General features: G+C 47.8%; 1 protein-coding gene across 6 annotated transcripts; it reads right to left on the bottom strand.

Moving 5' to 3' along the window:
* Positions 1-3,854: 3,854 nt before the first annotated feature.
* ELN (elastin) lies at positions 3,855-83,976 on the bottom strand. Of its 6 annotated transcripts, XM_048519486.1 has the most exons (37): positions 83,632-83,975; positions 43,604-43,651; positions 42,398-42,451; positions 39,877-39,909; positions 39,525-39,539; positions 39,212-39,310; positions 37,664-37,837; positions 36,853-36,882; positions 35,478-35,525; positions 35,201-35,272; positions 33,589-33,621; positions 33,368-33,442; positions 32,386-32,430; positions 30,759-30,821; positions 28,942-28,986; positions 27,743-27,826; positions 27,450-27,515; positions 25,521-25,652; positions 24,403-24,453; positions 22,385-22,534; positions 22,238-22,300; positions 21,706-21,726; positions 21,592-21,675; positions 21,445-21,507; positions 19,049-19,153; positions 18,903-18,965; positions 18,019-18,144; positions 17,050-17,106; positions 15,647-15,785; positions 12,061-12,116; positions 11,456-11,605; positions 9,728-9,775; positions 8,626-8,655; positions 7,378-7,419; positions 6,117-6,143; positions 5,983-6,030; positions 3,855-4,664 (listed from the first exon to the last, which is right to left on the bottom strand). In XM_048519486.1, exons 1-37 carry the CDS (start codon positions 83,729-83,731, stop codon positions 4,648-4,650), a joined length of 2,556 nt encoding a protein of 851 aa, XP_048375443.1. In that variant the 5' UTR covers positions 83,732-83,975; the 3' UTR covers positions 3,855-4,647. The 6 variants fall into 6 exon arrangements, with proteins under 6 accessions (XP_048375443.1, XP_048375441.1, XP_048375440.1 ...); XM_048519484.1 differs by having other exon boundaries at positions 21,592-21,726; positions 37,664-37,834; positions 83,632-83,976; XM_048519483.1 differs by having other exon boundaries at positions 21,592-21,726.
* Positions 83,977-121,896: the final 37,920 nt, after the last annotated feature.

Below are 121,896 nucleotides of genomic sequence, written 5' to 3'. Positions count from 1 at the left end.
CCGACAGGGCAGGGAGTCTGGGGGGGGAGGTGGGCACCCTAGACCTTGCCCACGTCCATGGTGACATGGGCAGGGTTGAGGGCAGTGGGGGGAAGCCTGGGGGCATCAGGGGCGGAGCTAGGGTGGTGGGGGGCAGAGCCCGGGCGCCATTTGGCCCTGGTACGCTTCTGGCCCCATCTCTGGGACCAGGGAGAGTTCTTGCTTCTTTCGCTTGTACAAAGGAGAGGTAAACCCGCAACCGCTTCTGCTCCAGTGAATTTACAAGTTGCAGCTCTTTGTTCTTGAATAACATAATGAATTGTCCCTAAGCCACAGAAGGGAAAGTCTGACATTCGCATGAGTCCCCCTGTAGTTACACAGCAAAAACTACAGAGAATGGTTGCCAGAAGTCAGTGCTGTTTGCTCTCAGTTATGGTTCCACCAGTTTGTGGGACTCTGTACACTTTTTGGCCCTTTTCTGCCAGGTCTGGCCAATGTGGCCTGCTTTGCATCTTCGTGCAGTTGGTTGCTAGGCATGCAAATAGGTTTGAGAGGGATATATGGGTGGATTATTGGCTGCTGATGTCACGGAAGCACGGTGGGCTCTTTAGAAGACGTGAAGAAGAGCAATACCGTTCCGGAGGAGAGGGAGGCTTATAGTTTATTATGTACTGTCTTCATTTTCAGCTTGCAAACACATAAGTGCGGAGGAAGGAGGAAGAGAACAGGAAGGCGCTCAGAGGTGTTATGAATATATATAATTCACTGGCAAGGAGGCCTCCCTCTTGCGTGCCGCCCTCAAAAGCTTTGAATACAGAAATACATACCCCCACTTCGACCTCATATCCAAAAAGAGTCTGAACAGATTCTCCTCTGCTCTGACGTCTAGAGTTGAAATTCAGTGGGTTCTCATGCAACGTCTCTCTCCATACTTCCCGTTCCCTACAAGTGGCCCTGCCTGTGCCCAATGATTCTGAACTGGCCCCCGAAATTCTGCCCACTCTCCCTTACTGCCCTGAATCAGAGATGTATCTAGTAGCCCGGTTCAAAATCTCAGCCCCCCCACCCCCGTATAGGCCCTCTGCCACCACGACCAAACAACAGAAGGAGGAAGGGTGTGGAGTGCCCCCCACTTGACTAAATGGCCTCTGCCCCGGGACATTTGATTTGATCCCAAATGTCCCCCTGGGCGGTACGCCACTGCCCTGAATCCCCTGCCAGGAGTGTTTTGTGGCGCCACCACTTTCTCTCTCATCCATTCTTCCAGGTTGCTTAAAGGAGGAGTCCATTTGGCCTCATCCTCCACTGAAACACATCCGCTGAGCCTAGAAATGTCCCTCTATAACTGTGTTGTATGGGGGCCATCAAGTCACAGCTGACTTATGACAACGACGACCCTGCAGGGTTTTCAAGGCAAGAGACATCGAGAGGTGTTTTGCCATCCAAATTCTAACCAGGGCCGATCCTGCTTAGCTTTTAAGTCTTGAATGCTCAGCCTAGCCTGGGGCTAACCAGGCCACTCCGCATTAGCCAAATCAAACAGGTGTTAGGTGACACCTTAAAGAGGGCATAGTGGCAGGTGCTGACTCCCCCCATTATGCTTAACTCTCCCACCCTCTTCTCTTCTTTAATGCCCCTTTCCTAGCTGTCCTCTCATTGTTGACCTTCAGATTGTTCAGATATTTAGGTTGGGAGCTAGTCCTTCTGGTCCACCATCAAGGACATCTTTATGTTTCTTTCAAATGAGCTCACAGAACATACATCATCCCCACTGCCCAGGGCCAGAGCGAGGGGGAACTGCGCCCGGGGCACATGTTAGCCCACCACCCACCAACCCCCCAGCCGCCACACACCCTCAGACCCCCGACACGCCCCTGCCCCGACACGCGCCTAGTGCATCACGCTCCCCCCTGTCCCCTTGGTGCTACACCACTGCCCCATGTTAACCTGACAACAACCCTGTGAAGTAGGTCAGGCTGAATCAGAGAGGGGGTGGCCTAAGGACACCCAAAAAAGCTTTCATGACAGTGTGAGGCTCTGAACCCAGGTTTCCCAGATTCTAGTCCAACATACTCTTTGTTATGAATCTCTAAAGCTCCAGACTCACCCAATCTCACCAGATCTCAGAAGCTAAGCAGGGTCGAACCTGGCAAGTATTTGGATGGGAGATCTTTAAGGAATACCAGGATTGTGATGGGGAGGCAGGCAATGGTAACCCACCTTTGAATGTCTCTTGCCTTGAAAATCCCCAGCAGCAGTCACCATAATTCAGATGTGACTTGAAAGCAAAGAAAAAGTTGCACTGGTTCAGGGCGGGGAATATCAGTCTCCAGGGGAGAACAATACCCCTTTCAAAGGACACTGTGTCTCTCCTCCAGGGTGTGTGGAAGCAACAATCACAGGTCATGTGTGATAGGTGTGTGACTACGTAGACGAGCCAAAACATAGGAGCATCTACACTGTAAAACAGGGCTCTCCAACTCTAGCTCTCCAGATATTCATGGACAATTCCCACCAGCTGGCAGAGACTGATGGGAATTGTAGTCCGTAAACATCTGGAGGGCCAGAATTGAACACACCTGTTGTAAAACATGCTCAGTCACCTCACCAGCATGGTGTAGTCGTTAACAGCAGGTGGATTCTAATCTGGAGAACAGGGTTTGATTCCCCACTCCACCTGAGTGACGGAGGCTTATCTGGTGAACCAAATGTGTTTCTGCACTCCAACATCCCTGCTGGGTGACCTTGGGCTAGTCACAGTTCTTTGGAGCTCTCTCAGCCCCACCTACCTCATAAGATGTCTGTTGTGGGGAAAGGAAGGGAAAGGAGCTTGTAAGCCACCTTGCGTCTCCTTACAAGAGAGAAAAGTGGGATATAAATCCAATGTCACCGTCTCCTTCTTCACCTACAATGGAGACTTTGGATTCTTGAATTTACACTCCCCGCTTCTATTTTTTTCTAAACCATTCAGTTTTCTAAGCAGCGTTATTGTCCAAGAGCTGAGCAGGCCGAGGTCAAAGTGGAAGGCTTCCTTGGGCATCTCTGCACCTTTGCTGGCTGCTTACGGTGCCAGAAAGCTGGAACTGTCAGGCAAAGTGCTTCGCTTTGCTGAGGCCAGGGCTACCCTTGGGCATCCTTGAGCTGCTATCTCGTTATGTTGCTATCTATGTTGTCAAATCGAGATTATCAGGGTTAAAACTGAGGCGCTAAGTATCACAGATCGGGGCTCTTGCAAATGGACCGGACAGTCACGTTGTTCAATATGTTCTGGTCGCTGAGCTGCTACTGGTCCGGAACTCACCTTACAGTGGTCTTTGATAGCACATAACAGGCCTTTCCCTGAAATACTGGTGTAGCACTAAGCTGAACGCAGTACCTGGGCTGTGAATTGGGAAGCTACTGGTTCAAATCTTCCCCTCTGCCCCAGACAAAATGGCCTTAGGTCCCTTCTGCACATGCAGAATAATGCACTTTCAAATCACTCCCACAATTGTTTGCACAGTAAAATCCAGCTGCAAAGTACATTGAAAGTGGATTGAAAGTGCATTATTCTGCATCTGTGGAAAAGGCCTTAGGAAAACCACTCCAGATGACAACCGTCACTGTCCTCAGCCATAGGCCTGGCGGAATAAGTTTTACACCCAGAGATATGTTGTGAAGGGGAAGAGAACGATATAAGTAGGGTATAAATGAAATAAATATTGGCAAGCAGTTCTCTTGCATTAAAATGAGACTGTACAGTTATCAGGGCAGAGGTTAACTTTAATTTTTAAAAAAACATGGAATTGTACTCTGCACATGCTCAGAGGCCCTTCAGGTTGCAGACCCGAATTTTCACACCTACACACCTTTTCCCAAGGAAACAAGAGGCGACATTTCCTTTAAAAAGTTATTTATTAGTTGATTTTATTTTCGGGGGTGGGGTGGGGGAAGCAGTTATGGTTCTTCTTTATAAAAAGTGTCCCATCCCAGTTACATCGAAGTGAGTAGCATGAAGACGTGGAGCAGGTCGGCCAGACATGGACGGGGATCCGGGGCAGGCGCGGGGCAGCCCGCTTGCTCGGATCTAGACGACGTTGACGCTGCCCACATTAGATTCGCAGGGTGCGGATCGGCGGGGCTAATCCACCAAGGGGTTGGCAGCCGCTGCGGAATTGAGTTTAATCCTATTGATGCTGCCGGCCTGACCCAAGCTGCTCCCCACGTAAGCAGGCAGCATGTCAGGGTAGGAGGAACGGACTCCGGCTAACGGGCCCAGGGTTAACTAGTGGCACCCCCCCCTTATATCCAAAGAGGAACCTGCAGAGATAGGCTTGCTAGGGGGCAGGGCCAACTGGCCAGGGGCTACTGACCCTCGCGTGTGGTCACGGGGCTCAGAAGCAGGTTAAAGTGCTGGGGCGGCCCCCTCCGAAAGCAGCCCCTCCTTGGCTGCAGCACCAAAGAGCCCCGGGGGGGAGTGGAAGGCGGGAGGGGGAGGGGTTTCCACACAGGATGGTCGTAGCACCAGTGAGAGAGGGGTAAAGAGGGGCAGGCTGGGGGACGAGGGGCGAGGCACGTGGTGGCGGAGGTGGTGGTGGAATCTCTGCTGTATTCAGGGTGGGGGGGTACATTGGAAACCAGGCAGTAGCACCAAAGTTCATGAGGTGAATGGTGTGGAGTCCAGCAAGGCTACTTTCTCTTGCGGCCTGTGGAAGAGAGAAGATCATGAGCATGGGGGATGAGATGAGAACGAACATCTTGCTTGCCTGTCTGGAGTTGGAGTGAAGCCCAGATCAATTTGGGGGGGGGGAGTGGAACAGGAGATGAAGAACATTGGGTTGGAAAGCTACCCATGTTTCTGATGGAGAAAAGGATTCCCTTTTGACTACGTCAGGGATCGTGATATGTCATGTACATTTTCTATACTCATAACAGATCCACACATTTAATATGCATACAGTGTATGTCTGTGTGTTCAATGTTATCAAGCCACTTATGACTCAAGGCGACCCTATGATTCAGTATCCTTCAGAATGTCCTATTATTAATGGCGTGGCTCAGGCCTTGCAAACTGAGGACCGTGGCTTTCTTGACTGAGTGAATCCACCTCACGTTGGGGGTCTTCCTCTTTTCTGGCAGCCTTCAACTTTTCCTAGCATTATTGTCCTTTCCAGTGACTCTTGTCTTCTCATGATGTAATCAAAGCATGACAGCCTCAGTGTAGTCATTTTAACTTCTAGGGTCAGTTCAGGCTGGATTTGATCTAGAACCCACTTATTGGACTTTTTGGCCATGTGTGGCATCCATAAAACACACAGTGTGAAACGCTGGTTTATTGTCGAAGGATTTCATGACCGGAATCACTAGGGTATTGTGGGTTTTCTGGGCTGTATAGGCGAGGTCCAGTAGCATTTTCTCCTGACGTTTCACCTGCATCTGTGGCTGGCATCTTCAGAGGATCTGATGGTAGTAAAGCAAGTGGAGAGTATATATCTGTGGAACGTCCAGGGTGGGAGAAAGAACCATTGGCATTGGTTAAAAGTGCTAAGGGTGCAATGTGCAAGTGTAATTTGCATGTGTTAAGTGGAATCCACTCATTTTAGCATATGTCTGTAACGCTGCAGTTATCCTCTGAAGATGCCAGCCACAGATGCAGGCGAAACGTCAGGAGAAAATGCTATTGGAACACGGCCATACAACCCGGAAAACCCACAACATCCTCATGCTGGTTTACTGATGCAAAATGACCCTCATTATGCTCCCATTTTACTGGGTTGATTTGGTTATGAGGGAACAGTGGCATGAAAGTGGCATGAAAAACAGAGGCCTGTATGTTCAATTTGCACAAAGGGGAAGAAAAATCAGAATGGCTTGATTTTTGTATGGGGGACGAAAAGTTTAAAATCCTCTCTGTTGAGAATGACTTTTCTGGGTCCAAGGTGATGTGATTTATGGCGTGGTGTGGTGGTGAGACTCCTTGAGCCACATGAAATAACTATCTTAGCCAAACACAACACCACCTACCTCTGTAGCCCAGTGCGCCCAGGGCTTTGTAGGCCTTGGAAGGTTTGCCTGTGGGAAGGGAAGGAAGCAGACAGTAAGGTGAGAACTTCCGGTTTTCCTCCCCCTCCTGCCCCCCAGGAAGGAGTGACACTTACCAGCATACTGGCCAGCTGTTAAGCCTCCTAGCAAAGACAAACAGGAGAAACGGGTTAATGCAAGAATGTCCCCGTGTCAATGGCTTCACTACCCCACACTCTACTAGACAAAAATGACCAACCCAGGAGTCCCAGGGGAAAGAATCAGGAATTAAAAACTCCCACAAATATTTCTCAGTGTGCTTCAGCCTATCCTGATGCTGACTATTTGTCCATCCAGTGTATTTTGATCAGGCCTGTCCTCTGAGATGCTCAATACTTCTCTTCTTGCCTAAATTTATACCGCACTTTTTTCCTCAGCGGGGACCCAAAACAGCTTCCCTCACTCTCTGCACCTCCATTTTATCCTCACAATAACTCTCTGGAGCAGGTTAGGCGGTGAGTGGGTGCCCGGCCCATGGTCACCCAGCAAGCTGGCTTGGCAGAGTGGGGATTCAAACTTGTGAGCCATCGCGGTATAGTGGTTAAGAGCAGCAGACTTTCATCCGGAGAAACGAGTTTGATTCCCCACTCCTCCACATGAAGCCTGCAGGGTGACTCTCTTAGCCCACACAGAGGCCGGCAATGGCAAAGAACCTCCCAATGTCTCTTGCTTTAAAGATCCTACGGGGTTGCCATAAGCCGGCTGTGACCTGATAGCCCTTTCTACCACCGCCACTCCCAGATATTAGTTCAGCCTCTAAATGCTACACCACGCCGACTCTTGATTCATGATCAGAATCTAACTTTCCTCCCTATCTTTTCTGCCCAGTGTGACTGCAGGCTCTTTGAGAGCAGAATCTGCATTGCACCCATATGCAAACAGTGGAAATCAAACCTCTCCATCCCTCAGCACAGTTCTCATCCCTACTGCATCAATTCAAGAAGAGTTTGGATTTATACCCCACTTTTCTCAGCTGTAAGGAGTCTCTAAGCAGCTAGCAAACCCTCCACCTCCCCACAACAGACACCTTGTGAGGTAGGTGGGGCTGAGAGAGTTCTGAACAAACTGTGACTAGCTCCAGGTGACCCAGCAGGCTTCATGTGTAAGAGTGGAGAAACAATTCTGGTTCACCAGATTAGAGTCTGCTGCTCATGTGGAGGAGAGAAGAATCAAACCCGGTTCTCCACATTAGAGTCCACTGTCTAAGACACATTAGAGTCTTAACTACTACACCATGCCAGCTCTCAATTAGCAGTTCTAGTGGCCATCACTGGCCCTTCTGGGGAAGTTTTTTGTTCCATTCCTTCCACCACCCAGATCCAATGGAAAGGAACATACCTGGATAAATGGGAGATAACCCATAGCCAGGAACAGCACCCCCTGCAATGGAAAAAAGAGAGACAGAGGGTCAGAAGAGACTCGCAAGGCAAGCAGGTCGTATGTCTGGTTCGTCCATGAAGTTATCCCTCGATAACTGTAGCACCAGACAGCAGCATGCGTGGATGCTACGGAGAACTATATAAGCATGAAGAATATTATGGGTTAAAAAATAAAAAGGGGAAGTTCATAAGAATAATCAGAATAAGGAAAAAGATGCAAATTTGATACTGTGTGAAGAACTGTGGCTAGAAACTAATACAAGCAATCATATAGATTTATTTTGTATTGATATATTGGATTGGTAGAATTTGCTTTGCTTATTTTATAAAACATCATAGAATCATAGAGTTGGAAGAGACCCCAAGGGCCATCAAGTCCAACCCCCTGCAATGCAGGAATGCATAATCGAAGCACTCCTGACAAATGGCCATCCAGCCTCTGTTTAAAAACCTCCAAAGAAGGAGACTCCACCACACTCCAAGGTAGTGCATTCCAGTGTCGAATAGCCCTTACTGTCAAAAAGTTGTTCCTGATGTTTAGGTGGAATCTCTTCTCCTTCACCTTGGACCCAGTACTCCTGGTCCTAGTCTCTGGAGCAGCAGAAAACAAGCTTTCTCCCACACCAATATGACATCCCTTCCAATATCTAAACATGGCTATCATGTCACCTCTTAACCTTCTCTTCTCTTCACTAAACTGAACAGACCCAGCTACCTAAGTCTCTCCTCATAGGGCATGAATTCCATATCTTTTACCATTCCAGACCTTTTACCATTTTGGCTCTCAAGTGCTTAGAGTTTTATGTTAGAAAAGTTTTTTTTTCTTTTACTGTTCTACTCTATTGTCTCTCTTTATGTTGTTATTAATTTTTTTAAAAACATTAAAATGCTACAGAAAACTGAATGTCTTTCACCACTGGGGAGCTTTAGACTGCCACTGAGGCTCATTCCGCACATGCAGAATAATGCACTTTCAAACTGCTTTCAGTGCTCTTTGAAGCTGTGGGGAATGGCAAAATCCACTTGCAAACAGTTGTGAAAGTGGTTTGAAAACGCATTATTTTGCATGTGCGGAAGGGGCCTGAGATTAGAAGAAAAGGTTTCCCCCCAGAAAGCTTTCTGTTATGGCACGGAGGAATCTCCATTCGTATGGACGGCACCATGGACGATAACATTAGAAAAATTACAACTCTGCCATTTGACTCACCAGCTTGTGGGAAACCACCACCACCGTAACCTGCAGGGACAATGGAAACACAAAAACCTTGGTCAGCACTTATGGGACATTTGGCATTGTGTTCCCAACTACTGGTGATGTTCCTTGCAGATTTCCAATCCTACCATACCTTCCCCTTCTAGCTCTCATTCTAATCCTATCATTCCCTGTCCCATAAAACCTACTTGGAAATCAGCAGCTGGAGGAATGGAAGACAAGATGGAAGAAGAGACAGAGGCCAAGGCTGCCTTCAATGGGAATGTTTGGAGATTTAAAGGTTCCCAAGTTGCAAAGATAACCAGGGCAGAATGGGAGGAGGGCAGTCATGTCTTTGGGTATTGTTTCAGACCATGCAAGCTAATTGCTTAAGAACAGCTACATTTTGCTCAATACACCAATAAGGTGTCTAGAGTACAGGTTGAAATTGTTTTAACGGCTAACCCCTTCCTCTCCAGCAATCCAGGGTACTGTTAAGTTGGTGACAAAGAGATAAGAATCATAGAATTAGAAAACTGGAAGGGGTAAAAAGACCATCCAATCCAACCCCCAGTACTATGCAGGATGACCTAAAGCATCCCTGGCAAATAATCCTCCGATCTCTATTTAAACACTTCCAATGAGGTTTTTAGGGCAAGGCGCATTCAAAGGTGCGTCATGCCGCTAGTAGTCCTTGAAGGTCTACCATCCAAATAATTGCCAGGGTCAAGGCTGAGCGCATGTGGCTGGCCGAAAGTCACCCGGCAGATTTCCCTAGCAGAGTGGGGATTCGAATCTGGGTTTTCCAGATCCTCATCCAATACCTGAACTGCAACACCATGCTGGTTTAGTTACAGAACCAGAAATGGTCTCTGCAAACCTCTTTCACAGTTTTCCATGCTCCGATATAGTCTTTCTCACCGAAAGATGACAGGAGATTTGTGAATTAATTCACCATTTCCTGGACGTTCTTTGCTTTGGAATGCTGTGCTTGGGTCCTAGTGCCCTGGAGACAGAGCCAGGTAAGCACTTTCAGTGAGAAAGAGTATAGATCCAACCTCTTTTTGGAGACATAATGGCCAGAACTTCTCAGGGTGTTCTAACCCCACATACATACCATATTTGGGGGGCTTGGCTCCGGGCTGCACTCCGATCTGGGGGATCCCTACAAGACATGGAAATAAATAATTCCTAGAATAATGTCCACTGACTAGAGCTCCTGTCGGTGAATATATTCAATAGAGATATTTAGTTGCAGAGATGCAGAAGCAGTCTCTATGGGAGAAAGGTAGCCAGAGATACTTTGAGTTGCTTTTTGTATAAAAAAATAGTTTACTAGCTTAAAGGAAGGGTTACATGAAATAAAACAACAAATGCTGTTCTGCTCTGTTACATATTTACAATAGTAATTACAATCTGGGACTACATCTTACAGCTTTCTATCTGCTATCTCGTCTGGTGGCTCTGAACATGTGTGGTGAACAAAGAAAACAGGTAACTTTATAACTTTAGATATATGTGCTTACTAACATGCAAGCAATGGTGGTCAGACTGACCAATAGCTAATCAATAGACTAAAAGTGGTGGCGAACCTTTGGCACTCCAGATGTTATGGACTACAATTCCCATCAGCCCTTGCCAGCATGGTCAATTGGCCATGATGGCAGGGGCTGATGGGAATTGTAGGCCATAACATCTGGAGTGCCAAAGGTTCGCCACCACGGGCTAGCTCACAAAACAGTGACCTCAGCAGTTTATTTACATACAGACAGTTAACCCCTTAGTGACTGAATTGTGACAGACATTTACAAATACAAAACAGCTCCCCTTTGGGCTTGCTCTCAAGATAGGCCTCCTTGATCCACATGACCCTGGCTTTGCCAGTAAGCACCACGCAAAGACTGAGAAATAAGCAGGATCCGGTTTATTTATTTGAAACATTTTAACTAGCAGGCCCATTTCGAAGGCTCCAGCAAAGCCATTGGGGGGAAAAGTCCATACTGCAAATTAAAACCCTAAAGCAACGATCAAACAAACTGAACAGACTGCTTAAAGCAACTTGAGGTAACCACCGCCCCCTCCCCCCACAGTTGAGCAGTTTTTGAGTCATCAGTGACAGAAAAAGGGCTCTGAGGAATCAGAGCCAGATATCTGCAGAAACTGGGGAGAGCAGCGCTCTTTCGGTTACAAGGTGCTGCGACAGAAAAGGCTCTGCCTAAATTCCTGGCCCACTGCATTGAAGAAAGTATGGGGACCGGAAGCTGGAAGGAAATCTTCCTCACCCATGAGTGAGGGCATAAGGGAGACAATAGGTCAGTGATGGCGAACCTTTTTGAGACCGAGTGCCCAAATTGCAACCCAAACCCCACATTTATTGCAAAGTGCCAACCCGGCAATTTAATGCTGAGGTTTTAGTTTAGAAAATGCTGAGGTTTTCGTTTAGAAAAAACAGTTGACTCTCTCTTCCTCTGCCCCATCCGCTCGAGCAGGGGCCTGCCTGCTGTAGGATCCAGCAAGTCCCACGCGCACTGCTCTGTGTGTCTCTAGCATCTCTGCTCCCTCTGCGCCCCCCCCCCCCCGGGCAGCAGCCACCCAGAGCACAGGCCCCAGGCCCACCAGCCGAGTCCTCTCTGCTCACCGCTGTGCGCACACGTCGTGCTCAGTGGCCCAGGCCAGCCTAGATGGGTGTGTGTGATTTTCAACCCCCACATGACGAACTCTATATGTGCGTGCCCACAGAGAGGGCTCCGAGTGCCACCTTTGGCACCCGTGCCATAGGTTCGCCATCACTGCGATAGGTCTTAAGGGATAGAAAAGAATCCGTTACCTGCACCAGGAAACCCACCTATGCCGGGTACACCTCCAACACCTGGCACACCTCCCACGCCTGGCACGCCTCCCACGCCTGGCACGCCTCCCACGCCTGGTACTCCTCCCACGCCTGGCACGCCTCCCACGCCTGGCACGCCTCCAACACCAGGAATGGGTCTGGCACCTGCAGAGAAATTGAATGTTTCAGGCTTTACATTTTTTAAAAAAAAAGTATTGAAGACGGATACTCTAACACAGAATCCTAGTTGATGGTGGCGCTTGCACACTGGCAAAGAAGAAGGCCTGATCCCCCTATCTACTACCCAGAGCTTGGCTCAAACTAAGCCCTCGCAGGATCACTGTGACATGGGAGAGAAAAGCCCATGGCTGGCTTTGCATCCCAGCTGCGATCCCTAAACCAGTAAAAGTGTTTGCCTGGCTTCACTTGCATTACTGGGGGCTTTATTCAATGCTTTTCTTTCTGAACATGCACACAGTGACAGGAATCTCCATTTTGCATTCAAACACACCTGTGGCCCACTGTGATGTGCAGCAGGCTGGACAAGAAGAGGGAAAAACTGGGGCAAAGGATTCTGGGGCAAAGGATTCTGATTGGGACAGAAGATTTGGGGGACTCACCATACTTTGCTGCTTTGGCGGCGGCTGCTCCTGCTCCGAGTCCAGGCACTAAAACAGGAAAGAAAGAATATATCATAGCATCTTAAATCAGGAATTCTCAATGTGGTGCCCGCGAGCGTCATGGCACCTGCCAACACATTTCCTGGCGCCCAATCAGTGTCTTTAGAAAGCGGGCTTTTGCCCTGCTACACTTCTGATTGGCCTCTGGACATTTGATTGGCAACGCAGGTTTATAAAAACATTGCTTTGGCAACAGCTGCCACCCAAGTAAATGGATCTTCGCTGTGTGACTGAAGATAAGCTGCAGCATCCATTTTGTGGTTGGCTCTATCTCGTAGGGCTGGCAGCCATTTTGGATCTGCGCCCATCATGCTATGACAGAATTCTTGAGGTGCCCACAGGTTCAGAAAGCTTAGGGACCCCTGGCCTAAACAACGGTTCCTCAAGTTGAGTGTTCTGTCCTTGGTGGTGGCCAGACAGATGCCTCTGGAAGCTCATGAACGGAGCACAAAAATACCAGCCCGCCTCTCCACCAGCATCTGGTGCATGCAGGTACACTGCCCCTGAACATGGAGGTTCTGTATGTTATAAGCAGAGTTGCAAACCTCCACTGGGGCCTATAAAAAGCCTTTAAATAATCCATCCATGTATGTGGGCGGGTGTGAACCAGTGCACTCAGAAGGTAATTTTAATCAGCGAGAACTGCAAATTAAGGGAACATGTTTGTTTTGGAGGCTATTTCCTTTCTGATGTGTTCCTGTAACAGGGCAAGAATGAAAATATAAAGAACTTGGTCGGACACTGCACTTTGGGCACCCTGATCCAAATCCCTCTTTCCTTTTCTCCCGCTGCCTTCTCTCTCTCTTTGTTTATGTAGTGATCATTCCATTTGATGAAACATTCCGGGGAGCTTGAAGGTTAAGCACTACTTAGAGATATTTCAGCTGGTCCTAGTAAAAAAGTATGACACTGCTTGGTTTTTCCCCCCCTGGGGATCAACAAGGTGACCTATGATCTTTGTCTTCTTCCAATAACAGGCTGCAGATTTTGTTTATTGGCACTGCAATTCTAAGCAGAGTTACATCAAGCTTCAACAAACGTAGAAGGGTGAGACTTGGTCTCGGATTGCCCTGTCAAAAACAAGTATTGGATTCACGATTTGGTACCATTCCAGTGGGTTTAATTGCAGGGACTGGTGGGCAACGTGGCCTTTTCAGAGAAGCTTTCCCACCCTTCTTGGTTTTATCATTCAAGGGCTCCTGATAGGAGCCACAAGAACCCTCCACCCTCGGGATTCCTCAGAATCAGGGATAAACAAACTCCCAGCATTCCGTTCCTTCATTGTCATGGAATCCCCCCTGAATTCCGGTTTCACTAGGAAAATGTCTAACGTTAATTAGACCGTGCACAGCTCGCCACAGCTAGCGCTTTCAGTTCATTAAATCTCCACCCACCCCCCACACAACATATGATAATGATGCACAGATGTGCATTCATAAAACACTGCATAAAAGCAGCCCTCTCTGCGTGGTCGCATTCATGTTCCTTACCTGCCATGTTTTACTAGAAGGCTCCTGGCAACTGCTAAGGCCCCTTCCGCACACGCAGAATAATGCACATTCAATCCACTTTCACAATGGTTTGAAAGTGGATTTTGCTATTCCGCACAGTAAAATCCAGCTGCAAAGTCCTTTGAAAGTGGATTGAAAGTGTATTATTCTGCACGTGCGGAAGGGGCCTAAAACACACCCACTGAAAAGGATTTTGATACAACTGTACCTATATTCACAGCTCGAATAAGCCGAGCACACTAGATGGCATGCGCAGATGTTTATATTGTTTTAGATGTTTTATACTGCTTTATTGTGATGTCAGCTGCCCCCAGCCCGAAAAGCAAGGGATGAATGAATGGATGTTCTGCACAGAAATACAGAAATTAACACATACACAACATCACAAAGTATTCTTACTGCATCAGTTTGCTTTGGAAACAAGACCCGATCTTTTGGAACTTCGACATTCTGAGAGAGATTCAGATGAAGACAATTTTGGAAGACACCTACCTGGACCACTGTTGGAAAACCTCAGCAATACATTGTAGTACACTAGCAATACATAGGGAAGTAGCCCTTGGATTGCTTTCTCTTCCACAGATTCTATCAATTATCTCTTGCATCAGGTAAAGCACCTTAAATCAGGTAAAGCGTCCTTCCACTGGAGGAAAGCGCTTCTGCTGCTGGAATGGATCCAGGGGAGGCAACTCATGAACTGTTCAGCTTACCACAAAAACAGAGGCTTTTTGGTGGTGGCCCCACATGGAGGCGGACCTCCCTAACCAGGGCTACTCACCAGAAGCTCATTTCATTCCAGAGCTTTCAGTGAGAGAGCTCTTCAGCTTGGGGAAGTAAATCACAGGGTGGTCTGTACAATAAAACAGGCTTAAAAACCGGATGACTATAGACTTCAGTATCCAATTTTATCGTCCCACTATGCTCACCCCCCTTCATTGTTCTTTATCAAGTTTTAAAGCTTTTATTCCCTTTTATTATTTATGCATTTATCCTGGTTCCTTTATGTTCAAACTTTCATCTGTTCCCAATTTCCTTTTACCAGTAGGTTTTTCTTCTTTTCAGATATATATTTACTATATTAAAATATCTGATCTTTCTGGTTTTATTTCATTTACCTTATGCTGGTCTGTGACCATAATAAAGATCGATTGGGAGGCTTCTTGGTGGTGCCCCCCCCCAAATGGTTGTGGGTATCCAGAGGTGGGATCCAGCAGGTTCTCACCAGTTCCCGAGAGGGGGTTACTAATTATTTGTGTGTGCCAAGAGGGGGTTACTAATTGGGTCTGCTTTTCCGTTAGAAATTCCATTAGGTCCAAAAATCATAAAGTCCTGTTAGCGAAGGTGGAAAACGGGATCATTCTCCCTGTTGGGCTGTTTTAAAAACATGTTTTAGAAATATGGTAAAGTTCCTTGTTTAAGGAAAGGATCCTTCTTTTGATTTCTACAAACAAAATTAAGTATTTGAAAGTATTAAGTATTTGACAGGCAGTCAATTAGGGGAGAAGTAGTTGTTTCTGTTGGCAGTAGACGATAGGACTTGCTATCATGAGTTTAAATTATGGACAGAAAGATAGCAGCTGGAAATTAGGAACTTTTTTTGACAGTAAGAGTTTTTTACAGTAACAGAGAAATTATTAATGCCCCGCCCCCGAAATGCCCAGCCACGCCCCCGTCATGCCCCGCCCAGGCCAATTGGCGCTACGCCACTGTTTGAATCCCACCACCATGGGAACCTGTTACTAAATTTTTTGGATCCCACCACTGTGGGTATCCCTAACCAGGAACACTCGCAAGAAGCTAATTTCATTCCAGAGCTTTCACTGAGCAAACTTTTCAGACGGGGGACCGGCTTCCCAACCTTTCCACTGTTACTTATTTTGTGTTGGTCCTTATTGCCAACCATCCAACAGCTCTGCTGAGGAAAACTTAGGAATGTAAAATGTGAAACAGAAGGGAAGAAAGAAAGGCCACAGGCAACGGAATGACACAACAACAGAAATCTTGTAGGCTGCTGACCTCCAACGCCTCCAACGCCTCCAACTCCTCCAAGGCCAGGTACCAGGCTGCCAACCCCACCGGGCACCAGGCCACCACCGACACCGGGCACCAGACCACCACCGACACCGGGTACCAGGCCTCGTGCTCCACCAGCTCCTATTTGATTAAACCACACATGTATCAATATTAATAACAAGAAGACTCTGAATTTATACCCACTTTTCTCTCCTGTAAGGAGTTTTAAAGCAGCATATAAATCTTTCCCTTCCTCTCCCCGCAACCGACACCTTGTGTGGTAGGTGGGGCTGAGAGAGTTCTGAGAGAACTGTGACTAGTCCAAAGTCACCCAGAAGGCTTCCTGTGGAGGAGCAGGGAATCAAACTTGGTTCACCAGATAAGAGCCTGCCGCTCATGTCGAGGAGTGGAGAATCAAATCCGGTTTTCCACTGCACAACACTGTCACAGGCCTTGGAGCTAGAGACACAAGATCAGTGTCTATACGCCCTTTTTAATAATGAGAGAGGAAGTCAAAATGTGCCACAAAGAACTGAAATCTGAAGCCTACAAAGAAGGCTAAAGAGGGCATCCTTCTCGACTTTCTTTCTTGCCAAGGGCCTGGCTTCACAGTCTTGTGTGAAAGGGAAAGGGCAGAGCGATCAATTGTTGTTGCAGACACTCGCCTCTGGCGAGTGAGGACTAGAAGGGCTGGAAGAAAAGTTTGGATTTATATCCCCCCTTTCTCTCCTGTACGGAGACTCAAAGGGGCATCCAATGTCCTCCCGTCCTCCACCCCGCCCCAACAAACACTCTGTGTGGTGAGTGGGGCTGAGAGTGCTCCGAAGAACTGTGACTAGCCCAAGGTCACCCAGCTGGCATGTGCTGGAGTGCACAAGCTAATCTGGTTCACCAGATAAGCCTCCACAGCTCAAGTGGCAGAGCGGGGAATCAAACCCGGTTCTCCAGATTAGAGCGCACCTGCTCTTAACCACTATACCACGCTGGCTCACTACCTCTGTGTGACCAGGCAAGAGTGTTTTGCGGCAGGGGTTCTTTTATTTCTTTTAGCCAGAAATGCGGACTACTGTGGCCTGGCAGGCTAATGGAAACGGCTGCAGGGAAGACAGTTGAGTGGCCACCTCTGTCAAGCAGTTGTTCATAGGGTTGCCAACTCCAGGTTGGAGAAATCCTGAAGATTTGGGGGTGGAGCCTGAGCAGGGTGGGGTTTGGGGAAGGAAGGGCCCTCAGCAGAGTATAATGCCATAGAGTCTACCCTCCAAGGTAGCCATTTCCTCCAAGGGAAATGATCTCTGTAGACTGGACCATAGCGGTAATTCTGCCAGATCTCCAGGCCCCACCTGGAAACTGGCAACCCCAATCCCTAGGCTGGATGGGGCAGCCGCACTGTGAACCTCTCACTTACCATATTTAGCTGCCTTGGCTGCAGCTTTAGCTGCGGCAGGACTTCCTGGCACCACTCCTAAGAAGGGGGAGGAAGCAGAAACAGATTGGAAAACACTGGTCCTAATTCCATCAAGAGCCCCCCCTCCCCAAATCCAGGGCTAAAAGGTCACCCGAGCTTCATCTTCCCTGGCCAATGTCCATGGCATGTAGAAACCTCAAAAAGGGCAGGTTGAAATGTCACCTCCTCCAACGTTTCCCAGGCAAAAACAGGCGTGTGCCCGCGGCAAGTTGCAACCCTATTCTCATACCGAGGATCTCTGCCCAGAGTTCCACTTGGCCTCTTATAGGTTGCACTGCTTTCTCTGGAAGTCACTCTGGAACTGTTTATGAAGCTTAGAAAGGCTTTGAACATTTAGGTTCGAGGTATGCTAAATAAACCATCCTTGTTCTACAGGGCGTGCTTTATCACTTGTTTATCACTACAGGGCGTGCTTTATCACCAGCCTGGGAAACGGCAAACCGTGCGCTGCATAGCACTCTAATGCTCATGGACATGTATACACATTAGAGTGTGTATTAGAGTGTGCATTAGAGACAAGATTTGGGGAGGGTGGCAGAGAATCTGCTTTGAATGTAAAAAGTCCAAAGTTTAATTTCCGGCATTCTGAATTTTAATGACAGGTGTGAATTACTTAGTGAATTCTTCAGTCTTGGTGAAGAATTCTAGAGAATTGGTGAAGAATTCTAGAGAACTTTAATGCTTGCATATCAATTTGTGTTATTCGGGTTGGTCTTAATAAAATAATTTTACCTTGGACTAACAGCTACCTGCAAACACAAGACTGTTCTGTTATTCTGGACCTCATGGTTGCCCTGGGAGTGTGAAGGGAACCTCACATTTTTTAGATCACAGCAGAACCAAACGCTAAGACATCTATTATCTATTTTTTAAAGTGCCTACACTAGTTTCCATATCCTGATGACATACCTCCAGTTCCTATGCCGCCAGGTACCACACCAGGAACACCTCCTAAGCCAGGTGCCACACCAGGAACACCTCCTAAGCCAGGTGCCACGCCAGGAACACCTCCTAAGCCAGGTGCCACGCCAGTCCCTGAAGAAAATGTATTTATTTTAAAATATTAACTAATTACCTTCCTTCAATAGGAAGAGCGAGATTCGAATCCAGTAGCACCTTAATGACCACTGAGAGTTCTGAGTATAAGCTTTTGAGAGGCAAATATCTCTTGATCAGTATTTTTGATGCTTGAAAGCTTATACTGCCAAAATCTCATTGGAATCCGATGAATCTCCCTTTTTGGAAGTATATGAATGGAAAAGAAGAAGAAGAAGAAGAAGAAGAAGAAGAAGAAGAAGAAGAAGAAGAAGAAGAAGAAGAAGAAGAAGAAGAAGAAGAGGAAGAGGAGGAGGAGGAGGAGGAGGAGGAGGAGGAGGAGGAGGAGGAGTAATTTGGATTTATAAACCCCCTTTCCCTCCTGTAGGAGACTCAAAGGGCTTACAATCTCCTTTCCTTCCCCACCCCACACCCTCAGCAAACATCCTGCGAGGTAGGTGGGGCTGAGAGAGCTCAGAAGAACTGTGCTAGCCCAAGGTCACCCAGTTGGCATGTGTTGGAGTGCACAGGCTAATCCAGTTCCCCAGATAAGCCTCCACAGCTCAAGTGGCAGAGCAGGGAATCAAACCCGGTTCTCCAGATGAGAGTGCACCTGCTCTTAACCGCTACGCCACTGCTGTTGCACTCTAAGCTGAGTGTAACAGTGAATTTCAGGTCAGCCTTCCTTGGCTCATTTGCATTCCAAGACGACTCATAACACTCTTGTGAGTGACAGGTGAACAGGCCATTCAGCTCACCATATGCTGCTGCTTTAGCTGCTGCCTTCGCTGCTGCAGCCGCTGCTGCCCCTGGACCAACACCTGCAGGTACACACAAAAGACATTGTCAAGAGGTAGGACAGCATTTGTCCAGGCAGAAGTAACATCTTCTTACTGGAACTCACCAGGGAGAGCACCTGGAGCTACACCTGGGACCCCGCCAATGCCCGGGACAACACCTGGAACCCCGCCAATGCCCGGGACAACACCTGGGACCCTTCCAGCCTGACCTGGAACAGAAGAGGTGAGATTGAAGGTCAAGCTTGTTGCGAACTGGCTTGATAAGAACTTTTTGCAAATTTAATTGTTGTATTTTGAACCAAACCCCCCAAGCGGAAAAAAAAATGAAAATATAACAGCAATGGTGGCAAGTCTACAGATAGGCATCTATTTAAAAAATCTAGTTATCTAAAATACGTCTGTGTGCCGTTGCAATCTGTGCACCATATATTCACATGTTGGTAAGGTTGCAAAGTCCTCTGTCTTCTGAGGTACTGGAGGTGGGCATTTATCTTTCCAGGGTGTGCAGTATCAGTCTTTTAGCAACAGTAAAGGCAAGGAGGTTCTCTTTCACGTACCATCAGTTAGCTCCAGGGTTCAAGAAAACAATTTAAAACTGCATAAGCATCCTCAAAGATCCATGAATATTCTAATGCAAAGCTGATATAAGTAATTACTTCCTCTGAAAAAAGATTGAATACTGGGCAGGCCTGAAGCATATTCTTAAGACACAAGTTATAATGCCGGCAATTAGAAGGGAAGAAGAAGAGTTGGATTGATATCGCCCCTTTCTCTCCTGTAAGGAGACTTAAAGGGGTTTACAATCTCCTTTCCCTCCCCGCCCCCACAACAAACACCCTGTGAGGTGAGTGGGGCTGAGAAAGCTCCGAAGAACTGTGACTAGCCCAAGGTCACCCAGCTGGCATGTGCTGGAGTGCACAAGCTAATCTGGCTCACCAGATAAGCCTCCACAGCTCAAGGGGCAGAGCAGGGAATTAAACCCGGTTCTCCAGATTAGAGCGCACCTGCTCTTAACCACTACACCACGCTGTCTCTGAGACACCTGACTTAGTTCTTTACTAAAAAGGAGCTCTGCGGTCCGGAATATCCTAAACATAACTTTTTACTCAGTAAGTTGTAGCTTGAGATCTATGAATATCACAGGTATAAAACTTAGGACCATGTTCTGTGGCGCTGGCAAAACCGGGTGATTGAGCTCCTTATTCCATTCATTTCTGCAATTTCACCTCCCATATTTTTGACATCAGTTATTTATAAATAAATATTTTCTGCAGTGAAGCAATGAGAGTTTCCAAGTGTCATGGAGATTCTGAAACACTTAGTGCTGGAGGATGATATTTACATATCAACAGATGTTGCAGCTGTAAATCCAGCCATTCAACAGACAGGTCATATCTTGACCTCAGCTGAAAAAATAACAAAAAACTTATCACCATAGTCTATGAATTGGGCCAAAGTAATCTCCCACCCCCGAATTTGTCCTAGACTTCTATAAAAAAATTCTTCCCAATTTTAAAATTTGAATATGCCCATAATGTTAATTTGGAAAGTGAAAACGAGTCGAATTAGAAATCCTGACTCTGAGAACTATGGTACTGATGGACGGTGAAATGCTACTACTTGAAGAATTATTAGCCTGTTCTACCGAGACATGGTTTAGGGTCAGCACAGAGTTCAGGGCTTAGAGGACTGCGTGTTTTCATCTTCTCCTTATACCCTTGCTCACACTGATCCTTATACAAATCATGTACCGTATGCTATTTTTGTTTTTAAAATTAAAATTCTATTTGAATGATCAAAGCCAGATCTGTGCAAACACACCCACCGATTCAGTCTTTGGGGCTTTTCCACACTTTCAGAACCTAAGGGCTTGCGAGTCCATTCCAAGCATCCCACAGGTACGATTTGTTTTAATTGTGGGGGTGCACGGTTTTTACTGTTTTGAGCTGCCCCAAGCAAGTTTTGAGAGGCAGCATATTAATTTTCCAAATAAATGAAAAATAATCACGTGGAACATGGAAGGAACGCGTGCACAGAACGGCAATTCTGCCTCTGCCCTTTGGAATCCGTCCCTGTTCGGACTTGGAAGAATGGAAAAGGAGCTTGAGTTACTCTAGGTCAGGGGTAGGGAACCTGCGGCTCTCCAGATGTTCAGGAACTACAATTCCCATCAGCCCCTACCAGCATGACCAATTGGCCATGCTGACAGAGGCTGATGGGAATTGTAGTTCCTGAACATCTGAGAGCCGCAGGTTCCTACCCCTCTAGGTCAGGGTAGGAACCTGCGGCTCTCCAGATGTTCAGGAACTACAATTCCCATCAGCCCTACCAGCATGACCAATTAAGCCCATACTGGCCAAATTCTGATAGGGTCATAATTCGTATCTAAGGCACGATTCTACTGAGAATGAATTTCAGGCCAGCCTTGGCTGGTTTGTTTGCATTTCAAGATTTCAAGATCAGTTCTCTGAGTGACAGATAAAGGGGCCATTCAACTCACCATATGCTGCTGCTTTAGCTGCGGCCTTTGCTGCTGCCGCCGCTGCCGCCCCTGGACCAACGCCTGCAGGTTAATACAAGAGACATGGTCAAAATTGCAGGACAGAATTTGTCCAAGTAGAAGAAACAACTTCTTATTGTAACTCACCAGGGAGAGCACCTGGAGCTACACCTGGGATGCCACCAACACCGGGAACGACACCTGGGACCCCGCCAACGCCCGGGACAACACCTGGGACCCCACCAACGCCCGGGACAACACCTGGGACCCTTCCAGCCTGACCTGAAACAGAAGAGGTGAGATTGAAGGGCAAGCTTTCGCCGTACTGGTGGAAAATGGCGCCGGGGGGCAAGCCCTTACTTTGGGAAAATGGCACCCGGGGGAGAATCAAAGTGGCTTACAAGCTCCTTTCCCTTCCTCTCCCTACAACAGATACTTTGTGAGGTAGGTGGGGTTGAGAGAGTCCTGAGGGAACTGTGACTAGACCAAGGTCACCCAGCAGGACTGTAGAAGTGCAGAAACACATCTGGTTCACCAGATAAGCCTCTCCCACTCATGTGGACGAGTGGGGAATCCAATCTGGTTCTCCAGATTAGAATCCACCTGCTCTTAACCACTACACCACGCTGGCTCTCAGGGCCAACCTTGTCAATTCCCCCTTCTCAAGTGGGAATCATGCAGAAAAGACATCATTAGTCAGAGCCCTAGATCTAAGAGAGGAATAATGAATGCTGAACATTTTCAAACACTCCTGAGGGAAGCCACACAGCCATTCTGCAAGTGTCCAGCTCACCATATGCTGCTGCTTTGGCCGCTGCCTTCGCTGCTGCAGCTGCTGCCGCTCCTGGCCCAACACCTGCAGATACATACAAAAGACATGGTCAGGAGTGCAGGGCAGAATTGACCCAGGCAGGGGATACTTCTTCTTATCCTAGCTTACCTGGGAGAGCACCTGGAACCACACCTGGGATGCCGCCCACGCCTGGAATGGCACCCGGAACCCCGCCAACACCTGGGAAGCCGCCAACACCCGGGATGCCGCCAACACCTGGCAGAGCTCCTGGGACTCCACCGACACCTGGCACCTGACCTGGAACAGAACAGGCGAAAGTGGAGACTATCTCGTTCTGATTGGGCGCAAGAAGGTAACGTTGACCCATCCACTTGGCTGATCTCCTTGGGTATTAGCCAGCCACAATAAGATAGGTTGTGTGAAGAACATTCAATATGACAATTCACCGTTGCGATATCAATCTATCCTTGCCCATCATGTCTAGCACGGTGACTCCAAAATGTTGTGCTCGGAGCAAGAGGACTGTGCTGGGAGATTCAAGGCAATTAAAAGTAAATGCTCTACTAGGCCCAAAGTATCCACCTGCAGATGTAAAACACCTACCTCCCCACTGCAAAACTTAGGTGAGAGTGGGATGTTATAGAGGACACATAGCTGCCATGGAAAATAGCAGTCTAGTGTCCCTCTCCTCCCTTGCTGCAACATCTACCTATAGAAGAGACATAACTGTCATAGATTTCCAGCCCTCAATCCATTTTTTGCCAGCTCCTGCTGAGGAATCTGACAATGCAATCATGTCACCTCACATGTTTTATATCACTACAGCTGGGGAGAAGGAAACGCCGGCTTGCCATTCTCAGTGGCAGCCGTGCACCTGCAGAAACAGTTTATTCATCCGTTCCATTTCTGTCCAGCCTTTCCTCTCTGCAGCACCAGGCTTTGGTTTTTGAGACAGTCCCCCAACCAGACGCAAACCAGAGCTTGTTACCTCCAGTAAAGTTACTGGCCTCACATTCCTGGGGCTGTATTGCAGTCATTCCTCTAGTTTTTGAGATTTCGGTGGGCATTAGCACATACGAATGTCTATTGTGCATACGAATGTCTATTGTGCATACGAATGTCTATTGTGCATATTGGGCATATGGATTGTCTATTGAGCATACGAATGTCTATTGTGCATACGAATGTCTATTGAGCATACAAATGTCTATTGTGCATATGAATTGTGCATACGGATGTCTATTGCACATACGAATGTCTATTGAGCATACAAATGTCTATTGTGCATATGAATTGTGCATACGGATGTCTATTGCGCATACGAATGTCTATTGAGCATACAAATGTCTACTGTGCATATGAATTGTGCATACGGATGTCTATTGCGCGTACGAATGTCTATTGAGCATACAAATGTCTATTGTGCATATGAATTGTGAATACGGATGTCTATTGTGCATATGAATGTCTATTGAGCATACAAATGTCTATTGTGCATATGTCCCTAGGCGGCCTCTCCGATCGGCTGAGGCCAACTTATTGGTGGTCCCTGGCCCTTCGGTGATGCGGCTGGCCTCCACGCGGGCCAGGACTTTTACAGCCCTGGCCCCGGCCTGGTGGAACGCTCTCCCTCCAGCTGTCCGGGCCCTGCGGGACCTTAAGGAGTTCCGCGGGGCCTGTAAGACAGAGCTGTTCCGCCGGGCCTTCGGAGGACCCAGCCGCTAATAGTGCCCCGTCTGTGGCCCTCAACACCTGGGCCACAATTCCATCACTGAGACTCGCCATGCCTCCCTTCATCGTGGGGAGGGAGGGATTTTATGCTGTTGAAACGCTGGACGCCACCTTACATCTTGGATTTTAATTTAATTTATATTTAAACTTGGATCGCTGCTTTTAAATGTTATTAATTATACTGTTTTTAAATGTTGTACACCGCCCAGAGCCCTCCGGGGATGGGGCGGTATAAAAATCCAATAAAATAAATAAATAAATAAAATAAATATTGCGCATATGAATGTCTATTGTGCATACACATGTCTATTGTGCATACAAATGTCTATTTCAGCCAGCAGTACTAGAAACTTGGGTTGTATTTTTGGGGGGATCGAAGGTCTGTTGCCCCCCTCCCAGAAGATGATTACTCCGCACAGCCCTAAGAGCCTTACCATACTTGGCTGCTTTGGCGGCAGCTGCTACTGCTGCTGGTGTTGCAACTCCTGGAAGGAGCAAAGCAAAGCAAAGATATAACAAACAGGACTTCAAGATAACCATATGATCAGTTCTAGATGTATACCAAGAATCTTTCGCTTGAGCCCAGTAGCACTCCAGAGACCAACGAGATATTGTGATATAAGTTGGCAAGATTCAACGCTCCCTTTGTCAGATATCTGATGAAAGGCGTTTGACTCTCAAAGGCCCCTTCTGCACGTGCAGAATAATGCACTTTCAATCCACTTTCACAATTGTTTGAAAGTGGATTTTGCTGTTGCGCACTGTAAGATCCAGCTGCAAAGTGCATTGGAAGTGGATTGGATGTGCATTATTCTGCATGTGCGGAAGGGGCCAAAATCTTGTTGGTCTCTGTGGTGCTATTGGAGTTGAATCTAGCTGTTCTGCTGCAGACCAGTTTGGCTACCCTCTGAAATGAAGCACTCTATTCTCCATAGAGAATATATGGAGATTCTACAACACTATATTCTCCATGTTTTTGCTACCCTACCCTGGTTTTCATTCTCTATTTCTGGCTTCCTACCATGGCTCTCCCTTTCTCTTTTTGCCTATCCCTAGCACTCATTCTCTTTCTGCCCCTACTCTAATTTTTCTCTTCCCAGTCCCACAGTTTTAAGAAGTGATACCCAAGAAGGAGTCTGGGAGTTGTAGTCCCATCAGCCACTTTGTACATGAGAAATGGCACCCTCTGGACTACATATCCCAGAGTCATTCGCTTCTTCTGGATTGTTGTCGGGAACACGTTGCTCAATTATATAGTAAAATGTGTCTGGAATCTTCTGTACTTAGAGCCTGGTGGGAGGGCATGGGGGAGAGTGTTTGGCTATTCTTCTCCACACCACTGATTCATGGCATCTCTTCTGTGTCCACAGCAGATGGCACATGATGGTCTGGTCCCGTGGGCACAGTAAGGGCAGCAGGCAGGCTTATATACTGATTTGTGCTGGGCATGGGAGGCTTGCTTCTTTCTGGTATTTGAACGAAATCAAGCAAGGTTGCTTCCATTTTTCTCCTCCCCCTCCAAAACATGGGAAAGCTGCCCAAACAAGCTCACCTGGAACTGCTCCCACACCTGGCACAACACCCGGAACTGCTCCTGGCACGGTGCCAACGCCAGGGATGACACCAGCAGCGCCAGGGACGACACCAGCAGCACCCGGGACGACGCCAGGGACTGCCCCAGCACCTGCAAAGGAAAAAAAAATCAAAGTTCAAATATTTCATGTGCAGCGTGGGGGTAAAAATACTGGTCTACTTTACAGGGATGTTGTACGGATTGAAACTGGATTACCCATATGAAGCGCTTTGACCTCCGACAGGGGAACACAAATATTAAGGACAGAGACCTCAAAAATATTAACAGCACAGAGACTTCAAAAACTGCAGTTGCTATTAGGACTAAACTATGTACAATGATGGCTCATATAACATTTTGATGTGCTCACTCTTGCTATAAAATGCAGCCGCAACAGCTGTATTGGCCCCTGAAAACTTTCGGGGGGTGGGGGGGCTTCATAACCCTTTCCGTTCTGGTAGCTTTTCCTGCAACTGTTCCCCATTATTAGATTTAATTTTCCTATTTTTCCATTCCTCAGCAATCAAGTTTTGAAGAAAGGGAGCAGACTTGGGGTTTCCCCGCTCTGGGAGCTCTTATTTTGGAATCAAAACACCACTTTGTTCATAACGCAGGACTCAGGTGCCATTGTTTTTAAAGGTACCAAGGGGCTTGCTATAAAAGCTTAAATAACCAAGGAAAAGAAACAAGCTCTTGGCTCCTTCCCTTCTTTTACAGATGTACCACCTAATGAAACTTGACTCGAAGGGGGGGGGGAATGCAATAAGAGCAGCAGTGGTGTAGTGGTTAAGAGCAGGTGCACTCTAATCTGGAGAACCGGGTTTGATTCCCTGCTCTGCCACTTGAGCCAAATAATGAGGCTTATCTAAGGTAGGAGACTAGATTGGCTTGGTGCACGCTCCAACTGCACAGGCCAGCCCCTGGTGACCTTGGAGGCTGAGAGTCACAGCTCTTCTGAGCTCTCTCAGCTCCACCCACTTCACAGGGGTGTTTTGTAAGTGGCAGCAGGAGAAGGGAAAGGAGATTGTAAGCCCCTTTGAGTCTCCCACAGGAGAGAAAGGGGGGGTATAAATCCAAACTCTTCTTCTTCTACTCCCTCTTTGCACCGATGGCCGCTTTTGGCTCCCTGCTATCTACCTGCTTCCAACCCAAAATAGATGTCTGGCGGGGACAATTTCCGATAATATGTGCCATGCTGATACAAATGGATGTCTCCAGGTTGCCAACCTCCAGGCAGTAGCTGGAACTCTTCTGCTGCTACAACTGCTCTCCAGGTGATAGAGATCAGTTCACCTGGAGAAAATGGCTGCTGTACAAATTGTTCAGGCCACACTGAACAATATTATATTTCCATGCTGCTCACAGATTGTGTGGAAGGGGCCTCAGTGCTAAATAAGCACTCGTATAGAGTGCCCAGTCTCTGAACAAAATCCTTCAATGAGGATCCATAGCTCAGAATGCTGAGTCAAAAGGGACAAATGGGTTGCTCAACAAAAGGTGCAAATGCATGAAAAACGTCAGGGAGATGGATGTTATGAATGGAAGGAGGAGCCTCTTTCTCCAGCCCAGTTATCAGGCACACGTGGCTTTAGACTGGGGCCCCTTCCGCACACGCAGAGTAATGCACTTTCAATCCACTTTCACAATTGTCTGTAAGTGGATTGTGCTCTTCCGCACAGTAAAACCCAGCTGCAAAGTGGATTGAAAGTGGATTGAAAGTTCTGCATGTGCAGAAGGGGCCTGGGTGAAAAACAGCTTTGGGGAGAGAGTCAAGAACATGCCACGGGGAGGGGGAACACTACCTCCCTGCTGCCAAGTTTGGCAGAGCCCCGGATCACCATGAAAGGTTTGGTTCAGGCCCCTACCACCACCACCACCTCATTTGCAGCACAAAGCAAGCCGACTCACCGCCATACGCCGCTGCTTTTGCTCTCGCTTTAGCCGCTGCTGCCGCCGCCGCCGCTGGACCCACCCCTGCAAAACAATTGGAGATGTTCAGAGATGCTACTTTCTGGTGTGTATTTAAGGGCAGCATAAGTGGACTTTTCTGTCCTTTTGGAGAGGTTTGGGTTGTGGGTGGCTAAACATGGTTGGTTCCTGATGGAGGCCAGGCGGGGGCCCGGGGAGGCCATCTTGCAGAGGAAAGCAAAGCTCCTATTCACAGGATTCAGCTCCCCCCCCAGCCCCACCATGATATTTACCTATAGCTCCTGGATAGATGCCAGCACCTGGTACCAAACCCCCTGGGTAGACTCCAGCTCCAGGCAGGACACCGGCTCCCGCTCCTTGGAAAAGAAACCAGAGTGATTGGCAGCCTGTTGTTTCAGGTCTTCCCAAAACTCCATCCCTCTTAAGCTCTGCCCCCAGATCTTCAAGGATTTCCCAATCCAGAGATGGCAACCCAATGGCAGGTGCACCTTTCCAAAGTGAAGACTGGAAACAAGGGGGCCTTTGGACTCCAAATTACTTTCAGAATCCCACCATTCCACGTCGTCTCGATCCCCCTCCCCAGTTCTATCCTTGAGCTCATTTAGCTAAAGATCAATGTACAAAGGTAACATTTAGGGTATTTTGAGGGGAGGACAAACGGCCGATTAAAAATAGCCCAAACGAATAAACCACAGCTCTATAGCTGTGCTTCAAAAAAAGGAAATCTGGGCTATTTGGGGATGCTAGTGGAAGGGGGTATCAACTTAAAAAAATCTGGGTAGGCATCTCAAAGAAACTTGGGGAGTGAGAAGGTGGTATAGGTTATCTATCTGTCTGTCTGTCTGTCTGTCTGTCTGTCTGTCTGTCTGTCTGTCTGTCTGTCTGTCTGTCTGTCTGTCTGTCTGTCTGTCTGTCTGTCTGTCTGTCTGTCTGTCTGTCTGTCATCATTGGATTTATATACCACCCTCCCCCCAAGGGCTCAGGGCGGTGTACAGAAGGAACATAAGCAGACAGAGCAGAAGTTAAAACTAATACAAACATATTATAAGCTCTGTAATATTACTAAAACAATTAAAACAGCATTACAACATTACTCTAAGTTGGCCTGCTTCTGAATTTCTATTGCACTTGCTCTCTCTTTTATTTCTGATTTTCTCCTCCACAAGTTCATGGAGGGCTTTCTAAAATGAAGTCCTCCTCTGCATTTCTCCAGAAACAACAGCTATGCTGATAGAGAATTGCCTTTTTGATGGTGGCACTACAGGCTGTGTACCCACAGTGACTTGCCAGGCCTCACTCCTTTGCCCGTTCAAAAGGAACACGTTAACTTTGGTGCTTCTTTGGTCCATGGTGCTTCTAACCAAGGTTTTTAATGGAGACATTCAAGGTGAGTGGGATTATAAATGGCTAAAATCTATAGGGGATCTGGGCTCTGGCGCATTCCAGGTAGTTCCCCTAGCAAGTTACTCACCGTATTTCGCGGCTGCTTTTGCGGCTGCTGCCTGGGCTCCTACACCTGCCAGGGAAACAAAGAGAGCCTCAGGGAGGATTTTTTGCTCAAATGTGTCTGTGGTGGATTCCACACAGCAGATTTATAACAAGTTGCTGTCGTTATAAATGAACTTATTTTCTCTCCCCACCCCCACACGTGTGATGTTTAAGCATTCAAGAAGCGATTCGAGTCCATGGAAACAATTCGAGTTGGTTGTGGTGGGCTTTCCGGGCCTCGTGGCCGTGGTCTGGTAGATCTTGTTCCTAACGTTTCACCTGCATCTGTGGCTGGCATCTTCAGAGGTGTATCACAGAGAGGAGACACTGTTACACACTGTGTCCAGGAACACATTTCTCTCTGTGACACACTTCTGAAGATGCCAGCCACAGTTGCAGGTGAAACATTCGGAACAAGATCTACCAGACCACGGCCACGCAGCCCAGAAAGCCCACCACAACCAGTTGAGCCCGGCCATGAAAGCCTTCGACAATACAATTCAGGTTGTTTTCATGCCCTCGCACAAAAATCCTTCTCTTTTTAAATTTTTGTTTACAATGCATGTGTAGTTGCAAACGCATACAGAAATGAACCCTCGCAGCCATGCCCATTTTCCTGCAATCTGATTAGCTGCACCTGCGTAACTGCACATGGTCAATACACAAAACAAAACAGAGAGGAAAAGAGCCTTCCTGAAATGGCCAGGCAATAATGAATATGTTCCTGTAGATCTATGAGTGAAATGGTGGCCATACTCGCTGCCACTGGGAGAAAATGTGCTTGGGTGACTTGTGACATGGCAGGCGCTCAGAGAACCAGCCTACAATGAGCTGAGAGAATTGCACAACATGGCAGAAGGGCAGATTCTCCTGAAATGGTGGACAGCGGCAGAAGCTGAAGTGAAAGGGAGGAAGGGAGGGAAATATAGCATCTCCTGCTTGTTGCGTTCGTGCCTTCAATCCAGGATTTTGTAAAAAGATCGCCAAAAATGTTAGTAACAGGTTCCCATGGTGGTGGGATTCAAACTGTGGCGTAGCACTAATGGGGCTGGGCCGGGCATTCCGGGGGAGGGGCATTCCTGGGCGGGGCTGTGGCAAGGACGGGAAACGAATGCACACAGGCGCAGGCTGCCACGCACGCCGGTGCACCTCCTGCTAGACTGCTTCAAGTTCTGTGTGCTACTGCTGAGAGGAGGGGCGTAACTAAGGCAAAAATCACGAGGCAAAATCACCAATTAGTAACCCCCTCTTGGCACACACAAATAATTAGTAACCTACTCTCGGGAACCTGTGAGAACCTGCTGGATCCCACCTGTGCGTGTGTGAGAGAGTGTGTGTGTGTCAGTATAAAGTGAAAACATCAGGACTTTAACACAAAACCCAAAGGCTTTAGTGATCTACACACATCACCTCAAATCCAACTAATTCCACCAATAAGGTGTTGTTTGACACAAAGGTCTTTCAACAGCTGGGAAAACAGAACTTCTACATTCAGGAGCAGTGTAGCTGTGAATACCAGCTGCTGGTGAGAAACACCTGAGGAAAGGCCATTTATTTCATACTCTCTTGGTGAACTTCATGGAAGCATCTGATTGGCCTTGATGAAAAATAGGATCCTGGACTAGATGAACCTTCGGACTCATCCAACAGCGCTCTTCTGATGTTCTTATGTCCCCGCAGCATCTGGTCCTCAATGACAGGTTTCCTTTGAGCATATCTGGATGCTAAATATATGTGGATTTTGTGTGTGCAGAGCAGTAGAGTCAGTCAGGGGACAGGGATAAAGGGGTTGCACCTTACCTGTGCCTGTTGGGTAGGTACCCTTCCCTCCGACTCCACCAAGCACTCCGCGAGCTCCATTACCTACGAAGAACAGCTGGATTTTATACCCTGCATTTCTTTACCTTCAATGAGACTCAGAGCAGTTTGCAATCACCTTCCCTTCCTCTCTCCACACCTTGTGAGATGGGTGGGGCTGAGAGAGTTCACAGAGAACTGTGACTAGCCTAAGACAGTCCAGCAGGCTTCGTGCGGAGGAGTGGGGAATAGAACCTGGTTCTCCAGATCCGAGTCTGCAGCTCTTAACCCCTACACCACACTGGCTCACAAACGCATACAGACAGCGAGTCAGCTGCCTAAAGCAAAATTGAGCTCTTCCCGAAGCACAGCTTTCAAAAGACAAAAAATTTGAACGACATTGTTTGCGCATGACTGCAGTTCATGCGCAAAATGTACAGCTGTGCGTTTTTCTTGCGTGTACATCACCACTCTTGCTGACCACTTCACATGGCTGTGTCAGGAAAGGAAACCCCACATTCAAGAAGGCTCCCCTTCATTTTTGAAACGTTAGTGAGCCCGCAGGGAGCAGCAGTAGGGGAGACAGCAGGAAGTCTTTTGGCAGAGGGAAGAGAAATGGATAGGCCGGATCCCAGGCCCGAGAGCCTAAAATACCCAGTTTGCTTCCTACATAGTGATCAATCACTTTTAATACCATCATATAACTTTTGCATGACCTAAATTTTTGAACTGCACAAATGTTATTTTGGAAACTGCCCATTTTTTTTCCCTGGAACTACATATTTTTTCCTAGAATTGCATTTTTTTAAAAAGTTAGATGAATTGTAGGTGGAATGTTGAAGGAAGCCCAAAAAGAGGTTTGTTAAAGCTGGTTTGAGCAGCCCCAATCTGCAGGAATGCTGCAGGGCACAGCTATAGACCCCTGTAGAAGTCAGTTGACTGAGAATTCACAAAAGCTTCTTTTTAGCATATGGCTCCTGGGTACCTACAAGTGGCCTCTTGCGGAAGCCAAAGCCACACGGGCAGCCTCACTCTCTTCTAAGCCCCTTCCGCACATGCAGAATAATGCACTTTCAATCCACTTTCACAATTGTTTGCAAGAGGATTTTGCCAATCCACACAGTAAAAGCCAGCTGCAAAGTTGACTGAAATTGGATTGAAAGTGCATTATACTGCATGTGCGGAAGCGGTTAGTCCCGCCTCTCTTGGGTAAGGTGACTAGATTTCTACTATTGAAAAGCGGGGCGCACCCGCATGAGCACACTGTTTTTTGCGCGGTGCTCCCCGTCAGGAAACAGGGAAGCGCCCCAGAAGGCACTGCGGCAGTGCGGAAGGCGCTCCCTCCTGCGCTGCTGCAGTGCCTTCTGGGGCGCTTCCCTGTTTCCTGACGGGGAGCACCGCCGCAAAAGGCAGTGTGCTCCTGCGGCCGCGTGTGCGCGGCCGCAGGAGCACATTGCCTAATCAGGACAATGCCAAAGCCCGGCGGGACGCGGGACACATCACGCAAAAGCATGAGTGTCCCGCGAAAATCGGGACGGCTGGTCACCTTACTCTTGGACCACCGGTGATTATTGCTGCAAAGCCCAGAGCAAAGAACAGGACATATGAAAGATGAGGCAGAATCACTTACCACCAAATGGCAGCTTCCCCGTAGTGTAGGGCAGCCCATAACCACCTGGAAAGAGAAGCAACATTTGAAACTGCCCTAAAAGGACTCGACCCATAGATCCTCTATGACAACTTGCCATAGGGCTGCTTTGAAGTGTTTTGTCACCCCAAGCAAGTTTTAGTTTTCTCTCCCTAACCAAGTTCGTTCCTAAAATACACAACACGAATTAGCAGAAAGTAACCTACAGTGTCTTGGAATACCATTCTCTTTCATTTCAATTTCTTTAACATTTATAAGTTAAGAGCAGGTTTTTGGGCAGGCTTTTCAAATATAACTGGTGAGCCAAAAACCTTTCATCCCAGAAAAAAAAATTAGCTTTACACTCCAGATTTTCTCTCCCCCTCTATTTTTGCCAAATTCCAGATATTTATAAAGCAAATATGTATATTGGTTTTGTTTAATTTTTAACTATCCACTTACATTTCATATGATGTCATGCTGAAGATGGAGCAAGCTTGTTTTCTGCTGTTCTAGAGACTAGGACATGGAGTAATGGATTCAAAGTACAGAAAAGAGATTCCACCTAAACATTTGGAAGAACTTCCTAATGGTAAGGGCTGTTTGACAGTGGGATACACTGCCTTGGAGTTGGTGGAGTCTCCTTTGGAGGTTTTCAAATAGAGGCTGGATGGCCATCTGTCAGGAATGCTCCGATCGTGTGTTCCTGCGTGGCAGGGGGTTGGGCTGGATGGCCCTTGTGGTCTCCTACAACTCCACGATTCCATTATTTTTTTATTTGCAAATTTAAATGTGTATGGAAGATATTTTTTAAAAGCCCTTTCCAACCCCAGTTCTTCTGCTCCTCCATTTTCCATCTCTAGAAGCTTCTGTCACAGCCCCTGCCTAGTTCCCTTATGCAGATGTTCTTGATTTGCCATGACTAAGTGCAGAGCCCAGGAAGAGAACCTTTGTTGCTGTTTGTTTTTTTAAAGTTCTAGCTTACCAGGGAGCTTAGGTGACTTGATGGGGTAGCCCAGAGGTAGTCCCGGTTGTTGCCCTCCTCCAAAGCCTCCAAACCCTAAAGCCAACAAGGAAAGAACCATCAAAATGAAACTCATGGGCTCCCTTCAACCCCATTTGTTTCCCTCTTCCCCAAGCTACAGAGCCTGTTTTGGTTGGGCTGCAAGTGGAGGGGAGAATATGCTTTTACAGCAACCAACTTACCAGGGATTCCAGCAAAACCACCACCGCCTGCTCCTGAAAGGCAAAGAGAAAATCAACAGTGCCCATCTCCACGTGCAGAGGGCTAGCAGCATGACGTTTTAAAACTGTGAGGAGGCTGCCCTTTTTGGGAGAAGAGCTAGTGTCAACACACATCAGGAAAGCAACCCAGAAGCCTGAACTGGCTGAAGGTTTCTGGCACCCAAAAGGTTTGTTGTGTATTTTGGGAGTGAAATCCACTTTGAAGTTCCCATTTTGGGGTGTGTGCAGAAGTGGGATCCAGCAGGTTCTCATCAGTTCCTGAGAGTGGGTTACTAATTATTTGTGTGTGCCAAGAGGGGGTTACTAATTGGGTCCGCTTTTCCATCTCCACGCCCTCGCCTTCCCGAGAGGCATCCTGCCTTTGAACGTGAAGGTTCCATATAGCAATTGCGACTAATAATGTAACTCCCTGAATTTGGTTAATCCCTTTCAGGTCCTGCAATTCATTGATTCTCAGCCTTTCGTACCTTTTATCTCACCAGTCTCTATCAAAGAACCTGTGTGTTTCACCATTGCTGGGTTCAGATTTGTGAGTTGGGGCATTTTCTATAATGTGATGATGATTGAGAAATGACCTGGTGCAAAAAAAAATTTTTGGGGTCGTGGTGGGGTGGCTGCCCATGGGGGGGGGGCACCCAACTCAGGTTTTGCTGAGGGGGGAACTGGTGAGGGAACCTGTTACTAAAATTTTTGGATCCCACCATTGGGTGTGTGTGGATTGCAATCAGGTCACCCCCAATTTCTGGTGATCCCAGCAAGGGGCTTTCGAGACAAGTGATTAAGCAGAGGTGGTTTGCCACGGCCTCCCTCTACAGAATCTTCCTCAGAGGCCTGCATTCCAAGTACAGACCCTGCTTAGCTTTCAATATCTGATGAGCTCGGGCTGTACCATCCTGCCTCCCTTCCCTCCCAGTTTGTTGGTGTGCGTGTATGTGGGTGAGTATAATCACGTTAAGGATCAGAACAAAGAAACAGACATCACGTCACAATGCAGTCGCAGCAAAACCTCACATCCACTTTACGGACGTGTGTGTCCTCTGCTGACTGCTTTGCTTCCTTTCCTGCCTGCAGGAAGACAAATCTCCACAAAGGTTCACAGCCATTCAATTTTGCCCCCCCCCCCCCATCACACCAATCAATCAGCAGCAACTATTTATTGCAATTTTTCAGGGTGTACCATCCAAATCCTCCTAGGAAATACTTTGCTAATCTAATACTAATACTAATAATATGCGTGCTATCAGAAAGCTGGGGCTGCATTTCCCTATGCAAAGTTCACAACAGGCTGTTTCCTAGTGCACATGGATTAAAAAGAACAGTATAAGAAACAAGCCTCTCTCTGTCCCCTTCTGCATATGCAGAATAATGCACTTCACTTTCAATGCACTTTGAAGCTGGATTTTAATGTGCGGAATAGCAAAATCCACTTTCAAACAATCGTGAAAGTGCATTGAAAGTGCATTATTCTGCATGTGCAGAAGGGGCCTCTGAGCTGCAAGACAAGTCCACCCTTCCTTCTCTTGCACATCAGATACAAGCGGCCATCCAGGACGTGGAGGGGGAAGACATCTACCTGGGACTTTTGGCTTGACTCCGCTTCCAATCGGCACGCCCGGCAACACCCCTACACCAGGATAACGGATACCTACAACACAACAGCGAAAGGAAGTTACAACCTGGCATCCTGGCCCCACCCATAAGTGTCCTCCCAAGTCAAATTGCTAAATCAGGTACTCTTTGACATGACAGGTGTGAACTTTTGAGAGCTTGCCGAAATTGGAACTTCAGCATGCAAGTCTTCCTTGTCTGTCGGGACGCTGTGAAACAGGACCGGCAATTTGACCACTCACCTGTGCCAGGAAGCACGCCACCAGGGAGACCTCCGGGGATCCCGACACCTGCCAAGGAAGGGAAAGAAAGGTGTGCACTCATTTTTTTGGGAGCTGCTGCTGAGGACGGGTAGCCATTTTGGATTCCCCAACTTTTGATACTTGGGAAACAGGCTCTACTCTGACTGTCAGAAAGACAGAAGAATTTTATTATATGATCAGCGCCCAGACTGTGGATCATATTTAATGAACATATTAAGGCTTCAGCTTCTGTAACTTTTGCTTGCTCAGGAATCCATAAGGGCCGAGTGGGACAGTCACGTCTGCACAGGTGGGTAGTAAAAGACTGCAAAACTTCCAAGAAGAACCGAATATGTCCAGTACAACTAGAATGTGTAGGAACTAATGAATTTAGGATACGGCAATATGTAACCTGATTTGGAAGACCATGATTCTTGTTTGTTTCATGTATAAAAGACTTGCTTTTGGCAGAATTCCACAGAGAAATGCCTATTGGGCATGAGCCCCGTATCTCTTGCCGGCAAACAATAAAACTTTACTTCTGGAACTTTTGATGGTCCACAATCTAGCTTTTTTGCTCAACAAGTTGAGCAGGCATTCTTCCTGCAACTGCTAGATGAGTACATATGCAAAGTGTAGTCAAGTTGCAGCCCTCTTCCTAGTTTTCAAGGCAAGAGACTAACGGAAGTGGTTTGTCATTGCCTTTCTGTGCAGTGAAGCTGGTATTCCTTGGTGATCTTGCGTCCAATTACTAACCAGGGCCAACCCTACTTAGCTTCTGAAATCAAGGGATGTCACAGTTTAAACCCTCCCCTTTTTGGATCAGCCAATCAGTACAGAACCTGCTTTCTGGGCAAAAAGATTCCCCCACCCCTGTCTGCTGAATTTGGGGCTGTTTCAGGACACCTCGGACCCATCCAAGGGTTTCTGACGCAGCTTGGCTTGGCTTCATAACCCCAACAGGGGTTTTCCATCCCTTACAGACAGTCATTTTTCTTTATCCCCACCTCCACCCCGTGTTTTCTCAAGCCACCTTTGAGGTGCTCTGAAAAAGCATAGGGCAAACTCAAAGACATCTGGAAAAACAGCTAGTTAAAGGGGGAGAAACCCAATGCAGTCAAGAAGCTGAGCAGCATCAAAAACCCAGTCTGGAAAAATTCCTAACCCAGCTCACATTTATTGGCAGAAAGTGGAATTGATGATGCTCAGGTCTCCCCTGCTCCGAAGAGCATAGAATAATGGGTGGATCCAACAGGGTAACTTTAATTTTTCAGGCATATTCCTACTCCTCTTACAATTTCGTCCCCCCACCCTCCAATAATTGCAAACCTTTCCTTCATCCCTTATCTGGACACAAGTTTTCCTGCCAACTTACCAGGGATTTTCCCGGGTTTGGCTCCAACGCCTATAAAGGAGTGACAGACAGAAAACCATCAGTGCTGTTATTTGTTACCAATACAAATGCTCCCTGCGCACAACTGATTTTACACAGTCCTCCTAAAGCACCATTCTGCTTTTCTCCCCCTCTTGGTATGCTCATGTGTAGACTAGAAGGGTGCTTCCAAATGTAAGAGCCAGCGTGGTGTAGTGGTTAAGAGCAGGTGGATTCTAATCTGGAGAACAGGGTTTGATTCCCCACTTCTCCACCTGAGTGGCAGAGGCTTATCTGGTGAACCAGATGTTTTTCCACATTCCTACATTCCTGCAGCATGACCTTGGGCTAGTCACAGTTCTCTCATAACTCTCTCAGCCCCACCTGCCTCACAAGGTGCCAGTTGTGGGGAAAGGAAGGGAAAGGAGCTTGTAAGCCACCTTGAGTCTCCTTACAGGAGAGAAAGGTGGGGTATAAATCCAAACTCCTCCTCCTCCTCCTCCTCCTCCTCTCACCTGACTGTGTGCCCTTCCCCTGCCTGTTTGCAAGACCTCCCCCAACCTCTTCCCTGGTGGTACTGGGAAGAGTGTACAGCTGGCAGCATGGATAATATAGCATTAGCAATAAGCAGGAAGGGGGTTCAGGAGCAATGAGCCCCCTGAAAGTCTGGGCCCTGGCAGCTGCCCCCCTCCAGGGTATGCTGATGTGAGCCCAAAATGATCTGACTCAATCTGAGTCAGTTTCATAGTTCCCTTGCTTTAGACATCAATATGACAGGCAAAAATCTGGGAATAGGTAGATCAGAACAACTTACCGGGTAAACCAATACCCCCTAATCCGCCCCCAGGTACACCAACGCCTCCAGGTACGCCCCCAGGTACTCCAACGCCTCCAGGTACACCTCCAGGTACTCCAACGCCTCCAGGTACGCCCCCAGGTACACCAACACCTCCAGGTACACCCCCAGGTACACCACCACCAGCAGCTGCTGAAGGAAAGGCACAGAACTGGAACTGCAGGTAGTATCTAAGGTGCCATAGCTGACAGCATTACAGAATATGCATGGCTCCATTCAGCTTTGCCTGTAAGTCTTAGAACTGTACATGAAATGTTAACTTTTAGAGTATGTGTAAGAATGAGCCACTCCTCACTTTAATGTGTTTCTGTGTGAGGCAGAGTTCTGGATGCTCTCATGATTGGAAGGAGGCAAGTGCAGAGCAGTAACTCATGCAGAGACACCCAACAGTCATCTTGGAGGATGGGTAACTCCACTGTGTCTCTGCATTAAAGTGAATGAGGCTGATTATGCACAGGTCTCTGCTTCGCGGCAACAGTGAACGAACGTCGGGGCAAGGTTTCTTGTACAGATATATTTCCTTAAGCCCCGCATTCACTTTCTAGTTTCCCCATGCCAAGCAACACCACTATGAGCATGAGTTAATTTTTTTTGCTGCCAGATTTACCCTGGACATCTTCCTTCTGCCTTTTGCCATCCTACCTATTTTTACTCTCCTTCCTCTGCCTTGGTCACTCCAGATTAGAATCCACCTGTTCTTAACCACTACACCAGGTTGAGAGCCAGCATGGGGTAGTGGTTAAGAGCAGGTGGATTCTAATCTGGAGAACCAGGGTTGATGCCCCACTCCTCCACATTTATTTATTTGTTACATTTGTACCCTGCCAAATCTCTTAGAGGACTCAGGGCGGCTTCCAATAAAACATATAAAACAATATAGTACCATAAATAATACAAAAAGTAAATATGTTAAAAGGCTTTAAAAACAAGTTACAATAAATAACATAGCATACAACCTACGTGGGGACATGCAAATATAAAACCAGCTGTGCGCATCGCATCCAGACGGTGACACGAGTGACACTAAGGAAAGGGATGCCGGGCTGGCCCGGCAGAAAAGGCTCGGCAGAACAGCTCTATTTTACAGATCCTGCGGAACTGAGACAGACTCCGCAGGGCCAAGATGTCATCAGGGAGAACGTTCCACCAGGCCGGGGCCAGGGCCGTAAAAGCTGCAGTGGACTCTATCATAGGCTCATTCCGCACATGCAGAATAATGCACTTTCAAACTGCTTTCAATGCTCTTTGAAGCTGTGCGGAATGGCAAAATCCACTTGCAAACAGTTGTGAAAGTGGTTTGAAAACGCATTATTTTGTGTGTGCGGAAGGGGCCATAGTGAACTGGATTGGCTTCCCCATCCTGTTTTAGTTGCCACATGTGCAGAGTGCAGATGTTGAAAGGGAAATGAAGCCATCCTGGCTGTGATTGTTTTGGATTGGTATGAGAGGGTGGTGATGGCACATAAGGGTGCTGAAGGGCGAGGGGTGTCGAGGGCATCCACTTACCCGCTTTCAGAGCTTTATAAGCTGCAGCAGCACCTCCTCCGGCACCTCCAATACCTGGATAGAGACCTCCTGGATAAGCCCCTCCGGGATAGACACCTCCTGGGGCAGAGAAGGAAAGTTCTGCTTCACTGTGGTGTAGTGGTTACGAGCAGGTGGATTCTAATCCAGAGAACCAGGTTTGATTTCCCCACTCCTCCACCTCAGTGGCAGAGGCTTATCTGGTGAACCAGATGTGCTTCCGTACTCCTACATTCCTGCTTGGGTAGAGTTTTTCCCATTGTGTGACTGGAGGACTCAAGTGAGACAAACTTACCAAGGCCTCCGACACCTGCAGAGGAAGAAAGGAAAGCATCAGAAGTAAGACAAAGAGACGGAGCAACGAAAATAAAGCGTTTTGAGGCAGGCAATAAAACGTTTTCTCCGTGCAGTTCCACATGGTTTTTACCCCAAAATGATGGCCAGGAATTGTTTCAAGGGGGTGAGTGTGGACAAATGGGGGAATCGAAAATGTTTTGCGAACACTCTGCAAACATTTTGGGTGACTTGCCTGCAGAATTGGCCAGAATCGAGGTCAGAGCTGAAAAGGGAGTGGGGACTAGGAGAGCCTTGTTGTTTTCACAAATTGCAAGGAGGACGAGGGTATTGTGGGCGCTGCTTCCACTTACCTGGTTTGGGGGGTTTCGCTCCTGCACCAAATCCTAGAGAGGAAATAACAGGTGCCACAATGAGATAAGGGTGGCATGCCCAGAGGAAACCACCCCACCAGCCTGCAATCCTTTTAAAAGGCCTGTCCTTTTCTCAGGGCATAATTCTTTCCCAGGTCATGACGCAACTGAAGAATGTTGCTGGAAAGGTTTCAAAACAGAACTTGTCAATGCGCTAACATGCAACCTGAAGACACTCTAATGACCAGCATTGCAGAGTGTAAAAATTAGCAACCAAAGATAAATAAAGCGACCAAAGACTTGCAAGGCAGAAGTGAAAAACCCAAACCCTGTGCTCCCCACAGACTGGCAGTAGAAGGTAAGCATTTTCATAAGCCACCAAAAGACATGCAAGGTGACAGAAGCATATCTAGGGAAAATGTAGCCTGCTGCAAAATCTGAGTTTTCCGTCCCTGTCCCTGCCCCACCCTGGTATGGCCGGGGGCCCTCCCCCACCATGACCAAACAACTTTTTTTGCACCAGGTCATCTCAAAGTCACCATCACATTAAGACAAGTCACTTGTCTTGAAGTCAGTGTATGGACCCTGGAGAAGGAAGAAGGGTGTGGGGGCGATTTTCTGCCCCCACGTGACTAAATGGCTGCAGCCCGGGGACATTTGACCCCATATGTCTCCCTGGGTGGTATGCCCCTGCAAGGTGATCTTCTGTCTGCCACTCTGGTGTCCAAATTGACAGCAATCCTCCTCCACCACCCCAGCCAACCTTGCTTCTACAGTAGAATCCCAGCTGAGAAGGAACGGACTATGGGGCAGGTCCTGGAGCAAGATTTCATGGAAGGATGGAGATTCAAATTCGGGCCTCCCACATGCTAGTCCTGTTGGACTTGTCTTCTGCTTTCATAGCATAAGATTAGATCATCCATATAAGTCAAATGTAAGTCCATGTACCTTGAGTACAGGCAAGGTTCTGCTTGTTGAAATCCTTCTTTGGTAAGCATCTGATGAAGCTTTTGGTTCCAACACGGGGCTGCCTGTTTTAATCCATAAATGCTCTTCTGCAACTTGCATGCGAGATGCTTGCCCTTGTGTGGCTCAAACCCTGGTGGTTGTTCCTTGTAGACTTCTTCTCTTATTTCTCCATGTAGGAAGGTAGTCTTTATGTCTAGGTGCTCAACTTGCAAGTTTCTGGCAGCTGCAATGCTCAAGAACAGTCAGGCAGAAGTGTGCCTGATCATAGTCTTTTTGTCGTAGTCTTTTCCAAATTTTTGAGAGCAGCCTTTTGCAACCAGTCTTGCTTGCTTTGTATCTTTCCATTTCCCCTTCTGAATCATGCTTGGTCTTGAAGACCCACTTGCATCCAGCTGTCTTTCTTTCCAGGTGAAAGTTCTGAAAGTGTCGATGTTTTGTTTTGAGTTAACACTTCAGTCTGTTCTGCTGTGGCTTTCCTAGCTGGCATCCTTGCAATGTCCTCCCATGTGGAGGCCTCTGGAAGCACTGCTGCCTTCGCCAGATGAGCATATCTCAAAGGTGGTCTGCCTATGCTTGTTCTGCTGTAATGCCTGAGACTTGCAACCCCATCTGGTTGAGTAGTCTATGAACATGCTCCATGTGTGCTGTCCATGGTGCTGTCATCCTCAGGTGCTTTAAGCGCGCTGTCTGTGACATTTAGATAGACTGCGCCTGGCTGCTGCACTTGATTTTGCTTTGCTTGGGTGAAATCACTGCAACCTCTTTTCTTCCTTTCATCAGTGTAAATTGCATCACAAATCTTTAGTTCACTAGTCTCAAGGTTAAGGATTCTGTAACCTCTGCACCCCTGAGCATATTCTATAAAAATACCTTCTTCGGTTCCGAGATCCCTCTTGGAACACTTTTCCTTAAGAATATAAACATATGATTTCAATCCAAAGACTCTCAAATGGCTCACACTTAGCTTCTACCCAAACCAAAGTTCATAAAGAGTCTTATCAGCTCCTTTAGCTGGCAGTCTGTTTTGTAAGTAAGTTGCTGTATTAATGGCCTCTGCCCAATATTTATCTGGTAGTTTGGCCTAAAACAACATGTATCTGGTAATTTCAGCAAGGGTCTATTTTTTCTTTTGGTCTGGACAATATGGGTTCATTTCTGGACAAAATGGAATAGTCAATTGATATTCAATCCCATATTCAGTCAATAATGCTTTCATTTCATTTGCGGAATATTCTCCCTCATTGTCTGAGTGTAAGGCCACTGGGGTCTTTTGGAATCTGTTTTTGACTAATGCAAGGTAAGCCTTAAATTTGCCTAGAACTTTCCTGGGTCTCAGCATAGATAACTTTCTTTCCTCCCAATTCCCACCTGAGATTTCTTATGGAAGAGGCTGGAGAATGAACCAGGGGCCTTCTACATGTAAAGGAGGCACTCTTCAGTAGTAAATTCTTACTAAATAAAAGAGGAGGGACAGTTGCCCAGAAAGGTGTTTGTTTGCCTGCCTTCCACCTGCCTCACTTTGCAGTAAAGAACAGTTCTAGTAGAAACTCACCTGCTCCAACTCCAGTGCCAAGTCCACCTACTCCCAGGCCTCCAACGCCAGCTCCTGCAAAGGGCAGAAGGAAAAAAAATCTATTTGCATCTCCCCTCCCCAAACACAGAAGTTTTCTAAGTACATACAAATCCAGGCAGCCAAACTGACTGTGACAGAGCAAACACACAGGCCCTTGCTGCAGAAACATTTTAAAACATTTTACAGCAGGAAATAAAACGTTTATTCTATGGAGTTCCACATTATCTTTCCTCCTCTATGTATGTTTGTTTATTAGATTTATAGGCCGCCCTTTCTTGTTAACAGGTTTGAGGCGGTTCACAACAATCAAATTTCACAATAATAAAACAAGTCACATTTTAATATGAGTTTCTCAGTGCCCTAATTAATAGGAATAGAATCAAACAGGGGGAGGGAAAAATATCAAAACACTAATAAGAAGGACCTGGGTCAATAAACAAACAAAAGGACAAAGGAAAAATGAGGTGGGGAGGAAAAAGGAGAGGAAGAAAAAAGGCGTGAAAGGGGATCCAGTTGTGTTGGGGTCCTCAACTATCAGCAAACCGTTTCCTGGCAAATAAAATCTGGCCACAGTTGTCTGTTCCCAGATCACCTCCAGCTGACTACTGGAATATGCTAGAGAAACAGAATATGAATTCAACAGTGGATTGAGTGACCCATTCCAAAAAGATTCAAAGCCCCCAAATTAGGGAGGAAGTGTTAGAACAGGGGTGTCCAATTCTGGCCCTCCATATGTTCATGGACTACAATTCCCATCAGCCCCTGCCAGCTGATGGGAATCCTACTCCGTGAACATCTGGAGGGCCAGAGTTAGACACCCCATGTTAGAAGATAGCTAGGACTGTGGAGGCCAGCACCAAGATCACTGATGAGCTGGTGTGTGTGAGTGTAGGGATGGGGATGATTGACTCTGGCCCCTTCCGCACATGCAGAATAATTGTTTGAAAGTGGATTTTGCAATTCTGCACAGTAAAATCCACCTTCAAAGTGCATTGAAAGTGGATTGAAAATGCATTATTCTGCATGTGCGGAAGGGGCCTAGGCTTGGATGAGATAGCCAGTGTGGCCCTTCCAACTCTGTTATTCTATAAAATATTGGCATCCAGGAACTGGCTATATCACACACACACCACCACGCATGCCATCATTTCCGAAGCATCCACTGATTATTGTATTGACTCTTACCTGGGTAATATCCTGTTCCTGGAAGTCCCACTCCAGCACCAGGGACCCCTGCAAAAGAAATAAGAGTTTGAATGACCCTTATATGCTGCCACAGGAGGTGGTGATGGCCACTAACCTGGATAACTTTAAAAGGGGCTTGGGCAGATTTATGGAGGAGAAGTCGATTTATGGCTACCAATCTTGATCCTCTTTGATCTGAGATTGCAAATGCCTTAACAGACCAGGTGCTCGGGAGCAACAGCTGCAGAAGGCCATTGCTTTCACATCCTGCATGTGTGATCCCAATGGCACCTGGTGGGCCACTGCGAGTAGCAGAGAGCTGGACTAGGTGGACTCTGGTCTGATCCAGCTGGCTTGTTCTTATGTTCTTACCCTTCGGGTGCAGTTTGAGGATGCTGGATTCACTCTCTTCCTCTCCACAAAGTGGCAAATGGTCTACGGGGATTTCTATCCCCCTGGATCTCCTCTCACCTGCCTGGCATTCTCCCACTGCCAGAGTATAGGCTCCTCATTTAGTCCATCCATTCAATTCCATAGGCTGTGACACAGGAAGGAGATCAGGACTTCTTAGGGTTGTCAATGATGAGTGGGGAAATTCCAGGAAATTTGGGGGTGGAGCCTGGAGTTTGGGAGGCCATGGTCCTCTGTGGGGTACAATGCCATCCTTCAAAGCATCCGTTTTCTCCAGGGGAACTGATCTCTGTAGTCTGGAGATATATAATTTTGGGAGATCTCCAGGCCTTACCTTGGCAACTCCAGGACTTTCTAATGGGGCAAGCCATACCCGATAAGGGTCACTCTGCAGAGTGGCCACCATGTGGTCAGATGAAGCAGCATGGCTAGGATTTCTACAAGGCCCGAGAACACAAGCCCTGATCTAGCTGTGTCTTTCCAACAGTGCTCATTGGCCGGATAGTATACGGGCTCAGTACCGACTTGGGCCAAAAATCCATCCAGTTTTCTCACAGAAGACAGCCAGACATCTCAATCATCTCTGTCACAAAGATCAATGTGATTCTCTCCCTATTTGATCGGTAGGTCCCCCTGGCCATTGGTGGAGGATAGTGGGTGGGGTAGGGTTGCCAGATCTAGGCTGGGAAACTCCTAGAGATTTAGGGATGGTGCCCAGTGGTGGGATCCAAAAATTTTAGTAACAGGTTCCCTCGCCAGCCCCCCTCAGCAAAGGGGGCAGAGGCGTACCTAGGCAAACCTGAGCCCTGGGCAAAACCTGAGTTGGATGCCCCGCATGGGCAGCCACCCCACCACGACCCCAAAATTTTTTTTGCACCCGGTCATTTCTAAATCATCATCACATTATAGAAAATGCCCCAGCTCACAAATGTGAACACAGCAATGGTGAAACACACAGGTTCTTTGATAGAGACTGGTGAGATAAAAGGTACGAAAGGCTGAGAATCCATGAATTGCAGTACCTGAAAGGGATTAACCCAGTGCAGGGAGTTACATTGTTAGTCGCAATTGCTATATGGAACCTTCGCGTTCAAAGGCAGTATGCCTCTCGGGGAGACGAGGGCGTGGAGATGGAAAAGCAGACCCAATTAGTAACCCCCTCTCGGCACACACAAATAATTAGTAACCCACTCTTGGGAACTGGTGAGAACCTGCTGGATCCCACCTCTGATGGTGCCTGAGGAAGACAGGGACCCCAGTGGGATACGATGCCATAGACTCCACCCTCCAAAGCAGCCATTTTCTCCACATGAACTGATGTCTGGAGTCTGGAGATGGGCTATACTTCTAGGGGATCCCTGGGTGTTACCTGGAGGTTGGTATCCCCGGGCAACCATTCTGTGTGTCATGGCTTGGGCCATCTTGTGAGTTCACTGCCAGAGGCAAGAGTTGAACCAGGGGCTTTCTGGGTCACAGGCCATCCTTTGAGCCACTACGTTACACCAGCAAAGCAACATGCTGCAGACAAGAGTGGCCATTTGAACGCACCCTGGGCCGGGTCAGCTGTTTACTTGCTTTTCATGGCTGCTGACAGGCTGTTGGCTTTTTCCGGAGGGATTCTGGCCTACCAGCTGTGCACGCCACACAATTAAGCAATCTACGGCTTGTGCTTGTTTTACATTTTCCCTCCCTCCTGCGCTTTATTTTGCTTCTTCCCTTTAAAATAAACTTTTCTGTTTAAGTGTAATTATGCCTGGGGAATTCAAACAGTTCTGACCTCTCTCAACTGAGAGGCTCATTGGCCTGTTTGGTTTTCATGCTTCAGATAGAGCCGGGGTGTCCGGGCAATGGGAGGAGGGGAGGCCAAAGGGCTCTCGACTGGGAGGAAACCCCCTAGACGAGAAAGTATGGCTGACCGAAGCCCCACCACCAAGCTAATCATCCAAGGAAAGTTTAATGTGAACTGAGACCACCAGTCTCAAAATCCAAAGTCAGCTTTAATGCCAGGCTCAGCCATGGGATGTGTGGAGTAATAAGTATGAAGAGAGAATAGGAGTTTGGATTTATACACCACCTTTCTCTCCTGTAAAGTATCTCACAGCAGCTTACAACCCCCCCCCTTCTTCTCCCCAGGTAGGTGGGGCTGAGAGAGTTCTGAGAGAACTGTGGCCAGCCCAAGGTCACCCAGCAGGCTTCATGTCTAGGAGCGGGGAAACTAACCTGGTTCTCCAGATCAGAAGCCGCCGCTCCTAACCACTACACCCCGCTGCAACTGAGAAGACCCAGCCTAACCATAACTAACCTCTGCCATTCGCCGTTAGGACAAATATTTTCCAGTCACAAGATGAGGTTCTCAGAGTTTTCAGAGTTGTTGCAGCTAAGCTAGGAATTGAAATATGATTTCCAGAGTTGCCAGAGTGCAAAGGAAAGGCTTGGCTTTACAGCAGAACTCCCTTCCCCCCGAGCCCAGTTCTCAGATTGACTCTTGATGCCCACTGACACTTTACTGGGTACATAGGTTGGGTTTGGGGTCCCCACCATGTGCCAGACATGAGTCAAACGTGTGCTGTAGGTTCTCTTCAATTCCCACATGTGTGGTGTTTCCTTTGGATCAAGACCATGATGTATGTGGCGGCTTCAGCCAGCTCTCTCCCTGGCATTTTTCCTGCAATAGTCTCAAAGGTGTGCTATCTGGCATTTGGGAAGAAACCCACCTGTAGAGAACATATGTCCCCTGGACTGCTTCGGGTTGGGGAAATGGTACAGAGCGAAAGGCTGAAGCCTGTAATTCACGCTCATCCACATCAGGCACGAAATGACCAAGAACTGAGAACACATCATTCATGTCTGCACGACACATGACAGGTACGTACCCCATACTCAGGCCCCTTCCGCGCATGCAGAATAATGCACTTTCAATCCACTTTCAATGCACTTTGCAGCTGGATTTTACTGTGCGGAATGGCAAAATCCACTTGCTAACAATTGTTTGCAAAGTGCATTGAAAGTGCATTATTCTGCTTGTGCACAGCCATTACTTGGGACTGCCCCTCTTCCCACCCTATCCCAGTTCTGTGCAAAAGTAATCACCAAGCTCTTGCTGGAGGGACTGGCAACACCTCCCGTAACAGCCCAGCAGGAAGAAAGAGACACACACCCCACTTGGCCCTCATCAATTTCACAGAGAACTGCACAAAACTTGAGGGAAAGAAAGGCCGATTCCTCTGACTTTCCAACACTGTTCTGCAGTTCACATAGAATTTAAGGGAGGGAATGTTGGTGCTTGGTATTGGGGTGGGGGGGAGAAGGACATTGGCTGTAGTGCATGCATGCTAAAGCTGCACCTTCCGATCCCATGAAGATTTAATGCCTAGAAGCCCAAGAAAGGAAGCAGATGGGGGTGGAGCAACCCTTCCCTGCTTGTAAAACAAATCTGTCTCTGCCCACCCTCCCTAAACGCAACACAGAACCTCCCCTTCCCAGCCAAACCCTTCTGAGCAGATAACATGGCTTGTGAATGCTTCCTGACATCACAGCAGTTCAGCCAATAGCAACGAGGGCTTGCAGGCCAGAGGCAGCTCAGCCAATAGCAATGAGGGATTGCAGGCCAGAGATTGAGAGCCTTTCAGCTTCTTGCTAGGGATGCGATCAGGAAAATGCATACTACATACACAGCACAGCAGCGACAGCAACCCATACATACCAACTGTTCCTCTCCCCCGCTCCCCAAGTCTCACTAACTACCATGTGTGGATTAAGCATTACCACCTGAAAAGCTGCTACAGCCAAATTGTGGAGCGTGTTGCAAGAAACAGTTGGAAGTGAAGAACAACAAACAGACAATCCACCCGATAATGGCGAAGCTGGCCTGTTGGGATTTTCTTAAACCAGCCTTTCAGGGGACCAGAACTCTTCTAAACCCTGCTTAATTGCTCAGTGGATGGCAGCCAAGCTTAAATCAACAAAATCAAGAGCCAGAGCGGATTGAGAAACCCACTCGATGCTCCGTCAGTGGAAGCGGATTGAGAAACACCATGAAAAGTCTGAGGAAATAAACACATGTGCGGCACAGAGATGCACGGAGGGGGGTTGTCACACACGCTCAGGCTGAAGGGAACCAGGAGGTCATCCAAACTGACCCCCACCCTGCCATCTGCACAGTTCAAGGCACTGACGGCCACAAGCAGAAGGCAGGAGCTGACAAAGTGAATCGTGCCAAAGTATTTGCCCGTGCAGCAGAATGACCAAGAAGGTTTGGGCATCTGCTGGGCCATTTGCACAAAGGGATCTGAGAAAGAGACGACTTTGCAGACATCGCAGCAAAGAATAAGTCATCTTTACCCAATGTGCTCCCCTTGAAACTCAAAAAGTGGTTTCACTGCGCAAGGCTGAAAAGACCACAAGCATTCTGATGGCACTTCATCTTTGGGGCTTGTGGATGTGTAACCCCCATGCCCTGAATGGATTGGCCCAGAATGGGTTGACCCAGTAAGGGGTGGAGACTCGGAGCAGCAGAGAGGCTGAAAGAGCTCTTTTGCAGAAGAACAAGGCTACCAGACTCGGACCTTGATTTCTATAAGCCCTTAACACCTTGTTAAGGTAATTGCAATATTGTTGGAAACTACTGGGAAGGTAGTTGTTGTTTTTGCTATGTTGTAAATGTTGGAGTTTATTGTTTCAGGGTTTTCTTTTGTGGTTGTAATGGGTGAGAGTTCTCCTGGAGACCTTCATCATGTTGCAACCTGTTCATCAAGCCCTTGGAGTCTTCAGGAGCCAGCCAACTTGCAAAGAAGAATTTGGACTTAGCAATATCAGTAGACTGTAAATAGAAGGACTTGAAATGCAACCTGAAAAGGACCTTGAATTGTAACGTTAAATGTTGATGTTTTAAAAGTGTTAATTGTAAAGAAAAGTAAACCATTTTGTTGTTTAAATTTGGTTCTTTGCAACTCATTCCAGGTTCTGCCCCACAGAAGGAGGTTACAGATGCACAGCCCGCTCCACAAAGATGGCTAATTTGAAAACCTTTTTTAATCATTAGCATGGAACATGCCTTTTTCAGCTCTGCTGCAGTGTGAATCAATGTTTGCAGGGAGATCTGCAGTTAGAGTTGTTGGTGCAGGTGAGAAGAGAATAAGAAGGAGAAGGAGAAGGAGGAGGAGGAGGAGGAGTTTGGATTTATACCCCACCTTTCTCTCCAATAAGGAGACTCAAGGTGGCTTACAAGCTCCTTTCCCTTCTTCTCCCCACAACAGACACTTGGTGAGGTAGGTGAGGCTGAGAGAGTTCCAAAGAACTGTGACTAGCCCAAAGTTACCCAGCAGGAATGTAGGAGTGTGGAAACACAGCTGGTTCACCAGATAAGCCTCTGCCGCTCAGGTGGAAAAGTGGGGAATCAAACCCAGTTCTCCAAATTAGAATCCACCTGCTCTTAACCACTACACCATGCTGGGACCTCAGAGGAATACAATGCCTCTTTGGAGTACGCACTCCAAAGCAGCCATTTTTAACTGATGCCTGTAGTCTGTAAATGAGCTGTAATTCCAGAAGATCCCCAGTTCTGACCAGGAGGCTGGCATCCCTACATGCACCATACCTCCAAGATCTCTTTCTTGATCGCTAGCTGAGACCCCATCAAGTTTCAGGTATCTGTAAAATTAGGACTTTCCCCCCTCAAAGCAAATCACTGGACATCTACTTACACTGGGCCTTTTTTTGTTGCATTCCAGCCCCATCACCCTATCTGGACAGCTTTTCTTGGAGCTCTTCCAGCTGCAAATTGCATTGAAAGTGGATTGAAAGTGCATTATTCTGCAGGCGCGGAAGGGGCCAATGGGCAGCCTCCTGCACCAGAGCGTTTAGGGCTACAGTTACCAAACCTCCAGGAAGTAATCTATTATTTATCGAAGGACAAAGGGACTAGACAAGTCATGTGACTTTCCTGGCCTTTTGGACTCAAGGAATTTCCCAGCATTCCCATCCAGCAGCCCTGTTGCAAGATGCAGATCCTACCAACCACATCCACGGAGGAAACCAGGTGCATTCAGCTTGCCCACAGCATTCAGCTTGCCCAGCAGATGGTGCTGAGGCTCCAACTTGGCCGAGTAAAGCTACAACAGTGAAAGATTAGCTGGTGCTTTATTTGCACTTTTTTCCCTTGGTGATTTGCAAAAAATACAAATCTTTGTTTCCTTCCCGATGGCCAGCTCCCCCACCTCCCGGTCAGCCTTTGCTTTGGATCAGACTTTTTGTGTTGGTTTTTTTCTCAGCCGCCGAGGAGGCGAACATGTGTGTGAGAGAGGGGGGTGAGCAGGATCAAACACAGCCCCAGGGGTTTGCCAGGTCCAAGTCTGCTCCGGAACTGGCTTTTAATGCCAAGGCTCAAGACTAAACCCACATGGATAAACAAGGAAGCAGGAGTGACCTTGAGCGCACGCAGAGCGCAAAGCCTCGCCAGAGCTTGCGTAGAATGTCGGCATGTCGGACTCAAAAGGAGAGAGATTTCATGTGCATGTGAAGAGAGTGTTTACATCACCACTGAGCAATCTAGCCGTCCCCTGGGTTCTGAGATGGGGGGGAAGGAGGTGTCTCTGGATGTGCAGAAAGAGTGAATCCTGTGCTTTCCGTCAATTAGCCATAGCACAGCAATTTATTTACTCATTCACTTCATTTATACCTGCCTTTCTCCCCAGTGGGAGGGACCCAAAGCAGCTTAAATTGTTCACCTCTCTTCCGTTTTAGCCTCACAACCACCTTGTGAGGTGGGCTAAGTCGAGAGTGTGTAATTGGCCCAAGGTCTTCTAGCAAGTTTCCAAGGGGGTGAAATTTCAAACCTGCTCAGTGGGGCGGGCCAGAGTGGTGAGGCGGGGAAAATGGCCCTGGTTCTGCTGGCCTGGTGTTTTCATGGCAGCGGAAGAACACAGAGGCAAGTAGAGTCACACTGGGGCATTTCAAAAGAACCTCCAATTTGGCAGTTTTTAAAAGCCACTGGGAAAAGGGGAAATGGCGGTGCAACTCAGGGGCAGACGCAATGCAGCTTCAAGGACTGTGAAGAATTCCAGGCTGTGCTGGGATATTCCCCGTGCTAACAACGGTACAATTTGGCCGTGAAAAAACAGCCCTGGAGTCTCTCAGATCCAACACTCTAAACACTATTCACACAGACAACATTCTCGAAAATTCTCTCCCCCACATGGTCTCACTTTAGCTGAGAGCCATGCCCATGGGGCTGGAGAGTAGCCCCATAGTCCACGGCCCAACCCACATGTTCATGCTAACGTCCAATACTTGGGGTTGGTTCACACAACCAGCCAGAACAAGTGGCAAAGCCAGGGCTTATCCACAACAACTTATTTTAGAAACAGCATCACTGGTGATCAAAGATATGAGCTCTCCAGGAACTGATCTTGATAAAGCAAAACACTTTGCCAGGTGGTAGGACTTCTTTTGACCATTTATACTTTTTTTCACTGAAAGATGACAGGAGATTTGTGAATTAATCTGCCAGTTCCTGGATCGTTGCTGTTCTTGAACGCTTCGCTTGGATCCTAATGCTTATCTAGCTCTCTCCCCAAGACACTATGGCTCAAGCGGAGTATTCTAGAACACAGAAGGTCCAGGAAATGGCGGATTAATTCACAAATTGTTGAGAAAGAGTATACTAGTAAGCTCTGAGGAACCTGAGCTGGGAATTCAAACACGAGCTCTGTGTAAGACCTCAGCAATTTTGTGAGAACAACCAAGGGAAACACTGCTAAATTTGCATGGGCGGAGATGCCAAAGCCTGCCAGGACTTCTTTGCCACAAGTCATGGACACATGCAGACAAGAAAAGGAGAAGTTAAGTTCTGCTCCCCATCATCATCATCATCATCATCATCATCATCATCATCATCATCATCATCATCATCATCATCATCATCATCATCATCATCATCATCATCATCAACAACAACAACAACAACAACAACAACAACAACAACAACAACAACAACAACAACAACAATAATAATATTTAGTATACCGCCCTATCCCCGAAGGGCTCAGGGCGGTGTACAAATAAAACATCAGCTAAAAACATACATATAACTAAAACAACAGTAGTATCTTAAAACATCACCCGCGCCCTTACGAAACCCTCCTAATGCGGAATAATGGGTCCTGATGGTATTAGGGCCCATGGGGGTGAGGAGGAGGGAGCAGGGGCATCCTCAGCGGCCGGTCTCTCCAAAGGCCCGGTGGAACAACTCGGTCTTACAGGCCCTGCGGAAATCCCCAAGGTCCTGCAGGGCCCGGACAGCTGGAGGGAGAGTGTTCCACCAGGCCGGCGCCAGAGCCGTGAAGGCCCTGGCTCAAGTGGAGGCCAGCCACATCATTGTGGGGTGTGGGGTGAAGATTCTTGATGGCGTTCCTTCCAGCAAATGTGTAGAAGTAAATATTAAAATGTTAATGGTGGGTTAATCTGAGCTTTACTTTGTTGGGGGGAAAGGGCTGGGTCTTCAAGAGAAGCGGGAGGAGCTTATGTGTCCCAAGTTCAGCTTCGGGTGGCACTTCTGAACGAACGTTCTGCTATTATCCGCACAAGGATTATTGCAGAGCTTGGGGGTAGGGGGAAGTCAAGCTTCCAGTCATCTTGCTGACTTCTTCCCTTTGGGACTAGCATTCCCTGGGCCTGACCCCAGCAGCAAACATGGTTTGGGAGGCAGCCCAACTCCTCCGCCTGCCTGTCCTCAGGTTTGGCTACTAGAACTGTTTTTACAACCCAAAGGGGGAAACTTGAAGATTGTTCACAAGGATTAAGGGGCTGCAGCTAGACATATCAAACATCACAAGGATTGCTAGTTGCGTTTGTATCAGTGCCATATTCTTCAAGTATGCAGATAACGCAAACATGAAACTTTTTACAGTCTGTATAAAAAGAGCTCGGCACCAGTTGCTCAATAGCCTGCTCAGTCCAGCACTGGGGCTCCGACAGCAGCCAGAAGGCTGATCTTGGGACGCTTGTGAACAGGTTGGAAGGCCACAGACAGTGGTTAAAAATGATGGACTCTGATCTGGTGTCCTGTTGCTCCATATGAGTGCGGACTCTTCTCTAGTGAACAGGGTTTATTTTCCCCTCCACCAGAGACCTGCTTGGTGACCTTGGGCTAGCCACAGTTCTCCAGAACCCACTGCTGTTGGGGGGGGGGGGGCAACCTCCCCAAATGGAGGTTTATTTATTTATTTATTTATATTTCAAACTTATAGGCCGCCTCTTCCCCGAGGGGCTCGAGGCGGCTTCCAACATGGCTGTTCTCCGACAGCAACTCCAACAACATAACTTAACACATTTAAAATCCAGCAGCAATCATATACAATTTAAACAGTAAAACAGTAGACCAATAAAACGGTAAAACGGGCGCCCGATCCTAAGGCTAAAAAAGGAGAAGAGTAATAGATAAGAAAAGGAAACAGGCGGGCCCACTCTCTATGGAATCAACAGGACCCGACCACAAATAACAAGGGACTGGAGAATGTAACAGCCTCAATATGGTTTGACCCTCTGATGTAACTTCCCTAGTGGGCAGGGCAGTAAGGGGGCAACTTCATGTCGGCCAGTCTGGACACTCCAAAGGCCCGGTGGAACAACACTGTCTTACAGGCCCTGGCGGAACTCACCCAGGTCCCCATGGGCCCGGTTACAGCTGATGGAGGTAGAGCAGGTTCCACCAGGCAGGGGCCAGTGCCGTGAAAGGTCCTGGCCCGCTGCGGTCTAGGCCGAGCCGGCCATAAGAGATACAGCCGGGGCCGGGGGTCACCAGTGCAGTTCCTGGCCTCTGCAGAGCGCAGAGGCCTCAAGTTGGGACATAAGGGGTGATCGCGGTCCCGTAGGCATTACCGAGGGTCCCATGCCGCCATAAAGCCTTTAAAGGCAAAGGTCAAACTCAACACCTTTGAAGACGATCCGGAACTCCACTGGGAGCCAGTGCAGACGGCATAGCACAGGGGTGATGTGATCTGAATAATCTGAGGTTGCATGGAAACAAGGAAGCAGGAGCCAGGCAAAATGGTGACCCTGTCTAACCTCAGTTGAAAGCAATCTGTGCTCATCCCTGGCGATGAATTCCACAGTTTAATTAGGTAAAGGTAGTCCCCAGTGCCAGCACTGGGTCATTACTGACCCACGGGGTGACATTGCATCATGACGTTGACTAGGCAGGCTATGCTTACGGTGTGGTTTGTCATTGGCTTCCCCAGTTGTCTATACTTTACCCCAGGGCTGGGGCGAGGGAGAACTTTCCCCGGGGCACATGTGCGCCCTGCACCCCCACCACACCTTGCTCCCCCCCACCATGCCCTGGAACGTCCCCGCCATGCCCCAGAACGCCCCCGCACCAGTGCGTGCCCGGTGCATTGCGCACCCCCGTTCCCTTGGCGCTACGCCACTGCTTTACCCCCGGCAAGCTGGGAACCCATTTTACAAACCTGGGAAGGATGAAAGGTGAGTCAACCTTCAGTCAGCTACTTGAACCTGACTTCCCTTGGGATCGAACGTAGGTTGTGAGCAGACCTTGGACAGCAGTACTGCAGTTTAATGGTTCTGTGCCATACTGCTCTTTAATTACTTGTTCATTAAAGAAGTATTTCCTTTTGTCTCTTCTGGACCTATTTCCCAACAGTTTCATGGATGCCCTCAAGTTCCAGTATTGTGAGAGAGGGGCAGAAAGATCCCAATCCACTCCACGATCCATCCTATTTCCTCAGCATTCTGACACTTCATTACCGTATCAGCAGGCTAGGTTTTTGTTAACGGCTATCACCACTCCTATAATGAGGTGTTATGTGAAAAAGCCAGCACAGAGGTTACAGTTCTGCAACGATTACGGAGCTTGTGTGTGAGGGAAGAGATTCTGCTCAACTACACACTTCATGCCATTCACAGTTTTATAAACAACAGTCATGTCCTCGACTTCCCCTCCAAAAAAAAAAGTTTTCGCCTTTCCTCATAGATCTCATTCCTTCATCGCCCTGCTTAGTTTAATCTTACAAAATCCTAGCTGGATGCTTTCGTTGCAGCCGCAAACCATGAGATTGGCTAATCGCGGAGGCTGGATTCTCCTCTGCCCCGGAGAAACGACAGGCTCATCTTTTATAGTTTATGTAAACAAGAGTTCACCTGACAGCAATGAACAATCCATGCGAAAGCTACTCGGATTTTGGCAGGAGGCGGGGAAGAGACGGGGTAGGGCGGGAGAGGGGAAGATATATGCAGACAAGGGATTTCTCAGAAAGCACATTCTGTGAGGGAGATGCCAAAACTTCATTGTGTTTTTCTGCCCCAGACTCATACTTAGCATATTTAGCATTTCAGATTTCGTGGAAGGCTTGCAACACTGAAATCTAGTTCACAAGCAGCCCAGTAGAAACAAAACACCCAGAAGAGGAATAGACACAAGAGACAGACCACCCTCTGTGCCTCATAGGGGACCCATGCCCAAATCCTTACTTATCAAAGCACTGGTGACATGTTGCCCAGTCGTTCTTTCCCCTACATGTCCATCCTGGTACAGTCCATCAGAAGTGCTCTAGAACTTCCTTGCTCAAAAATTAAATTACGGGTGCGCAAGGGCCTGATTTGGATCAGGAACACTGCAGTTTTGTTTGTTAAGTCACAACTGATTTAAGGTGACCCCGTAGGGCATAGGTGTCAAATTCGCGGCCCTCCAGATGTTAAGGACTACAGTTCCCACCATCCCCTGCCAGCATCATGCTGGCAGGGGATGATGGGAACTGTAGTCCATAACATCTGGAGGGTCATGAGTTTGACACCTGTACCATAGGGTTTTCAAGGCAAGAGATGTTCAGAGGAGGTTTGCCATTGCCTGCCTCTGCGTCACAATCCCGGCACCCCTTGGAGGTCTCCCATCCAAATATTTGCTACAGTTGAGGCTGGCAGTATGTGACGAGCCCAAGATCACCTGTAAGTTTCTATGGCAGAGTGAGGATTTGAACCTGGGTTTCCCAGATCCTAGTTCAACAATTTAAACCACTGCACCGTGCTGGCTATCCCATAGCATATGGGGGTGGGGGGTCAAACCTCCCCCATATGCCATTTTCCCAATCTGAAATGCCCCCTTGCAGGGTCATTGTGATTAAATTAAACTAGTGCATCCTTCATCCCCTAGAGCAGGGGTCTTCAAACTATGGCCCTCCAGATGTTCATGGACTACAATTCCCATCAGCCCCTGCCAGCATGGCCAAGTGGTAGGGCTCATGGGAATTGTAGTCTATGAACATCTGGAGGGTCATAGTTTGAAGACCCCTGCCCTAGAGAATATAATTGCCATAGCTAGCTGGTTGATAAAGTCTTGATCCAGCAAAAAATAGAATTATCACTAGCAACAATAATCAAAGGCTTCATGTAGATTATTTGTAATACTTATTAGTAAAATAGGTCAGTGGTATCAATAGCACTACCATCCTGAAAATACCGGTCGGGTGCTCAGAGAGGATAACTTGCCCCAGGCCTGTTTACTGAGTCCATGTGGTGCAAATGAGACTTCAGCCCAGGAGTTCCTGATTCATAGTGTGGCTGCTATGAAAAGGAAGGTTCAATTAATTCTTCATGCAGAGACAGAACAGGCAACCTCCTCTGAAAGCAATTATTTGTCCATCGGGAGTGACTCAATGATCCATGTAGCACAAAGACATGGCAGGATCACTAGCCCCAGTCAAAGAAGGAAGGCAAGGTAAGAGCAGTAAATCATACAGAGAAACAGCGTAGAAACTCCTTTACGGGCATATAGGCTCATGAACCAGCCCATGAATTGCAAATTGTTGCCTTAGCTCGGTGTCTGATGTGAACTGCACACCTTGCTTCCTTTTATTAGAAATTTAACCTCACACAACCCTACATTTGCTGCCTGACGAAGTGTTTTCCAGCAGCGTCCCTGAGAACATCTCCAAGAAATTTAAAGCATCAAAAATGTCATTGTGGGAAGAAAAAATTAGCAGGATTCTGAGCAGATGCATGTGAATGGAACCGTTACCAAAAACAGACAAGCAGCCGATCCTTCTACGTTGTGAAGGCGCATTCTACACTGGGCAGAAACAATGCACGATTCCAGGAAGGGAGAACTGGCCAGACAAAACAGGAGGTCTGCAGCTTGGGCTCTGAGATTTATATTTATTTATGGTGAGAGTTGTAGCTTGCCTCTTGGACTAAACACAGCCTACTCAACGGCTTATCCTGCACAAATCTGGAGCTCTTTTGCAAGAGAAAGAGAACAGGGGCAGCCGAGACAGCCAGGAAGCTGTCAGCAAGCTCAGTCCCAAGGTTGTGTCAGTGCCTTAGTGGACCAGAGGCCGGAACCCATCAGTGGCCATTGATTTGGCTCAGTCAGGTAGGCACAGGTGCATCATGGGAACAGCTCAAAAACAAGCTGACAGAATAGAAAGAGAAGTCCTAGGAAGGTTTCTGTACCTCTAGTAGGTTAGAGCAAGGAGGGGAGATTTTAGAAAGAGCAGCTTTTAATGTGGGGGCAGGGAAAACCCCATGTGCTCAAATTCTTTCATTGACAAAACTATTAAAGGTAATGGACTCACCCTGCAGCAGTGGCGTAGTGGCTAAGAACAGTGGCTAAGAGCAGGTGCACTCTGATCTGGAGGAACCGGGTTTGATTCCCAGCTCTGCCGCTTGAGTTGTGGAGGCTTATCTGGGGAATTCAGATTAGCCTGTACATTCCCACACACGCCAGCTGGGTGACCTTGGGCTAGTCCAGGGGTAGGGAACCTGCGGCTCTCCAGATGTTCAGGAACTACAATTCCCATCAGCCTCTGTCAGCATGGCCAATTGGCCATGCTGGTAGGGGCTGATGGGAATTGTAGTTCCTGAACATCTGGAGAGCCGCAGGTTCCCTACCCCTGGGCTAGTCACAGCTCTACGGAGCTCTCTCAGCCCCACCCACCTCACAGGATGTTTGTTGTGAGGGGGGAAGGGCAAGGAGATTGTAAGCCCCTTTGAATCTCCTACAGGAGAGAAAGGGGGGCTATAAATCCAAACTCTTCTTCTTCTTTGCACAGAAATTATGTTTCAAACAACACATACTTAACTTATGGAACTCACTGCCACAGGATACCATAGATCCTTTTAAAAGGAAATGAGGGACATTCATGCAGAACTAGAGCAATGACCACAAAGATTTTAAAGGGAGATTAGATGCCGTCATGGAGAACTATAGGTCTATCAATGACCACAAGTATTTTAAATAAATAGTTTGGCCATGAGTTGGGACCATTAATGGAACATCCATGTCAAGAAGCAGTGTACCTCTGAATATAACTTGGGAGGGGGCAACAACAGGCAAACTTTGCCCTTGTGTTCTTCATAGACCTTCTGGGAGAATCTGGTTGACATCTGTAGGAAATAAAGCAATGGAGTAGAAGAAGAAGAGTTTGGATTTATATCCCCCCTTTCTCTCCTGCAAGGAGACTCAAGATGGCCTACAAGCTCCTTTCCTTTCCTCTCCCCGCAATGGATGCCTGGTGAGGTAGGTGGGGCTGAGAGAGTCCTGAGAAAATTGTGACTGGATCAAGGTCACCCAGCAGGAATCTAGGAGTGCGAAAGCACATCTGGTTCACCAGATTAGCCTCTTCCACCCAGGTGGAGGAGTGGGGAATCAAACCCAGTTCTCCAGATTAGAATCCACCTGCTCTTAACCACTACATCAACTCCGCCTTATATTTCGCACTTCAGCGAAACCTCTACTACGTCTTATTTTCTGGGGATGTCTTATATTCGGGGAAACAGGGTACCCCCTGTCCTTTCTGGCCCTCTGCAGAAGGGACTTTCCCCCCCAGAAACCAGGGGGAAAGGTGTGTGCATCAATAGACAGGTCTAAGGCACGGCATCCTCTCGGAGCATCCAGCCTGTAATTTAGGGATGCTGTTGCTGTGTGGATGCAGTTGTGGATGCAGGTGAGATGCAGGTGAGAGGATGAGAGAATGTGTGGGTGTGTCCTTACGGAATAACCACACCCTGGTAGCCACCATTCCTGATCTCAGATGTTGCCTATGCAAACAGGGTTGAGGCTAGCAATGGAGAAGGGAAATAAACAGACCAATCCAGAGGCCTGCGGCAGCCAGGAATGGCACTGCTGCTACACTGCTTTGCTGCCTCCAGGTGAGATCCAGGTGACAACAGAAGGCAGAGAAAAGGAAGAAAAACCTGGCTGCCTGGAAGATCCCCCATAGCTCAAAACAGGTGGCTGAAGTCAAACTCTTGAACTGGGGGTGTTCCTGGTCCGAACACCCAGTGGAAGCTGACTACGGTCAACTCTGCCCCCGGGAGTGCCCCAAGCTTGCCCTCAGCTCTGCTGGAATCCTCCTTCAGGGTGGCACAGCTCTGGGGCAGACAATTTCTTCCAGGTCAAGCACTGTCCAGCTCCACAGCGCACAGCCCCTACCCTGTTCACCCTCCCTGCCAGCATAGGTACAACTTATGCTGGTGGAGTGGGCAAATATGAGCCCATACCGCTTCCATATCGTGCTTTCCCCCCTTCGGATTGGGATGCCCGGCACTCTGCGCATGCTCAGAATTGCTGTCGAAGTAAGCGTCAAAGCCAGGAGCCAAAACTGCAAAATGCCCACCAATTGAGGAGACGAAACAGCCGATGCCACCAGGTAACAAGGGATGGAGAAAGGGAAAAAAGCAGCTTGTATCCATCAGAGATGCAACGCCCAGAAAATGAATCAACTGTTGGAAAATACTTCTCCTTTTCTCCGCCTTCAACCCCCCCACCAAGTTTTTCCATGGCTGGGTGAGGAAAACAAACAGATCATGGCAAAGATATTTTCTAAACAGATTAATTCCCCAACTGTTTTGCTACAAACATCAGAGTTTGGGGAACAGGGACCAAGTTTCTCTCTCTTTTTTTTGCTAAACTTCACCCCACCCCACAGGATTCTAACTGAGCTAGAGAGGGACAGCTAAGCGAACGCTATGTTGGCCCTCCTCATTTACATGTCTCTGTGTGTGTTTCTCTCTGTGTCTGGTTCTATGCCAGAAACCAGAACACAAGAGTTAGTTGGAGCTTCTTACTTGAGAGAAGGGTAAGTACTCTCTGCATGCTCGGAGCCAACCTTGCTTTGACTATGCTGTTGATTATACAACGCCATGGCTGAGCTTCAAGGGAAACACAAGAATACGCAATCGCTGTCCACAGGCTGAATAATGCACTTCCAATGTACGCTGCAGCTGGATTTTACTGCGTGAAATGGCAAAATCCACTTGCAAACGATCAGTCATGTGCATCGAAAGCGGATTGAAAGTGTATTATTCAGCAAGTGGGAAGGCACCCTCAAGCCCCTTCCACACACGCAGAATAATGCACGTTCAATCCACTTTCACAATTGTTTGAAAGGGGATTTTGCTATTCTGCACGGTAAAATCCAGCTTCAAAGTACATTGAAAGTGGACTGAAAGTGCATTATTCTGCATGTGCGGAAGGGGGAGTGGATTACTATTACACTTGCTTAACTGTCACATCTCTTCCCTTCTCCCTCTTCCCCCCCCCAAAAAAACCCCCCTCTTTGGAAAGCAAAGTATTGCCCAAGGAGGCTGAAAAGAACCCTGGGCACCTCATCGTACAGAACCGCAGCTCAGGAAGAGAGACAGACACGAATCCTGGCATTTCCAGCTTATGACTCTCTAGGGTTAGGAAAGACGCTTCACTGTTTGAGATCTTGGAGATCTGGGCCCATGGGATCCACTGCCAGGCAGGGCACTACAAGGGATCCACTGCCAGGCAGGGAAGACGTGACCCTTTATAGTCCCGGGATCTAAGTATCAGGATAGAGCATCTTTTATGGTTAAATCTAATGAAGGAACTCGGTTCTGCTGTGCAGAAATTATACTTCTGTGCTCCCTCCCATTTCTTCACCCAGCCACTTTGTTGCCCTCAGACTGGCACCGTCCCCAGCTGTAGCTTCCTGGGGCTTTAGAATGGGTCAAGGAGAGGCAGACTGTTTCACAAGACTCTGGCCTTGCGGGCTGCCTCTTTCAACCTCCCAGGAGCTCCGTAGGGAGTCAGAGGCGCCTGCTGCTGTGAGAGCACTTGGCTGGGGCAGACAGACTTGTGGGGGGGGGGCACTTCCACCCCCTCGGGCGGAACTGAAACCCAGCCTCGGTTCCAAGTGAGCTGTGCTTGACCTCCCTCAACCATGATAAAGGGGGGGCATTTCTGCTGCCCAACAAGCAGGGCAGACAGGAAAGCACAGATTTTCTGATTGGGAAGATGCAACTAACTTTTCCAGCAGGCAGCAGGGGTCTAGTGATTGTTCACACCTAATAATATGACTGTGCATGGTCGGCCCTGGGTAGTATTTGGATGGGAAACCTCCAAGGAATGCCTTGGGCTGTTAAAAGAAAGCAGGCAACAGCCTCTGAATGTCTTTTGCCTTGAAAAATCCTGTGGGATCACCATAAGTCAGCTGTAGCTTGAAGGCAGAAAACCCCAACAATATTGCTTGGGTGGTTGTTGATTTTTTGCAAAAACTGAGAAGTAGTAGGCTCAGGAGATTCAAGCAGCTCTGCTTTGGCTGGCATGCGGTCATCAGAGGCTGGAATGTTCCTACATTCTGTCAGTTGGCATTCAGAACGTCCAGGGTCACAGAACTTGCCTCTTTGTGCGTAAAATGCCATCCAATTGCAGATGACTCATGGCAACTCCATAGGGTTCTCAAGGCAAGGGATGAAGCAGAGATGGTTTGCCACGGCCTTCCTTGCAAAGCTGATGGTCTCCCATTCAAGTATCAGCCCTGCTTAGCTTTTGAGATCTAACCAGGGCTATACTATACCATACCACCTAGAGGCAGTGTGGTGTAGTGGTTACGAGTGGCGGGCTCCAATCTGAAGAACCAGGCTTGTTTCCCCACTCCTCCGCATGAAGCTTGCTGGGTAACCTCGGTTCTCTCAGAATTCTCTCAGTCCACGTGGAAGCAGCCCACGGCAAACCGCCTCCAAATATCTCTGGCTTTGAAAACTTTACAGGGTCTCTATAAGCCTATGACTTGACAGCACTTTCTGCCACCACAACCATTCCACATGTGAAAAAATACACCGTCCCTGGATCGTTCTTGGTAAGCTTTTTTTGTATGGTGCGAATCAGCTATTTGTGTCATTCCTGCAACATCCTATATTCATTCAAGAATAGAATGTATTATTACAGCCTTTAAAACCAGAATCAGTATACGTAAAGATACATAATATTCCAACTGTGCAGAGATCCAAGGTGTGAGGTCAACACATTAGATATCATTAACTTAAGCCATTATTACAAGTTTCATCATACAATCCGGTTCTTTATCTTAATAATAATCTTCGCTTATTGTATGCCAGCAAACAAAATTTGGCCACCTTCTGTGATATAGAGGGAATGCGATCTTCTAATAAAATTCTTACAAAATTTGAATCTGAGTTGGCTATAAATGGGTGTCCATGGAGAATTCGCTATGGTTGATGCTGATGTGAGACCATATGTTCAGTTCGCTACTGTTTAATATTTATCTTTTTCTGAGCACGACAGCTTGTTTATACGTCAAGATCAATGTTTAATTGTTTGAAGTGGTTAAGCGGCAACATATTTGGTATATATTATTCCCCCCTCTTCCCAAGTTATTAAACTGTCACCATTAATATTAATAACAGCAATTTGTGTAATGATGAACTGAGCTATAACTAATTAACTGAAGATGCTTTTTCTATTATATGACCGGTACCGCGCATGATTTTCACATTAACACGAGATTAACGTTACATTTTTATTGCAAATGTTGCATGGCCCACATTTTCACACTCAATAGCATATTAATATTAATTGCATCCTGTTTTTTTCTTTCTCTGTAAGTTTCAGTAATTAAAAAAAAAGAATCGTCTAAGCCGGTGGTCTTCAACCTTTCCAGATCTGGTGCTCAGGCTAGCATGCACATGGGACAACCGAGCAGCAAGCACATGACAAAAGTCATGTGTCATCACAGTCACATGACAGGAAGAGGAGGAGCCAAAGTTGTGACCTCATTGTTGGAGAGCATGGCAAGGACAATGTGCTGGAGGGCTGACTGGAGAGGGCAGCTGTAGCTAGAAGAGAAAGAAAGCATGAGAGGGCTTTTGTGGATAGGGGTTGTCTGTGAACTTGCCTCTGTTAAGACAAATCCTCTCCACCACCTGCCACTCACTGGTCCTTTCTGAGTATGTGCAAAATGTCCTGGTTCTCTATGTATGCACACCAGAAGCAGACCTTTCCAAAAAGTAGTCTCCCAAACAGCACCTCTATAGGAGTTTGCAACCGGAGGAAGGGATTCTATGATCCACTTGATCCACTTCCAATCCACAGGGCTATCCAAAGTTGTCCCTAGCTGAGCCAAACCACTATTTTGCCTGCCCGCCATTTCTTTGTTGTTTCCATGCAACCTCTATTATGGGAGGTTGTCTGCCACCTTTTTTTCTATCTTTGGTCCGGAATTACTTTGCTACACCATGTCGATTTTGTACAAAGTCCATTGCTTCAGTGATAGACCTTCACTGTTGTTTTAAAGCCCTTTTGATCATTCTGAAATAGTGTCCCGAAGAGTGAGAGAAACTGCTGATGTGTGGGTAGGGGAAGGGAGGGAGGAGCAAGAAAACTTGAAGAGAGCCTAACTCACAGTGAACTCCTTCATTTTCCCTGCGAAGGGGGAGAAAAAGTCACGCTTTAACAGGTTTCAGAAACCATTGGGATTCTCTGATTTGAGAACACGGTGAGTTCTGAAGAGGGGAAAATGTGTGCAGAACTAAGAATCAAACCTGAAGAGAATGTATGCTCAGTGTGAAGAACACAAGTGCGTAAATGGCCACAATTGACCAAAAACAGTTTCAATTTCACTACAGCTACCTGTAACTGAGGAAGCCTCTACCCTGGCAAAACTGACAGTAAGGTACGCCCCGTCCTTCATTGAGTCTCTGCTGAGATTTTTAAGTTAGATACCAATCAGTGGGCTCCAAGTTTGGCAACTGTATTCACCGTCACTGAAAGTTGAGGGAAAATGCCAGATGTCATAATCCTGTCTTAAAAAAAGAGCCCTGCCATCTAATTATCATCCCATTAGTTGACTTCCAGCTCCAGCTCCTGGGAAATTATACACGGCCTATTGTACGTTAAGACCATGACAATGGATGAAAAATGAATTGGTTCGGAACAAACTGGTTTCAGGAAGGTTCTTCTGTGCTCCATCACACTTATGCTTTGGGTAGATGAGCATATTTCTTTTAGCAAGAAGCGTTACGCTGCTTGTATTGATTTCCATGCTGCCTTCCATTTGTTTCCTCGCTTGCATCGATGGAGCAAACTGGAGCAGTCACGCACGCTGCCAAGACTACCATTTTAAATTAAATCTTTGCATTCTACATCTTGTGTCAAGGTTGGACACCCCACCCCCAGAACGTATTCAGCAAATTCTGAACAAGTGGAACTGTCAATTTCATTCACAACAGCAACAGCTTTTCTACCCTCTCTCTCCTCCCCGGTCATGCAACCTCTGGAAAGAATTTGTCAACATACTGCAATTATTAGCAGAACCGAACAATTGGCTTCTGACTCCAAAAGTAAAAAAAGAGGGGGGAGGGGGAGGGGATGCTGGAAGTTGCCAATCAGGCCCGCAGGAGTTGCTCCTTTTTCCAAAAAAAAAAAAAGTTTCAGAGAAGGGAGAACAACCATCAGAGAAGAGGCTGCAGTGTCTTTTTCCAGGCATGCAAAACAAGCTTTCCCTACTGCGAGCAAATCTGCTTGGATAAGCAAAAGTAGGTAATAGAGAGAGAGAGGTGGTAGATTATGCAAACTCCCAGGAATTTTGCCACTCTGGAGATCAGTTCCACATTGCAAGTCAATGGGCAATATCAAGGAACAACCAAACATGGGACTGTCAAAAAGAGTATCATACAGAATAGCATAATGAATTGGGAAGACTTTGAGGCCCATAATAGAAATATGCTGGGAGCTTTTAAAGTGTCCAAAGGACTAGGGCAGTGATGGCGAACCTTTTTGAGACCGAGTGCCCGAATTGCAACCCAAAACCCACTTATTTATTGCAAAGTGCCAACACGGCAATTTAACCTGAATACTGAGGTTTTTGTTTAGGAAAAAACGGTTGGCTCTGAGGCATGCGTTACTCGGGAGTAAGCTTAGTGAAGCAACCGTGCAATGCTTCAAATGGGTGAATCATGATCCTAGGAGGGTTTACTCAGAAGTTTACTCAGAAATCACCCCATTGCCAGGAACCGAGCTTACTCCCAGGTAAAGGATCACGCCCAAGCCAGCCTAGATGTGTGTGTGTGTGTGTGTGGGGGGTGATTTTCCACCCCCTCCCACATGATGAACTCTGTGCAGGAGTGCCCACCGAGAGGGCTCTGAGTGCCACCTCTGGCACCCATGCCATAGGTTCGCCACCACTGGACTAGGGTAAGGTTCAGTGGCATAGTGCCCAGGGGGTGCGGGGGTGTCTTGAACTGAGTGCGTGCCAGTGCGGGGGCATTCCAAGGCATGGCGGGGGTGCAGTTCCCCCTCGCTACAGCTCTGGTAAGGTCTGATATTTTAGACGTGGAAATTAGACAGGACTGGAGCTAGCCAGTGTCTGGATAAGAGGGAGACCACCTGAGAAGCTTGCACAGATGCCATCTTATGTTTCGAGAAGAAGGCCAGCATACAAATCTGGTAGCAAGAATTATGTTGTGGTTACCTTCACAACAACTCCATAAACTAGGTCAGGAATGTGTTGCAGACTGAAAGTGTGCTGAGAACTGACAGTAAACTGTCACCGCATGAATGAGCCTGGGTAATCTTTGATCTAGTGCATGATGAGGTAACTTCTGTGGAAAACCTCTTTTTGTCACACTACCTACACCGCAAACTCCGGCACGTGGCCAACCCGCCAAATTAAGATTCCGTACACAGGGATGTGGAAAGAAAAAGCATAACCCAGTCTTGTCAGATGTTGGAAGCTAAGCTGGGTTGGTAGTTATATGGGAAGCCACGAAGGAAGATTTTGCTGAGGAAGAGAGTGGCAAACCACCTCTGCTTAATCACTTGGCTCAAAAGCTGCAGGTGGTTACTGTCAGTTCGCTGCACGCACACACACAGAGGTTTATTCCTGGTCTGTGAGGGAAAAGCAAACAAGAATTTTTGGCTCGGATACAACGACCGACATTGGCCTGCCACACAAGCGAAAACCCCATAATGATCTCACGGCATGTGAGAGGATTATGTAGGGAAGGATATACATGAGTTTGAGGTCACCCCGGGCTCATTCGTAGGACCATTATATCTGAGTCATGCCTTGGAAACTGCAGCTCGCCTGTTACATTTCTGGTGGAGAACAGGGCTGCCAAGAGACATTGCTGGCCCCGAAACAACGGCTCCCTCGGGACCTATATCATCTCACCCAGACCCACAGGCACCGTGTCTGTAGCACAGGGCAAGTTTACATTCCAAGTTTCAGTATGCACTACGTATCATTGCCGGCATCACTCCACAATCCTGCCAAATTAATAAAAAATAATAATAACAATAGCAATAATAACAGCAGCTGCTGGGAACAGAGCTGGTCTTAGCCAGAGCGCAGATCAAGCAAAGGGTTTCTCAAATCAAGCTGGAAAGAGACCTGTGTTAACTCCAATATTTTTTACCCCGGTGTTCACACACTATGCAACTGAATGCTGTCTGTGATGGGTTTTCCAAGCTGTGTGGCCATGTGGGTGCTGTGTGGTTTCCGGGCTGTATGGCCGTGTTCTAGCAGCATTCTCTCCTGACGTTTCGCCTGCATCTGTGGCTGGCATCTTCAGAGGATCTCCTCTGAAGATGCCAGCCACAGATGCAGGCGAAACGTCAGGAGAGAATGCTGCTAGAACACGGCCATACAGCCCGGAAACCACACAGCACCCAAGTGATTCCGGCCGTGAAAGCCTTCGACAATACATTGTATGGCCATGGTCTGGTAGTTTCTGCTCCTAACGTTTTGCCCACATCTATAGCTGGCATCTTCAGGGGCATCTCACAGGGAGATGTGTTTTGAGGACACGGTGTCTCTCTGCGGCACAGGAAAACTAATCTCATCATGACATGCCCTTGAAGATGCCACCCGTAGATATGGGCGAAATGTTAGGAGCAAAAACGACCAGGCCATAGCCCCACAGGAAAAAACCCACAGCCAGTTGATTCCAGCCATGAAAGCCTTCAGTCTGCGCATTGCCTCCAGTTGCCTTTCGCTGTTGCCCACCAATTTGCAGGAGACCCCAGACAACCTTTTCAGGAACCACGCTCTTAGTGAGGCACTGCCCCACTAAGCAAACCACACCTGCTTGTATGCCAACTAAGAACCGCCCCCCAATACCTCACAATAATACCTTTATGCAGTTCTAAACGATGCTGCAACGTTAACATAATGCTGCAAACGATGCTGCAACATAAGAACATAAGAACAAGCCAGCTGGATCAGACCAGAGTCCATCTAGTCCAGCTCTCTGCTACTCGCAGTGGCCCACCAGGTGCCTTTGGGAGCTCACATGTAGGATGGGAAAGCAATGGCCTTCTGTGGCTGTTGCTCCCGATCACCTGGTCTGTTAAGGCATTTGCAACCTCAGATCAAAGAGGATCAAGATTGGTAGCCATAAATCGACTTCTCCTCCATAAATCTGTCCAAGCCCCTTTTAAAGCTATCCAGGTGAGTGGCCATCACCACCTCCTGTGGCAGCATATTCCAAACACCAATCACACGTTGCGTGAAGAAGTGTTTCCTTTTATTAGTCCTAATTCTTCCCCCCAGCATTTTCAGTGTATGCCCCCTGGTTCTAGTATTGTGAGAAAGAGAGAAAAATTTCTCCCTGTCAACATTTTCTACCCAACATTAACATAACAAAATTCTCCGGCTTTTAAAAACCTATTGCATTTGTTTCGTTAAAGCCAGACCTGTCATTTTTTTTTAAATGCTTGAGTGCATTTCTATGATTCTATAGAGACTAGGACACGGAGTAATGGATTCTCCTTCTTTGGAGGATTTTTAACAGAGGCTGGATGAACATATGTCTGGAGTGCTTTGATTGTGTGTTCCTGCATGGCAGGGGGTTGGACTTGATGGCCCTTCGGGTCTCTGTGATTCTATGATTCTATGTGCATGTCCTGGGCTAATGAATATAGAAAATATGTTCTGGGACTGGGCTAATTTGGTCTGGAGTGGGAAAGGAGCAGGGGCGTCCTCTGCTGAATTTGGTGTTCAGGAGATGCCTGCTTTCCTCTAACAGATCTCGCATTTCAGCAAAACCAGTAAGATTTGTGCGTATGTGTCTCTCGCTCTGTGAAGTGTTGTCAAGTTGCAGCCAATTTATGCTGATCCTGTAGAGTTTTCAAGGCAAGACAACTAAGGGAGGTGGTTTGCCACTGATGTCCTCTACGTAATGACCCTGGACTCCCTTGGTGGTCTCCAACCCCCAATACTATCCAGGGCAGATGCTGCTTAGCTTCTGTGATCTGATGGGCTCGAGCTAGCCAGGTCAGGGTTAGGCCTCCAAAAACGTCTAGGAGGTTAGCCGCCTCAGCAATCCACAGGAGGTCCTCAGCCAGCAAGTCATGACCCACACATGAATCATACTATTTGTTCTTCTGGCTCAGTAACGTCTCCTCTGATTAGCAGCCCTCTCCAGGGGCTCAGCCAGAAATAGTTTTTTCCCACTAACTCCTATCTGAAATCCTTCAATTAGAGATGCTTGTCTTCACACAACATGTGATGGGTGTTTGGAATATGCTGCCACAGGAGGTGGTTATGGCCACTAACCTGGATAGCTTTAAAAAGGGCTTGGACAGATTTATGGAGGAGAAGTCGATCTGTGGCTACCAATCTTGATCCTCCTTGATCTGAGATTGCAAATGCCTTAGCAGACCAGGTGCTCAGGAGCAGCAGCAGCAGAAGGCCATTGCTTTCACATCCTGCATGTGAGCTCCCAAAGGCACCTGGTGGGCCACTGCGAGTAGCAGAATGCTGGACTAGATGGACTCTGGTCTGATCCAGCAGGCTAGTTCTTATGTTCTTATGCTAGGAATGGAACCGAGGCAGTGGCGTAGCACCAACGGGGTTGGGTGGGGCTCCACGCCCCAGGCAGAGCAGCAGAGGGGGTGTGGCTGGGCCACAGAGGGGGCGTGGCGTTCTAGGGGCATTCTGGGGTGGGGGGGCAGACGGTGCTGTGGCAGGGGGGCAGATGGTGCCTGCGTACCCTGGGCACAGCTCCCCCTTGCTTTGCCTCTGAACCGAGGACTGTGGAAGCAAACCTGGTATGCTGATCCATGCCCCCTCCCCTGATAAACATAGCCTTTATTAGCAGATGTCCTTTGGGAGAAATGCTGTGGCCACAACTTGGTTCTTGCTCTTGTGCTCCACCCAATTTTGTTGAAGGGCTCAACTGTGACTGGAGTCACCGAAGGGTGGGGGAAAGCGTTCAGGCATATAGACATGTGCAGCTACTTTACAGTCAAGTCAGACTCCTGGCCCACCTATCTAGTTCATTTTACTCTTTCTCCTGGGAGCACAGAGACAGTTACATGGTTTTCCCTTTGTCTTCATAGCAAGATAGGCTAAGTCGAGAACTTATTGCCCCAAAATGACCCACCAAGTTTTTTGGTGGAGAAGGAATCTGAGCACTCCTCTCACGCCGCCATTAAATTACACAAACTCTGACTTTGATCTGTACAAACAACCCTGTGAAAAGCTCTTGGAGGCTCATGCTGCAAATGAAATATTGGTCACACCAAGTTTGTTGTGGCCGTGTTTTGGAGGAAGGGAAGACAAATAGCACCGTCTTGAACTGATTTAATGGTCGCTCCCTTTCCAGAAATCGTCGGAATTTAGAAGTCACTTCCAGAATTATTTGAATGGCATTTCCAGGTTTTTAAAAAGTTGTTAATTAAAACCTGTAACAAATCAACACAGAGAGAAAAAAATTGCAGTAGAAATTTAAAGTGGCCTGAAATAACTCCCATGATTAAAAATGTACCAGTTCACTAGATGTTACTGCTGTATATGAGCTCAGGGTGATTCTCAGTGTATGTGATTCTGCCCGCTGACATTTCCCCCACTCACAACAACCTTGTGAGGTGGGCTGGGATGAAACATAACAACTGACCCAGGGTCACAGAGTGGGCTCAATGGCTGAGCAGGTAGCTGAATCCAGGTCTCCCCATTCTAACCACTATACCACACTGTCAAACTTTGCTCTGAAAGTGAAGGTAGCGACTTCATGGGTGCATTTATCTAACCATTTTTATCCAGCCCTTCCTCCAAGAAGCTCAGAGGAACATACATGATTCTTCCCAGCCCAATTGATCTCCATAACAACTCTGTGAAATAGGCCAGATTGGTCCAAGGGCACTCAGTAAGATTTATGGCAGAGTTAGCACTTGAACCCAGGCAGGGGCGTAGCAAGGGGGGCACAGGGGGCTGGAGCCCCTGGTGCCATTCTCTTGGGGTGCATTGCAGGGCCACTCACCCCTTTCAACTGCACTCCACCCCAAACTCCTGGTGAAGTTTGGCGCTGGGGCGCAGTTGAGCAAACAGGACTTGCTCCGCCCCCAAACTCCACATGGAGCTCAGGAGCAGCGCCAGTCCAATCTCCACATGGAGTTTGGGAATGGGGCCAGCCGGCTTGCTCCACACCCGATCTCTACATGGAGCTTGGGCGTGGTGTGGGCCGTTTGATGCTAGCTACAGCTGGCCCAAGTCATGCTTTAAACTGCAGGGTTTCTGAGGCCAGAATCAAACTGAGCACCAGGAGCTGACCAGTTCTCGCTGAATAGCATTGTCTCTCCCCTCAAGCTCCACCTCCAGTCAGTGGAGATCTCCCGGATCTCAGTTCAGGGGTCTCCAACCTTTTTGAGCCTGCAGGCACACTTGGGACTTTGAGAGGGGAGTGATGCCACATTAAAGCGTCCCGTGGGGAGCGCCATTGGGCTGGACCCCCTGCCACCCACGCCAAAAGGCCCCATTTGGTAGGGTACCTTTAACACCCCAGAATTGGTGGGTTGTGGCAGCAGTGACAGGCTGCTTCCCTGCCCTCTCCAGCCCACAGGAGAGGAGGCAGTGACAAGCAAAGCAAAGAGTGAATGGGTGGGCAGATTCAGGTGCCGGCTAACCCCTGGGTGGCCATTCAGTCAGGACTTCCCTGGTGGGGTGGTGGGGTGGTGGGCTCTGGGCTGCCCTTCCACATGGCCACTTCTTCGCCGGCCACCCTACAAGTGAGGGCCCGGCCAAGTGGCTAGGACGAAAGTGGTTGCTCAGTGGCTGCCCAAACTCACCTGCCCACTCACTGTTTGCTTTACTCATTGCTGCTGCCTCTCCTGCAGGCTGGAGGGGGCCAGGGAAGCAGTCTGCAGCTGACATGACCCACCAACTCAGATTTTAAAGGCACCCTACCAAAAGGAGTTTTTTGAGCGGTGGTGGTGAGGGAGAAAGTTTGGCGGGGAGCACCGGGGGGAGGGGCATTTGAGAGCTTACCCCAGGAACCATTTTCCCTAGATATGCCCCCGATTGGCCCAAAGTCACCCAGCCGGCTTCATGTAGAGGAGCTGGGAAACAAATTCAGTTCAGCAGATAAGAGCCCCCCGCTCATGTAGAAGTGAGGGGAATCAAACCCAGTTCTCCAGATTAGAGTCCCCCTGCTGTAAACTGCTACACCACACAGGCCCTCAGTAACTGGGACGAAAAATGCACACTGTATTGAGGAAAGTTTCACAGGCCAAACATAGGTCGATTCCGCACTTGCGTTATCAACCTAAGTTCGAGCTGCGTTTGACCTAAGTGCTCCGCACAACCACTGGGATCGACATGGTTTTGTACCAGCTTTGCCCCATGTAACGGTCAAATTTCCGACTCCAGTTGGGAACTACTACTTTTTCAGGGAACCACGCTCGAACTCAGCTCGATTCCAGTAAAGTGCGGAATCTCTGGTGCCAGGAGTCCCCCATTCAGCCAATCACAGCTGACTGTTTCAGGCATACGTTCAGCTGGCCAATCAAAAAACGCCACCTTCGTCCCTCCATTCCTGTGGCAGTTTTTTTATAACGTGTGTGGGGATAGACAGAACATGGCTGTAGAACAGTAGCCAATTGGAATGGAGCAGCAAAGAGGCACAGGATGATTCCGCCCTCTGAGCTGGGATCAAGCTGGTTGCAGTGGGGAACAACAATGGCTTCGACCTTCTCAGGGAACTGGGTCGAACCTATTTTACTTGTGTGCGGAATTGCCCATAGTTTACTTGTTCAGAGCCAGAAAGAGCGCCTGTGCTTTTAAAAGGTGAGGCCGGGAGGAAAAGGTCCACCGAGAAGACTTCTTCCTCCTTAAAGACACAAGAGCTCTTCTGGGATCTAAGGCAGGCATTAAAACCCAGTGAACGTGATGCAAAATCCCCAAGGGGTGCTGTGGAATACAGAATTGTTCTCTTTTAATACATTTTGATTTACAAGCTGTAAAAGGCATCTTTGGATACTTGAAATTTTTGGGGGGTTATGATGAACTTAAATACCAAATATTTTGGCTCGAGAAAAGTTGTTTAGGACAAACATTTTTAGGCCCTTGGCGCTAATATTGGAGTCAACAAAATGTCATTCGCCTCTTTCTGGCATTGGGGGCAAGTTCAGCTTCCAAGAACCACCTTGCAGACTGGCGTGTCTGCAGGAGAAGCCTAATACTACCAGGCCCACTCTTTCAGTCAGCTACATTTCACACACCACGCACTGAAAGAGTACGGATTTCACTCACAGTAGCAGATCTGCTTCCCCAGAGTCAACAAGAACAAAACTCGTATTTCGCTTACTGGCCTACCTTACAAGGTTGCTCTGAAGGTTACAAAATAATGTTCCGTGTAAACCATGTTATGTATAAATAACGTGAAGTATAAATTGTGTAGAAGCCATGGCCTTCAGTTTGCAGGGACTAAGCAAGGCTGTTAATGACAGGAAGTTTGGGAGCACATTGATTCGTAGGGTCACAGTGAGTCAGGAGGGACTTGATGACTTAACACACGCACACTCAAACTGAGGGGAGAGGAAAGGAATGTGATTATAAACCACTTCGAGACTCCTTCAGGTAGAGAAAAGCGGGGTATAAAAATGTAATCCTCTTAATGGTTCAATGTGCTGAATCTTCAAATGTGTCACACTCTTGCTATTCTCATTTTCAGAGAAGAGCCATGTCCCATGCTGTTCAGCAGCAGCGGCGGCGGCGGCGGCGGTGGCGGTGGCGGTGGCGGCGGCGGCGGAGGAGGAGGAGGAGGAGGAGTTTGGATTTATATCCCCCTTTCTCTCCTGTAGGAGACTCAAAGGGGCTTACAATCTCCTTGCCCTTCCCCCCTCACAACAAACACCCTGTGAGGTGGGTGGGGCTGAGAGTGCTCAGAAGAGCTGTGACTAGCCCAAGGTCACCCAGCTGGCATGTGTGGGAGTGCACAGGCTAATCTGAATTCCCCAGATAAGCCTCCACAGCTCAGGCGGCAGAGCTGGGAATCAAACCCGGTTCCTCCAGATTAGATACATGAGCTCTTAACCTCCTACGCCACTGCAAGATTCCAGTCCTGTAGCACCAACAAGATTTTGAGGAAATCTTGCTGATCTCTGAAGTGCTACTGGACTCGACTTGAGCCACTACTATTGTTTAATTCACTGTGCATGAAACCAGTGACTGATCTAGACAAGCTGCCACCGGTTTCCATTGGCCACATCCCTGTGCTTAACAGGAGCATGGCATCCACAACTTTAGCTGGTGAAATTTTCCTATATCAGCAATGGGAGAAGCTCTTTCATTCCTGCAGATCCTGTGAAATTCCTGCATTCCTATTCCAGCATTCCTGTGCTCCGAGAGGCACAGAAGCAGAGCAGTCTAAAAGCTGGTCATCACAGTGGCCTGCGGGAGGAGGCTATTTCAGATTCTCTGATCTGAATGGGTTGCACAGACCTGTGGTTGTCTCAGATGCATTCACATCTCGCTGCTGCTTGAAGACTGGCAGTGAGGGGGAGCTCACCATCTTCCGGAGACAGCCAATTCCGCTGCTGCGCTTTGCCACTGTATTCCCACAAGTGTTATACATGCTCTACAATGAGGTTTTGTCTGAATCCCCCACTGTTATGAAAACTTGCTGGATGACCTTGGACCACTTCCTTACTGTCACAGACGCAGCCTCAGAACAGGGTTTTTTTTGTGAGGATAAAATTAGAGAGGAAAATACTGTTGGTCCCCATGCGCGATAACAATCAGGACAGGGACACGTGCGTGGATCAAAGTTCGGCCTCGGGGTGCAAAAGACATGCTCTTGAACTAGGAACAGAGCGTGCACGACGCTGCTGGCTTGCCATCCCCAGGAAATTTATGGCCTCCGAACAAGCACGGGGCATGCAAAAACAAAGGGCTAGTTCCCAACTGTGCTTTCCGGCTTTCTCTCTTTTGTGTTCCCACCCATGTAGAAAAGGAGAACCCAAGAAAGGAAAAGTTCAGGCCCTAATCTTGCACTGGATTCTCGGATTTGATTTTTAAATGCAGGGGGCAAGGTACATAAACACTGCCCTGCTCTCTTCCCTGGGAGGCCGATCCCCACAGAATCCAGTGTTTTGCAGGGGGCTTCTGGTGGCGCCAGATTCCAAGCCCTGCCTGAGGAAATAGTCTCAGAGAAATACAGAGGGAGAGACCCCCAGTCAGAGTTTTGCAACATACTGGAGGGGAGGGGGGCTGAATTCTGCTGAATATCTAGGACACCGACGGTTCAGGCTCCGTGGTTGCAAAAAGCAGAGGATTAATCGACTTGCTTGCAAGCCTTTCCATTTGGTTTTAGCCTTCCAGCCTCTCCTGGCAGGCGAGTTCCACTTAGTGTTGCCAAGGCTGATATCAGTTGAGAAACATCCTTGCAGAGTTGTGACCTCTCACAGCTTGCTACCTGCGGCTCCTTTAGAGAACAATACTTTTTTTTTTGGGGGGGGGGGGCGGAGACACAAACATCATATTTTACAAAGCAGGCACTGCCTGCTGGTGTTTGTTCTTACATTTTATTTTTGTTGGATGTTTATGTTAAAGAGAAAGGTAGACTTATAAACGCAACAATAACATGAATAGAAGTGTGTGGTTTGGCGAAGAGAAGGTGAAAAGGTGACATGATGGCCATGTTTAGATATTTGAAGGGATGTCACGTTGGTGAGAGCAGCAAGCTTGTTTTCTGCGGCTCCAGAGATTAGGAGCAGGAGTAATGAGTTCAAAGTGAAGGAAAAGAGATTCCACCTAAACATCAGGAAAAAACTTCCTGACAGTAAGGGCTGTTCAACAGTGGAATGCGCTACCTTGGAGTGTGGTGGAGCCTCCTTATTTGTAGGTTTTTTGAAGAGAGGCTGGATGGCCATCTGACTGGAATGCTTTGAAGGGGGTCTGTTCCTGAATTGCAGGGGGTTGGACTTGATGGCCCTTGGGGTCTCTTCCAACTCTATGATTCCAACTCTATGATTCCAGCTGGCAGAGTCAAGCAGTTCCAAATGGGTCCTGGTCAGGGTCCTGCAATGCTGGCCCTTTGTTATTGCAGCTCATGTTCCAGGCCTGCCATGGAACACGGGTTGTGATGGTCTGCTGTGACTGGTTGCCAGTCTCCAGGTAAAGCCTGGAGATCTCCCAGAATGACAAATGAACTCCAGACTACAGAGGTCAGTTTCCCAAGAGAAAATGTCGGCATTGGAGGGTGGACTCTATGGTATGATCCTTCAGTGAGGTCCCTCCCCTCCCCAAACCCACATTCTCCCTAGACTATACCCCAAATACCCCAGAGTTGGCAGCTCTGCTGGAATCTAGTGCAGCCTTCTCAGCCTGTTGCCCTATACAAGCTTGTGAACTGCCTGTGGGTTGGTGATGGATCCCTGTCCCCTGTCCGCACATGCAGAATAATCCACTTTCAATCCACTATCGATGCACTGTGCAGCTGGGTTTTACTGTGTGGAATAGCAAAATCCACTTGCAAACAATTGTGAAAGTGTTGTCGAAGGCTTTTGCGGCCGGAATCACTGGGGTGCTGTGGGGTTTCCGGGCTGTATGGCCGTCTTCCAGTAGCATTTTCTCCTGACGTTTCACCTGCATCTGTGGCTGGCATCTTCAGAGGATTCTCTGAAGATGCCTCTGAAGATGCCAGCCACAGATGAAGGCAAAACGTTAGGAGAAAATGCTACTGGAACATGGCCATACAGCCCGGAAACCCCTCAACACCCCAATTGTGAAAGTGGATTGAAAGTGCATTATTCTCCATGTGCAGAAGGGGTCTCAGTTCTGAGCTGGTCGATGTGGCTGAAACAGAAAAGGGCATCTTTCGTGTGGCCACATTCTTGAGTACAAAGCTAAGAACAGCGGGGTCAGAAGTTGAAAGTTCTGCCAGAGTGCCACCTTACTGTTTCCTCCCCATGGGAACCTCGTGCCTCTCTTCTCCCTGCACACAATGGCACTTGGAGCAGCTGAGCTAATCGCCTTACAGGGTGAGAATCGCCAGGCTGCCAATATTTAGGTGGCCTTAGGATTGGGGGGGGGGGGGTGAGGCTACCCCTTGGGAGCCAAGGAGTCTGCCCATCTGCATTTGGCAGAGTTAAATTCAGTGACCATGCTTGAAGATAATCATGTTAAAAAGAGTAAAATGTGAGATGACAAATGCGCCGTTTACTGCAGCGTACGCATTCATCGGGTTGGTCCGATGCCTTCTGGCACTGTCTTTGGTTAAACAGGTTTGGCACGCTTTTGAACCACTACAAAAGCCTGCCAAACCTATTTGCCAACAACGAGGCAGGGAAACAGCAGTAGCAAGCACGCTCATGCCCATTTTTAAAGATGGCTCCACTATCCTTTCTTCCGTATCTGCCTTCAGCCAAGGAAAGCCAAAAACTGGAGCACAAATTATTCATATTGAATGTCTCTGCACTGACCGGCTTACTATTGTGTGTGACTTCTGATACCCACAAGGGAAGGGCAGCTCAGGAAAATGACTTAACGGCTTATGCAAAGGTCTGCCAAGTCCCAACAGCTTACAACAACAAACCAAGCTAATGCACCACGAGGAACAGAACATAATATCTTTATGGAATCTGGGAGCCCAGACTCTCTACTCCTCAAATTCAACCCCCGCTTCAAACTCTCTTTTTTTTCCGGAACAAGAGAAAACTGTGGCAGGGGCTCTAATCTTATCTCGCAGGACTCTGTTTAACAAGAGAGGTTTCACGGGAACATGGCACAGAACACAGGACACCTGATAACGTGGAAGAGGACACCTGATAACGTGGAAGACCGTAGCATAGTCTTCAATGGCTTCTGTTCATTTTTCTGCGTACTAGAAGCCATTGGGCTGGGCGGGGACCAGCGAGCTCTTTGCCACTGCCTTTATGAAACCATAAAGTGAAGAGGAGGGATAGGAACAGAGGAGAAATCTTCTCCCTCCCCTCTGTAGTTCCTTGATTCATCCAACCAGCATCTTGTTCCCCAAAACAACCATCCAGGTGCCATCCAGAAAGCCACATAAAGAAGGCATGAATGGTATTGGCTGTGGTTGTCTTTCCAAGTTATCTGACTCTTCAAAGTAGACAGCCTCTGGACACAGACATACCATCTAGCTATCATATCACTATGGCCCCTCACATGCAGAATAATGCACTTTCAATCCACTTCCAATGCACTTTGCAGATGGATTTTACTGTGTGGAAGAGCCAAATCGACTTGCAAACAATGGTGGAAGTAAATTGAAAGGGCATCGTTCTGCATGTGCGGAAGGGGCCCGTATCTGGTGGCACTGAGTCCCACATAGCATTGTGGAAGAAAAGGTTTCTGTTTGCCTTTTCTCAATTTCCTGCCCACCAGTTTCACAGGGTGTATTGTATGAAAGAAGAAGTATTGTATGAAAGAAGAAGAAGAAGAGTTTGGATTTATATCCCCCCTTTCTCTCCTGCAGGAGTCTCAAAGGGGCTTACAATCTCCTTGCCCTTCCCCCCTCACAACAAACACCCTGTGAGGTGGGTGGGGCGGAGAGAGCTCAGAAGAGCTGTGACTAGCCCAAGGTCACCCAGCTGGCGTGTGTGGGAGTGTACAGGCTAATCTGAATTCCCCAGATAAACCTCCACAGCTCAGGCGGCAGAGCTGGGAATCAAACCCGGTTCCTCCAGATTAGATACATGAGCTCTTAACATCCCACCCAATGTATAATTTTATAAACCTTTTTCATGCCCTCCCGTTAACCATCTTTTATTTAAACCTGAAAGCCTCAGATTCCTTCACCTTTTCTCAGAAGAAAGGAGTGCCAACCCTTTAATTGTTTTGCTTGCTTTTTCTGCACTTTTTTCCAGAACTTCAAATGTCTTCTTTTGAGATGGAGGGAACTTTGCACAATATTCCGAATTCGGCCACGCCCCAGGTTTACATAAAGGTATTATGAAACCAGTTATTCTATCCTGAACCACTTTCCTAATAAAACATACTGTTGATTTTTCCTTTTACCTTGAAATAAAACTCTTTGGTTTTGTAATAAAAACATACGCACTATATACTCAGCAACTACATTCTGAGCATTGAACAGAGGATTACAACGCTTTAAAAATGCATTCTGGCTTGCACAGGGGGATAATTTCCCCCAAATGGCAACCCCCTAAGTTTGCCTCGGTGTGAATGCAATCTTCCTTTAGATATTCAGCTGGACCGGTTCGCGACTCCGCCTCTTCCTTTATTTAGCCACCAAATTCAGCCCCACCCCCGCTGAAGATAATCCTCATTTCCTAGAAAAATAGGCCAGAAACCTTGGCAGCAGAATTTGTTTCAAGAGACTGTTTAAGTTAACTCTTTTTTTCGTTCCTGGACATGTAACGTTCGCCGCAGAGGATCCTCTGTCTGAGTTAGTGCTTCTTTCCCGATGGTGACTGAGATACATTTTCTCAGATCTTCCTATCCGTCGGTACCTTTCGCATGTCTGTAAAATGACACTGCGCTCCTTCCCCCTGGGATCAGCTCTGTGAGGCAAAGCAGCCTCTTTAGATTCCAAAAACTAGAAGACGAAAGACCAGGAAGACAGTTGTTTGTTCTGTCTCGAACCAACTTGGAAGAGAATGGCAGCGCTATGGGGGGGGGGAGGTCTTTTTCCCGATCTTGGCAGCACCAGGGCCCCAGATGTCTGAACTGGTGGTAAAAAAAAATGCCATCAAGTTGCAGCCGACCTGTGGAGATCCAACAGAGCTTTCAAGGCAAGAAGCGAACAGAAGTGGTTCGGCGTTGCTTGCCTCTGTGCTGCAACGCTGGAATTCCTTGGTGGTCTCCTGTTCACATCCTAATCAGGGCTAGACCCTGCTTAGTTTCCGAGACCGGCTAGGCTGGGCCATCCGGGTCAGGGCGCTGCCTGTATTGCTGAGGTGATTCCTGCCCTCCAGTTCTTACCGCTCCAGATATGTCAAGCTCACAACCGGCAAAGGGCCCGTAACCGACCTATCACGTATCCACACAGATTCCTCCAATAGAATGGCACTTCCATTTGCAGAAGGGGTGGGTGGCGGCAATTCCTGCCAATCCCCCTGTCCAACGACAGACCCACTCTTTCCCCCAATGCTGTTCTGTACAGCCTCCCACCTCTCGCCCCTGCCGGTCAAAACAGGAGTCAGAAAGTCCTTTACAGAAATCTGTGGCTGACTATAGGCCAGCAGCACTGAGGGAAATAGGTTAAGACAGATCTGAAACCCGAGCGGAGATTCAGATCTGAAATGTCAGGTTTCAAAATTTTCCAGCTGGGAGTCCGAAAATTTGGAGGTCCAAATATCCAGCAGAGGTCTGGAGCTGAGAAACAGCTGGGGAAGAGCATTGGTATGGAGGAACAGGGAGTGGACTATTTAACCCTTCCCACACCCCATACGTTTCTCAAAAGTGCTTTGGAGACACTGGTAGAAGGCAAAGCAGCTTGCGAGAACAAGGGTCAAGGTGGACCACACAGGGTAGCAAAGGGTTAAGAGCTCTTTCACGCTGGACCCTTCCCCTGCCGCTCTGCAGCTGTTCATTGGCTTGTAGGTCCGAAGGCGGGCTTGTCTGAAGACTCCGAATTTTTGCACAACCCTGAAATCTGAGATGCTTTAACGATATTAATAATGTTTGTAGTGTTAATACTAAGACGAAGACTAATAATAGGCAGAGACCTGGCTTCCCAGACCTGGCTTGCTACCAAACATCTAGTCTGGCCCTGAGAATCGCTTAAAAAAAAAACACCCCAACCTGAATCCCATGAATTGTTGACTAACTTTCAGGCAGGGAAACTGCCAAGGCTAGGTTTTTATATCCTGTTTTTCGAAAGCCACAAAGGCTGCAATCCTCGGCACGCTTACTTGGGAGTAAGTCCAATTGAACTGAGTGGGCGTTACTTCTGCAAAACATGCAGCTGATAGCACAGTAGGGGACCAACTTCTACTGAGACCTAATGTCGTCGTCTCTGGATTACTGCATCCTTCATAGCTCACGGCAGCGTGGATGTTAAGCTGTTTGCTTTCCAAAGCAAGCTCCTTTGAAAACACACATGAGACATATCCCCAGATTGTCACTCGTTGTGAATGCAAACTTTCAAGCTCGCTACACATCCTTTCCCCTCACCTGCTAGTTTTTCTTCCCTGCAGGATAAGCGGATTTGGGGGGGAAGTAAACAAGTCCCTCTCCCAAACACGCACATAAACACGCACAAACAGTTTTAATGTGTTCAGCCAAAACTTTACTATTTGATCCTGCCGATTTTATAAACTGACCCTGGGTCCCATCAATTTTGTAGTCAGAAGGGATTCTTTCCCCTAGTCATGTTAGCAATTAGCAGAAACAATTTATCGGTCTGTGTTCGTTATTTGTGGCACACGATGCTTGAAAGATGACCGAGAACCAAACATTTGCCCACCACAGCTGTCCATGGCCAGAACATCCGGAGGCGTTTTAGACTCTAGGCAGGTGACTGGGCTGTTTTAAAATTGGCTTTCCTTTGCTGCATCTGACTCCCTTCCAGATTTTTTTTATTTCAAAAGCTAGAATTTTCATCTTGAGCCCTACTTTCTCCGAGCCGCCTAATCAAAATACCTGATAAACGTTTCTAAAAAAACTTGAAAGTGTTTTTGCTGCGAGTCATGGCAAATGAGCTACTTCCACGAATGTCGCACGCTTCCCCTTTCTTCGGCACACACAGGAAAAAAAGAAACATACTTTGTGCGTGAAGTTGGATGGAGCCACACGACACTGCAAAGAGGGATCGTATTGGCTGCGCTCTGCCGCTGTGTCCCCCAAGGAGGGTAAGTTTCAGCTTTGCTTGAACATCTGAAGCTGATGGTGAATCAGACCGTGGGACCTTTGAGTTTCTATTCTAGAGAGTCTTGGGCAGTGGTGGGAGTTTTCACACCCTGCTTTTGGGGAGAGCCTTCAACTGCTGCCAGAGATTGAACATGCAACCTTCCTGATGCAGGTAGTGAACTGAGCCACGGGTGTGCCCCTCCATTAACAGCTACGTATCATCCTACGAAACATTTCAGGTCAGATTCGGGTCTGTCTGGCTCAGTTAACATCTGCTCTGCCTGGTTCTCAGCATCTCAAGTGTCAAAGGGCCTTTCCCAACATCTGAAATCCTTTCCCCGGAGGAGCCGAGGACTCTGCCGCCAAAGATCTCTCACACGAGGCAGTTCACACAAAAGTATACAATGCGGTCCACCAAAGAAGGCTGCTCAAAGGGCACAACTCCCTGGATACAAAGGTGCCATATCTGATGAAGGAGCCTTTGACTCTTGAAAACTTATACCTTGCAAGTTGCTACTGGACTCTATTCGAGGTGCAGAGGAGTAGCTTTTTGCATGGTTCCTGTCATTTCAAAGGGACTTCCGGAATAGCACCTGTATCCCAAAGCTCTGCCTAGTGTTAACTTCTAAAATAAGATTTGGATTCCAGTTCATCTTAAAGGACCTCATAGGTGCCTTTTTTTCTCATCTCGATAGACCCCATATGGCTGTTGTGAGAATGAAATGCAAGAGGGGAAACCCTTTTATGCCACCTATGAATGATGGGTGAAATTAAACTAGGACAGACCGTTTACAATCCAGACAGCATCAAGCAAAAGGCACTTTGCGCACACTCAGACAACACTCACTGATCCTAACTTAAATCTATCAGCGGTAGCAGAATTGTTCACATTAAAAAGAGGGTTTTTGGGGTGGGGTGGGGAGTCTCAAACTTCCAAATCCAAAGAGCATGCAGAAGATCAGCACTCTTTAAGTCCCACTGGAGAATTCTGTGTCCATTCCACAGATTCAAGACTCAAGGAAATCAATCAGATTTATATTCACAAGCTAAGTTTACGAGAATCACAACCCAGAAACGAAACGGGGGGAGCAGGCCATGCCATGGTTTTGTGCATCTGCCTCTGTCTTCACAGATTAGACAAAAGCACAGCGGATGGCTCTATCAGTGGCTACTAAAATCATAGCTAAGTGAAGCCTCCATGTGCTGGGGCATGTACCTTTGATGACCGGATGTTTGGGATGCACAGCAAAGGTGCCTGTTGGCTTCACGTCCTGCTTACGTGACCTTATAAGGACCCTTTTATTGATTGGCCTTTGACCCGGCGGGCCTTTGGCTCAACCTAAGAAGGGGTTTCCTGAACCTCACAAGAGCTTCAGTTCTTTTTTTACAGAAGTGTCGGATGGGTCTCAACAAGCCCAGTCCTTCGGCTGAAAAAAGCAGAAGCATCGAGTGTCACGGAGGGACGCAGAAAAATCACAGCGTTATTTTGTGAAAACATATCCAGCTCTGTCGTAAACTGCGGGAAGCACTTTGTTCCAAGAACACACAAGTGGCACGCAACTGCACTGCCTCCCAGGGGAGAGCAGCGTTTTGGAACGAGGGGCAAACGCCGTGGAAAAAGTGGCACTCCTTAAACCCAGGGGTGCCCAGCACAGCCGATTTTGCCACCCAGGGCACGGCAGGATCTATCTCTTAAGCACATTTTCCACCGTCTCGGTTTGCCCCTCTTGGAGGCTATTCAGGCACAATTTCTGTGGCTCCAGATGGGACTTTATGTGCCAGTGTGGCCACTGCACAAACAACTGTTGTGGCGCTTCTCTTCAGAAACCCCCTAAAGCTGAGATGCGACATCAACCTGCTGGAAGCATCGCACTTTATCTGTCACCTGCAGCTTTAGGAAACACGCTCTGCACAGGCTTAGGAACAACTTTGTGAGTGGCTAACCCCTGCCAGGACCTTGGCGTTCCCAGAATGGCTTTTTAGAGTTTTACCTGTTACCTTAGGAGGAGAGCATGCCCCCTCCTTTCCGCCCTCCCTAAAAACGACTTGACCATTCCGGACTGGTAGTCCCGGAGGAGGGCGACGCCTCTGGGGCCAGCTCACCTGCCTGCAGCGCACCTGGCGCGGGGGCTTCCCCCACTGGCGCCCTCCCACCCCTGCAAGCTTGCGGCAAGAGCGCACCCAGGCGGCGAGGGAGGTCAGCCCGGGTCTCCGGCAGCGCAGCCTTTGCAGGGCATCTCCCCCCAAACGCCCCCCACGCCCGGAGCTCGGCAGCCTCCGCCTTACCTCCTTGCCACGAAGCCGGGAGGCTGGAGAGCCCGAGCCAGGCGACTCCGCGGAGGAGGAGGAGGAGGAAGGAAGCAGGCGCCCGCCGCGTGGCCATCATCCCCTCTCGCCGCAATGCCCGCGTCTCCTGGCAGCCGGCGCCGTTTTATCCCCGGCGCTCGCTCCTGCTGCTGGATCGCGGCTGCCGAGGATGGAAGGGGAAGGGACGGCGGGGAGGAGGAGGAGGAGCAGGAGCAGGGGAAGGGCTCGGGACGCGACGTCAGTGGGAAAGGGCAACGCGCCGGGGCTGCCTGCCCGAGCCCCGTCCCAGGCCCGGGCCCGGTCCCCAGCCCCGCTCGCCGCCTGCCAAAAGGCCGCGCCGCTGCCAAGACAGACAGCAGCCAGCCCACGGGAGGCCAGGCGAGGCAGCCCCGCCGCCCACAGAGGGGAGGGGGTCGCACTGATGCCCCGCTTCTCTCTCCTGGGAGGAGAGGCCAGGCGGCTTACAAAACTCCGTTCCCTGCCTCTCCCCTCAATAGGTACCTTGTGAGGCAGGCGGGGCGGGGAGAGTTCCGAGAGGACTGGGATTTAGCCCCAAGGCAGGAATGTAGGAGTGGGGAAACAAACCTGGTTCACCACAGAAGAAGAAGAAGAAGAAGAAGAAGAAGAAGAAGAAGAAGAAGAGTTTGGATTTATACCCCCGTTCTCTCCTGCAGGAGACTCAAAGGGGCTTACAATCTCCTAGCCCTTCCCCCCTCACAACAAACACCCTGTGAGGTAGGTGGGGCTGAGAGAGCTCTGAGAAGCTGTGACTAGCCCAAGGTCACCCAGCTGGCATGTGTGGGAGTGTACAGGCGAATCTGAATTCCCCAGATAAGCCTCCACAGCTCAAGCGGCAGAGCTGGGAATCAAACCCGGTTCCTCCAGATTAGATACACAAGCTCTTAACCTCCTACGCCACTGCTGCTCTCCATTCCCTGCCTCTCCCCTCAATAGGTACCTTGTGAGGCAGGCGGGGCGGGGAGAGTTCCGAGAGGACTGGGATTAGCCCCAAGGCAGGAATGTAGGAGTGGGGAAACAAACCTGGTTCACCGAAGAGGAGAAGAAGAAGAAGAAGAAGAAGAAGAAGAAGAAGAAGAAGAAGAAGAAGAGGAGGAGGAGGAGGAGGAGGAGGAGGAGGAGATGATGATGATGATGATGATGATGATGATGATGATGATTTTGGATTTATATCCCACCTTTCTCTCATGTAAAGAGACTCAAGGCAGTTTCAAAGCTCCTTTCTCTTCCTCTCCCCACAGCAGACACCTTGTGAGGTAGGTGGAGCTGAGAGAGTTCCCAAGGACACCCAGCAGAAATGTAGGAGTGTGGAAACACATCTGGTTCACCAGATAAGCCTCTGCCACTCCGGTGAAGGAGTGGGGAATCAAACCCAGTTCTCCAGATTAGAATCCACCCGCTCTTAACCACTACACCATGCTGTTCTCTCTTTCAAGAGTCTCAAAGCCACTTACAATCACTTTCCCTTCCCCTCCCTACAACAGACACCTTGTTAGGTAGGTGAGGTTGAAAGAATTCTGAGAGAACTGTGACTAGTCCAAGGTCACCCAGCAGGCTTCATGTGGAAGAGTGGGGAAGCAAACCTGGTTCTCCAGATCAGAGTCCACTGCTCACTTATTAGATGTAGGACTGCATTGACTTATATTGCACATTTCTGCTTTTAGTCTCAGTGAGAAAGGCAGGGGTTTGAATGGCAGGCACCTTTTAAGAGTGGAAGGGGGAGAGATTTGGGGTTTGCTATTTTACTTGCATTTTAATTGAAAATGTTTTTAATTATTGGTTTTAACTATTATTGCCTTGAACCACAAGGAAAGGAAGGATATAAATGTATAGATAGAATATAATTAAATGACTGATTAAAATCAGAGACCCACTTCACTCCTCGAATCTTACTTGTTGAGTCTCTGCACAAGTCACTGTCCTGGGTGTGTGAAGAATGCAACAGACAAAAGGGAAACCATCTTAGAGGCCCTTTCCCCACTTACCTTAAGCCCCGCGCTACTCTCCTCAAGTAGTGCGGGGTCCCGGGGCACTCCCCACTACAGGGGCGGCGACAGCACAGCTGCCCCAACGCTGCCGCTCTCGCGCCCCCTCAGCGCGCGGCATCCCTGGCGCTCCTCAAAACGGCGCCTTTTGATGACCCCATGCAGAGCGGGGTCATCAAACACTTCTCCCTTTAAACACTTCTCCCTTTCTCCCTTCCGCAGCGGGGTCGTGAGGACGCCCGGGCGCGCGCCAGAGATGCCGGGCGCTGAGAGCAGCATGCAGCAAAGGGTGGTCAAAGGTAAGTGGGGAAAGGGCCTAAGTTGCAGGAGGAATGTTTTAAAGGGAGAAGTGTTTGGCATGACACAACTGAATTTGCTAGCCCAATTGGATTGGCCAGATGACTCTACTTGTATAGCCCACTGTGATGCCACCCCGAAAGTGAAGCTACTCTGGAAAGAACCCTGCCCATCTGGTTCTTCCTCCTACCAAATTGAACGGAGACATCTGCCCATTCCTAGTTCAGCTGGTTTCCTTCCGGCTGTCTGACACAAGGCATATCCATTTGAGGAGGTGTGTCTTCTAATGCTTTTGGTAGCACTGATTACATTTTGAAATGCTAAACGGGTTGAGTTGCTTGGAAGGAAGAGGTTGTATGAAGCTAAAAAGCCACAAGTCAAAGGTTTTTGACATTTCAGTGGGGATACGGAACGCTTGCTGGATCACAAGAAAACGCAGATTTTGAGAAACTAGGATTTTTTTTTGATGATACATACAATCAGAATACATTCGCTTTTCAGAGAGTGCCCAGCCAAGTTTGATTTTGAGAGTCAGCTCTGCCCTGGAAATTCATTTCCACAACAGAACTTACAACTCCCAATTTACTCCTTGAGAAACCAATAAATACGTCACCCAAGAACAAATGCAAAACAACAAAAACAGAAAATATTTTGTGGCACTTAAACATTAACAAATCAGGTTCTGCTTTCGGGATCTCAAATGATAATACATTTGCTGGTCTTCAAAGTTCCACAGGATTCTTGGATTTTTGCAGCAAAAAGCAGAGCTTTCCCAGTAGAATTTATTATCTATCTTGGAAGTGCATCTGAGCAGGTGCAGAGATTTTTTTTAATAATGGCCAGCCCCAACAAATTAAGGCAGCAAGTTTTGTTGGTATGATATTTCCTGGCATGTTCCACCTTCATAATCTCCTTCAATGAAGGGAATGATTTCACAATTTCTGGCCATTGCCCTTCCTGCTTGAAAAAAACATATATTCCACATATACACATCATAACCACTGTGCGTTAAAAATAAAGTGACCAGATTTTTTTTTTAAAAAAAGCGGGATGCTGCCGCAGTGCCTTCTGGGGCGCTTCCCTGTCTACAGCCCAGGGAGCGCCGCCGCAAAAGGCAGTGTTGAAGCCCGGCGGGACGCGGGACACATCACGCAAAAGCGTGAGTGTCCCGCGAAAAGCGTGATGGATGGTCACTCTAGTTAAAAACCATACAACATACATATCTGAGGGACTGCATATCTGAGGGACCGCGTTTCCCCGTATTGCCCCGTCAGGTCCCTCCATTCCCTGTTGGAGATCCCTGGCCTGAAAAACATCTGGCTGGCCTCCACGAGGGTCACGGCTTTTACTGCCCTGGCCCCTACCTGGTGGAATAAGCTCCCTTGGGAGATCAGGCAGGCCCTGTGGCTTACAAGGTTTCTGCAGGGCCTGCAAGACGGAGCTATTCCGCCAGGCATTCCGATCTGGCCAGCTGGGTTGATTGCGGCATTTGACCTCCATCTTGGCCTCCTGTGGGTATGGAGGGGGTGGGGTTTTTTTGCCATCTGTTGCTGCTACTGTTAATTGATTTTACTGTACTATTGTTATGGCTGTTTTTACTGTTTTAATTGTTTGCCGCCCTGAGCCCTGCAAGGGAGGATGGAATATTAATTGAATATAAATAAATACATAAATAATATATAGTACAAACAAATGGACAAAAACAACCATTTAAAAAGGGGAGAGAACTGAAATAATTGACCAAAAAAAAAAGAGTATAGAAAGAAACAAAACAACAGGGAATATTACTTGCTTCAGTTTATGAATTAAAGCATCGGGCATAGTTTGGCAGGATAAAACTGTGTGACCGGTCAGTACCCCAGGTGCCACAATCTAGCCCAGACACCAACCTGAAGTGGTAAAAAGCTGTTGTTGTCCTTTGACGAAGTTCGCTTAAAAAAATTGCAATCTCAAGAAAAGCTCCAATTTATGAGCTTTGATAAATCATGCAAATTAGGCAACAATTTTGGACACCTTCCCCAGTTTTGTGTACTAATCTGTAGCAGTGTGGAAACATTGTGGTCTTTCTTAGGCCCCTTCCGCACATGCAGAATAGTGCACTTTCAATCCACTTTCAATGCACTTTGCAGCTGGATTTTACTGTGTGGAATAGCAAAATCCACTTGCAAACAATTGTGAAAGTGGATTGAAAGGGCATTATTCTGCATGTGCGGAAGGGGCCATAGTCATGGGGAAGTGTGTGTGGCTAAGGGACAAGATCTCCAGTCAACCATGCTGAAAATCTTATTTGACTTCCTGAGATTTTAGAAGGTAACGCGACCACATTCTAAGAATATTCTCATTGTCCTGAGGGCTAGAACCTTGCTTTTTAAAAGAAGTCCAGAAGTCTGTAGAAGCAAAATGTTATGATTGATTCCAAACCCTTTGACACTTCTGTTCTCCTGCAGAATGGCAGAATACAACAAATGGCCCATAATGCTTTCCTTGGCCTTGATGGCCTTGATGCCATTTTGCCTACCCTCTGCTTCTGAGTTGTATCTGCAACCTCCATTTCGGGAGCTTGCATGCTGCCTTGGGGGGGGGGGGGGGGGGGGGGCGGGGGTTTTATTTTTTTTTTTTTCTTTTGGCTAAAATTAAAAAAGGAGAAGCCCCATCAATCCCTCAGAAATGCTGGCGGGGGAATGGTCGGAACCGCTCCTGTGTGGGTGGGGGAAGGCGGAGAGGAGGAGAAAACCTGAAGCAAGTAAAACAGACATTAGTCTACTTCACTTCCCCTGAGCAGACAGGTAAAAAGTCATGCTTTACCCACTTTCAGAAACCACAGGAATTACCTGATCTGAGGCACAGTGAGTTCAGGAAAGGGGAAACGTGTGCCCAATCAAGAATCTGACCTGAATGGAATGGAATGGAATGGAATGTACGCCCATTGTGGGCAGACCACAAGTGCATAAACACCCTGTTTGCTTTGACAATCGAGTCTTACACATGCCCACCATATCACACCAGAAGTCGATTCCATTTAGGACGGTTCATTCTGACCAGCAGTCTCAGGCAGAGGAAGATCTTTCCCATCCCCTGATACCTGGATAAGAGATCAAAGTCTGCACTCCACCCATGAACCAGCCACAGTCCCACAACCTAAAAGGGAAAAATATTATTTTCAAGGCTAGAGAAATACTTTCAGTATCTAGTGCCAGTCTTACATTGGGCAGAACAAATCTTTCCACATGTGCTGGCTCCAGCACTGATTTCCTTCATGCCCAGACAGCTGAACAGGTGACTTCAGTTTTCCTCCCAGATACACGTATTTTTCTGTGCCAAAATTGCTGAAGTGTACAGAACAAACAGGAAGTGGCACTAGACTTTTCTGCCCTCCATGAATATTGTGGGAGAGAGAGGAATTTTTCTCTCTCTTCAATGCCAGAACTTGTATTGGACCGACCAAATGGCTTTGTTACATTTGGGACAGACTGTTTTAAGTACTTCTTACCATGATGCATAGGTGTGGAACTCTCTGCCGCAAGCCGCAGAGATGTCTACTGGAAGAAAAGTTTGGGGACAGTTATGGAGGAGACAAGCTCTATCAACGGTTCTGAGCTGTCGTATTTTAGGATTGGATGAGACACAAAGAGGAAGTTGGCTTCACCATTGGACATTACCTCCTGTTGCTAACAGCTGCTTCTGCACAGAAGATTTCCTGCACCCCAGCTCTTAAGCAGGAATGGCGGTTTTCAGAGCACTGGCATGATATCATGATTTTCATTCCATGGTTCCTGGAAAGATGGGAGTCAAACCAGGTTTCACCAAGTGTGGACGTGAAGGTGGAAATTTCTCCACCCTCCCTACCTGCATCTGACACTAGTTTCCCTCCTTATCTCATCCAACTTTCCATTTCTGCAATAGCACCCCTACTGGGCTTTTTGCTAGCTTATTTATTTTTTCAAATGATCAACAGGTGTAACACTTTAGTGATTTATCTACTACGGGTTAAAAAAAAACCTTGCAAAAAGCATTTCAACAATAAATGCATCACGGGGACAATAACTTCATAACGGGGAATCATCCCTGAAGCAACCAATCTGTCTCCTATCCTGCCCCTAAATATAGATATTATTGTAATATTGCTCCCCCCCCCTCCCCCAGCAGCACCTATGTTACATTTCCAAGACTAGGGACCGGAGAGATCACAGCGTGTCATTCTGCACTGGGTGGCAAACTCATATTTGACAGATTCTGTAATCAAACCCTCTAATTTTTTTTGGGGGGGGGAGAGAGATGTGCCACCCTTCGACGCAGACTCCTTTCCACATCTGGAACGCCACTCAATGCAGAAGATTGTGGGGTGTGTTTTAGGGCACTTCCGCACATGCAGAACAATGCAATTTCAATCCACTTTCAGTGGACTTTTAATAATTCTTTGCAAGTGGGTTTTGCTATTCCGCACCGTAAAATTCAGCTGCAAAGTGAATTGAAAATGGACTGAAAGTGCATTATTCTGCATGTGCAGAAGTGCCCATTCCAAATAGGGGTGGGGCTCTAGCCAGGCCCCACTGTGGCTCTGTGTAAAAAGTGAATTGGAGGGTAAGCTAGCCAGTTTTTCAGCCTGGCCCCTCTCCTGTGTCTTTAGCAGCTACTGGGCTGTGTTTATTGCATCGCTGTGAAAAAATCCACATGGTGATTGAAGCACATTCAGCCTCTGTTAATGACTCAGAAGCATTATTTCCTGGCTGGTTGGCAACCTTACCTGCAAAGGCTATGCCCCAATGGGGGAGGGGGGGGAGATGATTAATAATCTTGCCATCCAGGAAGCCTTGAAAATTTCAGAAATGGGGCAGAAAGTTCTGTCAAATTCCAGCAAAGTCATAGCAACCCCCTAAAGTTTTCAAGGCAAGAGATGAACAGAGGTGGTTTTGCCATTACTTAACTCTACATAGCAACCCTCAACTTCCTTGGGGTCCCCCATCCCAGTATTAACCAGGGGCAGCCCTGCTCTGCTTCTAATGTCTGATGAGACCAGGCTAGCTTGGGTCATGCAGGTCCAGACCAGCAAAGAAACTGTGTTGCGTTTGACTTCCGGTGACGCCAGCAAGGGGCTTGCAAGGAACGCAAGAAGCAGAGATGGTTTGCCATTGCTTTCCTCTGCACTGTTCTTCCAAGTACCAACCCTGCTTAGCTTGCAAGATCTGGAAAGGTTGGGTTATACCATTCCACCTTCCTTCCCCTAGCTAGAAATAGCAGCCCGCAGATTCTCAAGAAAAAAACATGTTTGGGGCTTCTTTGCACCTATAGGTGGCGCTAATGATACAATGCTTTCCCAAGTCGTACACCTGCTTTAAGGAAGGACACGTCAGGCCAACATTCATAATTACTCGACTCACGACATGAACACGTCCAGCTAAAAGTGTTCCAGTGTTTTAGGAGCTGAGTGCTGTTTCCCTGAAGTGTATGTGGCAGCCATGAAAAGGCATTGTGTAGAGATTGTCGGAAAAAGGTGCTCAAAAATAGTCGGGATTTCTAGATCTGTGGTATAGCCAGATTTGCAATATTGGATACAGCTCTGATCGCTGTATCTCAAAGATGAAGAAAGACAGGAGAACATTGTAGAAAATTGTGAGGGGAAAGAACTTTCCCCAGCAACCCTCAAATTATCCTGTGAAACTGACATAGGTGCAGGAAAGTTGGAAGGTGATACTTCACCACCATAATGTATATATAATTCATGAAATTGTTTTGCACAAAATGCAAGGACAGTATTTTAGCTAAGCTGGCTTTAAAAGGGGGTTAGAGGAAGCATGAAAAGACAAGTCCATGAATGAGTCCTAATAGTTAAATAGAACCTCTGTGTTCGAAGGTGGTCGACTTTTGGTTGCTACGGGGAGGAGAAGGGAAAGATTTGCCCTGTTTCTGATAGGCCTTCCATAAGAACATAAGAACTAGCCTGCTGGATCAGACCAGAGTCCATCTAGTCCAGCATTCTGCTACTCGCAGTGGCCCACCAGGTGCCTTTGGGAGCTCACATGCAGGATGTGAAAGCAATGGCCTGCTGCTGCTGCTGCTGCTCCTGAGCACCTGGTCTGCTAAGGCATTTGCAATCTGAGATCAAGGAGGATCAAGATTGGTAGCCATAGATTGACTTCTCCTCCATAAATCTGTCCAAGCCCCTTTTAAAGCTATCCAGGTGAGTGGCCATCAGAACTTAAAACTGGAAGGAAAGTATTACTTTAGCTGTGCAGAAGTTCTTCAAGGCTACTTCTTTACTTCCACTGCAAGTCTCACTGATCAGCGACATAAAATGATGAAACCCTCAGCGCTGTAACTGCTTCGGATGTGTTCACGCTTCATGTTGCTGGAGAGTATCTTTGCCACTGGGTCTTGTCTCAGATTCTCATGACTGGTAAATTCTTAGGCATGGAATACACATGGAACAGAAAGAGAAATGATAGCGCAAGCTCACATGGTAGGGAAAGGAAAGTGCCATTCTCAACATTTCCCAGTGTAGTTGTGTGCACGGAGTGCCTTCAAGTCACTTCCAACTCATGGCACCCTTTGAATCAACATCCTCCAAAACGTCCTGTTGTTAACAGCCTTGCTCAGGCCTTGCAAACTACGGGCCGTGGCTTCTTTTATAGCATCAGCCTATCTTATACTGGGTCTTCCCATTTTCCTGTTGCCTTCAATATTGCCTAGCATTGTTGTCTTTTCCAGTATCTCTTCTATTCCCATTATGTGACCAAGGTACCACAGCCTCATTTTAGCCATTTTAGCTTCTGGGGACAGTTCAGGCTTGATTTGATCGAGAGAGTGCTAGATTTGATCTAGAACACGCTTATTTGGTTTTCGGCAGTCTACAGTATCCATCACACTCTCTTCCAAAACCATCTTTCAAAAAAATCTACTTGCTTCCTGTCAGGTTTTTTTTTTTTAATGTCCAGCTTTCACACCTATACATAGTAACAGGGAATACCCATGTGGTAACTCCGGGCAAATAAAATGTCTATATTTATTGGCCTCCACGTGGCAGCTGAAGAAATCCTGGGGTTATAACTGTAGGGGACAGAGACTAGGTCATTGGGTATAAATGGTCACTTTGGAAGGAGAATCTTATGGTGTTATACCCTACTGAAAACGCTCCCTTTCCCAAACTTCGCCCTCCTCAGGTTCCACTCCAAATCAGGTATTTCCCAATCTGGAACTAGTAACCCAAGGGAGAAAGGTTATTTCCTAGATCTTTACAAGTTATAAGGTTCTATCCTAGCCTTTTACTTGATGTGTTGGTATACAGTGGAACCTCGGTTTTCATTGGTAATCCGTCTGAAAAGAATTGATGAAAACTGAAACTGATGAAAACCAAGGCAATCTTTTCCAAAGGAATCATTGCAAATCCAATTAATCCGTTCTAGGCACTCCAAAAAACATACCAAAAACACATGTTTTGGTGAATAAACAGTGTTTAATGCTGAAAACAGGAACAAACAATAACACTAGGACCAGCTTCAGAGCCAGTAGACCAATGTCGCACCAGAAAGCTGTCCAAAGAGGTCTGTTTCTGACGCCTCTTTAAGATTTGTCTGAAATGGGGCAAGACATTGTCATTAAACAAGTTGCAGATACGGCTTGCAACAGCTTTGTCCGGGTGATTTTTCTCCACAAACCCCTGCACCTTACTGCAAATTGATGAAAACCGAGGCAAATCGATGAAAACCAAGACAAATTTTTCACTGAAAAAATAAATGAAAACCGAAATCGATGAAAACCGAAACCGGTGAAAACCGAGGTTCCACTGTATTAATGAACACTCATTGCGGTGGAACACTGCAAAGTATAATCCTGTCCCGGCAGTCACTTTTCTACCACCTCAACACACAACTGTTTTTGGTTATATAGACTAGGCCTCATTCTCTCCCAGTCCAAATCGAAAATCCCCTTCTGTTCCCAGATGGACTATTTTAATACAAGAGAGAGAAATGCTACAGAGCAGATGACTGTTATAGTTCCTAAACTTGGGTTGAGGAACAGACAGGCTTTGGCTGGCTCTTTCAAGCAGCCTCCATCCCCGACGAGAAAGAAGCCATACGCTTCTCCATTTAGTGGGAGAAAACAGGGACCGATTTATGACGCCCTGTTTCTCAATAGCTAAAATCATAAACAGAATCCCCTTTCCCAGTACACATCAATAACCACAGAGCCAGTTAACTCATCAACCAACTATCCTACTCAACGCAAAAGCCAAGAAAAGTTATAAAGGCATGAAGGTCCTCCCCCTATGACGTCACTTCCTTTGTAAGAGTCTGCACCAATCCCATGCTATAAAACAAAACCTTAGCAGCCTGTCATTCTCTTTAACCAACTTTTCACTTTTAGTAGCCAGCAGAGGAGGGGATGCTGGTAATTCATTTTCTAGAAAATGCGTTTGAAAAAAAAACTGGCAAGAATTGTGCCCATTGTGTATTTAATTTGCTACATCTTTATTTCATTTTTTTTGAAATTCCTTTGGCAAGCAGGCTTTGGTGTTTTGCAAAGCTTCTTCGAGGGAAGATGCAGGGTGAGGGGTGGATTTTCCATGGCTGCTGAACCCTGGGTAAAAGGGTAGCATCTCAGAATGGGTTGGAGGGGGGGGGGGCGTGCATTCCTGCATCACAAACCAAAACAAGTCATTTTCTCCTGCCACACGCACGCAAACACATTGCAGCAAATCATCTGATGATCAATAAGGGTGTGTCTATGTGCTCGCAAAACCTAGAACTTTTCTCCCCCTCGACTTGTTAATCCTGTTTAGGAAATGTTTGGATTATGGGAGGTGGGGGGGGGTGGAGCATGTCGGGGAGGTGGAGTTTGGAGAGGGAAGGGACCTTAGCAGGGTATAATAGCATAGGGTACAGTCACCAAAACCGGCCTTTTCTCTAGGGAAAGGGATTTGAGCCATCTGGAGATCTGTTGCAATTGAAGAAATCTCCAGCCCTTCCCTGGGGATTGGCAACCCTATCTCCCCTGCATCTGGCATAAGTAGGCAGGATTTCTTGGTTGGGTTGTAATTTGCAGGGGCATCCATATTCCAATGAGCTTGTAATTTTAGTTTTGCGAAATGTCTAGTGTCTCTGAGCATAAGCTGAGTTCCCCTCTACAAGGGAAACACTGAATTTAAAACTGAAAGAGAGAGGAAGGAAGAGAAGTATTTTGGAACTGGGGAGAAGCTTTCCCTCCAAATATACTTTGGAGTCGTTCAGTACACGTCAAAGAAGGCCAACTGACTCGGAAAGGACCAAAATGAGGTTACTCCCTCCTTAGTGCTTCCCTAGAACTCATCTACATTTTTAAAAAATGCCTGGCTTCTCCCAAACACTTTCTCTACATTGAGGAAGAATTCCTTCACTCTTTGGCCGATTTCACACAACATGTTTGCTGTGTGGTGGGGGCGAATGTCTGCTGCAGCAAGATTTCTTGTACGGACATATTTCTTCAAGCCCCACTTTCACTGTTCACTCTCCCCGTGGCAAGCAAGACCACTTCTAGCACAATTTCAATTTTGCTTCACTGCCAGACTGGGGAGACCTGCTGGTGAGCACAGCTTTGCCCTGGAGATCTTCCCTCTGCCCACAGGCAGTTGATTTTGCACGCCTTCTCCCGCACCACCCCTCCATGCTTCCAGCTCCTTCCTTTTTCTCTCAGTGCTAATATCAAGAAATCTAGAAATTGATATACTAACAACAGAGAGGACATTTGTAAGGAACGGTGCAAGCTTCTCTCTAGTGGTTAAGAGCAGGTGTACTCTAATTTGGAGGAACTGGATTTGATTCCCTGCTCTGCCACTTGAGCTGTGGAGGCTTATCTGGGGAATTCAGATTAGCCTGTGCACTCCAACACATGCCAGCTGGGTGCCCTTGGGCTAGTCACAGTTCTTTGGAGCTCTCTCATCCCCACCCACCTCACAGGGTGTTTGTTGTGGGGAAGGGGGAGGGAAAGGAGATTGTAAGCCCCTTTGCGTCTTCTTACAGGAGAGAAAGGGGGATATAAATCCAACTCTTCTTCTGTTCTGGAATTCGCGTTGGTTTGTTTGTTGGTGGGTGTACCAATAAAGTAAACGGTGCGCTGGAAGAGGGAGGACAGTAAATAGCCATTCAAATGAACACTTGCGATCTTTGTGACTATCCTTTGCCCAAAGGCAAGTGCTGTTTGGAAAATGAGGTGCTTTCTCAGTCCCCCACCAAAATGACTTCCCAAGCTGGGTTCTGCCAGCTCCAGAGCCGAGTATCCCCTTCCAGTCCTACCCTGGTTCTGGACTGCAGTTTTCATTCATTCCTTGCAAAGGGAAAGAGTTCCATTCCAGCCCATCCTCCCAATTTGGGGTTTTCATTTGTCCTTTCAACTCAAGGCTTCAGGTCCATCTCCCACCTGCCCCTTGCCTATCCCCCTTTGATTCTCAGGCACAGATCTGCCTATCCAAATGGAGAGACTGGAACCAGAGGCCAGGCAGACAAACTGCGCTGCAGGCTCTGGGTTGCCTTCTCGCGCGTAAACAGAGAAATTCAAGGAGAGCCCGCTGTGAGTCCACTGTGCAGTGAAGAGGCCCGAGGAAAGTGTTCTTGCATCATCGGCCTTCAAGTACTATCTGAAGGGTGAAATGGCTATAAGTGAGAGCAGAGTCCTTTTTCTTTTTGTCCTTCAGCTTATGCAGAGTCGGATTTATACCTGAGTTTAAAAAGTTACGGCATAAGGCCCCAGGACACGAGGGGCCTTCAGATTCAAAACCAACTGACTATATTTCAAGTTCGACGCATTTTTGGGGGCAAAGCTATGAGGTCTGTTAAAAATGACAGGGTTTGACGCTTCAACGCGTCTTCGTTTGTCCCGATTTTATCAGAGCAGCAGAGAAGATGGCGGAGGGAGAGATCAGATGACTGCAGTCACCTGATTGAAGGGAGACTCTGGGATTTCCTTGGGAATTGGCTGCTTCGTCTGGAATCAGCTGGGAGACCTCAACATACATGCATTCAGGTTCACCAAATGCTCCCACGGAAAAAATCACTAGCCCCTTTCACAGCGTGGCAACAACAAACAGCACTCGTCTGTGCTCTGTCATAGGAGATGGCCGTCACGTCTGCATCCGGGCTGTAACGTGCAGGTACACACTGCGCCAATACATGCACGTCACGCTAATATCCGGACCGATCTAGCTAGAATTTTTTTCTTGACAGCTCCGGCAACTGATCCGGAGGTTACGACACCGGCTGGCCTTATCTCAGAGAAGTGTGCCTGTCTCTAATTAGGAATTGAACACTGTCTAATGAAACATCGACGCACGCCTGTGTTGAAGTAGCGTGCACAGACCCCACTGCAAGGCCCGTTTGGGGCTTTGAAAGGGAGACACCGGAGAGCACATATTAAGAATCGTTGCAAAGGAAACGCTAAGCCATTGGCTCCCTTTGGCGATAAAGCACCTTTTAAAAGACGCTTCAGGGGCCAGCCTGCGGGGGCTTCTAGCCAGATGTTCGCAAATCCAGCTGTTGAGCGCCTGGCCGTATTCCTCAGGTCACCAGCCACGCAGTAATTGAGGTGCCCTCGGTTAGAGACAGCCTCTGCCTTTGTGCGCTCCAAGGGCCCCTGAGTGTCGCTTTGTTTGTCTCTTGAGTGGATTTCTATCTTTCCCTCTTGGCTCCGGGTGACTCCAGATGGCCTGTCTGAGCGGAAATGCAGATTCTGCTTCTGAATGAACGCAGGCTGCAGGTCTCTTGCCCCCCCACCCCTTCTTGCGCAGCTGTGGTACGATATTACGAAACCTGGCAAAAACAAACCATGTCGAGAGCCCCGAGGCAGGTTGATGGTGTTGGAAGTGCGTGCTAGGGGCTGTACACAGGAACACACAAGTTGTGCGGGCCCTCCTTGCTGGAGAGAAAGAAAGGGATGGCGGGGGAGGGATTGGAATGGGGGGAGCCACGGGGTTGGGTTCAGGGTGTGTGAGGTAGTGGGAGGCTGTCCCTGAAGGAGCCGTAGGGAGGAAGGAACAGAGACAGGGTGAGACCAAGAGTCAAAGGTGGCCGGTTGAGCTGAGCTGGGACGAAAACAAGGGATACGCCGTAGCTTTGGCATGTTCCAAACCCTGACGCCTGCAGCTTATGAAAATGTTGACTGGCCCCCTTTTGAGCCCAGAATCTCCAATGCTCCACTACTATATCCCAGAGAGTCAGCGTGGCGTTGTGGTTAAGAGCAGGTGGATTCTAATCTGGAGAACCGGGTTTGATTCCTCACTCCTCCACCAGAGCGGCAGAGGCTTATCTGGTGAACCAAATGTGTTCCTGCTGGGTGACCTTGGGCTAGTCACAGTTCTCTTGGAACTCTCTCAGCCCCACCTACCTCACAAGGTGTCTGTTGTGGGGAGAGGAAGGGAAAGGAGTTTGTAAGCCTCTTTGAGTCTCCTTACAGGAGAGAAAGGTGGGGTATAGATCCAAACTCCTCCTCCTCCTCCTTCTCATTGACCCTTTTATGAGAGTTTTATGCCCTCCAATATTTGATGGCAGAAAACAATAGCAACAAACGTGTTTTAGACTGTGCTGGACAGCAATTCTGAGATGTGGAATGGTATGGCATAGATCGATCCCACCAGATCTCCGAAGCTAAGCTGGGTCAGTATTCGGAAGGGAGACATCCAAGGAAGTCTTTGCAGAGGAAGGCAATAGCAACCATTGCCTGCCTCTGTGTACACAACCCCAGTGCTTTTCATCCCACAGTAGCTGCAACAGGGGGGCAATAAAGGGGCTGGAGCTGGGGGGCTTAATTGCCGAGCCTGTAATGTAGGTCACTGGGGCGATCACCTGCTGAGCCATTATCAGGCCCAACCGGGTAATTCCCCCACACAAACACCACTGTTCAGGATCAGGGAAACAGTTGAACACTGAGCTGGCCAGCATGGGGTCACCCCACCCCAAACTCCACATGGAGTTCAAAGCAGGGTGGGCCTGTTTGATGCTGGGTCGGGTCCAGCTTCAAGCCTGCAGTTTAAAGCTCAACAAAAGCCATGCTGAGCTCAGGATCAAACTGACAGTTGAGCTGACCAGCTCCAGCTTTATACTGTTGACACCTGACTAGAGGTGGAAGGGGGGGTGTGGAAGCGGTCAACCTGACTGCTCAATTCGATCCTGGGCTCAGCATGGCTTGGGTCAAGCTTTAAACTGGAGGCTTGAAGCTTGAAGCAACATCAAGAGATGCTACTAGCCCTGCTTAGCGTCTAAGATCTGATGCGATTGGGCTAGCCTGGGCTATCCAACTCCAGGTCCTTTCCATAAGTCCTCCCAATGCCATTTTCCTCTGCCCCAAGTCTCTGCCTGCCTGCCTGCCTGCCTGCCTGCCTGCCTGCCTGCCTGCCTGCTGATTTTGCACTCTCTCCTCAAGACCACCTCCATGCTTCCAGCTCCTTCCTTTTTTCTCTCGAAGTGCTAATATCCAAGAAATCTAGGAAATTGATATACTAACAACAGAGGACATTTGTAAGGAAGCGGTTACAGCAAGCTTCTCTCCTATTAGTGGTTAAGAGGCAGGTGTACTCTAATTTGGAGGAACTGGATTTGATTCCCTGCTCTGCCACCACTTGAGCCTGTGGAGGCTTATCTGGGGGAATTCAGATTAGCCTGTGCACTCCCAACACATGCCAGCTGGGTGCCCTTAAGGCTAGTCTGGCAGATTCTTTGGAGCTCTCTCATCCCCACCCACCTCACAGGGTGTTTGTTGGGGGGGGGGGGGAGGGAAAGGAGATTGTAAGCCCCTTTGCGTCTTCTTACAGGAGAGAAAGGGGGATATAAATCCAACTCTTCTTCTGTTCTGGAATTCGCGTTGGTTTGTTTGTTGGTGGGTGTACCAATAAAGTAAACGGTGCGCTGGAAGAGGGAGGACAGTAAATAGCCATTCAAATGAACACTTGCGATCTTTGTGACTATCCTTTGCCCAAAGGCAAGTGCTGTTTGGAAAATGAGGTGCTTTCTCAGTCCCCCACCAAAATGACTTCCCAAGCTGGGTTCTGCCAGCTCCAGAGCCGAGTATCCCCTCCAGTCCTACCCTGGTTCTGGACTGCAGTTTTCATTCATTCCTTGCAAAGGGAAAGAGTTCCATTCCAGCCCATCCTCCCAATTTGGGGTTTTCATTTGTCCTTTCAACTCAAGGCTTCAGGTCCATCTCCCACCTGCCCCTTGCCTATCCCCCTTTGATTCTCAGGCACAGATCTGCCTATCCAAATGGAGAGACTGGAACCAGAGGCCAGGCAGACAAACTGCGCTGCAGGCTCTGGGTTGCCTTCTCGCGCGTAAACAGAGAAATTCAAGGAGAGCCCGCTGTGAGTCCACTGTGCAGTGAAGAGGCCCGAGGAAAGTGTTCTTGCATCCATGACCTTCAAGAGTACTATCTGAAGGGTAGAGGAAATGGCTATAAGTGAGAGCAAGGAAGTAACACTGCTTTTGTCCTTCCAGCTTATGCAGAAAGTCCGGTTATACCTGAAGGTTTAAAGGATTCTGACATAAGGCCCCAGGACACGAGGGGCCTTCAGATTCCAAAACTCAACTGACTATATTTCAAGGTTCGGCGCATTTTTTTTAGAGGGCAAAGCTACCCAGGAGGTCTGTTAAAATGACAGGGTTTGGCGCTTTCCAGCAGCGTCTTCGTTTTGTCCCGATTTTATCAGAGCAGCAGAAGATGGCCGAGGAGGGGAGAGATCCAGATGACTGCAGTCACCTGATTGAAGTGAGACCCTGGGATTTCCTTGGGAATTGGCTGCTTCGTCTGGAATCAGCTGGGAGACCTCAACATACCATGCATTCAAGGTTCACCAAATGCTCCCGCAGGAAAAATCACTAGCCCCTTTCACAGCGTGGCAAGCAACAAACAGCACTGCGTCTGTGCTCTGCTCACCAATGCTTAGGAGATGGCGTCACACGTCTGCATCAAAGGCTGTAGCGTTGCAGGTACACACTGCGCCAATACATGCCAGCGTACGTCACGCTAATATCCGGACCGGATCCCAAGCTAGAATTTTTTCTTGACAGCTCCGGGCAACTGATCGGAGGTTCACGCACGACACCGGCTGGCACTTATCTCCAGAAGAAGTGTGCCTGTCTCTAATTAGGAATTGAACACTGTCTAATGTAGAAACATGGCCTTGCGCATACCTGTGTTGAAGTAAGCGTGCACGAACAGCACACTGCAAAGGCCGTTTGGGGGGGGCTTTGAAAGGGAAGACACGGAGCTTAGCATATGACAAGGAAATCAAGTTTTGCAAAGGGAAACGCTAAGCCATTGGCTCCCTTTGGCGATAAAGCACCTTTTAAAAGACGCTTCAGGGGCCAGCCTGCGGGGGCTTCTAGCCAGATGTTCGCAAATCCAGCTGTTGAGCGCCTGGCCGTATTCCTGCAAGGTCACCAGCCACACGCGGTGGTGGAGGTGCCCTCCCGGTTAGAAGACAGCCTCTCTGCCTTTGTGCCAGCTCAAAGGGCCCCTGAGTGTCGCTTTTTGTTTGTCTCTTGAGTAGGATTTCCTATCTTTCCCTCTTGGCTCCGGGTGACTCCAGATGGCCTGTCCCCTGGCCCGGAAATGCAGATTCTGCTTCTGAATAGACACGCATGAGCTGCAGGTCTCTTGCCCCCACCCCTTCTTGCGCAGCTGTGGTACGATATTACGAAACCTGGCAAAAACAAACCATGTCGAGAGCCCGAGAGGCAGGGTTGATGAGTGTTGGAAGAGATCGTGCTAGGGGGGCACTGTACACAGGAACACACAAGGGATTGTCGCGGAGCCCTCCTTGCTGGAGAGAAAGAAAGGGATGGCGGGGGGGGAGAGGATTGGAATGGGGAGCCGCGGGGGTTGGAGTTCAGGGTGTGTGAGGTGAGTGGGAGAGGCTGTCCCTGGAAGGAGCCAGTAGGGAGGAAGGAGACAGAGACAGAATTGAGACCAGGAGTCCCAAGGTGGCGGTTGAGCTGAGCTGGGGCGAAAACAAAAGGGGATGCAGCCATTAGCTGCTTTGGCATGTTCCAAACCCTGACGCCTGCAGCTTATGAAAATGTTGACTGGCCCCCTTTTGAGCCCAGAATCTCCAATGCTCCACTACTATATCCCAGAGAGTCAGCGTGGCGTTGTGGTTAAGAGCAGGTGGATTCTAATCTGGAGAACCGGGTGTGATTCCTCACTCCTCCACCAGAAGCTGACAGAGAGGCTTATCCTGGAAGGTGAACCAAATGTGTGTTCCTGCTGGGTGACCTTGGGCTGAGTCCCACCCAGTTCATCTTGGAACTCTCTCCAGCCCCACCTACCTCACAAGGTGTCTGTTGTGGGGAGAGGAAGGGAAAGGAGTTTGTAAGCCTCTTTGAGTCTCCTTACAGGAGAGAAAGGTGGGGTATAGATCCAAACTCCTCCTCCTCCTCCTTCTCATTGACCCTTTTATGAGAGTTTTATGCCCTCCAATATTTGATGGCAGAAAACAATAGCAACAAACGTGTTTTAGACTGTGCTGGACAGCAATTCTGAGATGTGGAATGGTATGGCATAGATCGATCCCACCAGATCTCCGAAGCTAAGCTGGGTCAGTATTCGGAAGGGAGACATCCAAGGAAGTCTTTGCAGAGGAAGGCAATAGCAACCATTGCCTGCCTCTGTGTACAACCCAGTGCTTTCATCCTACAGTAGCGTAACAGGGGGCACAAAGGGGCTGGAGCTGGGGGGCGCACTGCTGAGCCAATGTAGGTCACTGGGGGGCGCACTGCTGAGCCAATGTGCCCAACTGCACCCCCACACAAACACCACTGTTCAGGATCAGGGAAACAGTTGAACACTGAGCTGGCCAGCATGGGGTCACCCCACCCCAAACTCCACATGGAGTTCAAAGCAGGGTGGGCCTGTTTGATGCTGGGTCGGGTCCAGCTTCAAGCCTGCAGTTTAAAGCTCAACAAAAGCCATGCTGAGCTCAGGATCAAACTGACAGTTGAGCTGACCAGCTCCAGCTTTATACTGTTGACACCTGACTAGAGGTGGAAGGGGGTGTGTGGAAGCAGTCAACCTGACTGCTCAATTCGATCCTGGGCTCAGCATGGCTTGGGTCAAGCTTTAAACTGGAGGCTTGAAGCTTGAAGCAACATCAAGAGATGCTACTAGCCCTGCTTAGCGTCTAAGATCTGATGCGATTGGGCTAGCCTGGGCTATCCAACTCCAGGTCCTTTCCATAAGTCCTCCCAATGCCATTTTCCTCTGCCCCAAGTCTCTGCCTGCCTGCCTGCCTGCCTGCCTGCCTGCCTGCCTGCCTGCCTGCCTGCCTTCCTGCCTTCCTGCCTTCCTGCCTTCCTTCCTTCCTTCCTTCCTTCCTTCCTTCCTTCCTTCCTTCCTTCCTTCCTTCCTTCCTTCCTTCCTTCCTTCCTTCCTTCCTTCCTTCCTTCCTGAAATTATAAATCAACTCTCATACAAAAAGACCCCAAAGCATTGTGAGATTGTAGCTCTTAAAAGCAGCAAGACCAGATGCCTCCTTTTCCGAATGAAGGTTGCCAGAAAATCCCTGGAATGTTTGTGAACATTCTGTGATGTCACTGCAGCAAAGCCAATAGAGGAAGTTACATCTTGTATCCTGACGGATTTATTCTATCCACGCTGCTCTGGCTTCAGGACCCGAGCATTTCATGAGCATGCACTGTGAGTCACCCTTTGCTATGTTTAGAAGCTTCGCAGGATACTTTTTGCTCAGGTTCCAAAAACATCTTTCCTTGCCCGAGTCAGGGCTCCAATAAAAAGGGTGAAGATGAAAGGCCGTTGAATTCCAAGAGCTGTCCCTGCTGAGGCCGGCAGGCTACCAAAGCTTTATTGACCTTGGCTCCTCGCTGACTTGGCATGTTCCTCGCATCTCTCCGCATCAATTTGCAGAGTTAATCATCTCCCTCGCAGAGGTGAGGAGCTGGGCAGCTACGCGACACCTTCCTTAGAAGGAGAAGGATGAAGGCAGACATTTTGGCCATGTATATCCCAACATGCTTTGCAGGAGACCAAGTGCCTCCAACTGCCAAAGAGAGAAAGACTAAAAGAAGATCCTGTTTCATCCCCAAGGAGAAAACACTTCACTTTTAATCTATACCAACTTATTCCTGTACAGAAGAATGGCATGGGCATCTTTGGGCACAGAATGTTCCCAAAGTTCCAGTTTTTTAAAAATAAAACCCCCAGTTTGGGGTATTGGAATTTAGGTGGGAAAGGATGTGTGGGGTGCTGAATCCAGCAAGTTAGTGGTGGACACAAGACCCTCAAAGGCATTTTAGCAACATTTAAGATCCACAGTTTATGAAATACTCATACATTTTCAAGCAGATCCTTTACAACCATCCTTGGTCTTTGTAAAACGAAAGCAGAGATTCTGGCCAAGCTGGATTCTGTAGACATTACCCAATTCTATGTTTTTTTCCTCTGGGCTCCCTCGAAATGATATTAAATTCCTCGTGTCTGTTGTCTGCCTCCCCCCCAGTCCCCAGTTAAATTTTGCTTACTGTTTCTGCAAATCAAATCCACAATGCTTTTGTTTGCAGACATTTCCAAGGAAGCTTGAAGCGTTTCCCATAAAGAGGCGATTGTCACGATGTTCATGATTAGATTGCCTCAATAAAATCTGGTCCTATATGCAACATTGTTAATGGCATTACAAATTGAAGATAAATCACGAATGAAGAAAGTGCAAGATGGACATTGACTATTGAGAAACTGAATACTGAGAAATCTACAAACCCAACAGCAAAAATCAGAAATCTAATACGACGGACTGGAGGAAGTGGGGGCAGCGTTTGCTCCTTCCCCTCTTGCAACGTCGTGCACAGTTTGGGCCTTGCAAACAGCAGTGATCAGATAGAAGAGTCCTGCTTAGATACCCTCCTCAAAGGTGTGAACAGTTGAGACAGTGGTGGCGAACCTTTGGCACTCCAGAGGTTATGGACTACAATTCCCATCAGCCCCTGCCAATTGGCCATGCTGGCAGGGGCTGATGGAGAGTGAGAATCCCTAATCCCGTCTCGGAGAATGCCAAAGGTTCGCCACTCCCTGAAGTTAAAGCTCAACAGAACTAGACCTTCTTCGTTATACTTGTTGTGCCTTACTGCATTTCGGCTATCACTTCCCAGCAGTTTTGCAGCGGTTTCATGAGAGTATGTCAACAGAGACCGGACTGCTTTCCCTTTCCAGCACTGTTGCACCAATCTTCTGTGGTGTTCGGGAGCAAACTGGGTACCCTTCTGGGGTGTTCTGACGCTTCTTGACATGATCTGACTCCCTCCCTTATCCAGAGGAGTATCTAGGGATAATGTAGCCCGGTACAAAATCTGAGTCCCCTCTCCCCCACCACAACCAAACAACTTTTTGTGCACCAGATCATCTTAAAGTCACCAGTGCATTATAGAACATGCCCCAACTCACAAATCTGAACACAGCAATGGTCCGTGCCACATAGTGGAAAGAGAAGGAGGAGGGGCGTGGGGGCGAATTTCCGCCCCCCCATGTGACTAAATTTCTGCAGCCCAGGGACATTTGACCTTATATGTCCCTCTGGGTGGTACGCCCCTGCCCTTATCCCCACTTTTGAACACAAGGCCATATAGCAATGTTCCCTCTCTTTCATTGCTAGATTTCTTGGCTTTTTAGATAAGACAGATCTGGGGTTGCCTGTTCCCTGCTGGAGGGCAATTCCAGGAGTTACCCAGGCCCCACCTAGAGGCTGGCATCCCACAGGAATGTAGTGCCTGCTGATTGGTTGCCCCAGACCGGCAAGGCAAGAAAAATACTCCACTTCTGCCCTAGTTCTGCTCCCATGGTGTTTGCATGGCAGCGGGGTCACACAGGGATATTTGAAAATAACCACCAAACTGGCGATTTTTGAAAGTCGTGGAGCAAAGGAAATATCGCAGGGTGACACTGGGGCAACACCGGGGCAGACCCACTGTTGCTCCGGGAGCCGTGCAGAATTGTCAACTGCACAGGGATATTTTCCATGCTCACACCAGGAAATTTTTAACGTGTAAAAACGGCCTAGGTGGGTTAGAAATGTTCAAAGCTAACTGATGAAATAAAAGCCCCCCTTTTTTTGTAGGCCTGGGGCGGTCCTTTGCAATTTTGCTTTTCACAAGGAAGGTGCTCTCTCTTCCTCCTCCCTCTGCCCTTCCTGGTCTAGCTCTGCCAAGAAGCTGTCACGTTGAGTGGGACGTTGGCAAGCGGCAGGGCTGACATGAATCTCCGTGGCTGTTGGACATGAATGGTCCCTGTGTGTCTTCAGGTGCTGCATTCCAGTCCCAATAACTCTCTCCAGAGAAGGAATGGGGAGGCTGAGGACATGTCTGGCAAAGGGGAGAGGTCCTTTCTCCAGAAACCACACGGCGATGGGAAGAGGCCGAATTCGGTTCTTATGTCGGGCATGTTTGCAAAGCAAATGAGGGAATGTGTCTCCCGTGGGGCTCTTTGGATCCAAAAGAGTCCCTTCCAAAGCAAAGTGCACGCACAGGCCAGCCACGATCAGAGAGGAGAAAAATTGAGGGAGATGGCACTGAGGGTGGAGCTATCCAAGTAGGAGAGCGAACGCCATTCTGCCCACAATGCCAGGGCTTTTCTTTCGATCCTGCCAAGTGTAATTGCCCCTTTTAATTCAGCAGCCTGGAATGACACGCAGAGCCCATCAGTCAGAATCCGTCTCCGTTCGCAGTTTCCTGGCAGCTTCCTCCAGGAAAATCCTCTCGACCAAACGTCTTGACAAGAGTTCTTAAGGAACAGCAAGCTACCAGGGCGTCATTTTTGAACCAGATGAAATGAACCCTCCTCCTGTGAACTCCTGAGCTCAGCTTCAGAGCACGTTTGCATTACCAGGGCTGCGGTCTTGGAAAATGTAGCAGTGCCAATAAAAAGGAAGCAGCTCCTGAGCATGCGCAGAGCAGCTTTGAAAGCCGCTCCCCAATGAAGTCCACAAAGGAAAGGCTTGTTTTAAGATTAGAACATGTTTCGATTCTATTCTTGGACTCAAGTAACTGAGGATTTTGGACCAACACTCCTAGACTGCTAAATTTATGCTTCTGCTTTTGAGCATTTCGAAGGCATCAGGCAGGTGACTGCCAAAAGCTAGGGATGCTTGAACAAGGGACAGATTGGCTAATGTCCTGTTCACAGCCACAAACATGGAGCCAGTATTTCGATGGACAGTTCACCTGTTTATCGATAGTTTCGACAGACAGTTCACTTGTTTGTTTGCCAACAGTATCTGTCTGGCCGCTGCCGGAAACAGGGTGCTGGTCGAGACTCGAGACGAACTTACCTTGCTGATTAGCCACGATTGCTAAATGGAACTTCCATGTTCAGAGGAAGAATACCTTTGAATATCAGATACTGGGGGAAAGGGTATCATTTCTGAAAACAGCCCAGGTCTTTCCCCATACTATCATTTGGGAAGATTGACCGATGGCCACTAAATGGGTACAGCAATATTTGACTATGAAGAATCATGAGGGGGTTTCCTGCTGGGAATGACAGGAAAGGGATTAGTCGTCTCCGGGTTCTGCTGCTGGTGAGGTTTCCAGTGGCATCTACCTGGCCGCTGTCCGAAGCAGGATGCTGAGATTTCTCACTGTTATCCAACAAGGCTGTCCTTCTCCGGCGAACCCGTTCTGCTCTGCACAGCACGCCAGTTGCTTTTGTCTTGATTTTGTAAAAAAGAAATAAATAAGTCTGTAATTCGTAGCACATGGTCTCTGAAGTGGCTCTTTCACAATGAAACACATCATATCCATTAATATAAGAAAATAGCCTTGTGGCATTGGGGAGATGTCAGAGAAATCCATCAGGGGTGTGGAAACGAGCCAACCTTCCTTGTAAGCTTGGCCAGCAAAACATTCTGCTCAAAAAACAAAAACCAGGATTCTGTGGGTGGAGCACGCTCAGTTATTACAGAGACTAAGCCTTCCCCAATTCTGTGTTTGGAATAAATTATGCAGTGTGCATGCATACACTTGCCTCCGTTTGCATGTTTTATGTATTTATGTGCATTATTTATAGTCCGCCTTTCTCCCTGGGGACTCGAGGTGGACAACACACAGTAAGCCGATACAATCAACAGGATGGGACACCTGATTAACAATGCAATAGGGTCCAGATTTCAGAAAACTGAAACCAACCAGAAATTTGAACACAGAACGGAAGCAAAGCATAAGTATGAACAGGCTCCATTAAATGATGGCGAGTAGAAAGTAGCAGCTAACATACAGCAATAGGCAGGCCCAGGAGCACCAAATTATTACAGTTTTTGCTGGGGCTGGTGAGAAGAAGAAGAAGGAGGAGGAGGAGGAGGAGGAGGAGGAGGAGGAGGAGGAGGAGGAGGAGGAGGAGGAGAAGGAGGAGGAGAAGAAGAAGAAGAAGAAGAAGAAGAAGAAGAAGAAGAAGAAGAAGAAGAAGAAGAAGAAGAAGAAGAAGAAGAAGTTGTACTCTAAATATTTCTCTCATTGATTTAGGAATGTAAATAAATACAAACTATACTCCGTTCCATAGAAAGATGATAGTACGGTCAGTTGAGGTGCAGCGGTTGGGAAAACTGTACACTTCCGCATTAGAATATAGTCCTGGACAAATATGAGAATTATCGTTCATTTTAAGCACTGCCTTTGTCAAAACCATTATGTTGTACATTATTGAACATGGTACTTTGATATGAGAGCATTTATAGTTCATTGAATGACTATGAAATGTGGGGGCGGGGGGGAGAGAGAGCAGGGCCAGGTGGGCACTAGGACCCAGGTGGAACATTCTACAACAAAGAAGGTCTAAGATGCTTTGTTCTGTGACAGAGGAATATACAGTCCTACTAGCATCTTTCTGCGGAATAGACAACAAATACTAAGTGAGCCAGAATACGTGTGGGGGAGAAGTGCAGGGATTACAGAGGGGTGGAAGGGAAGGGTCAGGGGTACAATAAGTATCAGCAGCTGTCTCTGCCTGGAGTGTAGAAAGGCAGGAGGGTGTGTTTGGGTATGCACTTAGTTCCCCTCAAGAGAATCGCACATTTGCACAGATTTGGCCGGCAGACGAGTAGATGAAACGTGCGCCCAAGTACACGGGCCCAGAATTGTTTTTTGGCAATGCTCCAGGAGGCCGGGGAGCATCAGAAACACCAGCGAGGGGTGGCATGGGGTCCTTTGGACCCCGCTGCTTTAGAGCTCAGCCCCATCTTCAGAACTGTGTGTGTGAGAGAGTCTTCAGCGCTTTCATCATGGTTTCTCCAGTCACTCAGGGGCAATTACTGTCACCAGAAGTGACAGGCCTAATTAAGAGTGAGCCAGTGTTTCCTTTCGAAGCCTGTGTTCCCTGCCTGTAATTCAAGCTAATTCCATTTGGGCTGCATTTTTTCTCTCTCTTCTCCTTGGTCTTCAGCCCGCGGTGACTTTTTTTAGGAAAATTGGAGCGCTGGATGGGTTCGGCCTTTCTTCTGCAAGCACACACGCATACGCGGACAGGAAAAATGTACAATTCCCCCATCTGTTCCACGGAGAAAGGCTCCACTCACCCAGCTGGGGCGGAACGCTTCGAGCTTGGTTGGTTTGTTGCTTGACATGACGATCCGTCGATCCTCGACCTGAGCTGTCCAGGAGTCTCTCCCTACCTTTATCAAGCATGTCCCCGCCAAGGGAAGGAGGGGGGCGGGAGACATGCTTTCCTGCAAGAACACAAACAAATGTTTGCCACAAACAGAACATGTACAGCAAGTCCTGAATATAGAAAAACGAGAGGCTGGCGGCTGAAAGATTTGGCCGGTGGTTTCGGATCAGTTTATGAAATTAAACATACACCCTTGCTTCTCCTCGGCGGCTTTCGGCCCTCAGTTTTCTGGCTGGTGATCCCCTCTTCTTGCGTTCCTCCCAGGAGAAGACCAGGATGTTAAACAGCCCTAGAAAAAGGGGCCCGAGGGACTCCTCGGGGCCCACGTCACTTGATTCAGGTTGCTCCTGGCTGCCAGCAGCCTTCCAGGGCAAGAGCCCTCCGAGAACGTTCCTGGTAAGTTAAAGGACTTTTCCGCCCAGTTCTTCCCATCATAACTGGCCAGCCATCAAGGGTGGCCGGCCAGCCAGCCCCTCCCCACTTGTCCCCAGACAAAATGCAACCAAAAGAATTCGCAGGCATATTTTTGTAGCATGCCAGCTGTGACTTATCTTGGATCTGTCTTTTGCGCAGCCTGTTTACTTGGAGGAAAGTCCAGGGTGGGCCTTTCTCTTCGGATTGAAGCCTTAGCCACAGAGCTTTTGTGTGTGTGTGATGCTTGGTCCTTTGTTTGTTGACCTTCCAGGGTCACTGTGTGAAACAGGATGCTGGATTAAATGCTTTCATTCACCAAGGCTCTTTAATGTGGTGTTCTCTTATCCTTCTTGTCCTGCCCTCCGGTGGAGAGCTCATGCGGTGTAATGGCTAGGGTTTTGGACTAGGATCTGTGAGATCTGAGTTCAGATCTCTACACTGCCTTGAATCTCAGGTCAGTCACTCTCCTTCAGTCAATCCCCCCTCACAGGGCAGTCATCGGAGTGAATGAATTCTGAACATCTTGGATTCAAAGAATGCACAAGGGAGATACAATCTGCCAAGGATCTTGCTCACTATTTCTTCTCAGCTTGCCCTGAGTTTGCCAGACCTGGGGATTATTCAAATACATTTCCTCATTTTCTGGTCCACCTGCATCTTAATTCCCGCCCTTGGGTTGGTTGCAGGCTAAATTTTCCACTAACAGAAAAAGAAGAGGAAGAGGAAGAAGAGGAAGAAGAAGAAGAAGAAGAAGAAGAAGGAGGAGGAGGAGGAGGAGGAGGAGGAGGAGGAGGAGGAGTTTGGATTTATATCCCCCCTTTCTCTCCTGCAGGAGACTCAAAGGGGCTGACAATCTCCTTGCCCTTCCCCCCTCACAACAAACACCCTGTGAGGTAGGTGGGGCTGAGAGAGCTCCGAGAAGCTGTGACTAGCCCAAGGTCACCCAGCCGGCGTGTGTGGGAATGTACAGGCTAATCTGAATTCCCCAGATAAGCCTCCACAGCTCAGGCGGCAGAGCTGGGAATCAAACCCGGTTCCTCCAGATTTGATACATGAGCTCTTAGCCTCCTACGCCACATTCTGCCCATTCTCCCTTCCTGCTGCAAACCCCTTGTGTGCCCCCGTGCCATTTCCAATGGTCCTTTATTCCCCAGGAGTATCATTTGCGAAGATCCAAGGGGCATCACTGAAAAAGGGCAAGGAAGGAATGTGCCATTCCCCTGATGGAAGTATCTTCTATTAATGGCAAAGTTCATCTGGATCCAACCCATTTTGGGGAGATTGCAATAATTACTGATGTGCATGTACACAGATGCATAATTCCGCCATTATTTGTCATTCTTCAACATGCCAGACAGCTATTTCACATCACAGCAGGCTATTGTACAACACACCAGGTTCTTGCTGCTTATTCACACTTCAACCGAGGCCTAGCTATTCTGTCTGGTACTGGTCTATTGCTGAGTGGCTCCTTACGCAAAACACAGATGCTCTATTGCACACAGTTCCCCATTCAAAAGCAAAGGCTGGAAGGGGGAGTGCCACACTGGTGAAATCTACAAATAATAACCACCTTTTAAAAAAATCGGACCCAACTTTTACAGACCCATGGCAGCAACTTTGTGATTTGTTTCTCTTCTGGAATGGAAACATCTGTGATCGTTGTAGCCATAGGAAAGGAGTGTGAGAGTGCACATATGCAAAACATTTGCAACGTAATTCAGAACAACCTTGATCACTTGAGATAAAGAATATCTTTATCACTTGAGGGCGGAGCTTTCAATTGACAATTACATTGTGGTTTACACAGGGAAGTGTTTGCCTAGGTCTCTGCTTCTAGATACCCCTCTGCAGTGGCATCAGCCGGAATGGCAAGAGGCGTGGTGGAGGGCAGGAGCCACGTCTGCCCGCTCAGTCTTGTGCCACCTGCTGCCGCCTCTGCCTTAACTGTTACCTCAACATGCCTGCACAAAAGAATGGATGCCAGCGACTTCACTAAGATCCCCGAAAGGTCCGGAATCCCCCCATTCTCCTCCCTTTCTTTTTCCATACTAAGCCATGCTATAGCTCCACAAGATGTCTCAGTGGGGAGTGGGAGTGGTGGGCAGGGAAAACTGACCTCTGTGGTCTGGAAATCAGCTGTAGTGGCATAGTGGTTAAGAGCAGGTGAACTCTAATCTGAAGAACAGGGGTTGACTCCCTGCTCTTCCATTTGAGGTGTGGAGGCTTATCTGGTGAACTAGATTAGCTTGTGCACTCCAACACATGCCAGCTGGGTTGACCTTGGGCTAGTCACAGTTCTTTGAAGCTTTCTCAGTCCCACCCACCTCACAGGGTGTTTTTTGCGTGCGGGGGCGGGGGGAGGAAAAGGAGATTGTAAGCCCTTTTGAGTCTCCTTACAGGAGAGAAAGGGGGGATATAAATCCTAATTCCTGGGGATCCCTCGACACCACCCAGAAGTTGGCAACCAAAACCCATAGTGATATCCCGGCCTGAAAACCCAGGGGAGCCTTCAGAGCCTGGTGCCAGACGGGTCTTGTGATCTTATCCATGGGAAGTGGCATTTCCTCCGGCTCGCTGGCTCCATTTCCTCCCTTAATTCACAGCACTTATGTTCCTCTCCCTGCCTCATTGGCACCTTCTAGGTTTCCCGCTCTCCATCCACTCCCTTCCTTTGCCCAGAAGAGTGTGAAATGCCCGTCTTATCGCCGTCTGCTGGGGCTTGTCCGAAGCCATTCCTGGGCGGGTGGCCTCAATACCTTTTCACTTCGCTGCTGACCCAGACATGCCCTAAACAGACTCGAGGGAGTGAATACAAAAATATAGGGTCAGAGGAAGGCAAACATTCTTCAGATCTATGAGAGGTTTCGGCTGCTGAACACAAGAAGCAATATTGCCAAGAAAACCAGGCCTGGCATACTGACCTGTAAGAAACAGACACACTGCCCTATTTACTGGTACAGGCTTTAATTGTCCTTTTCGTGTTGGAATATTTCTTTATCGGTGTGCACGTAATGTGAAATTGACTTTCCCTCTCTTCCTCTTTGGAAGCTGAAATTTTGGTTGATTCCGCACAGTTGATTCCGCATTGGGTTGATTCCGCACGGTTGATTCCATATTTTGAGGCAGGAAATGAAACAGTTTCTCCGTGGAGTTTCACGGGGTTTTCCCCCCCAAACGTTTTCTTCTCAGTGTGAAACCGTTTTAAATGAACCCTCTTTTTTCAGTGATTGTTTTGTGGAAGTATTTTCCCTTGTTGTGTCTTTACAATGTTTTCCACCTCACTATGCAGTCTGTGGACTTCCTCCTCAGCGCCATTTTCTGAGCTTGCCCCGTAAACTCCCCTGTTTATTTTCATCATTTTAAAACATTTTGGAGGGGTCGAATCTTTGAAGCCTTGTGTACACAACCTATGAGAATCGCAGCATGAGACTTTGAAGCAACGTAGCATTGAATCCACAGAGAATTTTTTAAAAACCAGAACTATCACAAAATGGCAGCCAGGAATCGCTTCGAGGGGTCGAGTGCGGACAAATGGGGTGGGAGTGCGGACAAATGGGGTGCAAACATTTTCGGGGATCTGTACGGGAAGGGCCTCCTACTGAAAGCAATCGAAATGATGACTAGATTGACTTGTTAATACAAATAGCCTTTATTTTTTTATTTAGAAAATTCTAGGCTTCCCCTCCAGAGGACCTGTTCAAGTTCATCTAAATGGCAGCCATTTTGTTGCTGTGCCCACAACCCTGCGTCAGAATTTCAAAAGTGCCCACAGGCTCAAAAAGGCTGAACTAGAGGAACATCGCTAACATGCCTGCCCCGCAGGCACATTCAGTAAGTCGGTACCTCAGACAGAGGACCATACTTGGAGGCCTCAGACACAGACTTGAGGAGAAGGATGCTTTTTTTTTTTGCTGGCTTCTATGCTCCGCTCCTCATTAAATTCTGAAAACGGATCCCTCGGGGATGTGATGGGAATCCTTTTGCTTGAGTCACCAAAACCTGGCCCAAACAGCACCCAGGGGATCACGATGGAAGGAACAGAGAAGCTGAGAGCCAGGAAGAGGAGAAAGGGATGATCTCACAGTCCATTCACATCTTTCCCTCCCTCCCTCCTGGGCAAGGGTCCTAAAGACAGTATGGAGGAGGGAGGCCCACTGAAGGGGCAGTGGGTGGGCAGCCATGGGGTCCAACTGTCCCATATTTTCCACAAGTTCTGCCCTATCATCACTCAAGGCTGATGATAAGTTTATCAGCAGGCTTGCAAATAAACTCTTTATGCATGAAAGAAGGAAAGCCCGACAAATTTTAACCCCTTGCCGTCACAAAACCTGATTAAAAAAAATAATGAAAATATTTAAATAAATTTTTATTTCAAATATTTTCCCTGAGCAGCTGGAGACACAAGATGGGTCATGGCAGTACAGATAGACATCTAATAATTTGATAAAACACTCCCCGAAGACAAAACATATAAAAATATCTTTAAAAGTCAGCCTGAGAACACATCCTCACCAAGAGGGAATTCTCCCTTTATTCCATCTCATACAGCCTGAAAGGTCTCCAGAATAATTCTGGCCAGAAAGCCAGGAGGGTATGAGCCCCTGATATCTTCTGGGAGAATGTCCCAGAGGGGTGAGACATCTGCTGAAAACCCCCAAGATGGATTGTTGCCAAACATGCCTTAGAAAAAGGGGATACTGACTACAGACATTACTGGTAAGAACGCAGCTGCCATATAGGAATATGGAGGAAGAGGTGGTTCTTCAAGTTTGTGGACTTCGGACTGTAAAGAACTTTAAAGGTGAGCACCAACAGCTTGAGGGGGACCCAGAAACTAATTGGAAACTAGAAAAAGACTACCTCAGACTAGGAGTGTCATGGTCCTACCACATAGACCCGTGGTGGCGAACCTTTGGCACTCCAGATGTTATGGACTACAATTCCCATCAGTCCCTGCCAGCATGGCCAATTGGCCATACTGGCAGGGGCTGATGGGAATTGTAGTCCACAACATCTGGAATGCCAAAGGTTCACCACCACTGACATAGACCCTGATAACAAACAGGCTTCCAAATTTTCACCAGCTACAGTTTCTGGGTAGTCTTTAAGAGCAATTTAAAAGCCAGTCTGTTTTTTAAAAGGAATGTCTTGTGCCACTTGAGTTTCAAGGAGCCTGCAGGGGCATACCGCCCAGGGGGACATGTGGGATCAAATGTCCCTGGGCTGCAGCCCTTTAATCATGTGGGGGTTGGAAAATCACCCCTACACCCCTCCTCTTTCCCCCGGGTCCATACATTGACTCCAAGACCTGATGCAAAAAAAGTTGTTTGGTTGTGGTGGGGGAAGGCGGGGGGAAGGGTAGAAAACTCAGATTTTGCACCGGGAACCTATAAGGCAAGAACACCTGAAGGAATGGCTGTTTCACATAATGTTTGAGCTCTGACTTTGTTGAGTCTTGATCCCAAATACTTTCTTTTCCCTGTCATTGATCAGTTCAAGAGACTGTGAGAGAGCTGGAGTCCCAAACTCTTTCAGCTTGAAGTCACATTGGGAAGTTTGTGATGTGGGAATGGGGGCCCTCACAAAATGGCTGCCATGAGAAGTGGGACCAACCATAAATAGTCGCTGGGATCCACACCTGAACCTGTTTTGGAACAAAGAGTAGGGAACTCTTGAAAGAATGGGCCTGCACTGAACCAGAATGTAACTGCACTGAACCAGAATGTAACTACAGTTCCAGTGAAGAACCTTATTTGAACTTGGGATGCACAAAACAAAAATATTCTTATGTAGCTATTTGTTCTTGTATTTTCTCAATGCAAAGGGTGACAGCCTTCCTGTTTTTGTTATTTGAATTGTTTCTGCGATATTTTCATATGCATTTTTACGCTGAAATATGTGGACATTGTCAAGGGGGGGGGGAGAGAGAATTGGCATGAAGCAACAGAAAACAGCTTTAAAATAAAGACTTCACACAAGGGAAGCAAAATTGAACCCCAATATTCCAATCAAACCAACCAGAAAGCTTGTGAAACTTTATACTGCCTGTAGTATGAACTATATCTTTCCTATCATCTGCGATTAGCAAGGAGGAGTGTAGAATCATTAAACATAAACCCCTCTGGAAGACTTCGGAAATATTGTCCTGTGCAGTTTGGGGACTTTTGAGTTGTTTCAATCACCAGAAAAGGGGAGGGTGTTAAAGGAAGTTTTCTCTTTTTATTTATTCGTTTATTAGATTTATACTCCACCCATCCCCGAAGGGCTCAGGGCGGCTATACAACAAAAAACACAAACATCAATAAAATCCTAAAGAACATTATAAATAGACAACTAACAACTGGGGTGTTTCTGCAGGACGTAGGAGATAGGTAAGGCCAACCTTCTTTCTCAGCCTTTCTCAGGCAAATTGACCAATGGATGGCACACAGGAAGTGCTTAGAGAAATCCTAGGTTTTGCCTTCACTGGTCGATTCCGCACTTGCGTTATCGACCTAAGTTTGAGCTGCGTTCGACCTAAGTGCTCCGCACAACCACTGGGATCGACGTGATTTTGTACCACAGCTTCTTCCCCTGCAATGTAACGGTCAAATTTCCGACTCCAGTTGGGAACTACTACTTTTTCAGGGAACCATGCTCGAACTCAGCTCGATTCCAGTAAAGTGCGGAATCTCTGGTGCCAGGAGTTCCCCATTCAGCCAATCACAGCTGAGTGTTTCGGGCATGCATACAGCTGGCCAATCAACGTACTTAAATCTTCGCCGTCGTCCTCTCCATTCCCGTGGCAGTTTTTTTTATAACGTGTGTGGGGATAGACGGAGCATGGCCGTAGAACAGTAGCCAATCGGAACGGAGCGGCGAAGAGGCACAGGATGATCCCGCCCTCCGAGCTGGGATCAAGCTGGTTGCAGTGGGGAACAACAATGGCTTCGACCTAGGTTAGTACCCTTCTCAGGGAACTGGGTTGAACCTATTTTACTCGTGTGCGGAATCGCCCCCTGTGGGTTTTCTGTTTGTTTGTTTTGTTTTTTTGTGACCTTGGCCAAATTCAATATTTTTCTGTTTCTCATAATGGGAAGAGTTGCTGGCACTGCCACCTTCCAAAGCAGCCATTTTCTCCACGTGAGCTAATCCCCGTCATCTGGAGATAAATTGCAATCCCAGGAGACCTCCAACTACCACCTTGAGGCAGGCGACCCTGGAAGCCCCATTCCCTAATTCCAGCTGTGGGTACACCGGCTGTAAGGGACTCAATTCCGCCTGTGCTTGGTGCTCTCGTTTTGTTGTTACCTCTTTATGCTTTGACCTAGGAATGCTGGAAATAGGTTCCGGAGCTAAGTAGTAACTGATTCAGCCTCGGAGTTGGGGAGAGTGGAAAGGAGAGGCACACGCAGAACCCTTGAGCGGACAGCTTGAGAAATGGCATTCCAAAAAGCCACGGGGAGCCCTTGAGTGTCTTGGAGGAGAAAGCAACTTTGCTGCCAGCAGGGCCGTCTACCGGAGGTGGAGCAGGCCTCGTTCAACATTCCCTGCTTGGAAGCAGCTGTCAGGGAAAGCGTAGAAACATGATGCATTTCTTCTTTAATTCTCCACGTGAAGTTCAGGGTTTGAAACCAGAGTGGCTAAGGGCTCCAGCTGTTGGGAAGAAGCGATGGGAACCCTTCTGCGTGATTGCAAAATGAGAGAAGTGAGCGTTCATTTTGCACCAGAGAAAGGACACTCTGCTCATACTCAGAGGCTCTCTTTAATTCAGCTGAGCAAAACAAGGGAGCCAAAAGCATTCCTCTCCCTTTCTGAAGTGCTTGTCTATTCAGTGGCCCCTTCTGCATATCCAGAACCATGCACTTCCAATCCACATTCAACGTACTTTGCAGATGGATTTTACTGTGTGGAATAGCAAGATCCATTTGCAAACAATCGTGAAAGTGGGTTGAAAGTGCATTATTCTGCATGTGCGGAAGGGGCCAGAAGGAGGCACAAAACATTGGGCATTTAGGCATTAACTACTTGCCCCATTGCTGTTTGCTTTGCAGTGGGGTTTTCCTGAGTGTGTGGCTCATTCCGCACATGCAGAATAATGCACTTTCAAACTGCTTTCAATGCTCTTTGAAGCTGTGCGGAATGGCAAAAGCCACTTGCAAACAGTTGTGAAAGTGGTTTGAAAACGCATTATTTTGCGTGTGCGGAAGGGGCCTGTGTGTTGAGGGGCTGTTTGCAGGTGGAATCTTTGCCTGCAAACTGTACCCAGCCAAGATGATCCACCATTTTGCCTGACTCCTGTTTCCTTGTTTCTGTGCAACCTCCATTTGGGGAGATTGCCTGCCCTGTCCCCCCCAGAAGTGGGTTCTGGAAAACTGTGACTAGCCCAAGGTCACCCAGCAGGCTTCTTGTGGAGAAGGGGGGAGAATAAACCCAGTTCACCAGATAAGAGTCTGCTGCTCATGTGGAGGAGTGTGGAATCAGACCCAGTTCTCCGGATTACAGTCCACCACTCTTAACTACTACACCATACTGGGTTCCTGTTTATTATTATTATTATTATTATTATTATTATTATTATTATTATTATTATTATTATTATTATTATTATTATTATTATTATTATTATTATTATTATTATTATTATTATCCATAACATTCACATTTCCCCTTTTCACCACTGCTACACATCTACTCAATGATCGCACTGAATTATCCACCTCGACCCCAAGCTCTTTTCCCTGACCCAACGTCACCAGTTCGAACCCCATCAGCATATGTTTAAAATTAGGATTTTTCACTCCAGCGCATATCGTTTTACATTTACATTGAACCTTGATGGCTGTGGTTTCTCCCACTCACTGAGTCTGGAGAGATGCTCTTGGAACTCCTCGCAATCCACATCAATTCCCTCCCGGATAATGTGCTGTCATCTGCAAACTTGGGCGTTCCGCCGCTCGTTCTCGATCCCAGATTATTTATGAACAAATCAAACCACACCAGAACCAGCCCCTGATCCTTGTGGAACCCCCTTGCTCTCTGTTGTGAGAACTGTCCATTTACTCCTACTCACTGCCTTCTGTCATTTAATCAGTTTCCAATCCACCAGCATGCTCATCCTCTTATCCCATGACGGCTAAGTTTACTCCAGAGCCTTTGGTACGGAACCTTGTCAAAAGCTTCTTGGAAGTCCAAGTCGATAATGTTTGCTGGCTCACCCTTATCCATATGGCTTTAAAACCTCTCTGAGAACTCCAGAAAGATTAGGGAGGCAGGACTTTCCTGTACAGAAGCTGTGCTGACTCTTATTCATTATGGGGGAAATCCTAAACCAGGCTACTTGGAAATAAGTCTAATGTTATTCAGCGGACTTACTCCCAGAGAAGGGACCTTAAGGCTGCAGCTATGGCTCATTCCTCTCTTTAGCAACAATTTCATGAATTTACATGGGAAGGGGGTTCAGTCTAGTCTGATCTCAACAAGGTCCCTTGCTGGGGTTGCTGTAAGTCAGCTGTGACCTGGTGACACTTTACACACATACACAACTAGCCTGTGGGAAGGAAGGTGGCATGAAATTGCCCTCTCGTGTCAGATCTCAGAAGCTAAGCAGGCTCGGTATTTGGAAGGAGACTTCCAAGGAAGGCTCTGCAGAGGAAACCAGTGGCAAACCACCTCTGCTTCTCACTTGCCCAGAAAGCCACTTGATCAGGTCACCAAGTCAGTGCAACTTGATGGCATATCTTATCTTGCCGTATATACTTGGGCAACATGCAAAATGTCGTGATGACAAACCCTCAGCCAATGGGTGGGTATGACTGTCTGCTCATCCATTGGTTGAGCATTCATTTTGCCAGCCAGTCTCCCTCCTGCCTCCCCCCGCAAAACCATAAGCAAGCTGGCCACGGTGGCCATTAGCCATCCTCCAACCAGCCTGGCCCAGGAGCAAATCAGCTGTAGCAGCTGCTGGGGCAATGGAGGCATGCCACCCCTCATGTTGGACTGGCAAAAGCCTTCCCATGTTTTCTGAAATGAAAGTTACCACACAACCCATTCTGTTTCTCTGCCATCTCCCCATTTTCCCTCAGCAATCCTTCTTTCTTGTTTGTCTTCTGAACTCACTAATGCTTTAACCAATTTCCTGCTCCTGATATATTTAAAGAAAACCTTAATTGTTTTTAGCAGTCGGCTCCTTGTATTCTCTTATTGCCAATCTACATTTATTTTGCCAGAAATGTGCTCCTCCTCATTCACTTCCCACTCGTTTCCACAAGGACATTTACCTTTAGTCTTTGCTTCCAAGCTGAGTGCTGCTTTGGGGAGTGTCCGCAAAATGTCATCTTCTAATTGTCCTCTTTCCAGCTTCCCCTCATCTTCTCTGCACACTTTCTCAAACCTGGTTCAGCATAATCTTTGCTGAAAGAATACAGTCCAAGCATAACAGTTCATCTTCTGGACAGGAAAGTGCCTCACATCAACACTAAAATTCTGTTAGTCCTTCATGGCCGCCATTTTCCCAACTGTGCTGTCAAAAGACTTTTGGGGGAAGAAGAAGAAGAAGAAGAAGAAGAAGAAGAAGAAGAAGAAGAAGAAGAAGAAGAAGAAGAAGAAGAAGAAGAAGAAGAAGAAGAAGAAGAAGAAGAAGAAGAAGAAGAAGAAGAAGAAGAAGAAGAAGAAGAAGAAGAGAGGAGTTTGGATTTATACCAGCCCCTTTCTCAAAGGAGCTTACAAACTCCTTTCCATTCCTCTCCCCAGAACAGACACCTGGTGAGTTAGGTGGGGCTGAGAGAGTTCAGAGAGAACCGTGACTAGCCCAAGTTCACCCAGCAGGCTTCATGTGTAGAAGCAGGGAAATAAATCCAGTTCACCAGATAAGAGTCCGCCACTCAGATGGAGGAATGGGAAATCAAACCCAGTACTTCAGATTAGAGTCCACCTGCTCTTAATCACTACACCATGCTAGCAAAAAGTGGTATTTGCTATAGTGCTATAACACAATTACTGTTTTTTGTTAAGAAAGCACTCAGAAAGCTGTCTGGTTGCACAGTGGGGAAAAATGCAGGGGAAACAGCAGCCGATGGAGGAAATTACACAGAAAACTCCTGTTTCTTTTATACAGGGTGGAGTTGTCTCGAAATGTTCCCCAGTGCCTTGTAAATCTGAACTATTATTATTATTATTAAAAACATTTTTACGTTGCCTTTCCACACAAACAGGGTCCCTGAGGCAGCAAAAATATGAAAACATTTGAACATTAAAACAGCATTTAAAATAATATATAAAATAATTGCATAAAAACATATCAACATTCTAGACCAAAACTAGGGAAGGCGGGCCAATAACAGTTATTGCGGCTATGCCAGATGAAAAAAACAAAAACAAAAGTCTTCACCAGTTAGTGGAAGATGATGATAGAGAGAAACAGACAAATCTCCCCGGGGAAGGAAGAAATTTTTGCATCATCAATGAAAAGGTCCCTTTTGGGGTTGCCACCATTAGTCTCAGGTGGTGGGGGTACCAAAAGTAGGGCCTGTCAATATGAGCAGAGTGGACAGGAAATTTCATATGGACGAAGGTGGTCCTTAAGATATATCCATCGATCCAACATCATTGTCTCATCGACAAATTCTGACCCTTAATTTCTGCCTGTTGGTGTATCTTATTTTGCCTTCACAGGATCTCTGTCAGGTCGTTTAGACTATGAAATAGTGAGTGACCCAAACATTAACCCATAATTTTCCGGGCAAAGCAGGAATTTGAACCTTGGTCTTCCCACTGCAGGGCACTCCTGCTGCATTTCTGAGATTAGAAGTTGGTCTCTCTGCTGTTATTTGAAATAATTTGAAATCATTAAAGTACTACAGGAAACTTGGCAGCCTCACCAATGGCTATCTGGTAAAATACAGTTTCCAGACCTTTAAAGAAGGAAATCACT

The sequence above is a fragment of the Sphaerodactylus townsendi genome, linkage group LG16, assembly GCF_021028975.2.
Source record: "Sphaerodactylus townsendi isolate TG3544 linkage group LG16, MPM_Stown_v2.3, whole genome shotgun sequence".
NCBI lineage: Eukaryota > Metazoa > Chordata > Lepidosauria > Squamata > Sphaerodactylidae > Sphaerodactylus > Sphaerodactylus townsendi.
This window is presented reverse-complemented; position numbering and strand designations above follow the sequence as displayed.

Excerpts from the sequence above, each read along its gene's own strand:
- ELN (XM_048519483.1), bottom strand. The coding sequence starts at position 83,731 with ATGATGGCCACGCGGCGGGCGCCTGCTTCCTTCCTCCTCCTCCTCCTC. Across the intron at positions 36,883-37,663 it reads AGGGGGTATTGGTTTACCCG|GCGTTGGAGCCAAACCCGGG; the intron begins GTAAGTTGTTCT and ends ACTCCTTTATAG. Across the intron at positions 35,526-36,852 it reads CAAACCCGGGAAAATCCCTG|GTGTCGGGATCCCCGGAGGT; the intron begins GTAAGTTGGCAG and ends CTTCCTTGGCAG.